The 104,779-nt window shown below is 41.0% G+C and overlaps 3 protein-coding genes and 1 non-coding gene across 8 annotated transcripts; 3 read left to right on the forward strand and 1 right to left on the reverse strand.

Moving 5' to 3' along the window:
- The first annotated feature begins 10,330 nt into the window (after positions 1–10,330).
- On the forward strand, positions 10,331–13,011 carry RPS20 (ribosomal protein S20). The gene is made up of 4 exons (XM_037381482.1): positions 10,331–10,464; positions 11,448–11,547; positions 12,303–12,376; positions 12,788–13,011. The coding sequence occupies exons 1-4, from the start codon at positions 10,462–10,464 to the stop codon at positions 12,968–12,970; spliced, it is 360 nt and encodes a 119-aa protein (XP_037237379.1). The 5' UTR covers positions 10,331–10,461; the 3' UTR covers positions 12,971–13,011.
- LOC119145708 lies at positions 12,150–12,214 on the forward strand. The gene has a single exon (XR_005103514.1). It is a non-coding gene; the product is annotated as a small nucleolar RNA U54 (small nucleolar RNA).
- Positions 13,012–15,701: 2,690 nt separating the features above from the next.
- On the forward strand, positions 15,702–41,778 carry LOC119144361 (kinesin-like protein KIF20A). Its single transcript, XM_037379631.1, is given in 21 exon segments — positions 15,702–15,982; positions 17,097–17,171; positions 19,911–20,030; positions 20,947–21,085; positions 21,184–21,368; positions 21,465–21,577; position 21,823; positions 24,794–24,887; positions 25,341–25,535; positions 25,615–25,726; positions 27,284–27,358; positions 29,428–29,574; positions 30,163–30,328; positions 31,572–31,745; positions 32,416–32,555; positions 33,972–34,137; positions 36,314–36,434; positions 36,518–36,582; positions 38,262–38,381; positions 39,536–39,663; positions 39,665–41,778. Coding segments are annotated over 21 exon segments (2,652 nt in total). The 5' UTR covers positions 15,702–15,805; the 3' UTR covers positions 39,804–41,778.
- Positions 41,779–41,822: 44 nt separating this feature from the next.
- Positions 41,823–95,094, reverse strand: LYN (LYN proto-oncogene, Src family tyrosine kinase). Of its 5 annotated transcripts, none has more exons than XM_037379627.1 (13): positions 94,977–95,094; positions 73,449–73,522; positions 71,919–71,967; positions 71,724–71,829; positions 71,288–71,386; positions 71,082–71,185; positions 69,430–69,579; positions 68,032–68,184; positions 60,268–60,450; positions 59,262–59,338; positions 50,203–50,356; positions 48,549–48,680; positions 41,823–43,439 (listed from the first exon to the last, which is right to left on the reverse strand). In XM_037379627.1, exons 2-13 carry the CDS (start codon positions 73,515–73,517, stop codon positions 43,237–43,239), a joined length of 1,479 nt encoding a protein of 492 aa, XP_037235524.1. In that variant the 5' UTR covers positions 73,518–73,522; positions 94,977–95,094; the 3' UTR covers positions 41,823–43,236. The 5 variants fall into 5 exon arrangements, with proteins under 5 accessions (XP_037235524.1, XP_037235523.1, XP_037235525.1 ...); XM_037379626.1 differs by having other exon boundaries at positions 73,386–73,522; XM_037379628.1 differs by lacking the exon at positions 94,977–95,094 and adding an exon at positions 94,744–94,841 and having other exon boundaries at positions 73,386–73,522.
- Between the last annotated feature and the right edge of the window lie 9,685 nt (positions 95,095–104,779).

The raw sequence follows: 104,779 nt of genomic DNA on the forward strand, positions 1-104,779 counted from the left end.
CCCTTTCAACCACAAAAGTTCTGCAATTATAACATTTATAGATGCTTGAATTTTAGACAGCTCCTGAGTTCTGCTAAAATGTTCCTAGCATGAACCTATTTTGTGGTTCCTCCGGGGACAACACACATGCAAGGAACACACTTTGATTCTTTGCAATGTCTTTGTTGTCTTGGCTGGGATCAGGTTTCATTGATTAGAGGTTTGTTTAGTTTGGTTTTTCTTTTAAAAACCTGACATCAGTAGACCTATCAGAGAGACTTGACAGATTTCTTGTTCCTGATATTCTGAAAATTATAAATTATGGCGTTTATGTTAGTTCTTTAAAGGTTTTTTCCATCTATTTTTACATTTCCCCCCCCCCCCCCTTTTTTTTTTGGTGGCATGCTTTATCTCAACCCAGAAAGAATCTATCTTCAAATAATAAAAATATTATATAGCTTGGAGATGGGCACATCCTTAATACGGAGTGTAGGATGGCATGGATGAAGCGTGAAGATGTACAGGTTGTTTCTGCATTCTGTGGTAAGACATATTTGCAGCAAAGAAAAAATCCCAAGAAATTATTTTACAGAATATACCACAGATATTTGTAAAATCAGTGGGACTTAAGTGGATGCTTAGCATTTGACTTGTGTATCAATTTTTGCAGCATCAGCATCTGTGTTTATAAATTCATCTACTAGATCAAAGATGAAAATAGAGGTAGAAAATGAATGGTTATTTTTAAAATTAACTGTACTTTGAACATTTTACTTATACGTTATTTTAGCCATTTATCAGCTGCAAATACCTTAATGTAGTGCTCAAAGAGCCTCTTTCTATGCTTCAGTTAACCCAGCTGCCAAATATTTGTCTGCCTGTCAAATGAAAAGCCCTAAAACCAGTTAAAGAAGGAAAATGGAACAAAAAAAGTCTACTGGCATCTATCCCAGTCTGCCATCAGCTAAGGATGCCATGGGACAATTTGATAGTACAGGCACCATCCGCCCCTGGACCTCTCCAAGTGCGAGGCTGAGTTTTGCTCTCTACCCAGCCTGAAGTTCAATAGCCTGAGTGTTCAGCAGAGCTGGGAGGTGATTGCATTTGCCTTTGCAGGGCACCTGGGATAATAGGGTAATTCATAACTTAATAAATATTCTACTGCACATGTGCCAGGCTACAAAGAGCAAAGTAGGTTGCAAATTGGCAACATAAATGTCCAGCTCTTTTTAAGTTACTCCCCCGAAAAGGGCGGAAGGAAAACCAGTTTTCTTTTCAAGCCATGTATTTTTCTCAACCGCTTACCACTCACCATTCAAAAATGGTGAAAGGATTTTGATTCAGACATGGTGTAAGTGAAACTGGCCCCAGAGACAAGTATGGAAAGTTGCACCTGAACAGAGAAAGTGACAGAACTTCTCCAGACCTCCCTTAAAGTTGTCAATCCTTGCATAGCTTTTGGGAGCGAAATGATCACTATTAGATGGTCTCTGATTTAAAGGGGAGAAAAAGATATTCTTTAAATTTAATCATTCCTGCTGACAGCTGACTTTCAGAGGAAATATATTTCTTTAAATTATGTTAAAAAGTTTTCACACTTGCACAGTTCATTTAAAAAGTTGTGTATTGAATTGCAAACAGCATTTGGTTAGTGTCCCAACGATACAAATTAGCACTACCTGACTAATAACCGCAAGTGTAGTATGAAAGAGCCGTTTGCACAGGGAGACAAGGGAGGTAGCTGGAGGAGGCAAGGAGACAAGCCAGAAGCAGGAAGAGGGGAGACACCCCCAAAACCAAACCTAATTGCTACAAGCCTTTCAATCACTGAAGTTCTCATTGAAAAAAGTTCATGCTGGCATGTGAATTTCTGTGTTGATGCTAGAGCCACCCGCCCACTTATTGGACTTGAAGGTCTTGAACTACTGCTTAAAATTAGACAAGGACACTGATTCGGTTCAGAGCAGTCATGCATTACCACCAGCTCGTGGAAGTCTCTTGTTCAGTTAAAAGAAGCACAGCCTTCTTCTCCTCACTCCCAGCCCCCCAAAAACCCAATGGTCCTGGCCCATCAGAATGAAAAGCTGGCTAATTTTACATGCTCAGCAAAATTATTTTTATTTATTATCATTGCCCCAAACTGTCTGTGAGGGTTTTTTCTTTCTTTTCTTGATGATTGCACTATGTGCTAATTACAATGATGATTAGTTAATGCTATACTTTTATGATTTAGCAATGTATACTAGTACACAAAGTAATGGTGGATTCGCATTGGAAAAGAAGTATCTTTTACATATGGATTTTAAGAGTAAAAAACACAGTTTTATATATCAAAGGTATGTTGTTTCTTTAAGGAAAGAGGAGAATCAGTCCCTGGGTATTTAGTATAAGCATTTGTACCTGCCAGAACAAAGTGATTGGCTCTACCTCACCCAGGAACATTTCACAAGAGTGTATGAGAAGCAGATCTTCCTCTGACCACATCAGGGACTCTCAAAAAGGAAATACACTGCTGCAAGGGTGCAGGAAGGGGGCATTGATAGCGCAAAGTACCTGCTGGGTGCTCTCAGAAACACAGAATCATAGAACCATTTAGGCTGGAAAAGACTTTTAAGATCATTGAGTCACATCTTCCAACAGTCATAGTTATTGAAAGATTATTTTGTAATATATATATTTTGTACTTAAAAGAAAAACATGAGATCATAATGCTGAAAAAATTACAAATGTTAATATTGGTGGATATTTTTCCAGGGGACACGGCTACCATACTCAAAACCACCTTCTAAGTATACCACAATAATTAATTTTATTTGCCTAAAAATTGAATTGCTTGACCACAACTCTCTGAAGCGCAAATACTATCTCTTCCTCAGTTTTAAACCAGTAGACAATACTGTTCCCCTTGATCTGCATCTGCAAAACCTGTTGCTAGAGTTTTCACTGTGCACAGAGGTAGGAATGTTGGAAGCGCGATTGTGTGCATCTACATATAGTTGCTCTTACAACACTTAAGTGGGAAAACGACTTTTCTATTTTATATTATTCCCTGGGAGACTAACCAAACCATATTCCACATATGTAACAATGTTTTACAGACTGGTGTGAAAGGACATCTACAAGCCCTGTTTTCATTACAAGTGAAGTTCCTACAGTAACAGTACTACTGCTGTACATTTAGATGAAATACAAGTTTAATAGCCTTGCTGTACTCTCCCGTCAGTTATTCTCTGAAACAGAACTTCTGGGTCTTCTATGAAATGACATTACAGACTCTATGGTTGTTGTTCCTGCCCCCCTACCACAACCTCATAATTTCTATGTAGTAAGCTGCAGCTGCCACTTTGCCACATTAGCTTTTCAGAGAAGTCAGCAAGTGCTTTGAAACCAAAACTTAGTATTTGATGCCTCTTGAATCACTTTCATGTTATGTTGTGGATCCGACCAGCTGTTCTGAACAATCACGGTGTAATGATTTCCTCAGTGGCTAATAATTCCTGTTTCTAAAGCACATTTTTAACACCATGGTATCTTCTTTAGTTCCAGGTCCTAAGTTTTATGTTATTATTCCTGTTTCTGCCAGGGCTTGAGTAATGTAACTTGGCTAGTTCACAGGGGGTCAGGTCACAACAGAGCATGCATTACTGAACTGGATTTAGTCTTTCTTTACAGATGCCAGGGTTTAGAAGGGCATTTCTTCACAAGTCCCACAGAAGTCAACCTGACACCTGGATGTAATCTAGATAAAACCGTGAGATGCAGCTAATCTCTAATAGTCCTGTATCGTTAAAATGGTGATTCCCCTTTGCTTTAAATCTCCTCTTCATCTGTGGTAAGCTTTTGCTAAATTTTATGCCTGCAAACATTCATCATCCAAAAACCAGTTGGATCAAGAATATCGCAAAAAGGAAACTGATTTTAAAGGGCTAAGGGAAAACTTCTCAGAAAAACAAAACAAAAAACCAAACCAACAAACACGGTGCAGTGATGCATTTTATATCAAGACAAATTTTCCCTCTTGTTGGAAGGCAGTGTGAGGTTGGGATCATTCCTTAAATTATCCCTGCTCCATGATAGAGAGGCAGCGCAAGCACCGTGAAACGATTCCCTCCTACTCTGTCTCGCCAAAGAATTAGATTAGATTAAACTGGTCTTTGGAAGAAAAAAATGTGATCAGTGACTTCATAACTGGGCTCTGAAACAGCAGACAGAGGGTCATGGGCAAAAATATGTGGACTACATATATTGGTAAACATAATTGCTGTGAAATGAATCAACGTTTTCTTCGTCAAGGACAGACATCCAACCATGCAAACATTCTGCTGCTGGTAGCTTCCCACAAAGTCTTTGCAGGAGGCAGACCTAAGGAGAAGACAGCTCCAAAGTCTTTACTAGCACAATATCACATTAGTTTGTAAGTACCACCACGCACCCCTAGTTCCTAAGCACTGGGAGTACAAAGCACCCATAAAGAAGTCAGCAAGGTAAGTGTATTCTTCCCACCTGCATCCTGGAAGCCATTTCCAAATCAGTTGATAAACCAGCTTGCTATGTTCAAAGAGTCCCATGGGTATTATTTGAGCAGATGCAACTTTTTAACATACGCTACAAACTATTGCAGTCTTCTCAACCTGCCTACTTTTTCAAAATAAAAGAGATCATGAGAAACAGTACCAAGTGGTACTGCCTCAAGTGGCCAAATCTGCATTGGAGAGATTTGTGCAGTTTGGAATGTATTTTTTATACTTGATTAACCTTTGCAAACATAAAGTCTTCCAAGGTGATTTCCAAAATGAAAATAAGATGCAAAACCACAGTTTTGTTTGTGCGTCCACCAGTTCTGCTTTCACTGGACTGATATTGGGGATTTTTTGTAAAGGAATTGCATGCCCCCCTTTTGGTAACGTAGCCTGGATAACAACAGATGGTATGGTAGGAACATGAGTGTAAATAGCATGAAACCTTGGGGTGGGAAAGCAGTACTGGAGCAGCAGGTGTTAGTATTTCTAAGGCCTGACAGCATCCTCCCCACTGGACATGGTAAGTAGTTGCCACACCACTCCCAGTACTGGCTAGGGGACCAACAGGATTAGTGGGGACCCACCTCTCAGGAGTGCGCACGGGAACTCACAGGGCATGCTTCCCACCAGCACTGCACGTGGATTAGCTGCACAGGCACATGTGCCCACATTTCCAACAAGGATTTAGAAACAGTGAGTGTGCATTTGTAACCCACACTTCTCACAAGAGAGGGCATGTGCATATAGAACTGTGTGAATACGTAAGTGGGATGAGTTGTAGAAGGGTATGCAAGAAATTTGTAGGTGCTTATTAACACTTTGTAAGCATCTGTACTGTGATTTCTGTTCTATTGCTGATACTGATCCACAACATACAGTTCACTGGTTACTGGCAAATTACATGTTTCTCATCAATAAATTACCTTGGTGCTGTCAAGACTGTATGAGTTGCACAGTTATTCTCTGCAAAAAGTTGCTGTTTCATTGTTGCAAATTTAACAGAAGCATCACATCTGCAGAGCAAGGAGTGGAGAAGCAACAAACATTCTTCCAGACAAGCAGAGAAGACATCATTCATCAATTTGAAAAAAATCTTAAGACTGAACTATAGCAGGACAAATTCAAATAGTATCTCCTGAAAGCAGCCCAGATGTACAATCTTGTTTCAATCCCGAGTGTTCAAAGACATACTGCAGTGATGTATCACAGAGTTGGTGTCACTAGAAATGCTCTAGCGTATTAGCAGCTATGTATTTTCTGTTACTGTGATTTGTGTCAGAGGAACTAGGCAAAACAGGCTGACAAAGGAGAAGTTTTGGTCTAGCCAAGCCAATGATATTAGAAGCCAAGTGTATTATCTGTTCAGGCATAAAGTACATATTTAGAAGTAAAAAAGTGGTAACTACAAAGTTCATGCTGCCCACTTGAAAAAAAATCTCTTAATGATCAATATTTGCCGCAACATGTGCCAACAGTAAAGGTCTCCATCAAAGCACAATTGCTTTTTTTCTGAGTAATGTATCTAGTTCATGTTTTCCATGTTATGTGAAAAAAATTTAAGGTAAAGACAACCTAGTATTTTGAGGGGTGTGTGTCAATTTTTACAATGATGAGCTTTATGCCGGAATTGGCATGAAAATTTAGAAAATCTAAATTGGATGGGCAAGGTGCACTATGAGAATTCAAGCTGCAGACTGGTACTCATGCACTGTGCCTTCTGCCCATCTGCTACCTGCAGAGAATGTTAGTTACTAGTTAGCAACTACCCAGCTACACAAATCAGTCTTTAAAAAGGGGATATTTTCAGTTGCAGCTGAGGCACCTGTAGCCACAGTAATTACAGATGTTCAAAACCTAGAGACAACAAAGGGATATTAACAGGTAATACTTAACTGCTGAGCAAAGAACTTGTGAGGAGAGTTCTGAGACACGATACAACCAAGTAACTTCACATTAACATAAGAGAATCAGCAGATACCTACAATTAAGACCAAGCAGATGCTGAAGCCTTTTTTAAAAGGCTTGAAAATAGCTTTCATTGCATTGCTGCTGACTGGTTTAGATACTCTACCACCTACTGATGATTTCCTGAGAAGCCTCGAGTGTGATCCTGCTTCATAGTTATCTTATGACCAGAAGTTCAAACAAAACCTTTAGAGGTCTGTTCAGATCCCAAAGACCTTGGAGAAGGAAGCTGGAATATATTTTGGCCGTATCTTAATCACCATTGAAAGCAAAGACTAGAGGCATTAGGCTGGCATAACCCAGGTAGCTTCCACATCAGACCATTACTATGAAAGCTGACAAAGCAGATTTAAGGTAGCTACTGTGAGCCCTGTCAAAACCATCCACAGGGCACCTGTGTGAAACAAGTAGAATAAATCTACTCAAAAGAATAAATGGTGTTCACAAGCCAATTTGCAAAGCTTGGGGAATATGTCTGTCCTTTGAACCACCCAAAGGTGTACCAGAGTCCAGCGTTCACCAGAAGACAGCACAAGCTTTCACGTCAAGAAGTTATTACAATACTTCAGAAGATACTGAGTCACAGCAAGCACATGCTCGTCCGGTTAACTCTTCAGTCACATAGGTAGACTCATACCAGGATCTACTCTTGAATTATGACCGCTCTAGATCTCCTCAAAGATCCTTTTTGTCACATGAACATAGGAAGATGGAAGGCTAACTGACATCTAGACAAACGGATCTAGATTTGCAGAACACTGGGACACCTCTCCTGCATAAAAAAACTGTATAACTTAGCCTGTCACAGGGGGAATAAAAAGCTTCCCAGATAAAACTTGTCAAGATTAAATGCAATCGCATTAAGTAGCTGAAGAATCAGGTGACCATTCATTTAGCACAAACATGATCAGGCTAAAATTAAGCAAAAAACCAAAACCTGACAAGAACCTAACCCTACACATATATAGTTAATTAATAGGAACTGAGTTACTAATTTGGAAGCATAAATGTAATCTTATTTACTTTACTATAAGCTAGTGGAAAATATATGGATAACAATATTCAGTTAATTACTCAGGATTGATTCTGAAGGACAAACCGGTCAAAGCAAGGGAGAAAAAAATAATGCTAGTAATCCATAAAAAACAAAATAAAAGTCAGAAAGTGTAATGAATGCACATGGAACAACATTCTGTGTAATAAATCATGAAATTAGGTATTAAACTGTTTCTGCTACAGACTACTAAGTCATGTTAAAAGCATGTCTTGCTTCTTTATTGTTTATCTTCTTAATTACATGACATGAGGAAAATACTCCTGGATGCTTCATCTAAAAAGCATATGCCAGAAGTGTATTTAATAAGTCCAAACTCAGTCACACAACTAAAATTAGCAATAGCTGGGGAGAAAAACCTACGTTAAAACCAATATGTAACCAAAGGAAAACCAGACATAATACAAAATATGAATTGGAATCTAGAAATGACAAAAAAAATCAGAAGATAAGCAAAAAGTTGTATTGACAATGGATATTTACTCGTGAATAGCATGAAGCTTGGAGTGTTTTATTTTTTTGTGTCTTTCAGAGAAAGCAGGTAGTTCAGATCAATTTCTATTCTACATTTGTGGAGAAAACCAACATATATCAGAGAATTCTAACAATAGCTAAGGAAAACCTTAAACATAGGAACAGAAGGGGGTTTTTAAATCAGCAGCTCCAGATAGCTTGCATCCAAGAATTTTAAGAGCTGGCAAAGATGACTTGTGTGCTGTTAATGTGGATTTTCCATAAGCTTTGAGAAATCTGGGGAAGCTCAGAAAATGAAAAAATCGCAAAGAAAGCTGAGGTGGTGCCAATACTAGAAAATTAAGTAAGTAAAGGAACAAATTCAGGAACTTATTGTCAACCTTGCATTAATCCTGGGGGGGAAGCCCTAAACCAACAAACAAAACTCAAACTGACTTCTTGATACAGGAACTATAAATAATGAGGAAATTGTACTTACACAGCTTAAGTGTATGAGAAAACGTATCTTTGCAGATTGACTTTTTTTCCTCATGCTATTACAGCATACATTTAGTAGACAACAGCAACGGTGTTGATGTAACACATTCGTAGATTGACTGGTTCAGTAAGACACAGAAACTGGCATAGTTATGCATGTATATAGTTCATGGTAAGTAAATGAAAACTTACAGGTTATAGGTCTGTGTCATCAGTGAGGTCACGGACATATTTCTAACTGAATCCCACAGGATTCAGTTCTCAGCAGCAAGCTGCTCAATATTTTATCTGGAAATAGTTTACTAAGAACATTCATAAAACTTTTAAGTAAATAATGTAGCAATATTGTTGATTGACAACCATCTGGATTACCAGAAAATTGTTTTGGCATGATCAGTGTGAGGCCATGTATTTAAAAGTGATAAACACTTATAGATGGAAAACTTCCTCAGTAAACAGTTGGAATAGCTGACAACAGAGTAAACATGGGTTCCTTATGCATAAGTGAGTTGAAAATTGTTAATTGTTAAATGGCTCAGAAAAACAAAGCACCAGCACCAAATACTGCTCTCATTACAGACAGGAAGAGGCCAGAGAAACAGCACTATCATCAAAACAGATTTTTTAAGTACTGATCTCCATTGTCAAAAGACATCGCTGCATTTCAGGAAGCAGAAACGGGATGACAACTTCTGTAACCATGTTTATTGGAACTGCTTTATCAGAATGTAGTATCTAGCCCAAATAAGTTATTAGTAAAACAGAGATTTCAAAGAGTGAGTACAAATGATCCAAGTGCAAGACAAGTCTGAAACTGAGCATCACAATGTAATAATTGGCATATAAAATTTAACTGCATCATGTGAGGTTTAAGGACTATATTCAGACCTACAAAGCATTGGGGGTGAGGGGGGGGCCGGCGGAGTATTTAGTGGGATAGCTGAAACTGACATCATATTAACAGGCCAAGCAGTCTTTTTTGACTAGCTGTAGTAATTACTAAGCTTCCAAAGGTGGCAGCTGTTTTGCTAACATTATACATGCCTCCAAGTACTGGAGAAAAACCCAAACTAGAATTAAAATATTATTTATAAAAGATAATCACAGTGACCTTACTATCAGCTGTCACTTTCTAACATATAATGTCTGTTTCTCCATTTCAATAAATCTGTCAAGTAGGGACATAACTAGAAACAAGCATGCTCCCAGCAGAAAAAAAGTTTTGGGGCTGACAGTTGTCAGTCGTCAGGCCAAATCCATGGCTGCTCTCGTTAAAAAACATCCCTCCAATACCCATCATTGATTAAATAAAGGGGCTTCAATAAAACGGATTTCAGTTCTTAAAATTAAGAAAGATTGAAACCAGCGTTTTTACTTAAAGCTTCCATTCCCACAACTCCACTTTCAGGAATAACTAAAAAAAACAAACCAAAAAACCAAACTATAAAACTTAGATGGGAATGGGTTCGTTACCACTGGAAGCAATAAGGACTTGCTTATACATCACACGCCGGTACCTCCCCCAACAGAAAGCCGAAGGCTGCTGGTAAAGGCGGCCAGGAGCGCCAGGCGCCCGCGGGGCCCGGGAGGGAACAGCGCTGTGCCCCACCGGCCACCAGCCAGGCCCAGCAGTGCCGCGCACCGCCCGGCCGCGGAGCCCGGCACGTCCCGCGGCAGCCCCCGAAGCTCGGCCCCGCCGGGCGCGTGGCGGCGGCCACCGCTCCCCGCCCGCCACGCAGCAGAGCTGAGCGGAGCGGAGCAGGCCACGCCGGCCCAGCCTCCCCTCCGCGCCGCTTCCGGGCCGCAGCCCGGCGGGTGAAAGGTCCCGCAGCGCCCGGATGGAGGCGGTGCCGCTCGCTATATAAGCGCCCCGCGGCCGCCGCGCCTCCTCTCCCGCGCCGCGCGCCGCCGCTTCCTGGCTCACCGCTGTTCGCTGGGCCCCGCGCGCCCCTCGCCCGGGAATAAGTCGGTCAGGAAGGCGCCGCTGCCGCCATGGTGAGGGGGAGGGGGGCGGGGAGGGGGGCCGCCGCCTCGCGCAGCTGGCAGCGCCGCGTGGCCGCCGGGCCGGGTCGGCCGCGTGCGCCCCGCCGGTGCCGGGCCTGGCCCGGGGGCAGGGCTGCGCGTGCTGCGGGCCGCGGGGTCCCCGCCGCTGGGGCGGCGCCTGGCGGGAGCGGGGCGTCTCCGGCCGGGGCCTGGCGCTGGCGCTCCCCGAAGCCGGCCGGTGGGGCGGGCGGCCCGGCACGCACCAGGCCGCGGCGGGGCCGTCCTCCAGAGCGGCAGGGCAGGCGCGGGCGGAGCGGAGGCGGCTCGGCCCGGCGGTGGCGCAGGGCCTCGTGCGTGTGCCCTCAAGTCCGGCCGGTGTTAGAGGCGTGTGCGACAGGTAGTAAGTACCTCATCGGCGTGCGGCCCGCGGTTTGTTAGCTCCGTGTTTGCCGCCTCCGCACCGGCACTGTCGTTTTCTCTCATCCACGTCAGTGGCCAGTGGTTTGCAGGCGGCAAATTGCATAAACTCTACGAATCGGTTCCCTGAGCGGCCGAATTAGCCCTTCTGGCCAGATGCCCCTTTTTGTTCTCCCTGTTTTAAGTTGTACCTGTCTTTGTTACTTAATTCCTGGTGAGGTTAAGTTGTAAGAGACGTGAAATCAAAAATGGCTTGTTTTTGAGGAGGAGGAATATCCGTGACTGGACAGCATGCTCTGTGTAGGGAGGCACGTTCTTGCAGCTTCCCACCGGGAGGTGCAGTTAAGACATTAAAAAACTGCTTTCCCTCAGAGCAGTCAGGACAGTGCCCTTCCTGGCAGTGCTCACCATTTCTTCTGTGCTGCTGTACCCTTCGGTCGTGTCGTCTAGTCAGGAGAACAAAATAGTCCCGTAGTTCAATTGTTCTTTAGGCTCTAGAAGCCTGGTTTTAAGAGGCTGCGGGTATCGTTAGTTGGTGTTGACTGTAGTGTCTGATGTTTGGAACTTCAACGTTTTAGGCGTTTAAAGATACCGGCAAAGCACCTGTGGAACAAGAGGTAGCAATTCATCGCATTAGAATTACTCTGACAAGTCGCAATGTAAAATCACTTGAGAAGGGTGAGTGATACTTTTTTTTTTTTAACTGGAGTAGTTTGTTAAGAATGAGTGATATGTATGCTATCACATCATGTATTGCAAAGTAGAATGTACTGAAACCAGTTGTAGTTAAAGATGTTAGTGTTTCCCTGTTTGCATGTGACTTGGCTAACAACCCAGAGCACTTCATACACTGACAAGTAGATTCTGATTTAATTTGTAACGGAAGCTAGTGTTTGGGGGTTTTCACCATGCTGAAAACTTCATGTTGTGATGACTCATGTAAGGTAGTGCAGATTCCTTTCTTTAGTCCTTGTGGGGTTTTCGGTTGTCACTGTTTGAATGTGTAAGATGTGAAATGTGCTGTTTCTTGACTGGTACTTTGTCACTTGTTATGAAGAGTTACATTTAGAAGTTTCACATTCCTTCAGAAATTATTTAATCTTGTTTAGGAACTGGTTTTGTCAGTGTTTTAATGATAAAATGTAAATGTAGTAGAATCACTGATGCAGGATCTTCAGGCTGGTAACAGTTTAAATATGGCTTACACTTGTAATGGCTTTTGTCTACTGTTGTAACATGATTTTGCTCACCATGGTGTAATACTTCCACTAGTATGTGGTTGGCTATGAGGATAACCCTTAAAATGAATGGCAATGATCACTTCATACGCTATTCTGAGCCAACGTCTTGTTTAAAATCTTCACTTAAAGAACAAGCAAAAAAAAACAAACCAACACAAACCTGACCTATTTTGTTGTGGGGTTTTTTTTCAGTCTGTGCTGACCTGATCAGAGGTGCTAAGGAAAAAAACCTGAAAGTGAAAGGACCTGTTCGCATGCCCACCAAGGTACTTAACACTGTTTTCCTGTCCTAAAAGTTCGGGTGTTTTCTGCAAATGTGCATTTGAAACATCTTTTTTTGAGGGGGGGCAGGGGGGGAGTTGAGATGAAAAGCAGTACTACTAAATTGAAGGTGACTCAGTGTAAATGGGCAATGACTTCAGAAGTTGCTTCGACACTTGGGGCAACTGTTTATTACAAAACATGTTGAACATTGAAGGTTTTTTTCTGTCAAAGCTTCAGTTCATTTTAATCGGCAATTCTTTTAAAATTAAATTGAATATAGTGAAGGAGTGTTAGAATTAACTTCCCAGATGACTTAGATACCATACAGTATTTTTACGTGGATCAATTTGATTGTAGATTAGTCTTCTCTGTATGCATCAACTGAATAACCCATGTTTATGATTTTTCTTCAGACTCTGCGAATCACTACCAGGAAGACTCCTTGTGGTGAAGGTTCCAAGACCTGGGATCGTTTCCAGATGCGTATCCATAAGCGGCTCATTGACCTACACAGCCCTTCTGAGATTGTGAAGCAGATCACTTCCATCAGCATTGAACCAGGTGTAGAAGTTGAAGTTACTATTGCCGATGCCTAAATGATGGCCATCGTTGAATAAAGTTGATTTACAAATTTTCATCGCTGTTTGTTGTCATGTTTGTGCCAGGTGTCTTGGGTAGTTCTGTGATGATTTTTATGATGGACATTAGAGATTGTAATCAAAATGCTGTGTGAGAGGATTGTATGATACTTAAGGAAGAATATGCCAGTTATAAGGAGGATGAAACTTGGGCATCATAGTTTCGTTGGAGGTTGGTGACTGTATGGATGTGCAGCACTTAAATTATTAAAAATATATTTTCCATAAAGGAGGTAACTTTGGCTGAAATCTTAGTCTGTACCCAGGCAAGCAGTAGCATTAAAATTGATGTTTAGGTAAATTACCAAGCTTTCAGTTCTTAGTTTTTGGTGTGCAAGGCTGAACTAACACTTAACTTACTTGGCTTTTTTTTCCCCATGCTTTTCACGGTCAAAGGGTCCTGGGGATGTTAGTTATAAAACTGCATAATTTGTGGTGAATACATTGAATTCAGCAAGTTTGTTCTTTAGACATGTGTGCAGAATCACAAAACTAAGCTGTGGAACTCTTCAGTTGTCATTCTAGGTTTAGATTTTCATAGATCTGAATATTAAAGGTAAGCATCATATGTAATGCAATAGAACAGCCATTTTCATTGCTGCTACTTGGATCTCTCTTGGTAGGGGGTTTTTTCTTTTGCAAACTAATTCTTAAAGGACCTATGATTAATTCTTAAACCAACAAGACAAAGCCCTGAGTTAAATGAAAGAACACTGTTTCATTTCATCCATTTGAGATTGGTTTGCTGCTTCTGCTTCAAGCATAGCAGAGAACTTGAATTCTAATTAAACAAGCAAAGTGTGTGGAGCTTTGAGGTCCCATTTACATTTACTAAGATCTAAAACAGTGGCCAAAGCTTGAGCTTTCGAACTGAAGGGATTCAGGAGTCCTTCATCTGCCCACTTGTAATTTCATTAAATGTCAAGTCTTAGAAGGATTCTGGCCCTCTAGCAGGCTGAAGAGCTTTGGTAGAAGAGAAAGGTGAGAAACCTAGTTGCATTTACATGCAGATTGTGACAAGCCTACTTCCTTGGGAAACAAACACAACTGTGTCTTCCTAAAGGTCAGATTCTGGTAATACATTATAAATACGAGCTGCCAGACAAATACTTCTAGCCTTAGTTTTAAAGTCATTTGTATTTTATGGGGTGCCCCGAAAAGCATGGTAAGAACTTGACTTTGTGACACTGGGCAGATGAACAAGGGGATAAATGAGTGAACAAGTAACAGGCTGGAAGCGTTACTAGCTGAGGCTGAGTGACCTTTATGTATGATTAGCTATTAACTCACCCGAGTAGTCTTCCCTCTGCTTAACCCCACAGCCTGACTGAAGGCACTCGGAGGGATCCAGGGAGGCCTGGCTGGCTTTAACATTACTTCTGTCTTTGTGCTTTCCTGTTGGTCACAGCCTATTGCTATCAAACGGCTTTTTATCAGCTTACAGCTGGCCACCTCTGACTTACACCGTGCCCCTTAAACATACCTAAGTGACCTGAAGTGCCAGCTATGTCCTCCGAGCAGCTGTGGCCCTTCAGAAGGAAGCCACCTGAGGTGTGCTGAGTGTCTGTCTGTCTGTCCACCTGCCTCCGGTTGCCTCCGAAGGGCCTGGCACCCGGGTTTTGCGCCATACAGAAATGGAACTGCCTCCCTGCGCTCCGAATAGACGGGCTCAGCCTGAAGGTTCCCCACGCACCAGCGCAGCAGGCCTCTGGGTGCGGGGAGGGTGACCCGGGGGTGCGGGGAGGCTGAGCCAGGGGTACCGCCAGCGCCTGCAGAGGGCCTGTCCCCACGGCGCGGCCCCTGGTCTGGCTTTGTGTAACCCGGGCGTTTTTGTCATGTTTGTTTTCTACTGAGTTTACGACGACACCGCGTAGTGTCAAAGCGGTTACGTAACGCCCACGGTAACTTTATATAACTGTTTTGACGGAAATATTTAGGTATCTGCGCCTCCTCCTCCCTTCCCCCTACCCAGCCCGCCCTCAGGGCAGGACAACCCTCCTCTGGCCGCTAAGCTGCCGCTCGCGGCGCCGTCTTACTTCGGTCAAACAGTTTCTTTCCCCGGTGCCTCACCGAAACCGACAAATAACCCCCGCGCCACCCGCACCCCGGCCCGGCGGCGGCGGCGGCTCGGCGGCTGGCGGCGCTGCGGAGGCTTTGCGCTGTGCGGCGGCGCCCCCTGCCGGGCGGAGGGAGCCGCGCCCGCCACCGGCCTGTCCGTCACTGCCGCTCCGCCCCGCTCCGCCCCGTTCGGCCAATCGGCGCCCGCCGCTCCCCGCTCAAATGCTCCCCCCGCCGCCCGCCTTGGCGTGCCGCGGGCTCCCGTGCGCGGCGAGGTACCGGCGGTGGCGGCGCGGCGGGCGCGCTCCCCCCGCTGCCCGCCCGCCCGCGGGGCCGCCCCTGCGCCCAGGGGCCGCGCCCGGCCGGCGGGGCCGCGGAGGTGCCCTGTCTGAGCCGCCCTCGGCGCGCTGAGGCGGGGGGCGCCGGCCTGGGCCCCGTGCCTGGGACTCTGACGCCGGGGGGGCGTTGAGCCTTGCGGGGGTGGGGTGGCAGGCGGTGGGTGAGAGCAGTGCCAGCCGTGGCAGCTAGTGTGCGTTCACCTGAACGTTTCTTACTATAACCCTATAAAAAAAAAATATATATATGTACTATAAAAGCAGCTGTTTTTTTTTAAGGTTCTGTCAGGCTCCCAAACTTAACTTGGTGGACTGTATTTACTTCAAAAGTGCACGTTTATATGCACACTACCCTGATGGCTTGTTTTGCTCTCTGTTTTTTTGCCTGTTCTGTGGGAAAATGAAGTGCCTTTTTTCTTTTAAACAAATTCCTTTGTACAGAGCAATGGATGATGAGGGGAGAAGCTGTGTTTCTGCAGAAGTATCTGATATGTTGGAATCGGTCTCTTTTCTGAATGTAGAGGGTAAACCTTCACCCATGGAGTCAACAGTATTGCCTAATGCAGAGGAGCAGCAGGTGTGGATTGGTTTTGCAATGCATCTTCTGATAATGCGTGCTTTTTTTTTTAATTCTGGCAAATATTGTTTTAGTAAGAACTGCTGCATTCCCCTGCCCCAAAGATGTGTTTGATTCTTCTACTTCTCACTGATTACAAATAGATCATAGCCAGTAGCAAATGCACATGGTCAGTGCTCCGTGATGTGTTGTGCTGTTTTTGAGAAGGAAGTAAAGGATGTCAGTAACAGCACTTTGAATGTAATGCGACTGTACCATTCTTTTTAGTAAGCTAAAAAAGCGTATTGGTCCTTGTTGAAAGCTTGCTAGGTGTTTGGAAATGAAAAACCTATAATGCTGTACTGCAGTACACTTTTGAAGATAGTATAGTCATCTCTGTTGTTTTGGAATGGTAGGTTTTCTGATTTGAATTCTCTCCGGTGACTTGATTTTTGTATGATTAGTGGAGTGCTGTGGCACAGTCTAGTAAACCCATCTGCTGAATGAGCAAGTTGCCAAAGTAGGGACTTGGAAGCTCTGTGAGAAAGGAAGGAATGCTGGGATTCCCTCTAAAAATCTCTTTGTTATTGTTACTTCACCTGCATGGGGAGACCTTGGTATAATGGGATGGGATGGAAAAGCCCACCTTACAGAAACTGAGAACTGTCTCATAGTTTTGAGGACTATGAGGGGCTAGTGCCTGGATGGTGGGTAATGAAGCAGTCTCTTGAGGCTAAGAATATGTCAATCTATTAACTGAATGTGCTCCATGCAAAATGGAAGTGCAGTACTATGGAGCAGCTGTTAAAAAATGCATCTTGAATTCAATACAAAGGGAGACCAGAAGGTGGAAGCAGTGCAGTTCATGCTTCTGATAGCATACTCTTTTTAAATCAAAATACTGTCTTTGTCATAAAAGAACGCTAATGAGGGGGAATAAAAAAGGGTTACTTAAGAACACTAGGAAGTAAACAAGCAAATGAAGGCTTGGGGTCTCAACTTGACAAGGAAGGAGAAACTGAGGCAGTAAGGTAAAACAGGAAATACTGCATCAGATGTATGCTGATATGACTTGGGGGTGTTTTGTTCTAAAAATGGCCACTATAACGGTCTTTTTTTTTTTTTTAATGAATAGGAGTATCAACCTTTGAAGGTCTTCTTGAGAGTGAGGCCCTTTTCTATAACAGAGCTTGAAAACCATGAATCTCAGGTTAGTTGTAGAATTAAGTAGTAAGTTCTTCTCCCGCAAAGAACACCTTATGAAAGTAACGTACTACTTCCAAACAGAATTACTGGGCATATGGATAAAGGTGATTAGAAAAGTAATCAGTTTTTACTAATTTTGCATGGTAAAGACTTACACACCTGTAGCTCTGCAAAATTCCACTGGGTAAACTGTTTGAAAGTTGGTGTCACTCTTGACTCTGCACAGTGTTTAAGAAACAAAGGAACTTCATGGAAGAGAGTATGCAATTCTAGCAGCAAGTGAGGTATCTGACCCTTGAGTTTCTTTGGAATGCCTGAGTAGTCTGCTACCTTGTCCCTGTGACTTGCTGTTCATCCTGTCAAATTTTTCTACAGTTTACACTGTCAGATTCAGATGCCTCAGTATTTTACATGCATACATGTGCACATTCATTCAGAAATACTCTTGCTCCTACTGGGGGATGATGCTGATGCAAAGTATCAAGGAATGCAAACACTGATGCAAAGAATTAATTTAGCTGTCTTTGAAGGGCAAGGTTTCTGCAGCATCTCCCTCAGCCCTTGTCTTTGGAAGGCCTCACAGACTCTGGTAGACCTCTTATTCCTGACCTGTTTGGAGAGGGATTTAATATTAGTTCTGATTTGCTTTTTAAAAATGAGTTATTGCATTTAATCTGCTGCAGTTGGAACCTTTGTATTTTTTTCACTCGCTGTATTTTTCCCCTCTCCCCCCAACTTCCATTTACCTTTCCGTAGGCAGTTCTTGTTGAGTACTATGCACTGCCACAGTGCTTCCAGATTGGTATCATTCAGCAACCTGAGCTGGCTGTAAGGGTAAACTGATTTACAAAATCAAATTATTGTAAAAGTTATCTATCTCATTCCTCTTTGGAGTGGGAAATTTCTGGCTACCTGACCATTAGTCAAACTACTTGTTCTGAAAAGCAGGGAGGCAGAAAAAATATAAGTGTTGAAGTTTGTACTAGATTTTTTTTAAAGCTTTTGTCTTAACCTTGATCTTCCACCATACTAGCTGTGTCACTTGCTTTGCGTGGTATGAAGGCTTTTCCTCGGCCTCCAAAAACTATGAATGTTTGAAAGGTCTTCAATGTATTCAGTGTTTTCTACTCTTAACTATCACCTGAATCTGTGAGGAAGATGCTTGGTAACAAATGGAAAAAAAACCAAAACCCACTCAACCACCCAGCCCCCCCTAAAAGACACCAACCAACAAACCCTTCCCGTCTCTATAATCAATGAGAGATCAACTTAATTTTTAGGTCCTTTTTCTATCCCTGTCATGCATAATTTTCAGGAAAGTATCTTTGTTCCAAATACATACAAGAAAACAAAAACTTAAAACCCAAGCCCTTTTTCTTATAGCTGTAGATTGATGCTCTACGCAGAGACAATCAGCAGGTTAACTGATCTGTTGTTGCTCATAGAGGTAATGATATACGCCAGTAAAGCTTAAGACCTCTGGATGAAATTCTGTATGCGCGATACAAATGCCAAGTGATTCTCTGGAGCCACCCGCTGGAGAGCGGGAAGTTGTGTTCTTTGGATATAAATGTTATGTACAGTGCCAGAAATAGTCCAACTCCTGCCAGCTTACCTGTGGGGTTAGCTGGGGGAGACAACGAGAATGACACGTTACCAGCTGGATTCCAGCTCTGCAGATCTGACTACCTCGAGGCCTCTCTGTACTCAAGAGCATTTATGAGGCCAGCGGAAGCTGATGGCACATGCTGCAGGTACTGCATTCCTCTGTAGCTCTCTAGAATTTAGTACATCTGACCTGCATACCTGTTCCTGGTAATCTGGGAGGAATATGTGGGTTTGAAGCCTGGCACAGCAAGCAAGCGGTTGGTTTAAGTTCAGTATGCAGCTTCTTAAAGCTTCTATACCAGTTGATAAACAGACCTGTTAATTGAGACTCCTAGGAAGAGCAGTACTTCCTATGTACATGCTACACATGGATTATTAGTTTTACTGGCCCTGGCTAGCCTCTAAACATAAATGTCAGATTTAGTTACAATCAGTCCTTGCAACTGGTGCTTCAAGACACTTAAGCTATACGGGTAGTTCAGTTTGTATTGTTGGTAACCTGTCTGGTCTAAAATAACTCTTTTGTCAATTTTCCTGTGATACTGCATTCTATATCTATCTAATTAGTGAGTGCTAGGTAATTGTATCTCATCTTTAATAAATTGAGAAATAGCAATCAAATTATTTGAAACTAATTCAGTTTCCTTCATTACTGGTAACGCTGTCTATCGGTCAAAGGATAATGCTTCAGACCTATTTTACTTCGTTTGTGCTGGTCACAGCTTGTTTCACACTGAAAATGATTGAAGTGGGAAATCAGTAGATTTCTATATAGTTTTGTTTTCATAGCTAGGTTTGTGCAAGCCACCATCACAAAATACCAGGGTTTAAAAGTATTTAAAAAAATGCTGGAAAAATCCTAGAAAAACCTTATACCTTTTAGAAAACTCCAGACAACTGCCTTAACTTTGTCTATGCACTGGCTTTCATATGGAATGGGTATCTCTGTAGTTGTTACATACCTTGAGAGATTATATGTAAATTTTGCAACTCTTTGTAGCTCTGGTAAATAGATAAAAACACTAGGGGTTTTTTTGTTTGTTCTGGTTGTTGTTTTTTTCCCCCCCTCCAGATAGCTTTCTTCATGAATAATGTTATGTGGTGGTTTGGTTTACCTTGTCTTGTTTTTTTTAAGGGTTGTGTAGCTATTGAAGATGCCCAGACAGTAATTCTTAATGCGCCCCAAGAGTCTTCTGCAACAAAAAACAGTGAAAAAGGGATTGGTCATCCTGTACACAGGTTCACCTTTTCTCAGGTAGGCAAATATTTATTTTCCTAATTTTTAGATATAGTTTGTTTTTTTCCCCACTGTTATGATAAAAAATGAATTTTCTACTATACCACGCAATGTGATTTTTCTTCTTTTGAATTAAGTGTGGTGGTACATGCCTTAAAAAAAGAAAAAGCTTGCTTATTATTTACTGTTAGACTGTCAAGAAAGCTGTATTACAATGGAGGTGCCTATTAGATGAGACTAGGAGTCTTCTGTGGCAGCTCTGTGTTCTTTGATTAGATGCTATAGAAGCTTCTTGTAGGCACAGACTTACTGTGGTTGTGCTGTTCCTGCAGATGCCCTCATCTGGGGAGTGTTACAGGAAACCACATGTTTAAAGGGACTTATGTAAGCATGTATTTAGGAACATTTATTTTGAAAGAATAGCAGCCTAACTGCTTAAACTTTTTATACTGAAAGTAAATTTCATAACTCTGTTACATACTGCAAGAAATGCTGTTCTCACAGTATCAAAAGATAGAGAGCTCCAGGCACTGAATCGTTTAGCCCATTGTAATGCTGATCTTCTTGCCAGTTGTGGGTGACTGGTGAGGAGGGAGTTGTGCATCACCAGCAGAGCTCTTGAAAGTATCTACTAAACAGTATGTGCTCAGTAGCATTCTCAGCAGTTTATTTTAGGAGTAGGAAAATATTACAAAATAAGTGCAAGCCTGAGTGCCTCTCAGAATTAAGCAGGCGGCCTGTGAGAACCCAACGGAAAATGTTGAACCAGAAGGGGTTCAGTCAAGACACAAAACTAAGCTGGTATCTCCTAGTCAGCTTGCTCTGAAAAACTAGTCACTATTAATCAATGCTTAATATTTTGATATATTAAACCTCTTTGTGCCATTTATCACTCCTTTTTTTTCTTTTTATTTTTTTAACCCCCTTCTCCAAGGTCTTTGGACCAGAAACTACTCAGAGTGAATTTTTTGAAGGCTCAATGAAAGAGATGGTAAGAGCGTACGTTAATGGTGTGAGTGGACTGGTGTTTACTTATGGGGTGACAAATGCAGGCAAGACATTCACTATCCAAGGTATAAAATGTTTGTTAAAAAGCATATATAACAACCAAGTCAAAATCCAATGAGAAGTTTATATGAATGTCCACATTTTATCTTTCGTTATTTTCAAGGGACTTCAAAAGATTCTGGTATTTTACCTCGCTCACTTGATGTGATTTTTAACCACATAAGGGGGAGACATTACCTGAAGATGGACTTCAAACCGTATTTAAGTAATGATGTTAAGAAACTAGAAGATGCACAAGTTAAGCAAGAAGAAGCCATAAAAAACGCTATTCTTGCGTCACTGAAAGAGGTCAGTGACAAGATACTTCCTTGTTACTGAATGAAACTTCTTCAAAGCTTCCTGTCTAACAGACTAATAAAATCTGTTTCACTGTTGATTCTTTAGATTTAGATAAGCCTACAGTATGAATACTTGGTGAACCTTGGCATAATAAGGCAACTGGCTGTCTTTGGAGCTCAGGGTAAACTAGAAGAACTTTCTGTAGCAGGCAGTGCGCAGTTCAAACAAAAAAACCACTGCAAAGACAAAGCCTGGATCTTTATAGAGGAGCAGTTCTGGTGCTGTGGTAACACTAGCCCTTGAAAAGTCTCTGAGAACTGACCTGTCAAAAGCCTGCTTGTTAAGTGAATCTTATTTTGGATCAAGTTCCTAGGCTGGATCTCAGGGCACTTGTTCAGACTCCAATACTAGCTTAGCAGAGAGGATGGCAGTGTAGTAGCAGGGGCAGCAAAGAAGGCAGAAGAGTCCCTTGTGGCAGAAGGCAGTCTTAGGGCATATTGAAAAGTTTTTAAACTGTGATTTATGTAACTTCATAAAGAAACTGTTATGATACAGCAAGTGAAGTGAGATGCCACAAAATTAATTTTGTGAAAGGATTACAGCTTGCTTTAGAGAATTGTATGTATTGTTAACTCTGGTCTCTAAAGATTGTATGTAAAATACAGGAGTCTTTACTGTGGCAACCTCCTGTTCTCATTATCTAGTTATTTCTCTTTCCAGTATAAGAAATAGGTCTAACCAGAAAATGGACACCCTTTTGTGGGTGACTGTTCTAGGCTTCTAAGCCAAGCTGCAAATTGTGACAAGGTGTCTGGCTTCTTCCTCTTGTTCAGAACATTTTTAACCCAAACTGTGATTCTGTACATTTAATCCCAAAAGGCAGTAGGCTCAGCTGATTGTCATTCAAAGCAACTCTGAATTCTGCGAAGTGTAGAAGTAATGATTGGCTAGGTTTTCTTTTTTCTGTGGCCTTTAATACTAGTGTTAAAGTACTCCAGTTAGCTCTGAAAGAATATCTTTCTATGAATCAAATTCATATGTAAAGTTCCGGTCTACATTCTGTTGCTTAATTTAAATTTTGCAAACCAAACTTTGTTTAGTCTGAGTCTGGTTAACTTTTGAGGAAAGATCTCAGGTGAAAAATCTAAAAGGTGCTAAAGATTGCGTATTTATTTTGAGTGTCTCAGAAGCTCAGTCACACTGTATGTGTGTGCATGTGCAGGGGGTGGGGGTTTTAAAGAAAAATTGAGATTACCAGGAGGATAGTAGGTAAATATTTTTACAAACTTTATGGAACGTACAAGCTTGCAAGAAGGAAAACACAAGACCTCAAGGCCTAGAACAGGAGGTCAAATATCTTATTTTGAAGATAAGTCTATACTTTACAAATATTCCTTTCTGTTAAATCACAGTCTGATTTTTAGTTACTGAATGTTGCAGTAGGTGATCTAGATGCTGATGCACCACAGTGAAAAGCAAGCAAGACTTCACCACCAGCAAGGAAATGTGAAAAATGCACCTAGAAACTAATACGTGACAAGACCTTGCTTATGTGTTACAATGCTTCTATAGTGATAGCTCAGCTATCCCCAGCACTGAAGCTGTGCTTCTTGATAGCCTGTGAATGAATAGCATCACTGTTTGGATGCTCACTCAAGCTTGTAATCTGAGAGCAGATACGGTTTGGTGGGCTTGGTTTTAGTTTATGTGGATTTTTGTAGGCCCTTTTCCCAGGCTCAGTTTGTGTCATACAGAAAGAGCTTGCTGTTCCTTTCGTTTTCTGTTTAAACTGCTCAGAGTTTTTACTGACTTCTGTATGCAGTACTGCTGCAAAAATGCTTGCTTGGAGTGGTTAACACCCACTCTTTCCTTCCCCCTACTAGTTCCATTCATGGGATTAAATACTGGTTTTTACTGGATTAAAAGCTTCTTTACTTGCATTCCTGTTACCACCTGTCCTTGTATTTGCTATTAAATGTCAGCTTCTGTTGCTGGCAAACAATGTCAGTTCCTGTTCCCACTTGTTTTCAAGCAGTCATCTTCATGTTCTTTTCTGAAGATGGTTTGAAGAACGGTATAGCAGCACAGCTAGCGATTCACTCACAGCTAACACTTAGTTTTTTGAAATACCTTTACAAAAACTTATCACATGCACAAGTACTGTTTCATTGAGGTTTTTTTTTACATTCCATTACAGTTTTGACATGCATGGATGTATAATGCATGTCAGTCCCATACCTTGCTTTAGAATTCTGCTCTATACTTCACAAACAGAATGAGCAGAATCCTTGCTTGTGGCTATACTTGTAACTACTCAAGAACATAAATGTATAGACAGTGCAGTCTTTGAAAAACAGTCACTTATAAATGACAATGAAATCCTATGCTTTTTAAGATGAAAGATCTGAAAGTATGGCTTCAGACTTTTCTGTTTGTAAAACATTTTGGTTTGGATGTAGCAGGTGAGTAACAGAGGCATTGGTAGACAATCCATAATGAACTTAGCACTGCATTCAAATAGCTGGAACATTAAACTACTTTGAATCTGTTCCCCTTTCCTCTTTAGGATGACCCTCTATTGGGATTGGAGTTTGGGAAATCAGGGTGAATGTCCTAATGAACATTTGTATTGGTGTATAAAATGTGGGGAGGGAGGTGTGTGTGGTTGGAATCTCTAAACAGTGGAAGCTTCTACTTTGTTACACTAGTTTTCCTAGGGGTAATTTGAAGCCTATGCTTTGACAAGTCCTGGCATTTGTGGTTTTTTTTGATCTAAAGAAATTTGGCAAATGTGTGTACTTAAACTGTGCTCTTATCCGTACAGGATTTTTAATGGCCTTTTAATTTGGTGTGAAATAAACCAACATAGACTGTTAGTTTATCAGGTCTTTAAGTCCTTTATGAAGTTATTGTTACACTCTGTCTGAGGCCTTAAAGTAAATTTGACTCATACTCTCACAGATCTGGCACAAGCCTGTGATTTGCAAAAGTAATTTAGGAATCTCTGCTGCTTTAGTGTCACCGTTGCCCACCACCCTGCCATCTCTCCCTGAAAGAAACTTACTTCTCCAGTTCTTTTGGTTGACTGAAGTACTACTCAGATTTGTCCAGTAGTTCATAAAGGCATTCTGTGCATTTGCAGTCTGACAGAGGACCTTCTTTTGTAGAGTAAGTCTCCTAAGTTAGCAACAATTTGCCTTCAGAACAGGTTGCTGGGAGTAGCAGAGTGTGATAATTCTTATGAAGGAAAGAGCATTTATTGATTTTAGTTCAGTATTGTTAAAAACATTTCATTTGCAGCCAGAGGAAGAGTAGCTTAATGCTTAATACTACTACAATATTTAAATCTCAAATACTGGAGTTACTGTCAATTTTAGCTTCAATTCTTATTGTAGTCTGTTCATGTGGATGTAATGGTCTCTTATTTTTTCAAGGAGACAGAAAACCTCTCAAGTAATATAACAAATATGTGTGTGGAGTCGGATTCTTCCAACTGTACTTCGGAAAATCTTCCTTCTGATTCACTAGGTAAAATAAAGTGAATAGAAATTTGGGAATGTAAGTGGGTAACTGTTGGTGGATTAAAAACTCTTACTATACTACAAAGTGTGTATATATATAAAATTATATAACTTGTATATAGTTTTCAACCAAAGTTTAATGGCTCAGCTCTGGAGAAAGAGTATGTAAAAATATTTTGATAGCTTTGCTCCTTTTGGTGGAAAAGGGAGGCTTAGTTCTGCAAAGCTCATGTGTAGACTGCTGGAAGTTTGTGGTAGAGGGAGGCAATGGCTTAGAACTTGGGCACTGTCTGGTTGCAGGTGACTGCTGAGAAATTTGAATGTTTTTTGATAAATTCAGAAGTTAATCCAAGATACTGTACAACAGACACAAGCCTCCTCCTTTTAGAAGGCTTTGTATACTGTAAATAAAATTTATCAATGAGTTTGATTGAACTTTTTCTCTGTTCTGGGTTGGTAGAGAAGAACTTTGTTCCACTTGAGATATATAGGACTAATATACACCAAAGAACACAAGCATCTGTGTGGATTTCCTTTTGTGAAATTTACAATGAATATGTGTATGACCTATTAAATGTATTATCTACATCAAAAACTCCGAAGCGCAGAGTCTTAAGAATTTGTGAGGATCAAGGAGGAAATTCTTACATTAAAGGTAATAACAGTTGTATGACCTCAGCAGTTTCACAGAACTGCTTTGATAAGAAGTGTATGTAAAGGGTCTCTTTTCACAGACTTGAAGTGGATTAACGTTCAGAGCACTGAAGAAGCCCGCAAAATACTAAAAATAGGAAACAAGAACCGAAGCTTTGCTTGTACTAGAATGAACGAGCAATCAAGTAGGAGGTTTGTTCCTCTAATTATAAGCATACTCTGTTCCTTTTCTTTTAAGGAGAGGGAGGGGGGGGGAAGGGAGGAGAAAACTTTAGAATGTTTGAAATTAACTGCTTCAATAATAGTTCAAGACTTTCTGTGATTATTCTGGTTTTATTATGACATTCTTTCTGGAAAAAAGCTAGAAAAGGCCCTATGACTTCAACAGTAGCTGGACTTGGGTTGCTATTCATGGCATTGGACAAGCAAAAAGACCAAATCATATTCACTTTTGAGTGCCAACAGGGCTATACATCTTGGCAAATGCTAATGGTGCTGAGTGGGAATGGCTGTGCAAGGATGCTGAAGGAAAAGCTGGATAATTCTTCAGCACTGGCAGTATAATTCTTGGAAACATGGAGCCTGTCAGTAGGGGATGCAGGAAGGAGTGAGTCATGCAGTACCTTCAGTGCTGCTAGATTAGAGGACAGCAGTCTAGAAGATCTAACAGAGTTTACTTGGTATCCTAAGAATTAAGCTGCTAGCTCTGGAGAGGGATCAGGGAGGATCTGTCTTGGAGGGAGATGAAATAGAGGTGGTATACCTTCTGCGGAAAATGACATTAAAATCATGTAAGAAGGCCTCTTATGAATTCGTCCTTTAAGCGTGAAAGGGCCTTGTTGCATATTTAGTGAATATAGTGTTAAGCCTGCTTTTTCTCTAAAAAGTGGGAGTTAACGCTGTTCTGTATTGGCTGAAGACAGCTGCCATTAAGTTTCATGCTGACTTCTACTTAGCTTGTTTTCTAATTTGTTTTTGTTTGGGTTTGGATGTTTTGTTTGTGTGTGGTTTTGGTTTTGTTGGGTTTTTTTTGTTTTGTTTTGGTTTTTTTTTTTGAAACTTCATTCTTAAATTGTGGGTTGGTGCTGAGGAGTAAAGCACTGCTTTAAATATATACTAGAGAAGCTTCTTCTGTGCTTCCTGATTTACTGGATAAACTGGGGACAGGACATTTCTGGTTCTGGGATTTTCTCTTTTGTTTCAGACAGTGTGTTGACTGTACCTTTGTCTAAAATGGAATAACTGGATTTCCATGTGTTAAAAATTCAACCTTTCTAGAAAACAGAATAACTTCAAAACTGAACAAATCTGTATGTTGAAGTAGGCAAAACTACAGGACTATCGGACCTCAACTTATTCCCTTCCCCACCTATTTATTTCTAAGGAGTTAATTTTTCAGACTTACTGGGTTTAGATATTGCCTGAAGTTTGAGTAAGAAGTAGCTACCTGAGTACTCGTCTTATGATTAGTGAACTTAAGTGAACTGGCTTTTTTCTTTCCAAGATATCTTGTAGGCTTCATGTGATATTTTGCCCTTTGCTGTACTGAAAAAAATGGAAAGTCACAAAATACAACTTTTAGTGCTGTTTTTTGCTGCTGAATGAATGCATTGTAAAGGTAACTAATGTAAATTAGTGAATTAATTCTTGTTTTCTTCAGCATTAAACTTTCTGTACCTTAAACAGTCACTGAAGTAAAATTTGATTTTCCGAATTGTGGTTATTAAAAAGGACCTCTTTCCATTCCAGTCACAGTATATTTTCAATCAGGCTACTAAAGCTAACTGCTGATGAGCACCAGCCGCGTGTTCTTGGAGTTTCAGAGTAAGTGAATGCTTCAGCTCTTTGTCAGAATGTAAATATTTTAGAAAAGTTGATAAGGTGTAAGCATGCTAAACCAGTGAACTTTCTTTTAATAAGCAAACAAACCCTCTGAGAGCTGAGAAGAAAATCGCATCTCCACTGGCTGCATAAAACTGACTGGAAGCCCAGCAGGGACAGGCATAGAAGTGTTTCCCTGACTCTTTGGTTCTGTTAAAGTTTGGCTGAAGGAACCTGTTAAAACTCTCAGTAGTACATAAAATGAGGGAAATACACATATATTGATTGACATAACAGGGAGGTGGGGACAGAGAAATACGATGTAATACCACACTGTATGTTCTGGTGAGCAGAATTCAAATGGCTGGCTGATAGAAGCCAGTCTCTGACACTGGAGTGCAGCACCTGGTGCTGAAGATTCCAGGTGCAAGCTGTGCCAGTATATCTTTCTACTTTGGCATCAGGCTAGAGTTTATGGGTTGAATGTTTATTGCAGCACATTTGATGAGTTTCTGGAATGCAAATTCAAGTCTATCATCCAAAAAGAATGTAGATGACGACATGCTCTGGGACTGTTCTATGATGCAATCTACAGTAAGAGGGAGCAAAGCAATTTGCTTAAAAACTGTTCTAATCTAAAATGCTAATATAGGTGTACCCTGTGAGAGTAGTGCTAAGTCCTTACACCTTTCGGTTCTTTTGTAGTTTAGAGGAAGTGGCCTAATCTTTTGGCTTGAAGTCATTTAGATAGTTAAAAAAACCAAACAATAAAAAAGCTAACTGTTCATTTTAGCTTGATGTGGAAAAATGAGGACAGCTTGTAACAGTGTTTTAGTTCAGTCCTAGCTCCTGCTGTTTTCTCACTTGCCTCTGCTAAGCAGAGGTGGTAATGAATATATTTATCACTATAAGATCTGATATTAAGAGGTGTTCTGACAGTGAGGTATATGATCTAAGGAAAGATAATTTGAGGAGATTCCTTGCCATTCCCTGTCTTGGTGTAGTCCCCTGGTAAAGCTTGCAGCAGCGCAGCTGTTACCTGAATGACAGTTTGTATGTTGCTTAAGGAAGAAAAAAGCTCTTCATTGTGTAATGAAAAAGACAAAGATCATAAGGTCATAGCCTTTCACGCAGCTGAAACTTGTGCCTTAATATATATAGTATTAATATGTGCTTATTTCAGCTGTGTAAACAGCTATGATCTTACAAAGGTGTTAATTTATGTAACTGAACTATTACTCACTGATACATACAATTATTTATATAAAATATCTAACTTGCAGTGTTTCCTGTATTTCAAGGGCTTTTTTAAAGTGATGAAATTTCTTGGTTATCCAGGATAATTGCCTCTGACAGTAACCTATTGTACTGTGAGGGACAATTCAGTGGCCTGAGTTTAGTAGTACACAATTGCTACAGCTGAACAAAAACCTCTGAGGTGATCTATAGCCAAACAAAGACCTCTGAGGTGATCTGGGAAGGACCTCTGGCCCCTTATTTGCAATAGTGAACAAATGGCTTTGTATCCAAAAGAGGCAGAGTGCCGTGTAGTGAAGCATGCTACTGTCTTGCAGTCTTCTCGGTGCTGGAACTGTTGAAGGTGACTGTTAAACTGTTTCTGTAGTATAGTACTGCTATGTAAAACTGTTTCAGAAATTCCTCTTATCTTGTCTGGAAATACTTTAGGATTGCAACAAAGTTTGGGTTCCTAAACTGAATTCTTTGTGTAAAAATGCCTGCAGACTTTTGTATGAATGCTTATAAGCAGGTTTCTTTTGAATGCGCTAAATAGGCTGTATTAGAAGCAGCAATTTTGAATGTTCCAGTACCTTTATATACAATGGGAAGATAGGTAGTTTAGTGCATTTATCCCAAGTACCTTGCATAGTCTCCTGGACAAAATGTCAACATTAAAGTACAACTTATTCTGTGAAGGCTGAAATGAGTCACTCATTTACACTTCAGGCACATAAATAAAAAGACATGTTCTTTTTTTCATACTGTTTATGTTCTAATTTCATACTGTTTAGAAAAAAGTGTATATGTGTGTTCTGGATAATTCTTTCATGCAGGTTGTCTTTCTGTGACTTGGCTGGATCAGAGAGGTGCAATAAAACACAAGCCTTTGGAGACAGACTAAAAGAAGCAGGAAATATTAATAATTCTCTTCATATCCTTGGAAAATGCATTGCAGCATTGAAGCAAAATCAAAATCCAAAGTAAGTGATAAGTTTTAAACAACATGCCAACTTTTGGGTTGAAACCTAAGCATCCCTTTATGTTTCTACAAGGGGTTTGTGTGGTCTGAGGAAAATGGAACTCTACAAAATTCTTTATTACAGATGTCACTGGAATACCTGAAATGAACATTCTTTAAAACTGTTGTTTGTGGAAAATAAAAAAGGGCAACTAGCAGCCAACTGCCACACTTTTTTAGTGTGTGTGTGTATGAGCAATACACTCTGTGTACAGAGTTCCTGGTTTGTCCTCTTCCCTTCCACCTCCAAGTTATACAGGTGGATTCATCAGACAGCTGACATATGTCCTGTACTTAGCTTTTGACTTGTTCCAGTATCTGCTTTGTAACACTAGGAAACTGTGGTGCGGTACTACTTTTAAACAGTTTGGATTTTGGAAAACTCATGAGATCTAGGAAAGAACTTGCTCTTTGATGTGAAATAGCTTAGGCTTAAATATGAGCATCCTACTGGGTCTCTTTCCTGAAAGAGAGGAAGATTATTAAGCCAAGTTAAGTATCACAATTTTACAATTTTTTTGTTTCACAATTTTATTCCTTTCTCTGTGAGGACGAAGCCAAGCTATATTCCGTTCAGAGAGAGCAAATTGACTCGTCTGTTTCAGCCATTCTTTTGTGGAAAAGGCAAAGCTTGTATGATTGTAAACATTAATCAGCATGCTTCCACATATGGTGAAACACTACATGTAATGAAATTTTCAGCTTTAGCCAAACAGGTAAGAGCATACTCCTCTCCCTGCTGTTCTGCCCTTTGTCAGGTTGTATGAACTTGAGTGTGATTTGGACTTTTGACACATATTCTGCATGTGGCTTCCCTCTAAAAGGTTCCTAGTAGAGTTGCCCATCCTCAAACCTGCCTGTGGTAAGAAGTTAAGATAGCTGCAGCTGTCTGGTTTGGTTCAGTTCTACATGACTGAAATTCTGTGTAGTTGGGGCACTTTCAGATATGAGCAGTTATACCATATGTCTGAGCAAATGCAAGATTTTGAATCAAGCTTTTAATGAATTGTTTAACCTGTGTGTGGTTAAGCATCTGTTGCACAAGATGACAGCTCTTCAAAACTTTTTGGACAGAAAGTAGCAGCTGCTTTCTTATTTTGTAGTCTTAAATGAGATCCCTTGTGTCTGCATTGCTCCTATTTGGCTAAGTGCAAGTAATTAATAACAAATAAAAGGGAAGACTTTTTATTGGTAAGTTAGTGCTTGAAGGTAGTGTATTCTTCTCCTTTGAAGGCAAAACCCCTGCTGCTAAATCTACATGTTTTCATGCTTTTTCTGCTAGCTCTGCTTGTCAGCCCATTAAATTCAGGACTTGGGGTTGATGTGTTTGGTCTTCAGTTTATTCAGCTTCCTTGGAAGCTGCTGCTTGCAAAGGGTGGGATGGTGGGCTATGCTGTGTTTCATGGCAGAAATTAAGTCCTTTTCTAGCCTGGAACCATGGATTAGCTCTGACAGGTTTCAAGCCTGTAATGGCATTTCTAATATGATCTCAGAGAGCAAGATTTTTCTAATTCCCTTCAGCTGCAAATTTCATCCTAAGGTAAGTGTGCACTGCGGAGACAAGCTTCTTTGATACGTTGTCCTATGACATACATAAAATCTTTACATAACTACCATGAATTGCTGAATCCTGGTCACAGTATTTCAGGAAGGAACAAATGTTTTAGGGATTTTCTGCTTTTTACTAAAAACCCTTGTATTTTAGGAGGAGAGAAAACACTGTTCTAGACAAGCACACTAAGTTTGTTAGTGGATAGTATTTCCCATTTTCACTTTGTTAGAGTACTGAAGTCTTATATTTGTATTGATAAATGGTTTTGTCTGCTAAAAGGCATGTACAATTAATGATCACAAGAACATTAACAAAATTTTAATCTAAATACAACAATGCATTCATGCCACTTCTTCACAGTATTCTGATATCTGCAATATTGATGGCATTGATAAATCAATTTCCAGGTAATCCAGACAGTCCTACCCAAAAATGTTGGTTATTTTCCACCCAAGCTAGTTGGAGGCAATGGCAAACCTATCATCCACTTTGATGCTAGCACATCTATAGATGACTTTCCTGGCAGCGCTGAAACCTCTGCAGCAGAAGAGGAAGTGGACATCACCATTCTGAGTCATGAGGTAGATGTGAATCTACTCAAATTTGTACCCAAGAAAATCATTGCTACTAGTTCTAATATTAGAATCTTTACCATAAGAGATGTGCTGGAAGTTGTATCAAATGAGGACTGTAAGCTTCCGCTCAGTGTCGGGCAGACCTAGGCTTAAAGTGGTCTGGTTCTGAGGGAACAACTGTAGTTGTGGAAGGCTGCCTGTGGCTTTCTAGTTAGGTCAAGTGCTAAATTTGGAATTCAACTGATTCCTCAAGAAGAGTAGGGAAGCAGTATATGTGTTTAAAACAACATTTAGTTGATTGCTTTTTTGGGAATAGCAGGAACAAGTTAAGATGCAGCATTTTGAAAATGAAACTATACAATCTGATAGGAATAAACTTGTTTGTTATTATTAATAATAAACTGTAAGTAGGCTTTATGTTAAACAGTTGTACAAGTTAATATTTAAATGCTAAAACAGTAGTAAACTTATTGATAGCAGAAACCATCAAGATGGAGAAAGGTTCTTTTAAATGTGGATTTCCACTGCAGATACTTAACCCTTGGTGCAGTCCCCCTGCAAATTATAGGCTTATAGAAGTGCCCTGCAAATAGCTGGCTGTGTGAATACTTCATTTGACATGCATATTAATATGTATTTCTAGCTTGTTTTCTGAACTGAAATATGTTAAATCTAGGATCTCTTGAAAACTACAGAGAACCTGAAGGAGAAGCTAGTTGCAGAAAGGCAAAGTAAAATCCTTCTGGAGGTGAAGATACGTAGAGAAATGGCAGAAGCAATGTTTCGACAGCTGTTGGAGACAGAGGAAGCCTGGAGGCAAGTCATGTTGCAGTCGGCTTCAACTGGAAGAATTCCCCATATATAAATGTATACATTATATATATATACACACACATGTATATTCAAGGCGTGCATACTCTTGTTACTTAGAGAAGTTAAGGCTGGACAGTTTCAAAGCTTCTGATGAAAAGGGAAGGAAGAACGTTAAAGTAACTTGTACAGTTCAGCCTCTTCCCATGTACAATGAAAAAATAATGCTGCTTTTTGTTGACCTTTTCTGTTTAATTTGTAATTACTGGAGATTGTCCTGACTAGCTGTTAGTATTTAGCAGATGAAAAAGATTGTTACAGGTACCCTGCTGAGGCTTGTGATTGTTCCAAAACTTACACTTGGTCATGTTAATATGCATGCATGTGCTTAAGGTAGTTCTAATTGTATCTCTCTGAGCTCTCCTGAATTCTTGCTCCTGGATGATTTATGAACTGGTTGGTAGCTTACGGTGGCTGCCTGCACTGATGTTACTTACTTGGGGATTTTGTTTTTCAAGTGTCTATATTGCTGAAGCTGAACTCACTTCCTTGTAACTGTTCTCTTGAAATCAGTTTTCTGCTGTTTTAGTTGCTAACAGAAGCGAACCCCAAGTTAAATTTCCAGCTGAACACGCTATGGTTTAACACCTGCACTGACTTTAAAATTGTTTGGGTGCCTTTGGCCAAACACATGAAACAGCAGTGATGCTTCTCTGATGTTTTGTGTCACTGCTGGGAAATTTTTTTTAATTGTGACAGGAATAGTTTAATGTATTGAAATAAGGCAAAATGAATTTGGATTTTATTATCTTTAATGGAAAAAACCCCAAACCCAACCCGCCCAATGTGAAAGATACTCCCTGGAATTATGCCTCAAGTACCAGGTCTGATTGGGTGTAGTTGTATCTATTACTGGATGTTGGTGGATTTTTCTATAAAACTTTTGACAGATCTTAAGTATGTGTTCTTCTATAGGACTTTCTGTGGTATATGCCAAGTGCAGGTTATGCTTTGGTGCAAGTCTGTAGGTCTTAAGTTATGCCAGGAGAGGTTTAGATTGTATATTAGGAAAAGTTTCTTCACCAGAAGGGTGGTGAAGCATTGGAACAGGCTACCCGTGTGGGTGGCAGAATCACCATCCCTGGAAGCATTTCAAAAAGACATAGAGGCAGTGCTTAGTGACATGGTTTAGTGATGGACTTGGCAGTCATGGATTAGCAGTTAGACCTGATGATCTCAAAGGTCTTTTCCAACCTAAATGATTCTGTGATCATTGAGAATAAAAAGGAGAAAAATACTTCTTGATTTCTTAACTGTTTATGATTAGATATTTATCTTTGATATTGCTAATTGAACACATGTAGTCAAATTGTAATGGCTGCAATGCTAAGATACTAAATAAAACTAACGTGTTCTCCTCAGCAACCGCTTGGAAGATATGAAAGACAGTTATGAAGAAAAACTGGAGAGCAAATTTGAAATGTATAAAGAGGCCATTAAGAAACATGCATATGTGTGCGCAATGGAACAAATTGAAGACCACTATGTTTCCATAGAAGAATTTCTAGCTGAACAAGAGAAAGTTGAGGTAAGACTTGACTGCTGCTAAAAAAATGTGCTACCTTCTTAACTGTAAATTTTGCTTTTCCTTAACAGTCATTCAGGAATCCTAAATGCAACGCTGAATGGTCAAAATAACTAGCAGTTCAGCCTGGCTGTTCTGGTGTCCAATGCTAAACCAAGGATAGAGATGTCATTCTGTCTAATGCTACCTGTAGCGTATGCTTAAACATCCTGATGTTGAGGGCACACTTCAATTAAATCAGTCATCTTTATCTCTGTAGTGCAATAACTGGAACACCTAGAGTGATGGTGTATACAGCAGACTGGCTTTGTGGAGATCCTTGGGATTGTAGGCTATAAAATTGTTGTGGTTTAACCTGGCAGGCAGCTAAACACTATGCAGCTGCTTGCTCACTCCCCCACCCCAGTGGGATGGACAGAATTGGGGAAAAGCAAAATTTGTGGGTCAAGACAGACAGTTTAATAGCACAGAAAAGGAAGGGAAAATAATAACATAATTACAATATACAAAATAAGTGAATCACAGTGCAATTGCTCACCACACACTGACTGATGCCCAGCCAGTTCCTGGGCAGCAGCCAGTGGCTAGCTTCCCAGTTCATATATTAAGAATGACATCATATGGTATGGAATATCCCTTTGGCCAGTTCAGGTCAGGTGTTCTGGCTGTGTCCCCTCCCAGCTTGTGTGCCTCAGCCTACTTGCTGGTGGAGTGGTGTGAGAATCTGCGAAGTCCTTGACCTAGTGTAAACACAGCTTAGCAACAACTAAAACATCCATGTGTTATCAATATTATTTGCATTCTAATCCAAAACACAGCACCGTACCAGCTACCTGGAAGAAAATTAACTCTATCCCAGCTGAAACCAGGACAAGAGTAAAAAGCTAGCCTGAAAAGCTGGTGGGGAACTTAGTACAGGGTAGGTATTCTAAATATAATGGATCTCCCCTCTGAAGGTCTAGAGGGAGGACTGTGGGATAAGAAACTGTGATGAGAAATTAAACTTTATGCAGGGGAGAACTTAATCTCCTGAATGTACTTACACCTAGAACTGCTTAAAGTTGGCATCAGCAAGTTTTTATTCCTTTTGCAACTGAGCTGTTAGCTATGTGCAGCTGTTATCAGTCTTCACTTCTAGCCTCTGCATAGATGGCTCAGTGTATCCAGGCAACAGATGAGGCCTGTGGGTCTTTTCAGAAGGTCTGTAGTGGAAGAATAGAACTGTGGTGTATGCCAGAGGTGCTTTCTCCCTGCCCTCTCCTGTCCAGGAACCAACAAGTTGTCTCACTCCACTGGTAGTCAAGTTCCTTTCAAGACATGAGGGAAGTGGGTTTCTGTTGTTGATTCTGATACTTAAACATTTCTGCTTTTGCAGCTCTCCATTCAGGTGGTGATAAGTAACACTGTGTTGTGTAATGACCTCTGGCTTTCCAGCTCCTTAACACTTGTGTGTTTTCCCCGCTTAGGCTCTGTTTTTATGTTCACTTAACCCCTAGTATACACCATTTTGGGGTGGAGGAAAAGAGCGTTAATAGGGCTCTCTGTATTTATAGCTGCCTCTCACGCTGACCATGAGGGTGCATAAAGGAAGAATTAAAGAACCAGATGGCCTTGGTAGCAAGTCAGATGATAAACTGACCTAAGATATAAAATTCTTAATTGACAAAGGAGAGCACAACATGGAATCTGAGTAGGCAGCTTCAGAGAGCCAGAATTAGATGAATAACTTGCTTGATGGTGACATGTCTGATTTCTCACTCTGAAATACCACCCTAGCAATCTGATGGGTACTGAAAAAAGACTGAGGTTAAAATTCAGTTCTATAAAATATTTTCTTACTTATTGAGGAAGCTAACTGGCAACAGCGTTTAACACAGATGCACCAAAGTTTCCTTTCTGCCATATGGTTACTTGTACCTTGTATGTAACTTGTATGGTTACAGTTTGGAAATCTGCAGACTTGAAGAATTGACTCCTGTGTAAAGTAACTTATTCCTAGAAGGTCTTGCAATCAGAGTGTTATTCCTTACTGTAATTTCTCAACTATAACATCATAACTTCCACCTGTGAAATTATTTTTAAATCTGCGTATACATGTGTAATATAATTGAAGGATGTACAGTAGTGCATCAGGTTAAGCAGGAATTTAGACTAGTTCTACCATGTGCCTTTTTTTCAGGATAGAGAGAGAAGAATACTGCAATTGGAGAGGCAACTTGATGAACAGTCAGGGAGGCTGTTGGCTCTGGGAAGTCTGAATTCAGATAATGTACTGACTACTGAAAGTAACATGGAACTAGGTAGGAATCTAATCTTGGATATTCAAAGTTCAATTTATTTTTGGTATTGTATATAAACAAGAAAACTTTTCTTTTGACTACAGATCTTATGAACAAGATGAAGAGAGCCAATGAAGGACTGCAGAAACAATGCAAAGAGAAAGAAGAGGTAGCTCTTGCTTAGTATTTAACAAATGTGGGGGTAATGGTCCTAAACTCTGGCATGGTTCAATGTTTAAAGGTAGACATGTAGGCGAAAGGTCAACATGCTGTAGACAAAAGCATGAAGAATCCTGCATATAGGTATCAAGTCTACAAAAAAGCCCTTGTGTAATTGTAGATTATTCTTGTGAGAGATTGGCTGTGTTCTGGCTTTACTCTAGTTTGTAAAGGTACCTACTACTGTAACAAGTCACATTGTGAACACGATGCAAGTTGGAAGTGGGGAAGTATATAGCCTTGTACTGGAATTTGTTGCAAACATTTCTGCCATGGCCTCGGTGCTCTTCTTCCTGAAATGCTGCCTGCTTGTGCTCAAGGGAACGGTTATAGAACCTGGTAACAGTTTAGACCTAGAGCTAAAATAGTGCCTTAAACCAGTCCTTTCTGTAAGTTTTGAATTCCACTGTCCTTTTAAATGTAAGGAAAAGGTAATGTCTGTTCTTCAAACAAACAAGATCCTTGTGTTCTGAATAACATATAGAGGCAGAAATTATGAGCTTTAGGCTGTGTTATGGAAAACAAATTTTTAGGTATTGCATTTTTAATTTATACCTTGGATGAGCTTCTTGTAAGGCTACAGTTAGTTTCCCATGTTTAAAGGGTATGAGGAGGAGGGAAGAGAGAAGCCTTGCTCCTTTCATTAGAGACAAATAGGAGTAGGGGCTGGAGAAATAGTTCCAGCTGGTTCTAATAAACCATGTAAATAGAAAGTGAACTTAATCCCTTTCTGCTGAGAAAGTGTGCTCCAAAAATAACTTTTTCCTTACCAAGTTTAATGTCTCATGTTATGGCCCTGGCATTTGTTTTGTAATGCTGTTCTTGAGAGCTCTACATCATTTTCCATTTCCTATGTCAATTTCAAACTTTGAAAGTCTGGCTTTTATGCTTGATATGGGGATACAATATTGATTGTTTTGTGTGGCTAGGAAGTGTTAGAATGATGGGATTGCTGCCTGGCAATAACTGAAGTGAGAGCAGTTTAGAGCAGCTGATTCCATCAGTGCCTGTCTGCTGCTTTGCCTCACATCTGTTGATGTGTGAACAGTTCACTACTTTTTCCCTGCATTCCCTGCCCCTTCCTATTCAGCCATTAAATATGGACAAAGAGTGTGGGGGGTTTTAGCAACCTATATATTTTCCTTCCAACCTTGTAGAAGTAAATTAGTGATAGTTATAATGTTAATTTTGCTGGTTTAGAGTTTTTCTCTCTCAAGACTTAATCCATCAATATTCCCATCAGAAAGGTGAGGTTATCTGTTGTAACTGTGCTCCAATTCACTATGTGAATAGTGTCAATGAGACAAGAGCATTCTTTTAACTACCTTTACTGAAAAGGAGCAGACTGTTCCAGAAGTTGCTTAGTCTGTGCTGGTCTCTTGATTGACAGGTCTCTGTAAATGTAGTAGCTTCAGCACAATAGCACATGAATGCTCCACCATTTTATCACTAGCAATGAGAGGTTGGGACATTAGAGCTTGAGAGAAGCAGACTCCTTCATGGCTTTGATCTTGTTTGCACTGTTCAGTATTAATCGGAAATACCTACAGTATCTGAGTTCTAGTCATAAACAAAATTAATGTAAAACATGCTGTCTTGAACTTCAGTGTGTATGGGGTTTATTTTCAGCTTATAAAATCTCTGAAGTTTAAAATACAGAAATTAAATGAAATGCTGCTAGAAGCTACTGAAGGCTACAGAAAAATGGCAGAAGAGAACAGTGAACTGAAGCATACAGTCATGCTCAAGGTTTGTCAACAATTTAAAAGCAACTTTAATCTATTTGTATCTGTAGTTGGTACTGGCTATTTCTGCATCGTTGTATGTGTAAAAACACAGTTTAATCTTACTAAATTCTTTTGATGTTAGCATTTTCCTGAATTATGAGCTCAGAGCCCTTGCATTTCACCCCCTGACTTTGTCTTGTAAGACAAGAATAGTTTTTTAACTTACCCTGTTGACCAAGTCTATAACTTGTCAGCACAGAGTTAACCTGCTAATCTAAAGATGCCACCAATTACTGTCAAGCAAAGTAAATACTGCTCAGAACTCTAGTCACAAAGTGTTTTGTTGAGGGCAAGCAAGGTGTCAGTGCACAAATGTTAGTACGAGACTTAAGGATCTATGGTTTTAAAGCTATACTGATACTCCTGTAGAGGTGACCAAGCTAGATAAGAGATATGGGCAGGTAAACTATTTAATACTGAACTAGAAGTAAGCTTCCCTTCAAAAGCAGGGATTTAATAAAATTGACAGCATCTAACCTTAGATATCAACTAGATTAATGAAAATTTTAAACTGTTGACACTTTGCATCTATGCCTCACTTGTAATCTGCAAGTGAAGCAAGGCAGGTGTAAGACTGCTTAGTGATGTTTTACTTTGAACACTGAATTACCTTTCATGTGCTTCTTAGTCTAAGTCTGAAAATTATTCATCTTGAACCTTGTTTCTTAATTGGTTCTAAGACATAGGTAGGTGACTTTGTTAACCACAAGGATTAGAGAGCATCTTCTGCCCACTCAAAGCAGTCCTAGTTAGCGGACTTAGAACTATGGTAAGAGTTTTGATTTGGCCAGTTTTGCTTTCACTAATTACAGGTTAGGACAGGAAAACCTTCGCTAGTTGGTTCTTAGAACAACAGCAATTCTCTGCATAGTGTGCTTAAGCATTTAAGCATCAGCTTCTTAGTCAGACTTGGTCTCTAACTAATTCAATGGCCCCATAGTTTGCTGTCCTCTAAATTACATAAAAGTAATTCAGAAGAAGTGAGTACTGAATCACCGTTTGGCATAGTAATAACAAGATGTGTACTGTTGTAGTAAAATAGTCTGAAGCAGAAAATCAACGACATGAAAATGCCCTTGGAGTGTTCACATACCTAACGCAGCTTTATCCTCATAGGATCAGGAAATGAATAGTCTTCAGAACTGGGCTAAACGTGTTCTTGAGCTTGAAGAAACAGTGTCTTCCCTGCAAAAAGAACTTGATGAACAGAAAAAACATTTCTCTATAGAGGAGTCAAAACAAACCCAGAAGTTTGTTGGCTAACCTGAAATCCACAGCAGCAGCCACTGCTAGTACACCTCTTGGAAAAGGCTGGGGGAAGTATGAAGATGCTTCACCCTTTTCAAGAAAACAATTACTATTGGTTCATAAAGCAAAAGAATAATATTTGATTAAAGTATGCAATTACTGGGCTGCTTAATCAAACTGTTGGTAGCTTTTTCTCACTCTTAAATGCCATCTTCACTGTCATGTTAACTGAGAGCAAAATGTTTAATACAGAACTTCTTAAATTGAATCAGGGTTGAATATAGAGCCATGTTAAGTTTAAGTCTAAACTGGTGCTTTTACTGTTATAGTGTTGTGATTTGAGAAATAATATTTTTAATTCTTGAGTAAATGTATGGTCTTCTATATTGATGTGTGATTCATGCAGTGAGATGTTCCTCCTGCTGCTTGTTACCTTTTTAAATTGAGTATTTAATTTCATTGTTGATTCCTAGAAATCAGATGGCTTGTAAACTTAATATCAAGTAGATGAAATAGCTTGGTTCTTCAGTTAATATTTGGGCTTTGACCTGGAGACTGCCATCCTGGGATGAAAGAGCAAATTTCTGGAAGAGGCAACAAAATGAGGTCTTAGCTGAAAAATAGCATGCCAGATAATGGTTTTATAAAGGAACTTGTTTTAATATCAATTGGATTTCCACTAAGAATAATGCATTAAACTTTGAAAAATCTATTTATAATAAAATTTTTCTACTGCTAAACTAAGCTCTGACTGTTCATTTTATAAAACCAGTGAGAAACTGTGAAATCAAGATAAGGAAAGATCATAAATTTGGAGGCCAAATGATCATAGTGACTGGCATATGATGATTTTAAGTTGAAAGGATCATAACCCTCATTACATTACTTTTATCTAGTAACTCAAGGAAGGAAGATGAGAGCATGATAAAATTTGAAATCGCTTTCTTGGAGCAATTTCAGTGTGTGAGTTTTTTTCTGACTACTGTGAAGTACCGCGCCTATAACTGCTGGAGAATTGCTTTAGAACAAGGCAGAATCTGTAAGTAAATAGTTTTGATCGGTCCCTGTAACACTATTTCTCACGGCCGAAGGGGACCCAGTTCAGAGCAAGAACCTCACCCTCCCTGTGGAGACACTAGGTGGTGCAGCCTTCCTGTGTGACACAGAACAGCCCTTCTCTGGTGTGACTCTTGTCAGGTCTCCAGTTTTGGGTCTGTCTGTGGAAATGCAGTGGTAAGTAATCTCTCTAATATGTCTTTAATCGGGCTGGAGATGTAGCACTTGAGCCGTGCTGGTTCTCATATTTTGAACTGTTTCTGTTAAATATAGCTTATCCGGCTCTAGTAGTTCTTAAAGGCCTATAATCTCTCCCAGGTAGAATTTCTAAAATATTATTCTACTCCTACACAAACTATTCTAGCTATTAAAAATATTTTGGTGGAGTGATACAATACACCCAGTGTTGATCCCTTGAATAAGAAAGCTGTAAATGTACAAATTGATCTAACAGCAGCAATATTCAAACAGAAGTTAAAAAAATAAAATCATCAGAACAGGCTAATGCTGGAAACTTTCTATAATACCATTTCAACTGATTTAGTGCTATACCATGGCTTGTCTGTCACTTGCCTGAGAGTTTTATGTTGGCAAGTTTGTTACGCTAACTATAACCTCTAATTCCCTGAGCAACTGCTGTTTCCACATTCCCTCCTACTTCCCAGAGCACTTTGGCTGGCTACAGGAAATGGTTTGAAAGACAAGGTTACATTACCTTAAGCTATCATTTTTTTTTTAAAATGAAATGAAGCCTGTAGCGAAGTACTGACCAGTTTTTAACTGTAATACTTTCCAAAGAGTTTCAAGGGACTGTATTGCTATTACATTAAAGACTTTTGAGAAGCTGTTTTTAAGGACAGCTGAGGGCTGACTGCTTCTCTTCCTGCCCTCCAGACCAAAAAGCAACACTCAAAAGGATTCAGAAATGGCTGGTTTTGTCCTTTTCAGCTTCTCAAAGCTGAATGGGTATAAGGAAAGCAGAATCCATTAATCTTGTTAGTGGTGATGAACAGATGTTCACTCTGTTGAAACAGAAGCTACCACTCTAGATAGAACATCAGCCATCTGTTTTATCTCAAATTACTACCATACAACTTGCTTCAGATTAAGTGTTTATTAAAATTAAAAATCACCATACAATAGAAACTATTTACATATTTAACTGATAGTCTGCCTAAACTGCACAGTTTGACTGAAGGAAGCCAATGGAAGAGAAAAGCAATGAATATTTATGCTGCTGAACTTCAACTGCAGTGCAGGCACACTGAAGCTACATCAAAAGGGGTTTTAAGCTTCTGCAAAGTACCATTTGCCTAAACAATTGGGCTGAGGGGTGGCAAAGATGTACAGGGTTTCAGCTGTAAGAACCACTGTCACTGGGGAAAAAAAATACTTTTTGCTCTAGTTACATTGCAATTACACTAGCTCAGTTGTTTTGGTAAGGAATTGATAGAACATTTCAATATGTAGAGCTTGGCAAACTACATTCACTGTTATGAATTAGATTACTGAGCAATGAAACTTGTAGTGTCACTGCAATGTAACCTGATATCCTATTGCATATTTCCACAAATTGTTTTTGATAGTGCTAGAGCTGGTTTTAGCTTTAAAACAGATTTGAGGTTAGTTAATTAAAGCAGCAAAAATATAAGGAATATTCTTGAATAATCAGAGGATTAAAAATTAAGATTAAGATATTTTTCATTGGTAACAGTCTTAGTGACTGCAATGAAAGTATTAACTTCCTTCAAAATCCTGTGCTTTCCCATAGATTTCAGATGATGACTTTAGCCTTGTGGGAAACTAAGGTTGAACACAGAGCTAGGTTTGCTGCTGCTTCTGCCATCATGGGTGTTCATATTGCACTTCTGCATCTGTGATGACTGTGCGATGCTTTGGAAAGGATTTTAAGTTTAGTATGAGTAATACAGCAGTAAAATGGAATCATCTTCGGTGTAAAGAATTACATACACAAACCTTCCTTAAAGGAAACCATGATACTGTTTAGAAAGCCTTACAAGAGGTGACAGTACTCCAGATACTAACGTGAAATAACAAGGATATAAAAATAAGACATCACCACATCTTAAATATGTATGTTTATCCTTCAGGACTTTCTTTTGAAAACAGCTGTTCCTGTATTTCCTTTCCCCTTTTATAAAGGTCTCCTTGTAATGTATTGCCTGGCTTGGATCTTAAGAAGGGGTTGTCAAGCTGTACCAGTGTGTGATTGCTTTCCTTCCTTCTCTCTCCCCACCCCAAAAAGCCTGCTTGTTTTGGGATGTTTCTGCAGATGCAAAACAAAACATTTAAGGAGAACTTGATGCTTTAGAGAAACTGTTTTAACCAAATAAAAACATTATTCTGTTTCTGCAGAATTACTCTTTCCTTCAGTATTTCAGCTTCCACACTTGGTGAAGACATCCAAACTCATGAAGTAATTGGTTTGAGCAGTCTGTCCAAATAATAGTCTGTGCCAATGAGCCATGTCAATAGAAAAAGTGTTCTTTGTTCTATGGCTGTTGTTGATACTGCCCTTCTGTTGCTGTGTAGAAGTCATCAAGCACACTCTGTAGATAATCAAATGTTGGCCTCTCTTCTGCTTTGTCTTTCCAGCACGTTTTCATGATATCATAAAGCTCTGCTGGACAGGTTTCCATGCGTGGCATTCTGTACCCACGCTGAAGAGCAACCATCACATCTGAATTGCTCATACCTTCAACAAAAAAAGAGAAAGTTTTGATGAAATTATTTAAATTCCTGAAGAAACATTTTTATTTACTTCACTCTAAAGATCTTCACCTAATAATACAAGACTGTTGCTGCTTATTAAAAGTAGCTACTAATATGAGTTTAATAAACAAGGAAACAAGGCTGAGGTCTGCACTAGCAACAAGGGACTTGCTCTGAAAAGCCAGGGGGGAAGATTTGTTTCCCCTGTTGAGTGTCACAATCTCTTTAGTGCCAAGTCTAAGATGACTGTGGGAGCGATCATAATTATTCTCTCCAGAACCAGCTCTGTTCTGTTCCTCTGAGGGGTCCCGCCACCGTTTGTTCTGCTTCCAGCAGTGCTAATACGCACAGCAAAAGCCCACCCTGGCATCAGCTTTTGTCTCTAGCTGTGGAAATTCTAACGTGCTTGCTGTAGACCCCATCCATCCTGAGCCAGACAGCAGCCTACCTGCTTATCCAGACTGCCAGTCATCCTGCACAGTGTAGTAATGCACTTCCAGATTGTCTTCTACATCAGCTTTTGTGTGAAAGTGCTGCTGATTGCAAGATCCTGGACATAATCACTCATGATACCATTACTTGTAACGGGCAATTTCCTCTCCCTTCATCATCCTATTCCTATTGTGTGAAACCATCTTGCCAGCTGTGTTGAGCTTTGCTTTGTTTCTCCGTTAATGTTTTTCTTTCAGAGGATAAGAACTGTAACTACCAGAAGTGCATCCTGAGCCTCACATGCCAACTAATGTCAAGTGAGAAAGGCCTGCCCTGGGCTCCATCCTCCTCCTCCTCTCTTCTCACCTCTGGTGTCATCCCCCCCTTTTTTTAAAAAAAAATCCTTGAGAGGTTGGTTCACAGAGCGATTTCGACCTCTACTCTCAGAAGGCCAGCTATGCCGGGACCAACGCTTCCCACCCAGAAACCTGGTAGGTTTCAGCCTGTCCCTTCCTCTGCAAATCTTATGCAACCCGGTGGAGTAATTGTGCCAGGCTTACCTTCTCCGGGACACAAAATCTAAGCTTTCTGTACTCCAGTGAATACTGTTCCTTCTGATGACTGGGCATGCAGGAAGCACCAGTGAAGACTTTCTCTTTTGAGAAAGCTATTCCAGACCCCACAGCCAGTGGCTGCTCCTCAGGCTAAATGCTCCACGTGGTGCAGTTCTGCCTAAGACTACAGTATCTCATGGTTTTCTCAGATGACCCTGCCTCTGGTCAGGAGCAGCGTGACACTGACTGCTCCTGCATATACACCAGTTCCCCAGAGGCATGGCCAGAGCAGCTCCGCTCTGCTGAGTGGAGGCAGGACAGGTCCTGCTCCAGGCAAGGTCAGCAGTGGAGATGCAGATGTGGAGCTTCCCCGAGTACTTGGTGACTGTGTAGCTCTGTTGTTGCAGACTATGTGGATCTTTTTCTGTGTTATCTGACTACTAAAGCTATGATTTAAGCCCCTTGGCAGGTAAGGACACATTTGAATTACAACCACTGACAACTTTATCCGGTATGACTACTTGGATTATTCAAGATTACTATAGTTCATATAGTTGACTCCAGTTCAAGCCTTTTGGCTTTAACCTATTCTAGAAATATTGTTAGCCATGTAATCTGAGTCTGGATCGGAGTGCTTGCTTTGGGCACGTGTTTTGTATTTTTCGTCCCTCTTTGGAAGGAGGAGTGAAGTTTTCCTGAGCTAATCCTGCCCACATGTGTAGAAAAGAAGTATATTTGAAGTGGAATGGCATGCTGTCACAGAATAAGGAATTACTGCTATATAAAGACAAAATAAATAGAGGAAGAAAGTCAATAAAGCATTTTACAGAAAACAGTGATCTGACTGCTTGAGCTTAAAGAAATGGATTGTATGTAAAGTATGTACTAAAATAGTTATACTTTGCAAACTCTTAGTTAACTGTGTGTTGCTACATGAGGACTGCAGCTACTGGGCTTTTGTGAAGAATGGGGCTGATTCTGTGGGTTTAAATGTTTTTACAGGATTCTGGTCAGATCTACTGTCTGTAGGACTGATTGTTACATTCTGAATGCCTAGGACAAAGCCTGTGCTTCAGCTACCCTGCAGGAAAACCATTTAAGTAAGTTCGCGAGACAAAAAACGAAAATACTTTTATCAGTATTACATAGTAAATACATCGTGAACATACTTGCATACGTTTGGGGTTTTACTCAAAACAAGAAGGCTTACCTGTCTACCCCACAGTCCAAACAGTATTCTCAAAATAGCTACTGTTTTAACTTTCCCTTTTTTTTTTTTTTTTTTTTTTTTGTTGTTGTTGTGGCTAATTACCTAGCTCATCAAAACTACATCCTAATCAGTAAAATAAATATATCCCACACTTACACCCTCTTAAATTCTGGCAAAGGGCATTAGCGCTAAAGATTTGATACGTGTCTGTTAATTCGTGCTGTGGTACCTGTTAAGCTTCACAGATAAAGACTTATTTCTTTATGTTAGAGCCTGAGAAATTATGTGAACACAGGGGTGTGGAGGAAGAATCCCACTGTACAGAAAGCAGCATATCTTGTGAAAAGCAGTGGACATAACTGGAATGCAAGTATAGATGTTGCCAGTATTTGGCATACTAGATAATCACCTGGAAATTAGTTTTAACAACCAATTCAACTTATTTTCCCAGAGAATCAGATACTTGTTTCATATTTCAGAAATAGTTCCTGAAACTATGGTCCCACTAATTGAGTTTCTCAGGAAGAGAAACAGCTGTTGGAATTTAAGAACAAAGATCACAAAAGCTCCAAGTTTCTTGGCTGGAAATGCTTCCTACCAAGTTGCCTGCCTAGATTTTCTTCATAGGTATTAACTACTTGCCAGTTTCAACTCAAACTGTTTCATAAGTAGCTTTATGCTGAATATTCTCTAATTGCTGGAGCTGGTTAATAATTGAAAATAATATTTTGAAGCATTGCCATTAGAACTGAAAAACCAATTCACTGTTTCTCTCCAGTGGCTGCTGGGTACAGCCTATCACCAGGTTACTCTTGCCATGCCGGGGTAATTTGCCCAAATCTGTCACCTCTCTATATGTAAAGTAAATTGCTCACCCATTTATTTTGCTGTCCTTCTGATTCTTCAGTATTAACCTTCAGTCTAACAGGCTATTTCAATTTGTACCTCTATTTAAAATAGACATATATCCCTCTTCCAGTTTAATGCAAGCAATGCCTGCAAAATATTGGAATCTTCAGTATGCAGTCAAGAGGCTTCTGCTTCTAATTGCTGGTTGACTAATGAATCCAACATGTATGGCCTATTTATGGTGCTCATAAAATGCTCCCATATTTAGAAAAACATATTGCCCAGACTTCCCCTAGAAGAGGTATTTTCCCACAGTAGCACATCAGTACTGTGTCTGCTGTACAGATTGATTTTGTTCTTGAAATAAAAATATGGTATGTTTTATGGAGGTAAAGAGAAAGCAGACTTAGCTGCAGAATTAAGTATTGGATTGGGGTTTGTATTTCTGTAGTGCTGGTTTCCAGGTGAGCTTGTAGGTTCGTTCAGGGAAGGACAATTTTCAAGTCATCCAGAAATAGCCTTGTGAGCCCAGCTCAGCGTAGGCAACTGTCTGGATACGTAGGCATGTGCTAGTGGGGAAAAAATAGAACTCCAACTGTGGGAAGAACCATGCATTAGTTGGCTGCATGTAATGCCCATCTGATCCTTCCTGGGGACATCAGCAGTGTTAGGAATAGCTTTGGGAGGACCTGCTAGTCAGTCACATATTTTATAGCCCTTACCTAAAAACCAACCCAGAGCATATGTTTAAACGCTTAGCTGTGCAAACAGCCCTATCACCTCTTGAAGTTTAAGGGGGCTACTCTTGAGCTTAAGTGCTTTTCTGGACTGGAGCCTTACCGAGCAATGAGAATGTCTGGTTTGGCTTTACCTCTTATATGGAAAGTCGGTATGTTCTTCTGTAACACAGTGTAAAAGTTGGCTGCCGTCATCCCTCCCCTGCTGTCCCAGCCTCAGGGGAGCTCTGGTCTCCCTGTGCCCTGTACTGTCATTTCAGGGACTTGGGTCTGCCCCTTTGCCATCTCTGGCAGTTCAGGACGCAGAATTCCAGCTACTTGTGAAGTGGTGGTGAAAATGTTTTCACTGTTTAAACAACAAAAGCTGCTGCACTGGAAGTACTGGGAAAGCTTTCCTTGGATGAAATACCTTCTCTCCCTTTACTGCCTATAAACTGCAGGATCTTAAGGGTTCTTCTCATAAGTTACTCCTTCTATGAGATGTAAGTATATGTACTTTTCCCCATTTGCCCGCAAGATAAGACAATTTAGGTCAACTTTCTATGACCTCAGTAAGCTTAAATGAATGCAGTCTGCTGCCCGGAGTTATCAGCTACACCTGAGATGTGGCGATTTTGTGTGCATAAAAATACCCTTCATACATGCTGTCTCAGTGTGCTGGAAACATTAATATGTATTTTGTTTAACAGAAAGAAAAATGAAACATGAAGCATATAACCATTTCACAGCTACCTAATGCGACCATAATTGATGTAGTCCTCTGTGGTCTTGCACCTGAACCACATGGAACAAAAAAGAGTAAATATTCCTAGCAGTACATCGACACTGCTTTAGGTTCTGCTTTCATATTTGTTTAGATTAGCTAACACTGACAAATTATTACAGCCTATTTGCTTGTGAAAACACGCTTTCTTAGTACTTTCACATATTACAATATTAAAAACCCCAGCAGCTTACACAGCACCATTAGAACCTGTAAGCACTGCATCCTCACTATGGGACTGTGCTTCTGACCATAAAGCTGGGATCTGTGACAACGCAGCATTTGCTGCAGTTGTAACACCTTTTAAATATAAAAAAATGACTGTGTTCACGGTGCCATTATTCTGTTTGCTAAAATTGACCCCAGAGAGGCATGTGGTTTACACATATGGTGACTATGACTTTTCAAAGCAGTAACATTACCTACAAGACATTTTCCAAATCACTGCTGTTGCTACTGTCAGATGCCAGCTCTTTCCCTGCATATTTTCTGTGCGTTTTAATGCCAAAGTATAAATACAGAGTGACGGTATAAACACACGCCATACCTGGATAAGGAATCTTTCCATATGTAACGATTTCATACAGAAGAATCCCAAACGACCACACGTCAGATTTAATAGTGAAAGATCCATAGTTAATTGCCTCTGGTGCTGTCCATTTAATAGGGAATTTTGCGCCTAAAAAAACCCCAAAACAGTACAGTCTCAATTAGTCAAAGGCAAATTTAAGCACTCAACGTCGTCACTGAAAGGTCTTAGATGACTTGCCTATGACACCCCTGCGTTAGCAGTTACCAGCATCTCCTTCTGTCCAAGAGTTATCAGCATTTCTGCATTTCACATTCACCCTTACATACAAAAGCAGTAGCAAGTCATACCTTAAAATACTGTCTTTCATGTCTAATTAACTGATTTTAAAAAAAACGCACATAAAAGCAAACTCCTTCCAGTTACATAAGAAAAGTTCAAACAGTCTTTGTTGGGCAATATTACATTAGCTCTTCAGACAACGAAGAGTAATACAAATGATTCTCTCCGTGCACTTTTTAGCCTGCTCTATCATTCTGGCACAAAATATCAGGTAAGCTATGAAACTTTTCTGAATGGCAGAAAACACATCAAGAAAACTCAGCATAAAGAATTTGTAACCTGAAAGATTCATTTAATCAATATACAATGTCTAGATCTAGCTAAAACCCACAGATATGGGTTCTGTACCTCTGAAAAGTGCTTAATCAGCCCCTTCCCTCTGATCTATTGCATACTGTTAGTGGCTGCTGAATAGCTCGTCTTCCTTTAATCACAACTGTAGTGCATTGTTCTTTTTCTTCCTCGTACCTCAGTTCTTCCCTTCTCATCCTACATTACCACAGTTTCCACCCAGACTGTGTGAAAATATGAGGTAGTGTCTTTAAAACGAGGGGGAAAGCCAGCCAGCAAACCAGCTCTGCAAAGTTACTCTAATGCAATCTGTGCATGGGAGCATAAACAAAAAATTTTCACTACAACAAACTGACTACGCACTTCTTGAAAGGATCCTTGACAACATTAGCAAAACACACAGAGCAAACCCCAGGCAAATATCTTTAACAGTATAATTTCCCCTCTTGACAGTCCCGGCCCTGCTGCGATGTTGCCTCCCATCCGTGTGCTGAACAGGGATGTGACCCAGTCTCCCAGTGTCCCTACCCGTAGCAGCAATGCCACTGAACATGCAAATCAGTGTGCTGCAGCTCCTAAAGCAGCTTCAAAAAATAAACTGTTCTGCTAAAGGTTTTCTTGTTACCAGCAACTACACCTGCTAGGGTGTCTTCCTTTCCCTAAGTGCAAGGAGGTTCATATGGCACTTAAGGATGTGAAGAGAAAATAAGATCATATTTTCTTGACATTTAATTCAGCGGGTTGGAAGCTGTGGCGGTGCAATTAATTCGTTTAATTTAGAAAAAATGGTGTGCAGTTAAGTACGCTTCAGTTTTCTTTGTTCTTCAAATGTATTTAAAATAAACTTTCCCAAAAGCCTGGGGAGCACAGAAAGGGTTATTTGTTTCACAGTTATTCTTTTTCACAGTTGTTTGCATTAGAATGCTGCCTCTAGGAAGCTGTTAAGGCATTTGCTGTCTGTGGTGACCATATTATTGTTAGATACAGCCTCAGTGCCTCCCAGGGGCTGAAGTTCTAAAGACAAAATAAGAATACGTACCTTCCCTTGCTGTGTATTCGTTGTCTTCGATGACTCTTGCTAATCCAAAATCAGCAATTTTGCACATCAGTAAGTCTGAAACCAGAACATTTGCTGCTCTCAAATCTCGATGGATATAATTTTTTCTTTCTATGTATGCCATTCCTTCTGCAATCTGCAACCAAAACAACAATTTTGATATTTCAACACCACACATCACCATCAGCACGTCAGACCTCTGTTCTTTCAAGGCATCAGGAAAGCTGCACTCATTTATCCATTACCAGTATCTTTGGAGCATTTTTTAGATGGAGTCAAGGAAAGGGTGATTGCCATGGAAAACCTATGTGTAGATCCAGTCCTGCAAAACTTTACAGTAGCAACTTCAAAAGAATTGTCTGGGTGAGTAACAGCTGGCAGGATTAGAGACGTGTATTAGAGACATTTCCTGAAACAATTAGAATGTTCCTAAGATTTCTACTAAAATAATCTCTTGTCCAAATTATTCATCAGTTTATTTCCTAAATACTAAGAAAATCGAAAGAATTAAGTTAAACAAGATACAGGTGTTCTCTTAAAGACTGATGAAGCAACAGCGCAGACAGAGTTAAAAAAACCCAGCTTTCTATTTACCCAGTACAGGCCTGGGCAGTAAGGAAACAATTAGTAAGATAGGGAAAAAAAACCTTTACTTTCTTCTACAGTAACATGTACCTGCTCATACATGAGGAGTGTTTGGCAACAGCCAGCTCTCAGATACTATCGTAAGTAAATTTCATTTGTATTCCAGCAGCCCAACTTAATTTCCCAGTGCTTGGGAGCTGTCAGTTTTCCTCTTCCTTGTGACACTCTGGTGATGGGTCATTCCCAGGCAAGGCGCACGGTCCAGCCTGTGCCGCAGGTACCTCTCCAGGACACGTGTGGGTGGCTGGCAGAGCCCTTGCTCTCAGCCACAGGTTTTGGGGAATGCACAAGCTCTCAGATTTGCTAAAGAAGCAGCACTAGGGGTCCTTCTCCAGTGCCGGTCCCCAGCACACTCATACTTGGGCTCTTTCCTCCCCACCTCCGGAGAAGGCAAGTGCACGGATCCCTTCTCAGTGCCAGAGGAGCTCCTTTCAGCTCTGCAAGTAAAGCAGGCAGGAGCACCTGACCAAGTTTTAAGAAAACATTAACATAACTTCTGCTTATCCATTTTTAAAAAGTCCCCGCACACGCTGTCACCACTTACAACACAAAACCACACGGTCTTTGTTCCTCTTTTTTGGTTTAGGCAATGGAAAAATAGAGCCACTTGCCCACCCACTGCAAACCTCTTCTTACAAACCAATACCTTCTTCAGAGCAGAGCATTACGGTGCCCTTGTACAACGCAGGGGGGTACTCACACTAAACCAGAAAGAAACTCCGATGATGAAGAGAATAAAGAACACCTGCATTTCATATTTTCTAGAAGAAAGATGTTTTATAATGAAGGAAGCAGCTATAGTGAGTACTTGCCGCAGAGAGCCTTACTAGAGACTCACAGATGAAAGAGAAGAGCAGTATTTGATGCAGAGCCTGCTCTGCCTCTCTCTCCTCCCCATGCCCAACTTGGGTTTGGGGAGGAATGAGAGACGAAAGAGAAGGTTTTGCTGTAAGATCGGTGCTGAGGTTGGACCGGCCCTCTTGGCAGATATGACCAACAGGCAGACAGGTCCACTAGTGTCACCTAAAATACATCAACCATCACAAAGGAATCAACTCTCTTCCTACTTCCCTGTGCACAGATTTAATGTTTGGGCAAACTGCCGGCTGGGGAATGAATAACCACTTCACAAAAAGAGACATTTGTGACAGCAATACTTAAGTGTCCAACCCCAACCAAGCAAAGCCATTGGAAAGCCTTTTTAATTTCCTCTTATTTGTGCCAGACTCACTGAAGTCATCAGCTGATTAGTCACAAATGAAGAATGTAACATCAAATAATCCATTATGTTCTCAGCAAATACAGACTGCATTTCAGTGAAATTCCAGGACAATGGTTTTGACTGCATTGTATCAGAGAAATTCAAAGAAGCCACATATGTGCAAGCACTTGGGCATGCAAAAAATTCCCAAGTAGGAAAAGAACAATGGGCAAGGATTTTGAATGAGAGATGGAGAGGAAACACAGCAGCTGGGCAACTGAATTCACATATCTGGTCACGTCAAACCTTTGCTTGTGGTTAAAAAAAAAAAAATAAAATAAAAAGAGGATTTTTTGATCAAGGGAATGCATGCCAGAGCCCATGTGATAACTCTTTATGATAATTGTTGGGTTTTCATTGCCGAATGATATGGTAGAGAAATTCATGGGAACAAAAGAAAATTAAAGCTTTTTTCCTGCTCTTTTAATGATAACTGGTACTTGTCAAGACTGTTCTGCTGCATGTAGCTGCTACTCAGGAGCAGGATGGGACAGTTAACTGGGGCTTCTGGAATACATTTTGTGGTCTTTAAGAGAGGATTCTGCCCACAATGCACAAGTGTTACTACCAGGAAGGGAGCTGTTTCCCCTTCGCCTTTAATGAACTACTGACATACTTAAAGAAATACCCAAGTTAAATCCTTTTAAAAACAAGCAACCAACAAATCTCTAAATACTAGGAACTATGCACCAAGGGTAACAATGGAAGAAAGGCCTTCTGGAAGAAATAAATTACTCCACAAGGCAGCCTCCATACTGTAAAGCTTCAGCTAAAAGTCACGCAATAAATGAATGACTCGGAGCCGCAGTTCTGCGTGCAGCTGTCACCCATGTTTCTCCTCTTTCTACCTGTGAAACAGGGGAATTACTTAACTTTCCGTAACACTTGTTGGTCATTTCACAAATAGGTATAAACCTCTTTCAAAATCCTGAAAGAAAATGGTAACATAAGTATGGAGCAAAGAGTGTTGCTTTCAAAACACGCGTTTCCTACTTTCTCACCTATTTTTTGTAGCTTCTGAAGGTGTTCGAAGAGAGCAGAAAAAGCAGCAGAGGACTTTGAAGCAGGGAGGGGAGAACCTAATAAACCAGCATTTCAGAAGAGGACACTGTACTGTCACAGAAGAGCTACACCTGAAAAGCAAAAGCAGTCACAACCCACAGCCTTCCTTGGTGAAATATCACAGCTGACGTTAAGCAGCACTTAGAGGAACGAGCAGTCCTGTGCTGTTCTTTTTTTCAGAAGGTGAAACTCAGCTTTGTTTTAGTGGGTTTCTGGTGTTTGGTTGTTGTTTTAGTGGTTTGGTTTTTTTTGTGTTGGGTTTTTTTTCCCTACAAAACCAGACAACTGGATTCCTTCATAGCTCTGTTTTTCTACTCAAAGACATGTTTGCTTTCCACTTCCATTCCAACGTCAGTGACCCATTTTTGCAAAAGTTATTTCAAACCAGCCGTGTTTTGCACATAATTTGCAATGCTGTTTCTTCATGCAGAGAAGGGGGTTATGGCAACAGGTGTAATGGATTCTGCTGGTGCATTTCTAAGCTGTATGTAAAATGTGGGATGCTTTTTAGAGGCCAGATAGGTTTGCTTAAGGTCAACCTGATAGGATGTTTTTACATCATGCTGAGAACCTGTTGCACCACATTAGAAGGAAAAATAAATGACAGGGATCATGAAACAGAGTGGAATGAAGATAAAAGGGAATGAAAGAATGGCAAAATATGAAGTTTTTTTTTAAACCAGGAAAGCAAGTTTTAACAACCTGGAGGGCTGACAAGTGTAACCTGATGGGAAAGAAGTCTCAGGAACAACTACCCCATCAAAAAAATGTATAAGCACAAGGGTAAATCACACTTACCAGGAAGACAGTGTCTGATGAGAAAAATTTGGCTATATCGTACATGGTCAGAAACACCATAAAGTCAAAGTACAAAATACTAAAAAATACCCCAATATGAAAAAAATCAGAGGAGCCCACCCACAAAAAGTGCTACAAATAGTAAGTGTAAGTAGGGGTGCATCAGTAACAGGACAAGACCAAGGAGAACATTCACATTAAACAGATGGAGAAGACTACATACAAATGCTACAGAGAAGTTTTTAAATGCCTGTCTTTGCTTCAGCTTCCACTGAAAGGGCCAGGGATGCACATGTGGTTAACATGAATGACAAAACTGTAAGAACACAGGATGGAAAAGGGAAGAACTGGGTTAGGACAGTTTAAGTGGATATGAGTGGTTACTGAAAACTGTCAGTAAATCCAAACTCACACATCCTCACTCACCTGCAAAGCAGGCAAGCAAAATGGGGAAAAAAATACAAGTGATGAATCAGTATTTAAAACTGAGCATAGCTTTTATCTGGTTGCAAATGAAGCCAACTGGGAAAAAACCCAAAAGAGCATGACCTATCATTTCCAAAATTTGAAGAAGCAACTTGGCTAAGAACCTCTCCAACCCTCCCCTGCCTTATTTTAAACCAAAGTAATGTAGAAATGATTACTTAGAGATTGTTCAGGTACACTTTTAAAAATTTCCCTTTATGTTGTCAGATGCGGCTTTTACTCTTTTCAGGATTCATACTATGAACTACACATGAAACCGCAGGCAGTGGAAGGCAGGGACCTGTGAGTGATGGCAGGTACCTGTGAGTGGCACAGAGTACCTCTGATACAGGCACCTCTGTCACAGCTGCCTGCGAGACCAGCGAGGCTGAACCGCCGCATCCACTGCCTGCGGGCCATGCCAGGGCTGGGGTGCCTCCGAGAGTCCAGCTGTGAACAGGACATCCCAGCCACGTCCCTTGTCCTTGGCTCGGCAGGTGTGGGACACTGGCCTCAGAGCTGCTCTCAGCTGCCCACCTGGGCTGCTCAGGCCCACCGCTCGGTGGGATGCTTCTGCCAAAGCAGGTAAAGCGATAGAAAAAACAGACTGGAAATGAGTGCAAAGCACTTAGGGTGGGAGGGAGCATCCTGCTGGTGAATTTTAGGCAGAGGAAATCATGGAGCATAACCTGAGGTTCACACTACCTTAAATTCGATAATTCTCAGTTCCTAGGGAAAAGCTTCACTAACAACAGGCTGAAGTTTTGAAAGGTTTGAAGCAGACACGTGTTATTGATCTAGACAGGTCTGTCTTTGGACTGGCATTAACCAAAACCAGGTTCCTTTCATAAAGTCCAGACACATCATAAAATAAAATACACTTCCTGATCACAGAACTTTCAAAAAGAAAGTTTATCTTCTTGACTCTCTGTCTATGAAGAGGGTATAGGCCCTTTGTATTTGGCAACTGAAAACTGTTCCAAAATAATCACATTTTAATCTTCAAGTGATATTTCAGAGTAATACCAATTTTCAGTTTGCAACAGTGCTTATCTTAAAGGTGAAGTCAGGAAAGGTTACAAAAACATTTTTCCTCTTGCTCCAGTCAAGCAGCTATGTAGTCAAAGCAGACCCACAGGATAAAAAAAGGATTATTAAAGTAACGTAGATAATTATACTCCGGAACATTAGACAGTATCATTAAAAATGAAAGAAACCTAGAAAGAAATATGGTGAAACTGCAGTGGAAATCTCTGAATGCCAAATAGGGGTTAAAATTTATTCTAATTTAGGACTTTTCCCTCTCCCCTTAAAAGAGAGGGGAGAGAGGGATTAAAACACTGCACCAAAAATCTCTATTAATTTTATTGTAAGTTTAGTATTATTCTAATGGAATGGTAGCCTTAGAAGTCACAAAGAAGAGTTGCCAGTGAGGTGGTAGATCATAGATGAATTAATGAAAGTACCAGCACTGCATTTGAATGAAGACAGACTCTTTTTTATGACAAAGCTTTGACCAGTTTGAAAGTTATGATGTGAGTACGTTCAGTAACAACGGATATCATTTGCCTCACCACAGCCACCACACATGTGTGTGCTACATGATAGATAACAGATTTGTATAAAAAGCAGGAACAGGCAAAAGGTTCACTAGATTTGTGTCGTACTTTTTCAGCAGATCTCATCAAACTGAAACAAGTATGATTATAAGAACTTTGAAAAAAAGAATCAGGAGCTTTTTGGGTAAATTACCTCCGGGGCAAGACAAAACCCAACTAGTAAAATGCAGAGTTTGCCAGTCACTTTAGTGCTGAAGGAGCAGGCTGCTGCCTGTAGATGACCAAGGGGAATATGGGCAGTGCCCCTGCCGACTGTCTTGGCCTGCTGCATCAGCAAGACTTGGAGGTATAGCTCATGGACAAAGCAATGGAATTTGCTTTCCCTTAGCTGGGAACCAATGATTAATAGCACCTTCGGGTTCCCTGAACCCACTGACTGCAGAGCCCCAGGAAGGGGAACTGCTGGGCAGCTGTGTCAGCTGATGCCTGCTGGATGCACAGCAGCTGCAAGCCCAGCCAGCGAGGTTGCCATGCTGCGGACCCATGCACCGGCAGCCGTCACACAGGCAGGGAAGCAGGCTCAGGTTTTGCTTTCTCTGTATTCCTGGCTGTTTCTGGCATGTCCGACATACTGACAATTCTGCTGACTTCTATGAGAGATGCCACAGCTCTCCTCTTGCCTGAAGCAGGTAGTACGTGCTTGAACATACGTTTGCAAAACTCAACTTCCTTTAAAACAAAATATGTCTGATCTTATTTAAGTAGTTCACCATGAGCTTCCTTCTATGTTTGTTTTTGTTTTTGGTTTTTTTTTTTAACATGTTCTGAAACATAGCTCTCCAAATTTCTTTCCCCTTAGGCTGTACAGAGAGGTTAACATCACTACTGTAAGAATAAATTAGTGTTCTATTTGTACAAACCAGATTCATACAAAAAATAATAGACACATTTTGTTCTCTTCTTTATATACAGCCTACATTCTGGAAAAGTGTGACCCACAGGTCTGCGGTGGAATTACCATTACCTTAGCGGTAGACCAACAGAGTTTGTACATATTTTTGTCTGTCTTTTGTCCTAAAGACCCATCAATTAACATTCAGACTGTCAAGAATCAGAGAAGACCAGTAGAGCATCTGCGATGGTCAGAGGGAAATCTCTGGTCTGAGAACCACAGGCAGCCTGCAAGTGTATTCCACAGAGTCCTGTTATTACCCAGTGGCATTAAGGGCTCTTTACAAATGTGCTCAAAAAAACTACAAATGCTTTCCGTAAGAAAAATCCCAGCATCTCTGTTGTAAAGTTTGGTTTGGGCTGCAGCTAGAAATCCTCAGAGAGGCCTTTCTGAACATCCCTTTCAGATCACTCTGCAACCCAGTGCATGGCTCGCTCTCAGGAATTTCTGTCGATAGCCTACATCTTAGGTGGAGAGAGTGACTTCTCATATCACCTGTGCTGCACAAGGTCTCTGAGGTCAAGTGCAGGAACTGGCTCTGAGAGGCTGCTGTCAGGTCAGGGTGACAAAGTGACGTCCATTTCAAGTGACCCCACCTTCAAAGCTCTGTAAATGACAGTCGCTGACCCCTGTCATCTTGGAAGTGATTTACCCAAGTTGTACACAGTTCCAAGTTGACCTCTAGTTCATTAAGCTTTTTAAGCCTTAAATTTCTGAAAACACGGTATTCATTTAAAATGAACACAACATCCCTAACTCCAATAAAAAGCTCTGCTGTAAAACCTCATGTGCTTTCCCCTCTACATCCTGCGTCTCCTTTCATATCACTCCTCACAGATGTTCTTCTTTCCCTTTAATTTTACACACTAACTTCAAAGCTACATTTTTTTTCCTGTCCACTGTTATGCAACCCTCCAGACACTGACCTGGGATCCCGCAGGTTTTCCACATCTACAGTGCTTTTGCCCCACTAAATTCTTAAGGACAAGTTACCCAAACAGTTCAAAAAACTTAGAAAGCCCTATAGCTACACTGAACTAACAATTATAGCAAAACCAGCTCCTGCATTGAACCTGTTAAATAAAAATCTGTATTTGATATATTGAACAACTACATAACAATATGTGATATATAATATACCATAGAATAGAAAAGTTCCAGTTGGAAAGGAGTCTCCCAATCATCTAGTCCAACTGCTTGACCACCTAAGGCCACTTTCACCAGAAGTTAAAGCATCATCCAAATGCCTTTTAAACACTTGACAGGTTTGGGGCATTGACCACCTCTCTAGGAAGCCTGTTCTGGTGTTTGACCACCTTCTCAGTGAAGGAATGTTTCCTAGTATTTAATCTTATATTTATTTATATAGCAATAATTATATAAAACAGTCATATAATATTCTTATAGTGAATTTTTGGTATAAATCCCTAATGTTTTATTAAGTCTTTTTAAAGTTTTCTCATCTTTCCTCATGAATTGTAACAAGTTACTGTAATAGGGTATAACAGTCTGTAAACTCTAATGCATAATAAAAACCCTAAAAGGTTGGTGAAACAATAACCTACCAGCAATGCCTTCATTAAGCACAATTCTTACTCTATTTTCTTATATGTCTCCCTGGACATCTAATGCTGGCAACTGTCCGAGGCCAAACACTGGGCTCGGCACCTTTGATCCTGGCTTTGACACACAAATCACTCTGGAGTCTCTCTCTACAGATTTCATTTATGACATGGGATAACTTGCAAATTTTGAAACAGCCACCTTGGTTCATAAATCAGGTACCAGTACCTGAAACATCATTTAATTAGATTTCATTTGTTTCACAGTAATTTACACACAGACTCTGAAACCAACAATAGTCCCTTGAGGTTAACAGCAGTTTGACCAGTTGACCCAACTTGAAAAGTAAAAGAGGGACATTTATTAACACTGAAGGAATCTCATAAGCACGAACTCACAAACTTGCACTTACACTTTCAACTCACAGCCACTTGAATTGAATGCTTTCCCCAAAGGAAAGCAGCTGCATACCACTGCCATCTAAGTAGGGTATCACTGCCACCTGAGCATGTCACCAGCAGTACCTAAGACTTAAGCCTAACTTCATATATTCCCTTTGAAACCTTTTTTCTCTATTCCCTCCTTTTAAGTAACCTTATTTACTCAGAACAAAACTTACTTGAAAATTAGATTCTTTTATAATGCAAAAAAAATTAAGATAAAGTTGCCCGGCATGAGTTTCAGACTTAGAGAGAAATAAACGCCATTAATTTTGAATGTATTTCTTAAAATGTACCTGAGCAGAGAAGTCAATAAGCTTTGGAAGCAACAATTTAGTTCCTTCATCACTCTTCAGAAAATCCAGCAAACTTCCTGTTACAAGAGAGAAAAATTAAGTCAGTGGAGCTTATTACCAAAATAAAGGTCATGCCAGGTTCCCAGTTTTCTGGATCACAAAAGTTTACAGTGAAATGTTTTGATGTATTTTCAAGTTGACTACAGTAAGGCAGTCTCTTTTAATCTACATGATTTACCAACAGTAACATCCAAGACATTATGTCAGGCATCCAAGTTTTGCCATTTTCCTGGACGTAGGAAACTCCCATCAGACCATACCTTATTTCAGCGGTGCTGAGTTTGATAAGTACCCTAGTCTACAGACTATCAGGAAAGCTGTCTAGAAGAATCACACATATCAATTCTTTCCAAGTCACAAAGAATAAGTAGCTCAACACTTGTGAAGTTACCAGCAGAATTGCTTGAAAACAGAACAAAACAAGAAAAGCTACTACACAAGGCAACCTGAGAAGGAAACACCACTTATTTTGTGTAGTAACGCTCTAATAAAAGGTTGTCTTTTTCTAATACTGCAGCCATCCTTGCAGGACCACTCATCGTTCACTTTATTACACAGATTTTTATCAATTCAAGGGCCAGATCAAGGCAATTTCTAAGATTTGTTTTAAATGCCTTGCTATGACACCAGACCAAAAAAGTTATGTCGGTAGCCCAAAGGAACCAGACCTGTTTTGGACATTATGCTCTTGCATCTGAAACAATTAAAAAATGCTACATTTAAGAAAACTGTAAAAATAGTTTCTTCCACAAATGCAGCAATGAGCCATAGAAGTAAAGCCCCAGCCCTCCTCCAGGACAGCTGCATTCAGAGCACTCAGAAAAATAATGCTAAAATCCCAAGTTTTCATTTTTTTTATGCCTTCCTTTTTAAAGAAAAGGGACTAATTGAGGAGAAGCAGAAGAGTTTACTAAAACGTGTCTTGCAGATCCAATGTTGTTCTCACCTTTTGCCATAAATTCTGTTATAATATAAATAGGCTCTTCTTTGGTCACTACAGCATAAAGCCTAACAAGCTTGTCATGCTGAAGTGTTTTCATGAGGTTGGCTTCCTCCAGGAATGCTTGCACAGACATCGTTCCAGGCTTCAGAGTCTTCACAGCAACTTTTGTGCTATTGTGATAGTAACCTAAAAGGAGGGAATACGATCAGTGCACTTGAAGTTACTCTGCGCTGCCCAGCACCCCGACTAATAAGAATTTGTAAAGCAGGTGAGGTTAGATTCCAGTAATAGCCAAGAGCCTGAGAGCAAATGCCAGATGTATCACAAATATTTATGCTAGAATTCCTTTTTATTTTGCAACTGATACAACATTGCAGTGAAAAATAATCCATTCCCTCTTTTCAGTAATCAGGTATCTGAAAAAAAAAATAAAAATGAACCAAGCAAATTGTCTTACTTCATGCTAAGCTTTCATTTACAAGTTGCCCATAAAATATTCAGTCAAGAGATGTTTTAATGAATGTCCTCTTATATTGTCCCAGAATTTAATAGGCTCCATGGATAGTTTGCAAGATTCTGGAGCATCTTTAAATCCCATGATTATAGCCATTTTATGCATGCCAGTCTCATGCTTATAACCTTCTCTGTAACCCTCAGCACTCAAAACAGGGCATTGCGGGAAAGTGCAATCACACAAGCGTTCTCATGACCAACAAAGATATGCTGCCAGGACTGCAATCCTGCAGTGTTCAGCACAAGATTTAAAACGTGATTAACTTCTTATCACATAGCCCATGCCAAGAGTGGAGGAGACTGTGGCTGTTTCGTTTCTCTGTTTATCAAACCTTCTAACGTAATATTCTAATTATATAAAAAGCAACTATCAGTAAAGAGAAAAGCAGTGAATTATTTCCTGATTTAATGTTTTCCAAACATTAAATAAATGTTGAAATATCATTAAAGAGTAGCAAGCACTGATCCTAAAGTTTATCTTGTGAAGTCATTTAAATTGAAAAATAAAAGAAATAGAAGAGAGAGAGAGTAAGATTGAGGAATACAAATGCACCTTTTGTCCCCCACCATACCCATTTCAACATCACAAAAATATTTCTCGGAAGAGGTAAAACTTTCATGACTCAATGAAATAGACTCATTTCCTTATTCAGCAACAATCCAGTCAGTATTGCCACAATGGCTACACTTCCAAATGGGAGTCCACAATTTCCTTACACTATTTATCATCTGTCCTGGTTTCAGCTGGGATAGGGTTAATTTTCTTCTTAGCTAGTACAATGGTGTGTTTTGGCTCTGATGTGAGAACAATGTTGATAATGCACAGGTGTTTTTCAGTTGTTGCTGGGTGATGTTTATACTAAGTCAAGGACTTGTCGGTTCCTTGGGCCCTGCCAGCCAGAGGGCTGGAGGGGCACGGGAGATAGGGAGGGGACACAGCCAGGACAGGTGACCCGAACTAGCCAAAGAGGTATTCCATACCATATGATGTCATGCCGAATATATAAGCTGGGGGAAGAAGGAGGAAGGTGGGGACATTTGGCATTATGGCATCTGTCTTCCTGAGTAACCGTTACGCGTGATGGAGCCCGGCTTTCCTGGGTGTGGCCGAACACCTGCCTGCCCATGGGAAGCGGTGAATTAATTCCTTCCTTTGCTTTGCTTGCGTGCGCGGCTTTTGCTTTACCTATTAAATTGTTCTTATCTCAACCCTTGAGTTTTACATTCCTTTCCGATCCTCCTCCCCGTCCCACTGGGTGAAGGGGAGTGAGTGAGCAGCTGCGTGGGGCTTGGGTGCCAGCCAGGGTTAAACCATGACATCATCCTAACATAAGAAAACAGTGGCGAAGCAAGGAACTAATTTCCAGATCTTAAGGGATTGCTCTAACCACTACATCTTCTATCACCTTTTTAAAAGAAGAATCATCACCTGAGAAAGGCCACTACATCTATGACAAAATATTCACCTGCATGATTATAAAATCTATTTTTCCAAACATGATCATGTCGAAGCATAACAAAGACCTAGTAATAAGAAATGACAACTACAGGTCAAATCTGCTCTTAAAGCTCAGGTATACAATTTCTATCTACCAGAAAACCAGATGTTAAATATATTTCTGCTTATGAAGCAGAAAGCATATTTGTATTTTTTCTACTATTCCACCCCACACCCTAAAGCACAGCATGAGTTCCACTCCCAATTTGTTGAATACTCTATTGAACACGCCAATTAATATCATTATTTCTGTGAAGTAATTGCGACCAACAAACTTCACATTAAATATGTAACGGTATTTCACATTCACTAAAGAGATCCACCAAACTAGGGTTCTACTTACAGAAAGTTTACTACAATACTTCAGTGACACTGAGGTGTTCTGCCAGAGGAAAGCCTACTCTGACCCTCTGGTGGTAACACACAAAGCAAATTAGGTGATGAGAGCTCTAGAGATAACTGATACTGATGTCTCCCATGATCACTTATTTCATCAGGTATTGGGAGGGATGGGACACCAACACACCGAGGAAAGGTGGTTGTGAACTCTATGAGCACACACAATGGCACCTGTAAGAAAATAGACCTTTGACAGTTTGGCAAAGCTGCTGTTTGTCACCTCTTTTGCCAACTCATTAGCAGCAAAACCAGCATTAGCTTGATTCGGACTGAGCACCACATCAAATCTGGAGCAAGCAGCATCTTTTTAAAGCTTAACAAAGTCCTAGTCCTCATGCCAGGTTACTTGCCATTACTGTGAGAACCTCTGTGGTAGTTTCCATAAAGATCATCTGCTTTACAAGCACAGTCTTACTGTACAGGTAAGAAACTCCAGGCTTTGTGCAGGCGGACAGAAAACTGGTGACCTCAAAGCGTTTCAGCAACAGCAGATTTAAGGTTCAATCTACATCACAGAAGGATTCGAGTGATAGACGGGGAGCTGTGGGAAGGGGTAGCTACAGCACTGCATCACTCCCACTTCCTACAGTACCTGGGGCTCTGAACCCTTCGCTAAGGTCTGCCACGGCTGAACCGAACCCGGCTCTGGGTGTAAACCCAGCATTGGCTGAGTCACTGTATTCCTTGCTGTATGATATGAATGAACATACGGTCAGTTTGTTACCTAAACACAAATTCAGAAAGATAGATAAGCAATGAAATTCTTGCTTACACCCAGAACATCTAACATAAAATTCAGATTCTTCACAGCTAGAATCCATTTCTGATACTGGCAAGTTTTATTGATTCATTTTAGATGTCTTTTATTTTACTAACAGTACCTCTACGGTGTGATTTACTCTGATTTTTCCATCAGCTGCATAAGAAAATACACCTCCAAAATGCATATTACTTATATTCTAATTTGGAGGTTACTGAATGAGAGAATCTTTTACACCTGAGATGCCAGCAAGATGTGCCTCATTAATAAAATACACCATAATGGCTCCGTTTGGCATGTTAACTTTTCTCTTAGCCCTGCTTGAGAATTCTCTTCATGGATTATTAATACCACAGAGCATTATGGTTCACATCATATCAGTGCACACTAGGAACAAAAATGCATAAAACATAGACCCTGCTCTTGCAGTGCTATTCTGGTTCATCGCATCACTCAAGAAGCTGCCCAGATGCACTGAACTCTGTGGTCAAAAACCTTTCCTACCACAGCAGGCAGCAAGTCTCTCTGCAGTTTAGACTTCTGTTAAAAATGATACGTGATGCAAGCAATAGTACGCAAGTCTGACAAATGCTATGATCACTTACGCAGAGAGCCATGTTGTTCTCTACATGTCAGAATAGAATCCTCCAAAAACTGTTAGTGTTTCAGGTATTCACTTTGGAGTTGATTACAGTTATTTTGACAGAGCGGTATCTTGGACATCCAGGTTGCCCCCAGAATCTTGCCCAGGCTTAATCCGGCCAAGCTGTGATAGGAATTCATAACAGACAGTAATAAGGTTGAGCCTAATGTATCTGACCAGATCTCCAGGACTAAAGACGAGCAACATTGTGAACAAGCCTCCAAGATGCAGCTTTCTCCTTCCTCTGCTTTTGCAGTAATTCTCTGCAAAGTTGTACTGGGAACAACTTGTTTGAGCTATGGAGGTATGGCACTATAGAAGCCAGACAATGTGTCAGGCTGTTACGACTGCAGGAGGTACTGGGGAAGAGACTGAGGAACAGCAGCTTCTCTGCATCCTATTTCATGTGAGCACATCACTCCCCCTTCACTAACTACAGCCATCACTCAGCTGAGGAACAGAGGAATGCAACAGTAGTTCTATCTCTAGCTCATCTCCACACAGCCCACCCACTAAACGTGAAAGCAGAAAGCCCAGGCTGCAGCCTTCCAACCACTGCAGCGGTGGAGGGCATCGCATGGGAACACAACTCTGCCATGCTGTTTTCATCTATCGTGTCAGCACAGCTGATGCCCAGCACACACATATACACTAACTTGATAGCCTAAAACCAGAAAGTCTTTATAAAACATATCAAGATACACAGAGCTGTAATGAAGAAAGAAATTAAATGCACGTGCAGTGACAGACAGAAATGGAAAATTGATGGTCCTTTATAGCAAGTTTTCTCTGTGTGAAAAAAAAAACTCTTCAGAGTTGGAGTAGATTCTCCTGCCCACTTCGTAAGTGACAGATTCCCTGCACAGGTCACACAGGAGCACAGCCGAGTGCTTGGGATATATGGGCCTGCTGTATATTCATAGGGTTTTCTTAGTCCTCCCCCAAGCTAACTCCCTCCAGAATGTGCAAGAGGAAGATGTCAGCTTGGAAGCCCAAAGAGTACTTATGGAAAAACTAAAACAAAAAGTCTATAAAAGATACGGTGGCATATCTTCACATTGCAGTAACAGCATTATCTCCATCTTCCTACATATCACAGAATCACAGAACTAGTTGGGTTTGGAAAGTTGTCTGGTCCAACCTCCCTGATCAAGCAGAGTCACCTAGAGCTGGTTGTCCAGAACTGTGTCCAGTTGTTTTTTTAATACCTCCAAGGATGGAGACTCCACAACTTCTCTGGGCAACCTGTGCCCGTGCTTGGTCACTCACACAGTGAAAAAGTGTTTCCTGATGTTCAAAGGGAACATCCTGTGTTTCAGTTTGTCCCCGTTGCCTCTGGTTCTGTCACTGGGCACCACTGAGAAGAACCTGACTCCGTCCTCTGTGCACCCTCCCTTCAGGTGTTTAGATACATTGATGAGGTCCCCCATGAGCCTTCTCCTCTCCAGGCTGAATGGTCCATGCTCTTTCAGCTTTTCCTCATAGGAGAGATGCTCCAGCCCCTTAACTATCCTTGTGGCTCTTCACTGGGCTCTCTCCAGTAGCTCTGCATCTCTCTTTACTGGGCACCCTAGTTCCCCTGATTGGGACGTTCTTCCCTCTGAAACCACAATTCTAAGTACCCTTTATCAAGAAGATATTTATTTAGTATTAAATCATGGAACAGTATTTCTCTCTAATTCACTCTATGGCTGACAAATAATTTTGTTCTATATGAGGAGAGAACATAACAACTAGCTCTTTCATCAGGAATAGCGTAACAACTAGTAACAACTAGGTTATTCCTCAGTACCTCCCCCTAACTCCTGATGCCCCTGCTCGACCATTAAAATACAGAGTGTTTGCTGACACCCTGCACTGCACTGCTGACCTAATGTGTCTTTTCCAGCTTGAACTTCTTTGGTACTAAGATTAACCGTGCTCCTGATTCGAGAGGATCTGTGCCATGCAAATCAGCTTCTCTTGCTTCAGAAAGGAAGCAGAGAAGAGGAAACACAGCAATTGCTTTCACAGAACATTAATTTTTCTCACAGTGCAGCAATTCAGATGCAGGGGTTAGGCCCAATTTAGATGTTAAAATAACGACACAAAGGGGAAACATCTTGAACCAGAAACACCCTTTTAAAGTTTTATGCCTTTGTGTGCGTATGTGCAGAAGTAGTTGCTTCCCAAAACTATCTACATTTTCAAGCAGGTGATTACCTTCTGCCACAAAGTCTTCCACAGTGTTTCAGTGTCAGTTAAACATTTCTTGAGCTGGTATATATAGATAGAGAAAATTGCACAATGGCTGACACTTGTCTTAATTAGTATTTAAGTTGTCACTCACATGTATCATAGCTAGAGGGTTTCTGAAGCTTTTTCTTACGAAGGCAGATGAAAGACCGAGTTTGCCTATGTTATGTTATAGAGATGTGTTGCTTGCTTTATTTATGTGATTTCTATCCAAAGACTGCATGTATGGTTGATTTGGAGCTTTCTGATTGACACCGTAGTTGTGTGTGGGATTTGCCACTCAAACAGCATCACTCTGTGATTTACTTTTCTAAATGTGAGCATCTCTTCAAAGCAATGACATTCCCACCAGACTGCCACAGTCCTGTGGGTTATCAGAGCCCCTTCATAGCTTTGTGTCTTCTAAAGCTTTCAGGTGCACTTTTAACTTGCTCAGAAATGTCCTGACTATAGAATCTTGCTTGATAATGATGATGATGATAATGATGATGATGATAATAATAATGGTCACCTGATCTATTATTATTATAACTGTAACATTTAAATATAACATCCAAGGGAGATTCAGGGAAGGTTTAAGAGAATGATTTGGCCTGAAAAAACACCCTAATGAAGACTTTGGGAGGAAGGTACAGTTTATCTCAAGTAAGATGATAACAGGTAACAAGTGTGTAAGTAATGAATAGTACATAGAACATGCAATATGGAACCCAAAAGGATACTCAGATGCCCGAATAGGCAGCATTTCAGAAGCAAGAAGATCAAATAATTTTTACAGAATATGATTAGATACTGGTCATAGCCCCTTGCCACAGGAAGTCACTGAGTCTAAGAAAATATTGGTTTTAAGCAAACAAAGCTAATTATGGTTATAATAATTTACGGTATCATTTTTTGCCAAGTATATATTAACATTTACAACTTGTAAGTCTTAGGATACTTTCATTATTGGGGACTTGTATGATAATTCAAGGTAGGGGGTGATCAGTCTCTAATCTTCTCACTACATAGGTCACCTACTTTCTGAGCAGCAAGCTGGCAGACTGCAATCTTGGATAAAGTGTCCCCTTTTTTCACCCAGTATAGCAGTCCCATGTATCACATTGCAGCATCTTCTTTACCAAGAGACAATGAAAACTCTGTACATAATCACTAAAATGCACAATTTCTTTTTATTTCATGTTCTTTACTACTTTCTGATTTGAAACAAAATTCTGAGAGGCCCACTGATTTTGAGAATCAGGAGTCACATCTTACTATAACCTTCTACCTCCCCCACAAAGCACAACCAAAATCTACCCTGTTGTCTGGCCTTCTAAATTACCGTGCTTACTCACTTTTTTCCTTTAAAAGACACCAAAGGATTTGTTCCACATCTCCATCGAGTATCTTTCCTCTCACAAAGCCTCTCGCCTCACAGGAAGGTATATTCTGGGCCTAATATTGTGGATGCCCCATCCCTGGAAACGTTCAAGGCTAGGCTAGATGGGGCTTTGAGCAACCTGGTCTAGTGGAAGGTGTCCCTGCCCATGGCAGCAGGGTTGGAACTGGGTAATCTTTAAGGTCCCTTCCAACCCAAACCATGCTGTGATTCTGTGATTCCATGGTTTTGCTGTTTCACAAGTTTGGAGCAAGGTTCGTAACCACTCTTTCTGAATGACTCTGCTATGACACTTCTTTCAGCAGATTTAAATACTCATTTCAAAGGAATAAACTTACCCATCCAGACTTCTCCAAACTGACCAGCTCCAAGTTTCTTCACTAATTTAATCGATTCCCTTGGAATTTCCCATGCATCTTTATCCCATGGTTTCTGAGGCTTGGGACTAATACAGGCTTTTTCCAACTTTCTGCATAAGCCATCTGATTGTTCTGGTTTTCAAAGGAAAAACAAAATATAAAAATTGTTACACTTATGTGCCTCTCCACTTGAGACAAATATTATTTCATTGCAGGTGTGCCCTAACCAGTTCAAAATAATGTTCAGACTAAATAGATGCTTTGATGAAAATGTAACCTTTCTGGTGCTTTCACATAACTAAATGCCTCTGAACTGAAATTTGGTATTCAGGGGCAAATTTAATGAAGAAGTGCCATAGGCATCTGGTTACCATCAGATTATTAAGGGGGTTTAGTACAATTTGTACCAAATAAATACAGTACAAGATCTGATTACTGACAGTATGTTGATGAAGATACATACACACTGGAGTCAGGCTTGGGACCTGTGTTCTGAATTTGTCATTAAATTTTCTTGCAGCACGGTTTCAGACACATGTGCATGCACGCATAAGTAGGTCACCATTATTTTTTCTCTAGACACTGACCAGCTACAACTTTAATACAAATATCAAATAATTCTCAGGTTTTCCAGCTGTGCCAAAGAATTACCACATATGTCTAACAACTCAGAGTAATCTCATGGCCAAGTTCTCAGTGTGACTTTGAAAAGTCACTATATGATTTTCTATCCTACATTTTTCTTCTTTGTCTTCCCAATGTCAAGACTAAAAAAATCATAATTTAGAGCTACCCACCAGGAGGTTATGCAGGATGAAAAGTCAATTCTGTAGCAAAAACATTTGTAAAACCTTGTCCCTTACCCCTCCCCTCCCCCTCTTCTTTTTTTATAATAAATATATGTACATTCTGTGTGGGTACAATTTTATTTCTTTGAAGTCAATGGGCTTTTACTTCCTTCAAGATGCCATTAACAATACATAAATAAATAAATAATTGTATAGGAAAAATAAAAACAATTCCACATTCAACACCAGATACAGGAAGACATTCAAAAGTCTATAGGTATTTCCGCTAACTGTGAATACAAATTTACTTTCAAATACAGAATTAATTTATTTACAGTGCAGGCAATTCTTACTATAGCTTCCCATCATCATAACTTTGATGAAGTGTTTTTAAAACTATTCTTTATTTCACAATGGTATGCCACTGAGCAAGCAGCATTAGGTCTGATTATGATAACAACATTACTTGGGTTCCAACCAGTTTTACTTTATCTTTGATAACACGCATACCTGGGTTATTTAAAAAAAAAAAAAAAAAGATAGATACTGACGCATTCTATTAAGTAAACCACTAACTGATTCAACCTACTTTGGTAATGTTTGATCATATCATTGATGGTGGGAAAAGTTATTCTTGGAGAGATGTAAAATCCTCCATTGTCTAGACTCCTAATTTTGTAGTGCTTAATAACATCGCCATGTTGTGGATCGTAGTCTCTTATGGAGAGAGAATAGCTGCCTGTGGATAAAGAAAGAATGATCATTAACAGATAGCAAAAGTCTACAGTGTCCACCATATACACAGCTGAGCCTAACAAAATCACCTTTTTATCTGGTTTTTTTTTTACTCCCTTATTTCCTCAAAAAGCGTTTTGCAATCAACAGGAGGAAGTTAGCTAACAGCCAGTCCTGAACCAGTCACCAAAATGCTTACAATCACATTTTCTTTTTCAGTTTTATTCAACAAACTCAGGAGTTCCATAATCCAGGCAGCTCCACATCCAATGGCCACTTCTGCAGAAAGTGCCCCCAGCTCGAGTGGAACTGGCTGGGAAAGCAAGGGCAGGGCTCTCACACAACTCCGGCAGACGCTGAAATTTGGAGATCAGCGTTTTGGAAAAAAAAAAACATGCTGGACGTGGCGGGCCAGCCAGCAAAAGGATAGTTTGGAGATGGCTTGAGACATACAGGAGGGAGAGCAGACCTGTCAGTCCTAAGGAAGCCGAACCTCAGCTGGGATTTGAGACTGGGCAGCACAGCATCTACCCTTAACTACAGGGCTCTTTGTTTCTTCTACTCATACGATTCTTGTCATCCATTTTCAAAGGATAAGAAACCACCTCACCCTGTCTCTCTCCCCACACACAGATCCAGTGACAGAAGGGGATAGAAAAAAAATGTTTTGGGGGCACTTTGCCTTACTTTCAGCAGACTACGTTGAATTTCAGAGTCTTATTCCGAGAACTTCATTTAGGAGTCTTATCTGAGAGCACAGAAATAATGATATGGGCCCATTACAGAGTGCTACCTGATCAAGAATCTGTTAGGGCCGGAAAAGCCACCCCAAGGAGAGAACAGACATGATCCTCTGAAGGGATACATGCATCTTCTTCTGGAGGATCCAGTGCTAGAGTATCCAGCCAGGCTGCCGTCAGAGTCCAGATGCTGGGGCAGAACCTGAGATTCTCTTCTCAAAGTTCCAGCTGAAGAGCCTGGAAACTTCACTAAGCTTTTCAGTACCAAGAGCTCTGTCTACAGCACAAACCTCAAGCAAAAAGCTTTTTGCCAAAAAAATCACACTGTAGTGCAGAAGTGTAAACACTCATTATGCAATAACTAAACTTTAAAACTTGTAGCAAGGATACAGACCCAATAACAGAAGACTATAAAATGCAGCATCTACTATTTACAGTGAAAAGTGTTCTGCAGTAAAGGAATCACAAATGTTAGGAGGAGAAAAGACCTCTCACTTCCTTCATTCCTGCTTCTTGTCAGTATAATCACACACACACACACACTTTTTTTCTTTTATTTCTATCTCAGCTTTGGGTGTTAACCTGTAACTCTTTTCTCTCCTTTTCCTGGTAATTTTCTGATCCTTCTCATTCCTACAGAACTGCAGAAAATTCACACAATAGGACACACTGGGACTACTCCACACCCAGTGCCACCTGATGCCAATTTTGGTGAAGACAGTCTTCAACTATTATTAATTCCAAAGTAACCCACCTCAAAGCTTACCTTTTAATGTTTCACTTTCTCTGATAAGGAAAGCTCCAGGACTATTTCCAGGAGCCAGGAGTTGTCTTTCCGCATCTTTTCGGGTTATGTCTTTGAAGAACCACCTGAAAAATATTTCAAAGAGTCAGAACTATTTCTCTCCCCCAACCACAAAGGATACACCACCAGGGTGAAGAAGAAGTTTGCTAGAGCCTAGGAGAACTTACTCTTCTGTTTCCAGGGTGTTTACTTTTGCTACGTAGTTGCTGGGAATGAAGCCTTCCTTCCTCGTGGTAAGAGATTTTGCTCTCCACCATTCTCCCAGCCTGAAAATAGAAACAACAGTAGTATCCACAGGAAAGAAAAATGATTAAGCATTACTTGGGTCCTATTGTGCTGATAACATTGCCCACACTGGAGACAAAGGAAGCATCTTTCCTCTGAACTCAAGCCCCCTAAGAAGCCATTGGCTCCATCAGATCAAGGTTACTGTCACCAAGGGCAGATGCCAAGTCCTACCAAAATTTCCACATGCAGTTGTATTTCATATGTACTCTCTTATCATTCATACTCTTGTGTTATGAGTAGGATATGAAAACATGGTAAAGGGAATTAGGTGAGCCCAAAGAAAAACTACAATACAATCAGTACTGTCATACTTACTCCTCAATAACTTTCATTTTTTCTCCTTTTTTGAAGGACAAGTCATCTTCATGAATGCCATCGTAGGGATACAAAGCTATCACAATGACTCCATGCTCCTCTGTTTCTACAAAGGTAGAAAGCCAAAGGCATGTTTCCATTATTTTGCAGGCTGACAGGGCATACCACGCAGCAATGATTCCTATGAAAACGTACCTTCATTGGCAAACCTCTGTCCTGGTAAAAGCTGTGCTTCTGGATTTGCCTACAATAAAATATGTCTTTAATTAAGCAGTTTTAGATCTTTGTGACAAACTTACATTACAATCACATATTACTCCGTTGCTTTGGTATCATCTTATATGTCTTAAATTAAAAGGAAATGTTCCAATCTTTTCCTGCCATTCTTCAAAAGTGAATTACAACATAAAATATAGTCAGTCCTCACTAGAATTTTAATTGAGCAGCTCAGATGTTGGGAAGGCGTGACGCAAGCCATGGGGAGGAAGTTCACAGCTTTGTGACTTCTGCTGATGAGGCTTTAGGCAGGGCACTTTAGCAGGGCAGTTACTAACATGTAGCTGTCACACTGAAGAACTACAAGCACAGTTATGTTGCTAAGATCGTGCAAGAAAAAAAGAAAGAGTAATTAAAAAAAAATCATGGTAGTTTGTGACGTGTGTACATTGACTGAGAGTGTGCTGAGTCCACTGTGTCAGCTGGTGAGAGGGAAGGGTGTTGTGCACACCCGCAGAGAGCACGGTCCCTGAGTAAGGGTGGTCAGGACATATGGTTTCCTCAGCACGGCAGAGAGGGTGGGGGAAAAGGTACCAGTCAGTCTGCAAAACAGCAAACCAACTTGGTATCCGACAGGATTCCCCTTCACAGCACCCTTCCTTTCTAATGCCAGGCAGCACACACAGAACTGCCACTAGCTTGTTCCTCCTGCCGCACAGCCCTGCTCCCTTCGATACCCTCCGCTCTGCTCCTGTCCTTACCTACGCACCTTGTGCAAGGTTGAGTAGCCTTTACTGAGAAAAAAGAAAGTAGACTGGAGCTGGTAAAGAATCGCCCATGATTACTTCAGCCTTTTTAAACAGAATAATCAACACCTGGTTCCCATAGCTATTAAAAACCCTAGGTTGATGCTTTTAGAAGCATAGAGAATGTTGACCAGAGATGATGCTCCCAACTGCATCAGAAATTGAATGCAGTAGTTGCAGCTGCATCCATGAGGTTTTGTGTTTAGATGCAATCGAAACCTCTTCACCATTCTACCTGTCTGCACATCATAGCATCATAGAAGATCCCAAGTTGGAAGGGACCCATAAGGACGGGACCCATAAGGACCCATAAAGATCTAAATTACTTCAGGTTTTCTAAAGTCACCTAGCACTCTTCTACAGGCATAGCTATATCTAAATCAAGTGTTGCCAAGGATTACTGTTTTTGTGCAGAAAACTATGACAAACATAAAATAATTAAGTAACAAACCGCCAATTTTTATTTTTTATTTCTTTGAGTACTTATTTATTGAGGGTGAACTGCACAACACTAAAAGCCCAGCTGTGGACTAATGATCATTTGAATTTCTCCATGCATGTGCTTTGGATTGAAATTTAAGTTATGCCAGTCATGCTTTGATCTTGCTACTGGAATTCTCCCCTGAGACTATCTACTTACTGGCCTTTGCTGTTTATTGGACGTTGGATCCCTCACATAAATAGTTCGTTCAGTTTTACGTACTGGTTCATTCTTCTCATCTAGCCCATCTCCATGCAGATTCTCTTTCCTTTTTGATTTTATACATCCCATATTTCCTGTTGGAATAAAAAAGGTATTAAACAAAAACATTATGCCATAAACCAAGCCATTTCCCATGCAGTCATCTGGGCTATGCAGCAAAAACGTGCTTCCTTTCCATACACAATAGCTCAGGAGGAGAACAACTGAAGGTTAGGAACACATGCTGAAAGCTCTTTTCTGCTGCAAATAAAAGAAATGATTTCTTGTCTCCATCTACAGATGAAGTAAATATTTCAGAATAGTTATTTACCATTTCAACATTTTCAGATTTACCATTTTTTCTCCCCAATCTGCCCCCGCCCCTGAACCCCCTTGTATCTTTCTGATACTTCTGTGAGCTTCAGAATAGATACAAGAAAAACGTAATAACTGTAGTGACAACTGATTTCTGTGTGGTTTAGTGAAAAAGCTGCTTTGCAAGATGTGGGAAAAAATTCCAGTCCAAATGATGAGAACTGCAGCTGGAGTTAGCAATGCCTGTATGTCCCCGCTCCGTTTTACATATGCCTGTCTAGCAGGGAGCTCCATTTGATTCAAATCCCCATCTCACGTGAGGCTGATGACTTGGACAGTCCCAGCTCCATGGTAGATAGGCTGCTACTGTGACCTTCAGTAATGAATCGCCTTGTTCAAACAGGTCTGTTACAGCAGTCTAAAATAGCCGATGTGTGTATCAGTGATGGCAAATCACCATACAAGTATTTCTTCTTCAATACAATTTAGAAGGATGATCCCTCTCTCAGGATGTGCATCCATGCTAAATCAGATGAGATACAGCTGTTAGCATCTACATGACTGGAACCTGACTGCTAAATCCCATGATGTAATTACGTAGTACTTCAGCAGGCAGATATACAACGTTATCTCCATCTTCCTCCCTCAGAGGACAGTAATTATACTTACTCTTCCAAGAATCCACTATGAATGCTTTTCAAACCTCTCCTGCCTTCCCCTCTCCCTCCTTTCAGGTCAGTGCTTTAATGCTAGGTTCACAGTCATGTTTTCCCTTGCAGGCACACACTCTCGCTGCCCTCTCCACCCTAATTAATCTTTAAAGCCAGTTCTTTGAAGAACAATGTAAAACCTAAAATAAGAGCTCTGTGCATATACAGGCTCAAGTAAACCAGCACTGATTAAAATGCAGCTGCAGAAGCTAAAGCAGGCAGTAACACCCTACACTACATCTCACTTGTACCTTCATCTCTAGTACATAAAAGATCATCACAGTAAACAGTTAAGGTAGCAGAGGTGTGCACTTGTAGACTCAACTGTTTCAGTGGGGTGGTGCCTTGCACACCCTACCTGTGCAGGTAGGAAAATTAGCCAGATCGGTCTGGTTTCATATTAAGATGTAATTTTGTGCCATACCAATAATAATCATAATCCTAACTGACTAAAGCAACAAACCAAGGCCACAAGCACTCACTCCCACAATGCAGTTCCTAACTTCCCACATCACCTGCATTTAATCTCCCATCGTGCCATTAAGGAAGTGCCACATAATGACAGATGCACTCTCCTATCCATGGGCTGAACATTTTTTTCTGAACAGGAGAGGAAAGTACCTCCTCTCCTACCATTTCTGCAAATTATCTGTCACCTATTGCCAACAAATATGGGGTGTCCACAAGATTTCAGCAGTGATGCAGTGAACTGTGATACTGGTCTAAAAGCAGCATGAGAACTCATTGCTCCCCTTCTCGTCTTCTCTTGAAATAAAAATAAAAGGAATCGTACAGAAAATCAATAGGCACTGACCAGGCATCACCATCCCATAGAGGCAGAGAAGAGTTTTCTCTTCTTGTGTGCCAATATTTCAGTGCTCCCATATTCATTTGAAGGCACTGGGGGGCACCTTCAGCCAGGGTCTTCCCTTAGAAGCAAACATCTTTAATGCTTAACATTAGTTTGTGAAAATACCCATTGGGAGATTTTTCCAAATTCTCAGCTTTACATGGGTTACATACTTGTTTTAAAATACCGAGAAAGTTTTTTTACAAATATTTTCTTTATTTATAATTGTGGATATGTAGATGATTCTTGTTCTGTAGTTAATGGTTCCTAGGAAATTTCTGTACACCCACAGGCAGGCTGGTGTTTGCAAGTTCACCCTAGACATCAGGAAGCCCAGTGTTTAATTACCTGCTGCATCTGCAAGATCAGGTATTTAGCCACCTAAGTGCTAACCTTTTTGCTCTTGAATAGTTCTGCTTCTACAGAATAAACAGCTAAAGTGGAGGACATCTGTAATTTGATCTAAGCTGTCAGCCAAAAATCCCTTTCCCTATTGCTGTAAGAATGCTGAAGATATCTTTAGAGACTGCAGCTTGCCCAGTGCCAGTGTAAACTCAGAAAAAAGCAATTTTATTCCGATTTTTTCCTGCATCTTAAAGCACATGAACAGCTGTAACTTAAGCCTGCTGTGAGGTTGTGCGGTTAAACTCAAGGTTAGCATTTGTTCCTGACAGTAACAACAATGGCTCAGTAATGCCTATGTGCGGGCACCCCCACCCCGTAATCCCACAGAAGCCTGCTTGATGATCTGTGAAATCATACAAATACAATGTGTGAGATGACACCCGTGATGGCACCAAACAAAGAGAAGATCCTGAGCCTCATCATGAAGCATTGGGTTTTGGGTTTTTTTCCTCAGGGACATGAAAGCCCGTGGTCCTCACAGGACTTAGCTAGGTCTACACTAGCAAATGGCCCCCACAGCTGGTGCTGAAGCCCATATCTGCTTCAAGGGGGGTTACTGCCCCATTCACTCCAGTATAGCTCCAAGGACTGAACATCCAGTAAGGAGCAAGACCATAGCAAGGGTTTACCTGAAGGTAAGCCCCACACTGCATCTTCGGAAAGGAGTCTCGTTCTTCCACTCCAACTCTGCTCCACAACATGAACTACAGCCTAGCAAGTGGGGGCAACTGCTTCAGGAGTGGGATACCAATCTAACATGCTGATATAGACACATCCTGAGAATTTTAGCTTCTTTATAAAACAAGCCTCTTAAATCTTGCAAAAGAAACATGTATAATATGGAGTAACATAAACCAAATGTTAAACACTTAATATGTATCAATATAGTTAAGTATATGATACATAATTTAACATTCATTTTTCTGACCTTACATTATTTCTAAAGAAGTATAGGCAGACAATGGAGACAAAGCATAAACAAAGCTGAAAAATAGTTTTTAAGCAGTAGAAACTGGATCAATGAGCACACATTCTTTTGATACTGTGAAATGAAAGATTTTTGAACTCTTCAAAGGCCACAAGAACTTATATTTCTGTACATGCTAGCCCTCTGTAAAGCTGTGCGCACTGGGTTCCAGACTGCACATTTAAAATTCCATAAGATCAGTCCTGTGCCCAAAGCAAATGTAACTGTCTTGGTTTCAAAAGCTTCTGCTCAATGCCTGCTCAGTTCATCTGCAATGCCAGAGGTATTTGCTTCCAGTACAGTATTACACATTTTTACTGAAATCTGATCCGGGTCTTTCCCAGGGTTTTGAGAGTGGTATCAAAGTAAAGATTCATAGGGCCAGTGTAAACAGCAGGCGCTGATGGGAAAGTTTCAATCAACACACATTGTAATGGATTTCAAAATACAAAATGCTGTATCATTGTCAAAGTTCACAAATGTTTGACCCTAGCAAATTACCCATACAAAAAAGAAGCTCTGAAATACAAAATGTGTATTCAGTGTACACTTTTCTCAGTTTATAACAGTAGTCCTAAGGAAAATCTGAAGGAAGGAAGTTCACTCATGCATAAATAAAATATTTCACTCAGTGTAAAATGTTTATTTGCATAGTGCTCTGTGGCCATATTACAAGGGGCTTCAAGAAAGCGTTTTGTGCAGATATCAAGAGAATCCAAAGAGCACAGCATCGTTACAAATGAGACTATGTTAATTGTTCATCGGAGATTAAAATAATTTAGACATCAGAGGCATCACTGTCAGGCCCTGCTCAGATGTTTCCCATTCCAACAGTTTTGCAATACAGGATTCACTACTTTTTATCCATGCTTTTCATTTGGTGTCCTGTCCACACCTCTAGACATGAAAGATAAACGTTTAATTAAAAGAAACTATGTACCATAGCTGCTAACTTTTATAAACAAGTGTCTAAAAAAGTAACAGCTGCTCTTCCAGCAACCAGCATGCTGTATTTCATGGCAAAGAGGGAAAGACAGGTAATTCAGTTACCCTCTGCAGTGTAGTGACAAGAATCTAAGTTCAGGCACCGTTTGAAAAGCCACAGCAGTATCCATAAGAACCATCACACTCTGCAGCAGGTTGCTCCACAGACACCAATTCTGATGTCTACAGAGGTATTTGCCTTGAATTTTCACTCTGAATCCCCTATTTCATTTTGCTACAGCAGCACTTGGGTCTTAATTCCAAAATGGATTAGCGGCGGGGGTCAGAAACTAGTGCAACCTTTTTTCCAGGATTAAAAACTGCTGTCTATCCCCAAAATACTACTGCTTTATCTGCCTTTTGATACATAACCAGCAGCATTGTGTGTCTAAAGACACAAGAACCACTTCTGCAAGCAGTCAAGCTTCCTGTGACCATCACCTGTCCATCCACCATCAGCAGCATTCGAGGTTTCATTTCCTCCCAGCACTTATCCTTTGTACCATCTACAAAGATGATCTCATTTTTCACAGCTATTCTTCTCCTTGTGATTCTGTTACATACACTATTTATGGTACACATTAGAAACCACTTCCTAAAAATCCACCTGAAATGTCTGGGCTTTCCTTGATCAAAGTCATGTTTTCATGAAAATGATTTTCAAATCCTCACAGATTTTTCATGAGTGGCTTAATATTAGTTTTTGCAGAAAATGCAAACCTTTATAAAGCAACTAAAATACACTACACTTTGGCTTTTCCAATAATAAAATAACTTCTAAGAGAACTAGAACTACAACACTGAGTATACGAGCAACTCTCATTTTATCAAATAAATGTCTGTCGTTCAAAAGGTCGGTAATCATGTATACTAACACCAGTTCTATGGGTAGATTAGGCTTTTAACAGATATACACATATGTATTTTAACAGGTACATAAATAAAATAAATTTGTATGCAATTGCAAGGTTTATAAGCAGTAAACTCTTGACTTAAGCCACAAAATTTCTCATGCATATATATAAAAGGCATTCCTTAGCAGTACAAATAAAAGACAGTAAATCAAGAAGTATAAAGAAAAAAGGGGGGGGGGCGGAAATCAAGACCCCTAAATTATCCTGAGTCTTGAACGCTGCTCTATATTTAAGTTTCTGAATCAAAGATCAGGGAGCAATCGTTCACACCTATGTATATACACAGAACACAACTGGTTTTAAACCTGGAATTTAAACTTTAAAACTTAAAGTTTCTAGGCTTTAGAGCAGCTTAGACAGCAGAGGTGTACATAACTTTCTTTTTCAGCATCTCTTTCAAAAATTGAAAATAATATCATTTCCCTCCTCTGTTTCAGATATGTCATCCTGGCCTTCAATACCAGCTGGTCCACCGCTACTTCAAAAGTTACAAAGCCAGAGGTGACAAAGCGTTGCCTTTATCAGATCTCCTGATTAACTGAGAATGTGAGACTTCTCAGGATTACCCTCAAGGTCAAGTGTCTCAATAAACAAACAAATTCAGTGTGATCAACTTAGAAGTGCTGAGGAGGAAGAATTACAAACCCTGTCTGCCTGAGAACACAAGCACCTGCTTTCTCTGTACCCCATCCAACCGTCTACATCACTTAAACCAACTGCTTGAGTTTCCCATTCCATGAAAAAAAATGGGAAAAACCTTAAATTTAAGGAATTTCTCTTAACCTTTACTACCGACTTTCACTTTATGCTGGTCTGCTTCCACATCATCTGTGGTACCCGAGTGTTGGTTGCAGCCACCTTCTATACCTCTGTTAGCAGGACTATGAGGAGGACCATCTCTGAGGGGCCTGGGAAACCTGGGTTCAGTTCTGACCCCTCCTCACATGCTGCAGAATGGCAAAGCAACCTCCCGGGAACACAGAGAAGTTTCATTTGAGGTAGTGGAGCTCAGCAAAGACTCATCAGTACTGCTCCGTACATATTTGTGCCAGTGAAGATGCGCTACTAGACCGGAGTTAGAATGACAAAAATAAATTATCTGTGGTTGGGAGTAATGTGAAAGATTTAAACTGGAGAGTAACTGAACAGAAGTAGATTCCTATTCTTTGCCTGTCTCAAAAATGATCGGTTCTAGTTTTGTTCAGCCTTGTTCTTATACCTGTAATTCATCACAAATATATAGAATAATATATAAAAAGTGTGCACATATATTTAATAATATTATACATAATATTATAGATATACACACATGCATTAAATATTACTGTAAGTCCTGAATGCCTATCAAACTAGACTCTTGCAAACACAGAAATCCTGGGTCAGCTTTCATTGTGGTCTTGTTTCACTTCCTACATCTTGTTTTTGCACTGGAGACCATCTAGGGGAACTTAAGCAGTTTGTTCTTCCCTTGCCTTTCTGCTGAAATGGTTATGTGTCTCAGTCACTCCTCACCTCATGTACTTCAATTTCTTTTTTAATTTGGCTTATTTCTCTGGGTCCAGATTGCATCATCTCTATGTGTCCCAAACTGAATTTACCCCTCACAGGATACACATATTTATGAGCAGATATATAAATACACACACACAGGGGCATGGGTACAGGCATAAATGACCATGTGCTCTCTGCAATGTATGTAAAGAGGAACATGGATAGCCTAAATCTGCTCAGTGTTTCACTATGACAGACTCGCCCAGTGTAGATTCCCATTGTTCGCGTGATGTGAGATGCAGTAGCCCAGCTGATAGCATTTTAAAAAAAGGAGGAAATTTAGAGAATTCTTTAGCTGCTTCAATCTTTTCTTAGGAAAAGGAGGCAAAACTAAAATAATATTTTGGCATACATATCTATACAAAGAGGCAAAGAAAAGAAACAAGTTAATACCCAGTGTAACCATCAAAATGCAAATATTACTGTAGTGGAAAAGTACGCAACAAGCATGTTACTGTGAGATTTCCTCAAACTTATTCTCATTTAAGCAAAACCCTCAAATTTTCCAAGGGTGCACCGCTATCAGAGCAAGATAACAGCTATCTAGTTTATCACTCATGATTAAATCACAAGACTAAAAATTACCTTCTGGGAAAGGCAGACCCATTCTGAGCAGCACAATTCTATTGTACAAGCTCAGAAGCCAGTTTGCCAGGCTAATAGGTGGTGGTGGTGAAGAACAAAAAGTTACAGATGAAAGGTTTCAGAACCTCACTCCACTTGGCTTAGAAGCTGTATCATAATTCCCAGTCTTAAGCACGTTTTGGGGACAATAATGGCATTTAGCCCTTCAGCCTCTCCGGCAACTGGGAAGAAATCACATCTCTTTCAGCTTCTTTTCTAGGCTTTAAAGACCAAGCCCTCTCTGTTTTTTCTATTTCACCTGGTTATCCCTTTTCCACATCTGTTTCAGTTTGAACACACCCCTCTTAAGGACAGGAGGCTGGAGTTGGTCAGGTGTTGTAAGAAGACTTTCAGCAATGCCTTGCAGCAAACAGTATAAATATTTCTTCCATCTACAGAAATATGTTGCAATTTCTGGGCAATAAAATCCCTAAAATTATTTTATTATTTTTACATTTTCATCACACAATAGTCTTTTATAATAGTCTTGCAATCTGTTAAGACATCCAGGTTTGTCTCAGTTTTCACAATGACAAACTGTTGTCACAGCAGACTTCCATAGCTCCAGTGGCCTGGCCTTACCTATTAATACACATTAAATTTCTCCCCATTATTCTGCCAGACCATTCTTACTGCGTTATATTCTCAGCCACTTGTGTGTTTCTAATGCCTCCTAATATCACAAGGAGTCTCCTGTTTTTTCATTGCAAATGAAGTATTTTTAAAAAAAAAAGTCTCAATGTAAAGCTAATGTAATGTTAGGCATCAGAGAGTGGTCCTGCCAGGAGTTTGGGGAAGTGCAGCAGACAGGCACCGCTACCCTATTCAGCTTCTTTCCTAACTTCTTCCTTCACAGCTGTGACCAAGACAAATTCTACTTTGCCCATGTTATTTCAGATTATTTTTTATGGTTTTCCTACATCAGTCACAGAAAGTATCACCCTATCACCTTCAAGCTCTCCAACACTTGCATTCTTGCTACAGTTGTAAATAAGTCACATTTCCACTTTCTCTGCAACATTCAGTTTTAAGGCCCGCACCCACTATTTCTCCTCCTCCTCTTCAGAGCCCAGGTTCCCAGTGTTACTGCACAAATATCTCAGTCCAACTAAACCAGTCTGGGTTGGCAGATTGTTTTCTGAACACTTTCTGAAGAAAATGAGTTTCTTGAACTCATTACCAAGCTGGCTGCTGTTCCCACTGACATTCCCCATGCCCATTCTTCGACCCTTTGGTGTCCTGTTTCCCTCTCCCACACTGGCCTTTATATTGAAATCAGGGGTAGGACTCTGCAATATTTATAACTCAAGTCCACTTCCTAATTTAAACATTTATTAAATTAAAATTAAAGTTACAACAGGCAAGAAGAAAGGTGTCCTGCCACCTGACTACAGTGGAAGTGGACTGTCTTATTACATCATACAGTAAAAAAATCCCCTAACATCTGATGTAAGAACAGGAAACTTCTGGTGAGATAAAATGCCCGGAGTTACTGTATTGATGCTGTATTGATGTGTTTCTGGGAAAGGCAGACCCATTCTGAGCAGCACAATCTCATTGTACAATGAAAAACCTTTTCTTCTATACCGCCCCTATTTTTTAATTTATTTTTTTTTTTTACTTACTAGACCAGGCATTTTAGCTATTCAATAACCAACACCAATCAACACATTGCTATACTAAATGGAAAATAAGTGACTTCAGTTATCACATCTCAAGCTTCCAAGTATGAAGTGATCCAATACAGCTGTACAGAAATCAGGTGTGGTCAGGCGAGGTTTGAGGATTACGTACTTCCCTCTGCAGCCCTTGAGATAGGAGTGCTTTGATAAAACTACCTATCAGTTCAGGTAAAAAAGTTTTCTATATTCAAATGACACTAATCCACAGTCCAACCTTTGCTTGCCTTGCCTTTAAGTCTCTGAGGAGAGGATAAATTTATACAGTCCTCAGCTAAATGATACATGATCTTTGCTGGAACTCATAAACTAGCATAAAATATATAATAAATATCACCATAGTTGATGACATGAAAGGTAGCTCTAACAAGGGTGGGGGACTTGACCAAGAAAGAAGCGTCTTCTATTTTTCTATAAATCCACGACATATTTTGCCCAGATTTGTTAAAAGCTTGGCTTCATACAGGAATTTTGGCAGTGTAAAAAAACCCCAACAAACCAACCCAAATAAAAAAAAAACCCACTGAAAATAACTAATGTCAGCGTCGTAGAATAATAATGCTATGCTTGCAAAAGGATGAAAATAAATTTCTGAGACAAAACATTACATTGAAATGAAACAGAATATAATTTATAGAAACTACTGATCCTTGTTTATTCAATTGAAGAAAAATACCGAAACACAAGAAAGTTAATCCACACAAGATTGCAATTTTGTTAATGTTGCATAATAGACCTTATATATTATGAAAATGTTCCAGATTCATGCAGCTAGTATTTTTGGCACTAATTTTAAACCACGTCTTACATTAAGCTAACATCTGTTTTCTGACCTTATAACACTCGCTTCATTTTATTACAATCATTTGCCTCAACTGCATCCTCCAGAATTTTGAATCAATATCAACAATGAATTAATTCACTTTGCCAGCCCTCAGGCAACCACATCTTCCATTTCCTCAGCTTTTTTCCACTGTACTATACCTTTTGAAGATAGGGGGAAAGGTCAAATTACATCTTAATTTGACAAAACAGAATAATTACTTCTATCAAATTCTTCAAAGGGATCATACGAAACGAAACAGAGAAAAACCGTACCAACATATTAACCAATTTAAAGGGAAGGTTCCCAAAATACTTTACAGACTTAAAAGTGTCATGCAAACTGCAAGTGTAAATGTCATTTTCTTTACTGGTAAAAAACCTCAGTAATGACAAACAGCAGCTCCATATAACCGCATCTCCATTTCCAGATGAAAATTTGGCCAAACCACTACACTGAAGAGGATCAACATTTTCCCTAAGTATTAGCAAGTGTCCCACTCTAGCTAGCACACCCAAGGGTTATATCTACATTCCAAAGTGAGTGTATCTATGACTAACATATGGGTTTTTCACCTTTAAATTGATGACTTTGGCCAATAATGGCATTGTGCTACAGTTTCAGTAGTCTAAGATTTGCCCTGAGCTTTATAGATGTCCATGTCTGCCAGTAGTATAAGGCTCCTTCTCCCCTCCCTTTTTAATGACTAGAGCAATCACTGTGGCATAAGAAAATGAGAAACGACCCATACAAATGACAAGGTGTCAGACAGAGCTCCAGGAGTAGCCCAGTCTGTCACAACACATGATGTGACAGAAGGGCAAGACAAGCTTCACACAGTTTCTTTGGAAAACCCAGATCTGGGACCTATCCTTCTTCACCTCCAACAGCACTCACACAGCTCCTTGCTCTCCCCTTCTCCTTCACATCCACCCACACCCACCCACCCACTTCGCCTCCCAAAACAAGCCCAGCTGAGAGGCACGCAACAGGGCTTCCTATGTTAGTCCAAAAGGCCTAGTTCATACACATGGTGGTCTTACTCAAGTGTTGATTTCAACATACCCATCAATGTACATGAAACCAAAGGCACAGGGACACAAACAAATTACAAATAACAAGTGGTCCTGCATGAGCTACTGTGCAGTACCCAATGTCTGCATTTACTAAGTGATACGCAAAAAAGAAATGAGATTTAGCTTCTCCCTGTTTCAGTGAGCCTCGGAAGACAACACAGGATGAAGTGAGCAGCTTGCTAACATGTAGTGAGTTTGGGGAAAATCAAGGTGTCTTTTCAATATCATTACCAGGCTGTACCCCAACTAGCTCTTCAACTCAAATTTGTCACTCTGTGTGTCCTCCCCAAAAAAAGGTGCACATGAAGGTATATTTGCAGGCAGCAGCTGATAATTGAAACCTTCATCTCATTCAAGTAAGGCGGCCTAATGCTCAGCTTCCATATCCCTGAACGAATGTATTGACAGGACGTGTGTTAGGGAGAATCATCAATAGCTACTATGACTAAAGGGAGAAGATGGTTATTCATGAATGTGGCCTTCCACTAGTTAAAGATGTTGTTGGCAATAAAAAGTCCTTTGCAGATGTGGTCTTGCTTTGAGATGTGCCTGTAATTCAAACCCATTGCTATACTGTAAACAGAACTCAAAGATCATGAAATTATCACAAGATGTCAATGAAAACATAATGGAGAAGAGCAAATTCACAGCCAACAAGCCCTGATGAAGGTTTTGGGAGTGGCCTTACAGAAAGTATACCACTTCTCCTTTGGATTTATCTTCTGTTTCCAGTGTGTATAATAAAAGAGGGAAAGGGGGACCAGATCATTAGTACATATTAGCTGTCGTTCTCTCAAATTCAGGTAACCATATTCCCACGGAACAAATGAATTATTATAAACCTTGCCTGGTTTTATGCATTCTACAATCTGCTTTCAGTATGCATTAAGATAGTTACGAATAAATTAGTGCAGAATGACTTCTGTGTCAATGGATCCTAACTCTGTACTACCCCAGTCATTTTATAAATCATATTACTTTGCACCACACTGCATTTACCACTTTGCTCCATTGCTCAGAGGGCTTCTTCATCTGCTGTCATCTCCACATTTATATGCTGAGATGTACTCATGACCAAACTTGCAACTTAAATGTAGCATTCTTGTTATAACAGCATCATACTATGCCTTGGGCACCTGTCTAAAGCCCTGACTTTCACAAAAGAAAAGCAGATTTCCTTTTTCACCCTCTTCACATGCCAGCATATAGTTCAGCTGCAAATAAAGACCTACTTCTCCAGCAGACTGTTTTGTGTTTGACTAGCTGTACATCACTGCATACACACAAAGGAACCCTCCTGAAACATAGGCCATTGTACTGGGGTACAGGATATGGATTTACGAGTGAACTCTAAGCTCAGATGAAAATCTGGGGTTAAATCATTCATGCTGATGCAGGCTAACACTCTTACTCAGAATCTGGTTCCTCCTGGAAGTTTGCAAATCTTGGAGAAGTTTTCTTAAGTTGCAAGAGGAAGTTGCAAGAGTTCTTGAAAAAAATCAGGCAGTGCTGAATCGGGTGCCAGTAAATTACACCAGCAGAAACGAAGTCTTGCGCTATCTCATCTTTACAGGGATACTAGAAGAACATTCAGCACTAACTGTGTAAGTACTCATGTGACAAACAACCTTGTCTTGTCCTCACTGATGCAAGTAGCAGAACCTCCCTCAACTCCAAGTCTGTAAGATCATGCTTTAGGTTCTGGCACTTCACAGAGGTCTATTTATAAATGGTTTATTTTACTTAATTTTAAACTCTGTGTTAATTATATTCCTTTGAGGGCATGAATCTAGGGCAAGCGTGTTCCAGTTGATTTCTCACCCAGCTTAGTAAACTGTTCCAAGCAACTGTTGCAATTTGGGATACATGCGAGGGCACCAAAGAGTATTATGCGAACCAACAAGTTTGCTGCAAATATGATAAATAGAACTAAAAGAGATGTATCATGAGATCATGAGCAATTTTTTGAGGTTTTTAGATGAAGTCCTTGAGAAAAGATTTTTTTTAATAGATATGAGCACGCTCTGCACAAGCCTACCAAACATATCCTGAAGGACTACAAACTGCCACTGATCAAGGTTTGAAAGCCAGGAGTGTAAAGACAGAAGCACACTTCAGCTGAAGTCTTGGGGAACTACACTCTCAAGCTGGGGTGACAGTAAGAGTGTAAAAGGAAATACATTACTGAATGAACATGGAGTAAGAATTCACATACAATTTTCTAAGCAGCTTTCCACATTTGTTGCATGCATGAGAAGTTTCTCTACAGTTAACCAAAATTAAAAATATTTTACATTCTTTCCATTTTCAGAGAGGAGAGAGAGTGGGAATTCAGAAACCCTCTTGAGGGAGGGTTGTGAATCATTGGTGTGACGGTTCACTTGATTTTCCTCCCTCAAACGTTCTAAAGATGAACTGGAGACCTTGGATTTTAAACACATGTATATCTTTCTCAAGAGCAAGAATTAACAGAGTTCCCCAAATCACCAGGACAGCAGCAATGCAAGAATATTAACTTGATTAAAGTTCTTTTATATTTGAGAGAAGTTCTTCTACACTAAACAGAAGTTCTGAGTAGAGAACTGATTTGAAGAACCAAGTTGCACTTGCTCAATAGGTTAATTTATTTCATTTTCAGAAACCAATTAATACTTTGACCGCTGCTACTATTTTGACTTTGCCTTGATATTTCTTGTTTTCTATCTATAAAAACAACCAAAATTTCTGTAATCACAATGTATCATTACTGAATTGCACAGCATTTAGTATTTTCTGTTGTTCCTAGTTCTGTTCAATGGTCATAGCAAGTTCCATGAACCAGGCTCTGATCCTGTAATTGACTGACCACAACTTGCAGGAGCTCTGCAGACTTTGAGCAACTCACACCAGGACTTTCTGCACAAAGTTCAGGGCACAGACCTTAAAAAGCAGGACAGCATGCATGACAATTTTGGCAGATTTAGACTCGCAGTAAACTGGACGTCCATGACAAGAACTATTTTCACATTCATACTGCACCCTACAAGAATTTCACAGCACTATTATTATGACCATACTGGCTGCTCATTAAAGTTTATAACCTTTATAACTTCAAATATCAAATATATAGCTCATAGGCAGGCCATCTGATTACACTGTATCTAAAAGAATCATCTTAGACTGTGCACAAGCCCCATTGTTTATATATGATTTCATCACTCATGGCCCACACAGTTCATTTTCCAAGCAAGAACCAAGAATAAATCAGTGGTCACAATGGTTACCTGAGTTTGTTTCAGGAGAACTGTAATGAGTCCACAATGAACTGACATTTGAATTCCACAAAATTAAGCACTGTGCAAAGAAGATGCCTCAAAAACCAGTAAGACTGCTTCGTTGTTGGGCATGCATGGGAAGTTCTTAGGACAACACAAACCATATTAGAAAAGGCGTAGGACAGGAGGCTGAAATCTCTGAGAAGTCAGAATTGGGGTTGATGCTGAGAAATAAATGAAGAGAGAAGACTGCAGAAGCAGAGAGATGAAAGGAGAATAACCAATCAAATACGAATGGAAAGGATGGTTAACTAACAGAGTAGAGACAATTACAGTCCCTAGGAGAGCCTATTTTCTCAATCAGTATGACAAGATACAAAACACGCAATAAACATAATATAGTCACATCACTGAAACTGTATTCTGTGCTCAAAGGAGAAATTATTTTCCTGTGTCATACCAAAACAAGAATCCTGATATTTTTGCTTTTATTGCAGGAGCAAGTAAAAGGACTTCTTACCCATCTAAACCTAGGAGGAAAAAGTGCCAATGTACACAGTCAAATACATAACAGAAGATAGTACTGTTCCGATCTCTGATTCAAATAAGCTAACCAAATGCCAAATTTTGCATTTTCTAGCACTTGTGTCCAATGCCCTCACCCTTGGTTAAATGCTCCCTTGAGAGCAGAAACATCTCACCTGAAGCACCTTTCTCCCGCTTGTTCACTCTACCAGCCAAATTTGAAGTCAGTTCTTCAAAGCTTGTACTGCCTCTCAAAGCTTCATTTCTTAAGTTTCACTTTCTGTGAGGACAGAGCGCATGGGTCATGTTGACACTGAGGAGCACAGCATGGAGATCCTGGAACAAGAGCTGCTGCCTTAGAACCACACCCCCACAACACCAAGCCTTGGTTTCTTTTTCACAGGCCAGCACACATGCCAGTAATTCCATGCTCTGCTTCACCAAACCAGGTGTATTTACAGGGATAGTCCACGCTGGCTCAAAAACCTTTCACATGTGCCAGCAGACGGCACAGAAAAACCTCCTGCGTACAAATGAAGAAATGAAACTTGACCAGAGAAGGTTGAAGCAACAACACAGGGGTACCTGACAATCCATGCCAACAATTTGCAAGATGGAAAGTAACCTGTTTCAAGTCAGGTTGAGGTCACCACTTTAAATCAGGTGTGGTAAACAGTGGCAGTTGTCCGGAAAGATAGATTACACCTACACCTAATACATATTTGAGATAGGAGAGTCTTGCTGGCCATCTACAGAAGTACAAAGCTGCCCTTTAAAGAGGCGTAGGCTTTCCTTAGAACACTGTGAAGACCATGTTAGTACTGCCAGGTTGGGATTCCACTGGACTTTATACCTCTTCAAAAGACTGGGGGTACATATTCCTGGGCACAAGTTCCCTGATAAGGTAGCACAAGTAGATTACAAGTGATAATTTTATGATGAAAGGTGCTGAGGTTTATTTTTCTGGAAGGGGAAAAAGAAAAGTTGCCGCACACATCTCTAAATCAGGAGATTAAATAAACAGCTTATACCACTGACAGTCCTGAAGACAAAGCTGGAGAGAAAGAAACAATAGAATGGTGTTGGGGAAATGGAAGAACGATGGGAGAAGAAAAAAAGAAATGGCGGTAGGAAGGGAGTAATGTTACAGCAGGATAAAGACTGAAACATGGCTATTTCCAGGAACCTGGGGAGAAAAAGCCCCTAACAAACAGCACATCATTACTAATGAAGACATTTGAAGCAGCATGGCTCAAAGATTTTTTCAGAGGCATCGGTAAGTGTCATGGCAGAGGGATGGGAACTGCTACCAAGGAAATGTAGTGGGAGATTTTCAGAAGAGGCAAGCTCTGCTGGTCTGCTGCCTAGCAGGAGTGCTGCTATGCACCGCCTGCCTAGCAGAAACCATCAGTCAGGCCATCTACATCCCAAGAGAAAAGGGCTTCACATCCACCTCAGTATAACCCTGTGCTTCTCCATAGGTGCCAGGACAGCTGCCGCAATCCCTCTTGCAGCCAGTGCTAGTACAGCTGGAAATCAGTGATGCAGCAAAGGCTTTGCAAGACAGAAAAGGGAAGACAAAGTGCCACACCAGCAGAAGAGTTGCTTAAAAGGCAAACTCTCCTACACCCTTCGTGGGCTGCAATGCTTCTCTCTAGCCTTTGCATAGTTTAGCAGATCTTTTGCAACAGTAGGTCTGTAGTTACAAAAATGTACTTTTAATCCCATTTGCATGCTCTGCTACGCCATGACAGCACATTCAAATGATTCTTGCAATGTGTTTTGAACAAGCTGAACCCAGAACATCCAACGTAGGATTTCCTCTTTCTCCTGCCCATCCCCTTCCTGTGTGTTTACGAAAAACTTTCACTTCCCCAGTGGTACCGACACCAGCTCTGGTGATCACTTAATCCTGTTCTCCAGCTCTCATCCACTCACACCTGAATCACAACTACCCTAGGGCATTCAGCACGTACTGAAGGGTTTTAGAAATCCCATCAAGACACATGGTAAGGCTAGGGTTGCCCTGGAGAAAACCATTTGCCGTCCACAGGATCTAATGAATATAAGCCTCTTGATGCTAGCAAGGGATACTCGAGCAGGCAATTTCATTAAATGCAATAGATGCACTGCTACCCAGATCTTTTCCTACTCAGTTGATACCACTGGGAAATACTTTCTTTGTCTGAACAGAGTAAAACTTAGTCACAGGTCAGACCTACTGATTTATAAATACGTTATCATTATGTAGAAATTCACTCAAACATACTTTTTACCTTTCAATATTAATTTTGTTCTAAGTCTCTAGTACACTCATACATGGAAAGAACAAACCTTCTTAGCTGCCAAATATATTTCTGCACTAAGCCCTGTAATACCGTATTGTTTTAGTTTACGCCCACAAAAAAAGCTTGAATAAGATTTCATTAAACAATTGATCAAACAGGTTTGTATACGCCTATCTGTACAAACTAGGGAAGGAACCATGAAAGGCAAAGCAATATATTATAGGTGCCACATCAGAAAGCCCACTTAACAGAGTAGGTTTTTGCTGACGAACTTCCTGAAACGTCTTTCTGTTAAACCAACAAAGGAGTAGTTAAGAACACATGCCAGAGGGAGTCCATTCCCTCCAAACTCGTATCACGTTCAGGCTTCCAGTAGCCTTCTAAAATAGAGAAAACTGCAGAAAACACCATTCCAGAGGAGTAGCTGCATCCCATACTTTGACTCCTGTGGTGAGGTGGTGAGCTATCACATTTTCCAGTTTAAGATCACACGCACAATTTGCTATCACAGGCACTTTCAAGAAATAGCTTGGTCACAAGTAAAAAGAACGCTTTTGCAAATGGAAGTAGCAAGTTCTACAACATATCAACCACAATTCAGACAGGAAGAAGTAGCCTCATGCTACACGCAGCTGAGACCATAGAGGAAGAAGGACACATTGTTCAGGCTGTTTATCATTTGCGTCCTTTGAACTGAAGAAGTAAGATAGTATGCTGCGCAAACACAGGAACCAATTGTAGATACTTAAGATGCCAGCAGTTTGAAAAAGATAGACAATGCTGACCTAAGGGATAGTGAATGCTGGCCTGAATGGTGCTAGCCTGCCCTCTTCCCCCCCCAGAAATGAGATCCACCCTTTCCCCCCTTCACCTTTCCCTGGTGTCTTCCTCCTTCTCTCCCCAGCAAAGTGTTACTGTTAAAATGCCATCTCTCTGACATTCTGACAACAAAACTAACTGATCTATTTACCTCTATTAGTTCTTTAGGGCACACAACAAATATGACTACCTCATTAATAGTAGGAGGAAATACTTCCAACACAAGATGAAATCTGCCTCTGCATTTCATTCTGTGAACCCACATTTTCAGGAAAGATGTCAAATGCAACCATGAATGATTCACCCTCGGAAATTACAGCATTTAATGACAATGTCAACAGGAAATGTATTTGAATCAGGCAAAAATAAATATGAAAGCACAGACCATTCCATCCTTCCCTGAAGGACAATTAAGTTAAAACTAGGAACAGTCACAGTAAGGAAATTTAGATTGTATTTACCTTTTATTAGCAGAAGCTGACTTCTTTGAGAAGGTGCCATTAGTGTTTACAGTATGGCAGTCTCCTCCTCCTTGTATGCTTCACTGAAGACTGCTTTCAATACAAATATCATTTGACATTTTTTATCTACATAGTTTCCTGTGGCATGGCCCAGCAAGTCTGGAAGCCTTTCTGTCTATACCATCTCTAGCACTCCTACCCTCTCATGAAAGAGGGGACACCAATAAATGGGAGAAATAGGAAGTAGGAATATGATCAGCTGGAGAAAAATCCTAATTCTTAGCTGGGCAACTGGTTCTTCTACAGAAGGAAGCTGTTATCCTTGGAGATACAAATCCCATAGGGGTAAAATAACAATAAATACTACGTAACAGATCCGCATGGTTTGGTGTAATTCTTTACACACTCAACTCCATAGCTTCAGAAGGAATTATATCACCTACTGCACAAAAAGCTCAAAAAACCCTCAAGATCCCCAGTCAATCCGTTGCATTAGCATGTGGTAGTTCACATCCTTTAGGGATCACTGGTGCTGCAGAAATACACCTCTGTGTAGAGCCATGCTACTAGAGAAGGGTGCTAGGAATTCCAGAGTACAACTAATGCCCACCTCATGCCTGCCTGTCTGTCTTTTTCTTTCTTTCTTCCTTATCTGCTTGTTTTCTGTGTTCATTCAGTTTTGCAAAGGGCTCCCTGAACCCCAAGAGTAAAAATGGCTCTACAATTCCCTGGACACATGAATTAAAGTCCCTCAGTCACTCAGAATATTGGGAAGGAGGAAAGACCACCCACGCAGCCACCCACACCCCCTGCCAGATCACCTAGCCCTTTGAGAAAAATAGAAATCGGTTCACGGTCAACATGCTTCCATCCAAAAACCACAAAGATGCCCGTTAAGATTCCAAATAACACGCAAAAGTACAGATAGGAAAATATCTCCTTTTTTTGACAGAAATGGAATCGCATCTGAGATTAAATAACTGCAGCTCTTAAACTTCCCTGAATAGCTACAGAGAGGTCAAACACTTGCTCTCTGATGTGCAGCACAAGAAGGGTCAGGTGTAGCATCTCTGGTCTTGTGAGCCACCCCCCTGAAGATCAGGTACTAAGCTGAGCCAGGAGGACCTTCGACCTTTTTCACTGCCCATTTCAAGAATTGCTTCCTGCAACACTTGCTGCTCTATGATGCCATTTATCTTACAAGAGTCAACAAGACCATAGGAAGAAAGCTCACTATAAATTACATAGATAAAATGGAGGTGGGGAGCAAGTATTATGACAGTTCTGTATTCATAAAAGTTTACATATTCATAAATACATGCAAGAAAGAATTGCACATTTACGGAAACTGTCTTGAAAAGGTAACATTAAAACCCAGAATATTAAACATTTTAACGGCAATGGAGTTTAACTTTGTCTGTGAAATTTCATGATTAACTCCACTGTCAGAGAAAGTCATTGAGTAACTCCACCAGTCAAGAAACTTACAAGGAAAGGCCTAAGCCGTACCTTGTCCTCTGAATATTTATACAGGAAAAAAAACACTTTTTACTCAAAAAAACTACAGGAGAAAAGCAGAACAACTCCAAGCCAGCCAGCTACTATACAAAGAAAGAAGATCAGTTCTACAACTTTACAGTTAAAAAAAAATAAATATCTCAACAGCACACAATTAAACCGAACTTGTTTAACTACATTATTAAATCAAGAATTCCTCTCTAACTAGTCTGTATTTCACAAAGCTGAAATAAAGCTATAAATCTCAGAAGAGATCCATAGGAGGAGACATCTGTGATCTCAGAGTTCATAAATTCTAATCCTTGCCCAAGATTAACAGTACCTAACTTATTTCTAGCCTGTTACTGCTTTTTCAGAGAAAACTATTCAATTTTTTCTCGATACTTTCACTGCTCTTGATGGTACTTATTATAAAGATACAAAGTCCCAACACATAAAAGATAAGTAACACCTACTCTGTGTTCAGTTTCACAGAAACACAATTTGACATTCCCTTTGGTAAAACCGAGCTACATTTTCCCAACGTCGCTTTGCAATTTCCCAACAAAAACCTTCATCCTTTTTTTTTTTTTTTAACTAACTCTTTAGTGATAGTATGATGAGTGCAGACTGATCTACGTGGCACTCACATCTGCAGATACTTGCAACTAACATTAAGATTTCTAAATTACAAAAGTCTTCCAGGTACTTTATGGGATCAAGCTAAAAAATGTAATTTCTGATTTGTATTACAATGTGCTAAAATACGTTAAGATTGATCAGACCATTTTTTTTCAAAGGTGGGAATGAAAGCCAAGAGGTGGGGTATTGATTTGGGGTTTCAGACGAAACAACAGAAGGATAACCCAACCTTTGTGCTCCCTGTGTATACCCACAGCAAGGTGATCTGACCAAACAAGTGTGAAGTGTTAATCTCTTTGGTCTTCACTGCCAACAGAGAGGAGTGAGGCAGCAAGATGAGTTCTTGCAAAGCCACTCACTGCAAACACATAAAAGATGCAATTTCAAAGAAAAGTCTTAACTGCTTTACTGAAGGTACGGCATCACCTAGGAAGATCTAGCTTGACTTTCAGCTCCTACATTAAAACTGGAAGGAGAAAACCCCTCAAGTCCGTTCCATAGGCACACTGTACCGTTACAACAGTAGTCAGCAAGAAACACTGTGCACTGAACACCACAGTACCGTTTTCTCCTCTTAAGCTAAAGCACATTTGAACAGACAGCTAAGAGAAAGCAGCTCTAACTTGGAAGATGCTCCAGGAATTACTCTCCTGGAAAAAAAGCTGCCTAAGAAGGAATACCCGGAGGCCGCACTGCCCCTCCTAAGCCAAGGCTATCGGCTTGGCTTGGAGCACCGACGGCAGGCTTGGGTCAGCCAGTTTCACACGCTTTCGGGCACGAAGCAGCCAGAAGCGCCCCAGCCCTCACGGCCACAGCAGAAGCCGGGCAAAGCGGCATCCAGGTAAGCCGTGCTTTCGAGAATGACCTTTTTTTTTTTTTTTTTTTTTTTTCCCCAAACGCCGTATTTCCTTTAAGACCCCATCCAGTCCTACCGGGAAGGTCAGGCGGCGGCAGCACCTCCTCCGGGAGGCAGAAGCGCGGGCGAGGCGCCCCTGAAAGCGCCGTGTACCCGCCGTGCCGGGGGCTGGGAGCCGGCCCGGCCAGGCACCCCCCGCCGCCGCGCCCCCGCGGGAGCAGCCGGGAGAGCCGGGGCCACCGCCCCCGCCGCCCCCGCCTGCCGCTCCCGGCGCTGCCGCCCGGCGGGGTGACGGGCGAAGGCACTTACTTTCCCGGGTGCGAAAGTTGAGCGGCAGCGAGCGAACTCCGCGGTTACCGCCGGGGCGCCGAGAGGGCTGTCCCGGGGGCGGCGGGGCCGGGCCGGGCCGGGCTGGGCTGGGCTCGGCGTGCGGCGGGGCGCGGCGCTGCGGCCCCGCCGGCCGGGAGAGGGGGGCACCGGCGGAGGGACCCGGCTCGGCCGGCGGCGGTTGGCTCGCGGCCGCCCGGCTGTACTTCCTGGTGCCGGGCGCGATTTGCATGCGGGGCTGCGAGGGGAGCGCGGGGGGGCGGCCCCGCCACCGGCCCCGCCACCACCGGCCCCCGCCACCACCGGCCCTGCCCCCGGCCCCTGCCGCTGGCCCCGGCGGTTGCCGGCGGGGAGGGGGGCGCAGCTCCGCCGGCGTGGAACCGCGGGGCGCCGGGCGCAGGGGGGCCGCGGCGGGGCTGTGCGGGGCCGTGCCTCTGCCGGGCCGCCTCGGGGCCGGCGGGGCGGCTGCGGCCCGGGAGCGGGAGCCCTTGTGCCCCGCGGCAAGCGCCGTGAGGTGAACCGGCAGCTGGTAACGGTTACGGCTGAACAAAAGCGCGTTAGCCCCAGAGGCAAAACAGAGAAGGCGGCCTTGTGCCACCAGCAGCCTAAATAAACACCGTGAGCTTCTAAACTCAGCTACACCAACTTCTGAGGTCCGTTGGAGGCTGGGTTGGGAGAAAACAGAGAACAAGTAAGGTTAACTTTTTTATTTTTTAAGAATGATTCACTGGCCTGTTGAAGTGTGAAATAGAATCTTGTAGGTCAGCAACGCAGGAAATATGAATGTGTGGCTACGGCGCCCAGCGGATGCAGGTGAGAAGCTCTGCAGGGACCAGAGTCAGGTGTGGTGTGCGTGCTGCCAGATTGCCTGGGCGACTGTGATTCCACAGGCAGAATTTCCAAAGAAAAGCATGTAAGTTTTCCATATAAAGCGTTGAAGACAGCAGAACATATTTGTGGAACCCAGTGATGCTGGGTACAAGGTGCAAGATGCTCAAAGGTACCTCCATACCCTTTCTTGAAGTCCACCAGTGAGGCCCAACTGAGCTGAAGCAGGCTGGGGAGCTGGCGAGGACTTCTGCAGGGCATCCGAATAGCTAAAAATGGCTCAATGCAGCCCACAGCCTCTGGGTTAAAGAGACAATCCTGATTCACATCAGTATGATTTACAGATCTTTGGCACTGATGTAAATGCCTGCCACTCGTGGGGATGTCCAACTGCCACAATCACTTCACTCTAGTATGTGCTACAGTCCTGTCTCAAGGCTGTGACTCCAGCACACGGGCCACTGCCTTGATCCCCTAGAAGACTCGGTCCATAGAAGCAGTCAGACCATAACCTGTCACATTTCTAAATCAGTCCCAGGTATCCCCGCTCTGAAAAGCATTGGGCAATAGTTGCTTGTCTTCTTTGCATGATATCATCAGTGATTAAAATCATGTCATGTAGGTACCAGCCTCTAAAAATACTGTAGGGTGAGACAGTAAGGGATTCCTTCCAGTTCTATTAATAAAAAGTCAGTAAATATTTCCTCCCTTCCCCTAACTTGTGTAAAGGTGTTTAAAAGGAAAGGGAAAAAAACCAACCCAAAACCCCCACACAACCAAACTACAAAACATCCTTTTTCTTTATGAAAAGTTTATACAAAAAGGAAAGATCTGGTCTAATGTACATTGTCTTAGGTTTACGGATTTTCTTTGGTTGGAAGTTCGGATTCCAAAAGTTTATGTAAAATGAGCTATTTCTGTTTGGAAGTGCTATCACACAGGCTCAAGGGACATGTGCCTCATGTTTCCATTTTCCTCTATATGGTAAGTACCTTGATGTTGTATCTTTCTTCTTGGAGAGGAGAAATGGTGCACAGATCCCACACCTCTCTTGGCCTCCCTCGTTTCCTCCCTATTTCTTTTCATTATCAAGTATTCTGCTGGGTTTAGAATCCAACTTCTTCTATCACAGCATTACTGAAAATAAAACAAAAATTAATTTTGTAAATGCTTAATAGAGTCTAGCAGTCTACTAAAATACAATCTTACCTATAATGTGAATAATTTTGAAAAATAAAAAAAAATTGCTGAATTACCCTAAATAGGCTGCTGTGTAATAGTGGAATGAGGAGGCATAGCACAAACTCATCAGTTCTGCCCTGAAAGAACTAATATGAAGTAAGGTTGGAGCAAAATAAGTACACTGTACTTGATAAGAAGAAAAAACAAAGACAAGTTGTTGGTATCATCTGAAATAAGTCACTGTTTTACACATCCTCATTCCCATGGGTAAGAGGAATATGTACAAAATCTACCTTAGAAAGCATAAGCAGGGAAGGAACTCTCTCTCATTACATATTCACCAAAAGGGGAAAAAAGCTGGTTCCAGCTTCCCTACATCTGTAGATCTGCTGTTCATTACATGTTTTAAATGTTGTTGCGTATAGATCAAGAAATTTGGGGGTGGTTTAAAACAGGGCAAGAAAGAAACTTCAAGCCTGGCACTGAAGTGGAAGTCCTTGTACAAAGGGCTGTGAGTCACATGCATTAGCCAGCTAGCGTTCATGCTCAGCCACTGATTTTCCACTTTAGTCAGATTTGACTCCCAGACTACGTCTCCGCTGCTGAACTAAGCATGGCTGCAAGGCAGTGCTTCAGTACTGGGGCCAGCTGAGTCCTGGGACGCTGTCAGTCTGTGTCACTGCTCTCAGCATCAAGAACATGGGGACTCCACCAAACTAGTGGTTGAATAGTCCCTGGCCCAAGTTAACTTCCAGTTCAGCTCTGGAAATTTTTTGAGAGTGGTAAGTGCCAAGTGCCCTGGGCCAAGGATCAATTCAGCAATTTGTCAGTAGACTCAGAGGACTGTCCAGGAATATTCCCTTGGGCGCCATAGATTACTGGCCTATACATAGCCGTGTAGACTCCAGACCAGTCCAGCTACGCACCCATGTAAGGAGCTGCTGATCATTGTTTGGCTTTGGATCTGGGAGCATGAAGTGGCACAAACTGTAAGGAACAGTGGCTCTGGGCAGTAAATGAAACCTTGTCACGGACAATGAAAACAGGCAGCAAACTTCACACTCTTGTTTTTGTACATTCCTTAATCTCATCATTGCTGAGCACTTTCCACAGTACGCTTGAATCCAAAAACAGAGCACTAATAGACCAATGCTAGTTAGTCATGAAAGTGTAAGTGGCTTAGCCAGAGCAGTAATTTCAGAGAGATCCCAAGGACCACCTGGGTTCACTTAATAAAGAAAAAAGCATGGAAAAGATCACTTTGTTCAAAACTAGGTTACAAGGATTTAAATTCCTCATAGAAAAACAGGGAAAGAGAGAGCAAAGATACGTGTAAAACTAAAACATTGAGACATCTGGCTTTTTTGAATGATCCAGAGTTTTGGAAACTTGTTCCCAATTTGTTGACACAGTAAAATGTCTTTTCTCTAGAAATTCCAGTATTTACATGCTCACTGCTTGCATTGTTTTCCCTGTATTTTATTTCTTCCTCAAGGGATTATCATAAAGTAGTTAAAGCCTAAATTGTTAACCTGCTTTATAATAATGTAGCAATTTTTAAACAAATAGTGAAGAGCGGATTATAAAAAATGAGATCCAAGTCACACAGTCATTCTTCACACAATGTTGTTGGAGAAAAAAAACCACCAAAGCCTCAGAAAATAAAAGCAGTATATTTTGGCATTCATTTTGCATTGTTTCTTTTCTTATTGTGACTTACGATTTTAGAGAAAGCCATATTGACCTATGTAAGAAGAATATTTACAAATTTTATTCAAAGAAATGTGCTCTGTGTGATAAAGACTGTTTGCTTTTGTTTGTTCAAAAAAAAGTAATATAGGAAATACATGTTGCTTTCAAGTATGAAGCAACAAGTTAATGCACTCTTATGTGTGGATATACAGCAGTTCCTGTTCTTATTTCCAGTTTGGAGCCTGGGAAAATAAGTTCTGCAACACTGAAGAAAAATGAAAACAACAACAACAACAAAGAAATCTTAATTTTAATTGTAGTTCCATTGTGAGATTATTTGAAATGTATCCCATTAATTTACAATCTTGACTAATTTTATGGCTAAAATTTTGGAAATTATTTTAAGACACTTCGGGGAATACTGCAGAGATCCCTATATTGACTCAACCTGCGTTTGACCTTTCATTCAGACTAACACTACACATACTCAGCATGTTAAATTAGGGAAAACTGGCATCTTTCCTGTAGACAGTGGTCTGCCTAATGCACAGCTGCTTACCTTTTATTACACTGATATTTTCTGGCCATAATTCCTAAATTCACCCTTTTTTATTTAATCTTGTTATTTCTAATGCCCATGAACGTCCCATAATAATATAGCATATAATAGAAAGTGTGCTTGTTTTGAGGTACTCTAATTCTGAAAGTTAATAAAAGGTGCTTCTTCTGTGTCTTTGCTGATTTTAAATATTTTACTCACCTGCCATTACCCTTTTTTATACATAGGTATCTTTCCCATTTTATTTTCATTTGTTTCATGGCTGTGAGCAGAAAAACTGTTAGCGAATCAAAATGTGCCCAACACTGGAAACCAATTTGAGAATCTGTTGCAATGAGCTAGGTTGTGTTGGTGGCATGGCACTGGTGAGTATCCTGATGGAGACTGAAAATAGCCTATGTGCACTCTACAGAATATTCTGATTGCCTTTCTGTAGAAATGATAGCTCAAATAAAGACTCGTCTTCGTTCTCATGGGTATCATCTTACTCACAGATCCAAGAAAACCAGCTGGACTTAGGGGTTCTTCACAGCTCATTCACGTAGGCAATGTTAAGAGGAGCTGACAAGAACTGGGTCCAGGAGCCCTCTGCTTTCAAAGATTTGTGACCATTTGCAGGTATTATTACTGGTCTGAAGAGGCTGCCCACACTATTAAAGGATGTGTTTAATTTATACTTGATTTGGTACACCGTTCTGTGATCGCTGAGATTTAATTACCTGAAAGAACAGATTTGAGATAGTTCAGGAGCAGGTGTATGGTCATTTCAAATTAGCAACACAGTGGTAATATTTTTGGTTTGTTTGTTTGCTGCCTTGTACTCTGGGGATTACACCTAGTGTCACCATCCTGGATGGGTGTCCAGCCTGTATCTTGCCTGTCCTGCACCAGATGAATCGTTAGTTTAGAAGCAACGACAGGTGAATTGTTAATTTAGAAGCAACATGGTGTTTCTGGAGGCAGCTTCTGGAGTGGGCTGTTCTCAAAGGGTAGCTTTCCCTTTTCGAAGATCAGCCAGTTGCTACGGAAAATTTCCTCACGGGGAGGCACTGGACTGTCATGAGCATTGCCGCTGTGCAAGAGCAGCGCAGCGTTCAAGCTGCCCTTGAACAGCTGCAGTAGCGGTAGGCAGGCAGTCCCATTCCTGGTCACAGCCATACAGCAGATATCCATGTGCCAAGTGCAGCTTTCATTTTCCTCTGGTAAGGAACAGAGCATCAGGCAATGTATGTGGATGTTGAGTTAATGAAGTCAGAGCTAGTAGCACTGATGAAAACATTTGGTATGAATTAAAGTTATCAACCCCCTCCCCCTGTTGCACAGGGTTTGTAAGAAGTAGCTCTTATCTGGGACAGAAGATAGTGATCACTGGGCTACCACTGAGCATTAACAGGAAGGTTGCCTCGGTTATATGAAACCTGGAGACATCACCTAACTTTCGCTGGTGCGTTACCCATCAGCCTGGGCTCAGTAAGGTGACAGCTACCTGTGTGAGTTAGGAGGTGACACCTGCCACTCATAAAGTTCTCAGCACGCATCCTCTGTGGACACGGAGGACATGTTGGAAAGCCCTGCTACCTGTAATGGCAACATGGTAGAGTGGTCTTTTTATTTAGTCTCCTGACCTGGCACAATTTTTCATCAGTAGAAATGCTGAGAGGAGCCATCGTGGATCATTACAGTTACCTCACTGCTGTCAGCTCAGGCTGGCTGGCCTGGCGAGGCATCTAGCACTCACATCTTTCATATCTCCTGCCAGCCGGACGCTGTGCAGCCGTGCCAAGTACAAACCTGCTGCTGAGCCCATTTAGAGCAATGGAGCTGCTGAATCACCCTCATACTGGGTGAGCCTGCTTACATCCTCTTGCATTTAGCAGCAACATCGCTGTTGCTGGAACCTCTTGAATTACGGCCTCACGGTAGGGCTGCAAAATGGCTGTGCGGTATGTCTGAAGGGATGATGGGGAGCTACGGAACTGCCTTTCTGAGCCAGGCTCCTGTCTGCATGCCGTGTCCTTCACAGAAACTTGGAGAGCCAAAACAGCAGATGGTGGAGAGGTAGGAGTGTAACAAGTGGAACTACAGCCAGTCCCTCTACCAGCTGCAGCTTTCTTGTTTCCTGTGAAAAATGGGAGGGTCACATTGTCAGGGACAACCTGACTAATGGTTTTCTGCTGAGTGGCTGACAGCTGTTTGCTGTAACTTGAAATCAAGCCTATGCTGGACATGAGCAGTAAATCAACTTTTCTCTGACTTTCCTGTTCCCAGTTGCTGTTTCCCCCTGAAGCCCTTTGTATCCCATTCTTGGAGCCAGGCCCTACTGGCTTTGAAATCCCAGCTGCGCCATCCTGTCCGCTGCAGCAATGCAGCTCTTCGCCCCAGGCTTTGAAATGTTCAAAATGTCAACCCTTAACATCTCTGATGCCATCCAGCCCTGTTGTGAAAGCCCCCAAATAATGCTTTCATCTGGAAACAAATGAAAAGTAGGAGGTAATTGAAAAACAAAGGCAAAAAGAAAATAAAATCTTGGACAAAACTGGACACAGCAACTATTTCCAGACTTACTTGAAGTGTGGAAGATGGGCCCTGACTGAGTCCTTGTGCAGTGAAAAAGCATATACATTTCTGAAGGGTGCATGGCATAACTACTGCCTTTGAGACAGAAAATAAGTTGACTCGCAACAGGTTGTAGCATGGATCTCATACAGTGTCTCCTGCAGGCGAGGCCCGCTCTATTAGGAGTTGTTCCTTAGCAGCTGCTGAGCCTTGGGTAAGTTATCTGGTGTGGAGGTGTTTAGGATAGGATATGAAGGGTTGGGAAGGCTGTCTGAGGTAGCAGGAGATTCTGAGGGAGTAGGAATGACTGATGCTTGTTATGGTCACTACCAACCTACTCTGAGTCTATGCTAACACTTGTGATCTCAACAGCAGCTGCATTTATCACCTGGCTCCACTCTTTGGATGTCCTAGGATACTTTATTTAGCCCAGGACAGAGTCTGTTCTTATCATCACAACCACCTCTTTCCTCCATCCACACATTTGCTGTCACAGAACTACCAGGCTTACTGGCTATCATACGCACCTTGTGCTTGCTGTTCTGCTTTCTGCCACAGTCAGCAGAACTGGTTTAGTTACTCAATGAAAATAATCCTTGTTCCTTCCTTAGCTAGACAGGTCATTAACCTTTCCAAAGGTTATTTGAAGGTGTACACCAGCAGCTTCTGCCCTGCCTGGATGAGCTCAACTGTTGGCAGCTTCCATGTGCATATTCTTTGGGTGGGTTGCTCCTAAGCCATGAAGCACTGTGGACTGGAGTCAGTGAGAGATGGCAAGCCTATGTTGGTGTTAGACTTGGGGAAAAGGAGATCTCCAAAGATGAGTGGAAGCATACACGTTTCTGAAGCGATGTGTGGCGTGATCTACTGGCTTTGAGACAGAAAATAAACCAACTTGCAACAAGATGGAGGGCAGTAAAGGCAGATTGCTCCAGTGGTGAAACCTCTTCTACTTCAGAGACAAGCCTAACGCTTAATTATCTGGCAAGTGGCTCTTTCCAGAGGAGGGGACTGCCGCTGGGACATAGTGGGATCACAGGCCTGGAAGTCTTGAAGGAGTATGACATGCAGTTCAACCTAACTATTGACCAAAGTACGGTGGTGCAGGGATCGGAGGGACACTCTGGGTAGTAATGGAGAGGAGGTACCATATGGCACAAGCCTGGGACAAACCAAGGCAGAAGCCGCCGGCACAGACTTAGGAGCATGCAAGAGTTAGGAAGCAGCATTCCTCAGGTACCAGTTAGTTGGTTAGTAAAGTACTTGGGACCAGAATGAATGCTTAAAAATTGCTGAGATAACCCAGGAAAAAAAAAAAAAGCAAGCCTTGGAGCATTTGGGAATAGATGGGGCCATTCTTTCCTTTCCACTGTTGCCCCTAACCACCTTGCAGAACTTCTGAGACATGTCTTTTGCCCTTAACTTTCCCAGCTCCCTTTGATGTCCCCACTGAAGCATCTGTGGGAAATGATGAACTGTATCTTGATATGTGTTGCCCACATCTGCAGCACGGTGCAGTGTAAGGGGTGGTTTTTGAGGCACATCAGCTAGATCTATGGCTTGACCTTAATTAGCTTGGCTGTGGGTCAGTGAGTGTGCTGGCAGATTGGTTGTGTGAACACTGAGGCAAAGGCAAGGGTTAAGGAAAGATCTGATGAAAGGCAGGAATCTAGGATAAGATCTGTGACAAAGAAGCCTAACTGGTGAGTGTCCATTAGAGATGGCCAACACATGTAGATTGCAAGTAACATCCAAGGATCATTACCTTTGAATAGAATGAGTAGGGCAGAGGCAAGAGGGCATTGAGGCAGACCTGGGATGGTGCTAGCTGAGAGAGACCCACTGAATTTATACTACAGCAAAGCCAGCTTAAAATTCATTGATATGAATTTAATCCATCAAAACTTTCTACTGTATGTATCAGGGCAGAGCTTTGTCTTAGACAGCCACTGTAATTTGGGTCCAGTAGTACTTAAAATGAGGTTTACTGTTGTGTTGGAGCACAGCCTTAGAGGCAAGGGTGGCACTATAAATACAACTCAAATGTCAAAAGCAATTTAAGCCTGAGCTGTGGGGGGATTAGGCTAATCTTGTAGATGGCATGCATGTTAAGAGATGTCTGATTAATTAAATTAATTTTCATTCATATGAGGTAAAATGGCAAGCATATGGACATTTTTTTTTCCTGTGGTCTGTACTGTGACATAAAATTTTATTAAATAGCTTCCATGAATAAATCAGACAGTTCACATTACTAACGTAAGGATATTAGTGCAACCTGCAACTAGGTTCCACACATATGCATCTACTGCTCTCATTAAGGCAGCCCTCTTGCTCAGAAAGGGTTAAATTTAAGTGAGCTGGTACTCAGAAGTAAATCAAGTTTGCCTCCAAAAAGAAACACAGAGGTGCACTGTGTAGTCCCCCAATGCACAGAAATTATACATTACATTAGGCATGCAAATTGCCTAATGATAAGTGTGGCCAATTTGATGTTTGTGTGTATATATCATATAAATCAGCATTTCTTCAGGTGCGGCTGTGAGGGTGCTGGTGAAATGTGCAAGCTCAGAGATAAACTGAAGGAACCCAGTCTTTAACGTTCTTAACTAAAATATGTGATACGCAGCAGATTCTAATCTAATTCTAATCTACTACCCAAATTACTGTACAGACAGTTTTTCAAACCTTTTGATTTGTGCTAAATAAAGCTGGTGAAAGTAGGTAGAAAAACCCATTGTTCTGGGCCTGAGAAATCAAAAGGTTCATTTATCTTTTCCATGTCTTCCACCGCCTAGGAAAGCCACCAAACAGGGAGCTACAAGGAGAGCGGAGGGTATCAGAACCATGCAGAAGTAGTTGTGGCTGCTAAGGGTCTCCCAGCACCTTAGATATCATCACCGAAAGAGCTCAACTGGATTCTATCTCTTTCAGGCTCTTAAACGGGCTCAGATAGGACACAGCTGAC

This window comes from Falco rusticolus, chromosome 3, assembly GCF_015220075.1.
Source record: "Falco rusticolus isolate bFalRus1 chromosome 3, bFalRus1.pri, whole genome shotgun sequence".
In the NCBI taxonomy this organism is placed as follows: Eukaryota; Metazoa; Chordata; class Aves; order Falconiformes; family Falconidae; genus Falco; species Falco rusticolus.

Bases quoted from the DNA above. Each gene is read 5' to 3' on its own strand.
- RPS20 (XM_037381482.1), top strand. The intron at 11,548-12,302 runs GTGAGTGATACT...GTTTTTTTTCAG, and splicing joins TGTAAAATCACTTGAGAAGG to TCTGTGCTGACCTGATCAGA. The intron at 12,377-12,787 runs GTACTTAACACT...ATTTTTCTTCAG, and splicing joins CTGTTCGCATGCCCACCAAG to ACTCTGCGAATCACTACCAG.
- LYN (XM_037379626.1), bottom strand. From the start codon at position 73,517: ATGGGATGTATAAAATCAAAAAGGAAAGAGAATCTGCATGGAGATGGG. The intron at 71,186-71,287 runs GTAAGTTCTCCT...AATATTTTTCAG, and splicing joins AACACCCTGGAAACAGAAGA to GTGGTTCTTCAAAGACATAA. The intron at 59,339-60,267 runs GTGAGAACAACA...CTCTTGTAACAG, and splicing joins AACAGAATTTATGGCAAAAG to GAAGTTTGCTGGATTTTCTG.